This window comes from Nicotiana tabacum, chromosome 15 (genome assembly GCF_000715075.1).
Source record: "Nicotiana tabacum cultivar K326 chromosome 15, ASM71507v2, whole genome shotgun sequence".
NCBI lineage: Eukaryota > Viridiplantae > Streptophyta > Magnoliopsida > Solanales > Solanaceae > Nicotiana > Nicotiana tabacum.
This window is the reverse complement of record NC_134094.1, coordinates 131,022,291-131,166,469: the sequence shown is the minus strand read 5'-3', so window position 1 is coordinate 131,166,469 and position 144,179 is coordinate 131,022,291. Positions and strand designations below refer to the sequence as shown.

At 36.1% G+C, this 144,179-nt stretch overlaps 3 protein-coding genes, 4 long non-coding RNA genes and 3 pseudogenes across 13 annotated transcripts; 4 read left to right on the top strand and 6 right to left on the bottom strand.

The window, feature by feature from the left end:
* Window positions 1-21,430: 21,430 nt before the first annotated feature.
* On the bottom strand, window positions 21,431-26,371 carry LOC107811524 (late blight resistance protein R1-A-like; annotated as a pseudogene).
* A 4,574-nt stretch (window positions 26,372-30,945) lies between these two features.
* Window positions 30,946-47,100, bottom strand: LOC107819644 (late blight resistance protein R1-A-like; annotated as a pseudogene).
* A 12,698-nt stretch (window positions 47,101-59,798) lies between these two features.
* LOC142169863 (uncharacterized) lies at window positions 59,799-66,495 on the top strand. Its single transcript, XM_075231801.1, has 2 exons — window positions 59,799-60,131; window positions 66,307-66,495. The coding sequence occupies exons 1-2, from the start codon at window positions 59,799-59,801 to the stop codon at window positions 66,493-66,495; spliced, it is 522 nt and encodes a 173-aa protein (XP_075087902.1).
* LOC107810586 (putative late blight resistance protein homolog R1B-23) lies at window positions 64,637-85,430 on the bottom strand. 7 transcript variants are annotated; one of them, XM_075231295.1, is made up of 7 exons: window positions 85,152-85,430; window positions 80,334-82,825; window positions 78,944-80,232; window positions 78,548-78,661; window positions 77,788-77,904; window positions 76,712-77,254; window positions 64,637-64,910 (listed from the first exon to the last, which is right to left on the bottom strand). In XM_075231295.1, exons 2-3 carry the CDS (start codon window positions 82,802-82,804, stop codon window positions 79,098-79,100), a joined length of 3,606 nt encoding a protein of 1,201 aa, XP_075087396.1. In that variant the 5' UTR covers window positions 82,805-82,825; window positions 85,152-85,430; the 3' UTR covers window positions 64,637-64,910; window positions 76,712-77,254; window positions 77,788-77,904; window positions 78,548-78,661; window positions 78,944-79,097. The 7 variants fall into 7 exon arrangements, with proteins under 7 accessions (XP_075087396.1, XP_075087390.1, XP_075087397.1 ...); XM_075231289.1 differs by having other exon boundaries at window positions 80,334-83,027; window positions 85,175-85,430; XM_075231296.1 differs by having other exon boundaries at window positions 85,175-85,430.
* LOC107810582 (putative late blight resistance protein homolog R1B-12) lies at window positions 72,205-79,036 on the bottom strand (annotated as a pseudogene).
* A 7,125-nt stretch (window positions 85,431-92,555) lies between the features above and the next one.
* Window positions 92,556-92,984, top strand: LOC107810584 (cysteine proteinase inhibitor B). Its single transcript, XM_016635374.2, has one exon. It carries the CDS (start codon window positions 92,556-92,558, stop codon window positions 92,982-92,984), a length of 429 nt encoding a protein of 142 aa, XP_016490860.1.
* Window positions 92,985-106,011: 13,027 nt separating this feature from the next.
* Window positions 106,012-106,696, bottom strand: LOC107810583 (uncharacterized). Its single transcript, XR_001653677.2, has 2 exons — window positions 106,558-106,696; window positions 106,012-106,464 (listed from the first exon to the last, which is right to left on the bottom strand). It is a non-coding gene; the product is annotated as an uncharacterized LOC107810583 (long non-coding RNA).
* Window positions 106,697-109,434: 2,738 nt separating this feature from the next.
* Window positions 109,435-110,051, top strand: LOC107810585 (uncharacterized). The gene is made up of 2 exons (XR_001653678.2): window positions 109,435-109,572; window positions 109,669-110,051. It is a non-coding gene; the product is annotated as an uncharacterized LOC107810585 (long non-coding RNA).
* Window positions 110,052-134,821: 24,770 nt separating this feature from the next.
* LOC107776601 (uncharacterized) lies at window positions 134,822-136,006 on the bottom strand. The gene is made up of 2 exons (XR_001646007.2): window positions 135,867-136,006; window positions 134,822-135,210 (listed from the first exon to the last, which is right to left on the bottom strand). It is a non-coding gene; the product is annotated as an uncharacterized LOC107776601 (long non-coding RNA).
* A 1,020-nt stretch (window positions 136,007-137,026) lies between these two features.
* Window positions 137,027-137,631, top strand: LOC107776605 (uncharacterized). The gene is made up of 2 exons (XR_001646009.2): window positions 137,027-137,165; window positions 137,268-137,631. It is a non-coding gene; the product is annotated as an uncharacterized LOC107776605 (long non-coding RNA).
* The last annotated feature ends 6,548 nt before the right edge of the window (window positions 137,632-144,179 follow it).

Sequence of the window (144,179 nt, the reverse complement as noted above, 5' to 3'; positions counted from 1 at the left end):
AAACTTATGTACATAATGAACTGAATTCTCCTCTATTTATAGAAGAAAAGAAACTGCTGTGTAAGCTGCTATTGCAAGCTGCTGTGTAAGCTGCTACTGCAAGCTGTTGTGTAAGCTGCTTGTAAACTGCTGTGTAAGTTGCTTGTAAGCTGCTACTCTAAGCTGTTGTGCCAGATATAGATAATCTTCTACCATAGGTAATATTTATCCATAACGGAGTATCGAAAGGATAAGCTTCTTCAGGAGGATTATTTCCAATAGAGTACTAAATAGATGAACATATTTACGGCGGAGTCTCATATGGATAAGCTTCTTCAGGAAGCTTATTTACAACAGAGTACTAAATGAACATCCATAATATAATATATTTATAACAATCTGATGTTAATGTTTTGTTCTCGGCATATTTTTGTCTCACTGTACTAATGTTGTATTGCTCCTATTGGACTTATTTACTTCGTAATTATCTGTCATGTTATTAAATAAGAATTAATTATTGTATCTTTATTTATATCTTAAGATACAATCTCTCTTCATTTAATACTTACTTATAATTAAGGTATTTGTAGTCTTCAAGAACAATTAATATTAAGGGTAGAATAGGAAAAAAATAATTAATTTAGTCTTGAATTTCTAAAATAACAAATAATTTGAGGCAACTATTTTTAGAATCACAACAGATAATTTGAGACTGAGGGGATATATAATAAGGTATTTCAATTAATACTCACCCCTAAAAATACAAGTTTTATTGCATATGTTGTGTTCAAATGCCATTTTTATGTGCAATTAATTGCAGATGTTTCTCTCCTAAGCATTTATTGACGTTTATAACTATGGTTTATTTTTCACATTAAGCCCAAGTTTACAACAACAACAACCCAGTAGAATTCTACCAGTGGGGTCTAGGGAGGGTAGAGTGTGCGCAGAACTTACCCCTAACCCTCCTTGTTTCCGGGAGACCTTCAACACATTAAGCCCAAGTTTGTCTATTGTTATTTCTCTCAACATTGATTTCATGCTTGAGTTGGAGGGTCTCCCTCCGACCATCGGTTCAAGTAATTCGCTTTCGAAAATTTATCTTCAACCTATCGCATGCCGACCTAAAAGACAGAATGGTTTTTAGATAGAGCATTGGCTATGGCGCCATTTACAAAGGAAGCATGTCTCTATGGATGTTACTTGATTTTCAAATCAACCCGATTTTTATGACCCAATAAAGAAAACCTTGAATTGTCAACAAGAAGAACCTGAGGTTAACTTCTTTACTTGTTTACCCGTAAAATGCTACAGTTGAATTTATACATGATTTCTAGACAAGTGAACTAATTTGATCCTGAAATAATGTACTAGTTGAAGAAATGTACAATACTTAGCCTTGAAATGTAGATGAAATAACAGAGATAACAGTTCCGAGAACAAGGTTTCCGATCACAGTAATGATGAGATCAAAAAGCAAGAAAATAAGATTGTATTAAGCTTTGTATAGAATACAGTGTGAGTTTTGCCAGAAAATTCATGTCCTTATAATGATAACTAAGCTCACTATTTATAGCTATGTCTAGGGAAGGAGGACCTAGAATCGTGCCCTCCTTTAATGCCAATTATGAGGGTCATTGATGAAGATATAACGGTGAATATAAATGTCAAATTCATTGTAATGGACAACTGCTCTTAATGCCATGAATACTCTCTATTGAATGCTAACGGGAGCAGAGCATTTATCACATCTTTATGAGCATTATTCTTACCTGTGACAAACGAAACAGTTGTCTTCAGTCTTCGGTCGTCCCCCCATCTTTGGTTCCACGTGTCCCTTTCTCGGACGGCCACGTGCCATAACATATTTTACCCAATATAGATAGTCTCCCTGCTTTCTGGTGACATAACTTTATGTTACCTAGAAGTTGGTAGAAATACTTTTTGACGGGAATAATTATAACTCCCTCCGAAGGCTTCTGACAGTTGATTAGATGCATATCTCTTGCATTTAATGCCCCGAACACGTGTCATCCAACGATCCAGCACAGCTTTTCCCAATTATCGAGGTAATCATGGCCATGAATTTGGCCGCCAAAATTTTACTTATACGCATCATTCTTTTCCTTTGTACTTCATAATTTCTCGAGCTTCTGATTTGCATCTTTGTTCTCCATCCTTTATCTAATTTTCTTCAAACAAAACACTCTCTTTCTTCTTATTCAATGGCTTCTTCCTCTAACCGTGGCAGTTCTTCAAAGAACAGGAACAAAGCCAAGCACTCTGTTTATCCAACGGTGGATTCCATTATCCCAAAAAGACTCAGTGCCACAAAGGACTTTGAAGAGAAATTCCCTTCTGCTAACCCCCGTACATGGGTTGTTAGTAGGTACCCTTCTTCCATTCGTCCTTCCAGTATTTCTACTGTAAAGGAAGATTGTCGTTGTCATGAGTTGGATATCATTGCTCCTGATTTATCGGAGCGAGTGACCCTTCCCAATGAAGGTTTTACATACTTTTACATGTATCCCTTTAATTTGGGTGCGTTTTCTTTGAGCAGAGAGCTTGATTCTGTGATTGCGGAGTTTTGCCTTCGCTACCAGGTGTGTTTGGCATAGGTAAGTCCTTCAGTGTGGAGGACGGTTGACTGCCTTCGACGCTTGTGCCAGGAGACTGGAGAAGATCTAACACTAGCTCATATGATGAATCTCTACTCTCCCAAAATTTTGCGGGGAGGTATGGTAAACCTCTGCAAACGTGGTCACCATGCTCTGTTGACTAGTATGGATGACGATAACGATCGCGGGTGGACAGAACGGTTCGCTGCAGTTGCCACTAATAATATCATTCCGACAATGGCTTCGTCCTTTCCGGGCGCTTGGAACCGTGATCGTAAGATCTTTATTTAATATATCTTCTTTCACTAAATATTATTCTATGGCCGTATCGACTCTTCACCTTCGTATGTTTCACCAACTCGATGGATCCCACCGGTAGTGGAAGACTTGGACCGGTGGGTTCAGAAGATTTTGGACGTCACGACGCCCGAAGCTCATTTATGGAAAGAACTGGCCCTGAAATATGGGTGAAAGGCCAAAAATCATGGTAATTTGAACTTACCTTGCTTCCATTTTTCTTTGTTTTATATATGGAGAACTTGATTGAACCCTTCTGACTTGTTAACGAAATTATGTCTACCTGCAGGCTCTGTTGCTATCCCCGAGAAGGACGTTTTGTCTGATCCTGCTGAGGCAGCGAGGCTGCTTCAGGAAGCACTTACTCGAACAGGTATCTCCGGGCCTGTTTTGGGTGCAAACACTTCTTCACAGAGTTCCCAGTCAGAGGATAAGCAACCAAAGAGAAGACGTACCTCTGCGGCCGGGGAGAAGAATAAGAGGGCAAATACTGATGCCCCCGAGCCATCTCTGGTGGCGATGACGACTGGTCCTCTTTCCGAGCCAGTCATAGACACCATGATGATTGATGATGATGAAGAAGCTAATGATGAGGGAGCTTCTCTACATAGAAGGCAACAATCCTCATCATCTCAATAGGATGCTCGACCTGTTGAGACAGTACAACAATTGTTGTGTGCGGTACTACGAGGCCGAGTACCGGGTCCTTACCGTCTTTGGTTGGCGAGCATCCAACATCCAGCACTGCATTTGACGTAGCTGCTTCTCACTCTTCAATTCCATCATCTTCATCTCCACCTTCACCAATACTAACAACTGCTACATCATTTTCATCTTCATCCACTCTTCTACCAACAGTTGCTACATTACCTCCATCGGCTGTATCTGACCATGAAGAAGTTGTTCCTTTTCCATAGTCCCTAGTTCATGAGAATTTAGGGCAAAATTATGCTTCCCGTTCTAAAGATCCACAAAGGAGGATGAAAGTTACTCTTTCGATTTCTACCGGATGTAACTTGCTATCTCAGCCGGTGGATCTTGCTAATTATCTGAAACCTCTGGCATCAGAAAATAACTGGGAAAAGATTCAGTTACTCTCGGGAGAGTGTTTGTTGAACAGCGCCGTGCACAACGCCACAAAAGTATGTACCTTTCTTTATTTGTTACTTCTTCTACTTTTGTATGAAAGTACTCTAAGTTTCATTTCTTCTTGTTTTGCAGGCCAACTTTCCTGGTTCCGAGGGCCTTCAGAAGTTGATTCGTGAGAAGGAGGAACTTACTTCTGAACGGAATCAGCTTTTGGTGGAACGAGATCAAATTATTCTCAGCCTCTCGGAGCTGGAAACCAAAGCTACTAAGGCTGTTATTTTTGAGGCTCATTTGAAACAAAGCGAGCAAGAAGTGGTAACCCTTAGACAAGAAATTGGCCCGCTGAGGGTTAGATTTGATGAAGCCAAGGCCAAATAGGCTGAAGTCCAGGACGTCTTCTTGCTCCAACCGAGCGGAGGCTGCTATTGCTGAAAAAGTGACTGACTTAGAACTTAGAAGCAGCCTTAAACTCTGAAATCGAAGAGATTGCTGCTGTGGGGGCGAAACATGCCCAGATAGAAGAGAAGTACAGGGAAACTATAGAGCATAATAGGCTCTTTAGTTCAATTGTCCGCGACCTTGATGTCATCCTCAAATCTGCTAGGTCCGCCCAGGAAAATCTTTCTGCCGAGGTAACCCAACTCAAAGAAGAACTCAAGCGCCGAGAGGCTTCCCTCATTGTTGAAAATACTTACGTCATGTACAACATGAGGAGAAAAATCTCGGAATAGGCCAAAGTTGGTGTCATTGATATTGATGCAGAAATTGCTAAGGCACAAGAGCTTGAGTTAGCTGCTAAAACTGAACTCCCATCGAGGTCTGATGTACCTGGCCCCTCTAGTTTTGATTCCGAGTTTTCGGGAACTGAAGAAGAATCGAAGGGCGACGATGCTGAAGATCAGACTGGGGAAACCTCGAGCCATTGGTGGAACCATCTATCTCTCTCGGGGGTGTGGACACTTCTCTTCCTACTAGTTCCAGAGACACTGCAGTTTAGCTTTTCTTTTCTTTTCCTATTTTGTACTTTTACCGTTATGGCACGTTCTTGTAAATAAAGACATATTTTTGCTCAAGTATTGTTAGTCTTACTTTCGTTTGACTATTCATACAAGTCTTTAACCCTTGTATTCGATTAAGGATTTTGCGCACGTTTTTCTGTTTACATATTACTGTGTGTAATCTCAGATGCATTTTCTTCGATGCACTTTGGTTCCGAGCATTATCCCTTTTACGTGAGGGTTGATATAAGCATTTTCACAAGTTTGCTTTTTGCGTCCTTTTCACATGCGACTTTGGGTGTATTTTTCCCCGATGGCATTTTTTATTCTGGGCATAGATTCTTCCAGAACCAACCCTTTAACGTGAGGGTTTTTATAAGAGAGGGCCTTTTTATGTTTACGGTGCTCTTGAAGAGGACGTCTCATGTTCATTACAGCACTAACATTTGAACTACTTGTTTAACTTTCAAATAACAAAGTTAATTCCTCGTTCAGACAAGAAACAAGATAAAAACAAAAGGATTGCATTTTATTCCTTCTATTTTTAAAAAATACATAAGCATTTGCTATGCTGAAAAGAAATTGTCATTACTTATGGCTATTATGTACAACTTGTTTCTACGGTGCTGGCTGCGCAGTCCCCGGTCCCGATGATGCATTTGTTTCTGGATTTTTATTCCAGTTGACGTGACAATTAATGTTGTCGTTCCGAATTTTTGTTCCCTGGTTGACGTGATAACAATCATTATTGCCGTATCCTCATATCATCCCCCCCCCCAGTGTTCGAATGCGAAGAGTGTGAATTGGAACACTGGAAATCTTGTATCTTCGAAGATTCCACTAAGGAATTGGTAAATAATCCTCAACCTGGTAACACAACTTTACTTCCCCTCAGGAATTGATACTATCGAGTGAAGGAATCTCTAACAATCCTCTAGTGGTTTGCGCTCATGAACGGTCGGGTAACCTTTGCTTAATAGCAAACTTAACTTCTCGGTGGGAATTTGCAATAGAGAAAAAGATTACCCAAACGTCCACGAGTGGAAGCTTATTTGTTTGACTTGCTATCAAAAGTCTTATTGTTGCTGTCTTCGCAGTATGCTTTCTGTTGCTTCCTCGTTAAAAACCTTGCCAGAAAAACCCAATTGGGACAAAAACTAAAGGAAGGGAAAAAGAGTGCAGCACATACTTTCTGATCAGATAGTGTTCGTCAGCAATAATATCTTTTAAGGTGGGCCACGTTCCAATTGATGGGCGACTTTTCTCCATTTTGGTTCTCCAACTCGTATGAACCTTTCCCTGTGATAGCTGAAATCCAGTAAGGACCTTTGTACGTTGGACCTAGCTTCCCCGCATTAAGCTCCCGGGTATTTTGGGTTACACTCCTCAGGACCAAGTATCCTACTTTGAAATAACAGAGGTTGGCTCTTCGATTATAATATCGCTAAATTCTTTGCTTTTGAGCTGCCATTCTTACATGCGCCAAGTCCCTGCATTCTTCGAGCAGTTCCAAGTTGATTAACATTACTTCGTTGTTCGATTCTTCATTTGCCTGAAAGTATCTCAAAGTGGGTTCACCCACTTCCACCGGTATTAGGGCTTCAGCACCGTACACAAAGGAAAAAGGAGTTTCTCTCATGCTTGATTTGGCCGTTGTTCGGTAGGCCCATGGAACTCCGAGCAATTCTTCGGGCCATTTGCCTTTTGCTGCTTCCAACCTTTCCTTGAGGTTTTGAATAATGACTTTCTTTATTGACTCCTCTTGACCGTTTGCGCTTGGATGATAAGGAGAATATGTAATCCTCTTTATTTTCAAATCTTCTAGGAATTCTTTTGAATCGATAAATTGTGGCCCATTGTCGCATACGATCTCATTTGGTATTCCGAATCTGCAGATTATATTTTCCCACAGGAAATCGACCACTTCGCGTTCTCCGATCTTCTGATAAGGGTCTGCTTTCACCCATTTAGAAAAATAGTCAGTCAAAATTAAAAAAAAACCTTACCTTTCCGGGAGACGGTGGCAGCGGTCCGACGATGTCTATCCCCCATTTCATGAACGGCCATGGGGCCAAAACCAAATGTAAGGGTTCTGCCAGTTGGTGTACTAGTGGTGCGTAGCGTTAGCCCTTATCATATTTTCGTACAAAGTCTTTGGCGTCTTGTTCCATGCGAGGCCAATAATATCATGCACGTACCAACTTCAGCACCAAGGAGTCTGCGCCCGAGTGATTGCCGCATATCCCTTCGTGGACATCTCATTACAAAGTTAGCTTCTGATGCTCCTAAGCACCGGGCCAGCGGGCCTTGGAAGGATTTTCTATACAATTGGCCACTTTTGAAGCTATAACATACAACTTTGGCACGTTATGCCCGTGATGCTTTGGGGTCTTCGGGCAACTTCTCGTGTTCGAGATAGTTGATTATTTCATTTCTCCAGTCCCAGACCAGGCTAGTCGAATTTACCTCATAGTAACCATCCGTATCTAGGTTATTTCATTTTTACGGAGTGGTGGTCAGACCAACAATGTTGTATAGGGATGAGTGTTGGCCAGTCAAGATTGCTCATGTACAGAAGATGAAGGAAGCAGAGATGAGGAAGTTGAGATGGATATGCGGGCACACCAGGTTAGATAGGATCAGAAATCAGGTTATTCGCGACAAGGTGGGTGTGGCCCCTATTGAGGATAAGATGTGGGAAGTGCGGCTTAGATGGTTTGCTCATGTGAAGAGGAGGAGCACAAACACCCCGGTGAGGAGGTGTGAGAGGTTGACATTAGAGGGCCTACGGAGAGGTAGAGGTAGGCCAAAGAAGAGGTGGGGAGAGGTGATTAGGCAAGACATGGCACAACTTCAGCTGACCGAGGACATGACCCTTGTTAGGAAGGTATGGAGGTTGAGGATTAGGATAGTAGAGCCGGTAGTTTAGAGTGTTCATAATAGTAGTATTGGCATACAGTCTCGCTTTCTGTTGGTAGTAGGTTTTTATGCCTAACCGTTATTTTCTTTCATTGTTGATCACCTTACTGTCTTGTTATTTTTATTCTGCTTTTATATGGCTTTTTGGTATGGTTTTTTCTTGTCTATATTTTCATTAATATGGTGCTTATGCTTTCCTGAGCCGAGGATCTATTGAAAATAGCCTCTCTATCCTCACAAAGAAGGGGTAAGGTCTGCATACACACTACCCTCCCCAAACCCCACAGTGTGGGATAATACTGGGTATGTTGTTGTTGTTTTAACTATCCGTATCCAGGGTTGAGTTCATCAGTTGCACTACCGTCCCGGATTTCGATCCCTTCATTTTCGTTGATGATCCTAGGTTTAATAATGCATCTGTTTCTATGTTGTCCTCCCTCGGGATATAAGTAATTGACCACTCTCGGAATCGTGCCAAAAGAGCCTGGACCTTTACCACGTATTATTGCATACGTTCTTCTTTGGTATCAAAGATCTCGTAGACTTAATTTACCACCGGTTGTGAATCACATTTGATTTAGATAACCTTAGAATCAAGTGTCACACCCTAACCTCGGGGAGCGTGATCGGAGCTCAACCGAGTGAACCCGGTCGAGCAAGCCTATTAAATCTTTCCTACCCGACTCATTCATAATCCAAAAAGGGATCGCATCACCATTTGTAAAATAGTAGAGAGATCAGTTATATAAATATATAAACGTTGCTAGTTCATTTTTCCTTATATAAATTATGCCATAGTTGAGTTTCCAAAATACAACTCGATCCAACGACCACCCCAACATACACACATGACTCACATAAACGTCTACGGAGCCTCTAAGGATACAAAAGAGCAACATGACAATGCCGGCAACAAGGCCCCAGCTATACCTCAAAATATGAAAACTTATACAAAATAAGGACTACATGACCCCTAGGAGAAATGTGGCTCACCAAGACTGCTGTGAGGAGAGAAAAAGAGCACCACTATCTGCGATCGGCACTATCTGCGATGGAACCACTTACATCCATTCAAAGACGTAGCGCCCCCAGCAAAAGTGACGTTAGTACTGTCGAATAGTTCTAGTATGTAAGGCAAATACTAATCTTAGTAGAATGAACAGTGAAACCAAGAGAAGGCAGTCACAATAATCAATAAGTACTTCACAGAAATACAAAGAAACACCAAGTAAGGATCACATAGTTTCTAATTCAATTCTCCATCTTTTTAGGTTAATAATCTTTAGTGCCAAAGCCACAACTCACAATGCCATTGTATTTTTACACGGAGTCCGGTCTCGGCCCGACCGGCTAATCCATCCCAAGTGAGACATATCCATATCCATAATGTAAATCAATAATTCCAACACAAATGCCACCATGTGTACAGCATGGCAACCGATCTCGACCCGATCGGCTAAGCCATCTCACTTGAGAGATAACCTCTTTCAATTATTCACTCTATTCACATTTCTTTCCCATCTTTCGTACGTGGCATAAACAGCCTCATTTATTAAGTAGTTCTTGGCACTTGGGAACATTTTACAATCCGTTCAAATAACATCATCATTCATGTCGATAAGTATCATCACATAAGGCATTACACATATAAGGGAAGGAACTTGGAAAATCATAATAATGTTCTCAAGTAGCATGATGACATGGTAAACATCTAAAACAATTAGGGAACATGAATCTTCCAACCCAACACACTAAGGCAAACAATTCTAGTATGATCAAGTCGGAACTTACACCAATTATTCGGACACCAGGAGTTCGATTCTAGGAAGAAAAGACTTAGCCATACATATCTCAATTTCGCTTCTTTAGACTCTACAATTATCCGGAACCCTTAGCAACTTCAATCTATTTTAGCAATATACAAATTGAAACCAGAATTAGGAAAACGTTCATGGTTCTAACTCACTTTTTCCCCATACTCTTTATCACACGTGCATGCAAGATGAACCACCCTCATACCCATGAAGTATCACCATAGTACCCCCATTATAGCTATGTTTGAAATTAAGAGCTGGGGTGATGAAGCCTTACCTTTTAGGGTGAAGAAATTTGGTGCTCTACTTGAATATTTCCAAGGTTTTGAGTGATGGTTGAAGAACAATTTGATGAAAAATTAGGCCCTCCCTCTAGAACCCTCTCTCTCACTCTAGAAATATCAGAAATGAGCTTCAAAATAGACTAAAGGGGTGTTTTAGTAGAATGGGGTTCAGGTTTTAAATTAAGAAAATGGGTGCCCCGACACAGGTCTGCGGTCGCATAACAGTTATGCGGTCCACAAAGTGACCGCAGAAATGGCCCTCAAGGGCCTGAACTTTTGGCCCAGGTATGCGACCAGTATGCGGTATGCATACTTGTTCTGCGGTCGCATAATGCACCGCAGAACTCCCTCTGCAAAAACCCAAGAAGGATTATGCGATCGATATGCGGTCCGCATATCAATTATGCGGTCGCATAATCGACCGCAAAACTGACCTCAAATTGGCCAAGCTTTCTGCTTCACTCTGCTGCCATTATGCGGTCCGCAGAGTGATTATGCGGCCGCATAATGGGCCATAGAAATGCTTTCTTCTGCAAAACATTTTCGTCTAAGTACGTAGGGTACTGTTCAGTCCAAAAAGTCCGAACGCATGAATCTATCTTGGAACCACGAAACCCCGAGTTTTTGGTTAAAATTTGTACGAGGCCTTACATACTCCCCCACTTAAGATCATTCGTCCTCGAATGAGGATCAAGGTTCACTTAACACAGCTTTAGTTATACCACATACCATCAGCCCCAAATTTGTCTAACTTCCTGAAAATTTCGCTAGAGTTTCCTTTGTATTTAGGCCTATCCACCTGCCAGAGAGCCCCCGAAACACACCTTAGCAACATATATAGAATTAAATGACACAACAGAATGCAAAATAACACCAATCGAAGCCTCATGGGGGACATATAACTAGAATTAAGTGTCTTTATATAAGCCGAACAAGTAATACAAAAATTTAGGGGGGACAACTTTATAGAGCTATTACATGGCTATTCAAACAAATGAGGGTACTTCTTTTTCATTTCATTATCGTCTTCCCAAGCAACTTCTTTGACTTGCAGGTTTCGCCATAATACCTTTACGGATGCAATTTCTTTGTTCCTCAACTTTCAGACATGTCTATCAAGGATAGCAACCGGAATCTCTTCATATGACAGTTCTTCACTAATCTCGATGGTCTCAACCGGCATGATAGTGGACGGATCTCCAACTACCTTCTTCAACATGGACACATGGAATACTGGGTGCACTAATGACATATCAGGTGGTAGCTCAAGCTTGTACGCTACCTGACCTATCCTTTGAATGATTCTATACGGCCCGATGTACCTCGAACTTAATTTCCCTTTCTTTCCAAACCGCATGATCCCATTCATGGGAGATACCTTCAAGAACACCCAATTATCTTCCTTGAACTCTAAGTCTCTGCGACGAACATCCGAATAGGAGTTTTGACAACTTTGAGCAGTTCTCAACCGCTCTTTTATAATCTTAACCTTTTCCATAGCCTGATGCACAAGGTCTGGTCCTATTAGTTCAGCTTCTCCAACCTCGAACCACCCAATCGGCAATCTACATCTTTCTTTCTGACAAAGAGAACCGGTGCGCCCCAAGGCGACACACTCGATCGGATGAAACCTTTCTCTAGCAAATCCCTTAGTTGTTCCTTTAGCTCTTTTAATTCTGTGGGCCCTATTCTATAAGGTGGAATGGATATAGGCTGCGTGTCTGGCATCATATCAATCCCAAAATCAATCTCCCTGTCTGGAGGAATTCCAGGGAGCTCATCCGGAAAGACATCGGGGAAATCATTCACAATTGGTACAGATTAATGGGTGGGCACCTCAGCAGTGGTATCCGTAACTCGAACCAAATGATAAATATACCCCTTCCTAATCATCTTTGTGGCCTTAAGGTAAGAAATAAACCTACCTTTTGGCATAACATTATTCCCCTCCCACTCAACAGTTGGTTCGTTAGGAAACTCAAGCCTCATAATTCGGGTCCGACAGTGAAGTTTGGCAAAACATGAATAGAGCCAATCCATTCCCATTATTACATCAAAATCAATCATCCCTAGTTCAATAAGATCGGCCATGGTATCCCGACCACGCACCGTGACAACACAATCCCTATAAATCCGTGCGGCCATAATAGACTCGCCAACCAGAGTAGATACAGAGAACGACTCATGAAGCTGTTCCGGTTCTATCCCGAAGCTCGTAGCAACATAAGGAATAACATAGGATAAAGAAGATCCAGGATCAATAAGGGCATATACATCATGAGATTGAACAGTCATATACCTGTGACGACATCTGGGGAAGCCTCTGCACTCTGTCGACCACTCATAGCATAGAATCGGCTAGGTCCTCCCGAACTCTGTGCACCACCCCTAGCTGCACCACGCCCTGTGGGCGCTGGAGAGCCTCGAGCTGGAGGGTGTGCTGAAGATGTGGCAGCTGTAGGACTGGATGACCGAGTTGTGCCCCTGCCTGCACCCTGACAGGATGCACGACACTCCCTCTGAATATGACCTCTTGTTCCGTATCCATAACATACTGGCATGTCCAGGTAGCAGACTCCCGAATGTATTCTCCTACACTTAGGGCATGGGGCCCTCTGTTGCTGGTGGAATCTCCCTCCTGATCGGCCCTGGTGGTGGGACCCCCTGCTGCCCTGACCGGGCCTAAAGCAACTCCCCTGCTGCTGACCGTGCCCTGATGGCGGGGCACTAGCTGAAGAGTGAGCATAAGACTGGGACGACCCTAATGATCCTCCCCGAAAAGCTGATCTCCCACCTCCGAATGAATCCCCAAGGTTGCCTGCTGATCGGGCCCCACTACTACCTTCTCGTTCCATCCTGAGCTTTAATTTTTGAGCCTCTATAGCTTGGGCAAATGCCGCCATCTTTCCATAGCTCATGTCAGAACTTAGGGCAGCTGTGGCAGCCTCATTAATAACCAAAGGGCTAAGGCCCTGCACAAATCGACGCACCCTAGCCTTCATAGTCGGCATCATATGAACAACATACTTTGACAGGCACACGAACTCCATGTGATACTCCCACACATTCTTACTACCATGTTTAAGCGTTTCAAACTCCACGGCATGGGCTGCCTTAGTCTCAGCAGGCAAGAAATGGTCTATGAAGGCATCCGCGAACTCACTCCATCTCGCCAGAGGGCTCCCTTTCTCACAGGAATCCTCCCACATTTCAAACCAGGAATATGCCACCCCTTTCAGATGATAGGAAGCCAACTCTACTCCTTCCGTCTCAGTAGCACGCATAACTCGGAGGGTCTTATGCATCTCATCAATGAAATCCTGAGGGTCTGCCCCAGGATCAGTACCTGTGAACATTGGAGGGTCTAACTGAAGGAACCTGTTTACCCTGGAACCAGAAGAATCCCCTTGCAAGAAAAATGAGGTGGGTGCAACATTTGACCTCTGGGCTTGAGAAGCTACTAACTGAGTCAGCATCTGAATAGCTCCCCTAAGATCCACATCAGAAATACCGGGACCTGGAGCTGGGGCTGGAAGTGGAACAGGTGTATCGGCGGAAGGGATTGTGGCACCCTCCGCGGGCGTAGGAACAGTGGTATTTTGTTCTGGAGTAGACGAATCAGGCAGTGTGATAGTAAGGGGATTATCCTCACCCGCATTATCAAGTAAGGGATTAACAGCCACTTCTGGGGTGGCATTGGCTTCTTGGCCAATTCTCGCGATCTTCTTAGGTGCCATTTACTGAAAGTTAGAACAATGCACGAGTTAGGGGAAAACAACCTCACTTTCCGCTCTATCACATGATATAGAACAACAATGAAGGATATCATTCTTAAATGTCCAAGTAGCCCCCTAATTATAGACGTGGTCGACAACACACCGATAAGAAGAGCTCTACTAGACACGGCTCCGAGACATCCTAGGACACTCTAAAACCTTAGGATCTGATGCCAAGTTTGTCACGACCCAACCTCGGGGAGTGCGACCATTGCTCAACCGAGTGAACCCAGTCGAGCAAGCCTATTAAACCTTTCTTACCCGACTCATTCATAATCCAAAAAGGGATCACATCACCATTTGTAAAACAGGGGAGAGATCAGTTATATAAATATATAAGCGTTGCTAATTCATTTTTCCTTATATACATTATGCCATAGTTGAGTTTCCAAAATACAACTCGATCCAAAAACCACCCCAACATACATACATGACCCACATAAACGTCTACGGAGCCTCTAAAGATATAAAAGAGCAACATGACAATGCCGGCAACAAGGCCCCGGCTATACCTCAAAATATGAAAACTTATACAAAAGGACTACATAACCCCTGGGAGAAATATGGCTCACCAAGACTGCTGTGAGGAGAGAAAGAGAGCACCACTATCTGCGATCGACACTATCTGCGATGGAACCACCTACATCCATTCAAAGATGTAGCGCCCCCGGCAAAAGGGACATTAGTACTGTCGAATAGTTCTAGTATGTAAGGCAAATACTAATCTTAGTAGAATGAACAGTGAAACCAAGAGAAGGCAGTCACAATAATCAATAAGTACTTCACAGAAATACAAAGAAACACCAAGTAAGGATCACATAGTTTCTAATTCAATTCTCCATCTTTTTAGGTTAATAATCTTTAGTGCCAAAGCCACAACTCACAATGCCATTGTATTTTTACACGGAGTCCGGTCTCGGCCCGACCGGCTAATCCATCCCAAGTGAGACATATCCATATCCACAATGTAAATCAATAATTCCAACACAAATGCTACCATGTATACAGCATGGCGTCCGATCTCGGCCAGATCGGCTAAGCCATCTCACTTGAGACATAACCTCTTTCAATTGTTCACTCTATTCACATTTCTTTCCCATCTTTCGTTACGTGGCACAAACAGCCTCATTTATTAAGTAGTTCTTGGCACTTGGGAACATTTTACAATTCGAGTCTTTCCTTTTTTATCCGTTCAAATAACATCATCATTCATGTCGATAAGTATCATCACATAAGGCATTACACATATAAGGGAAGGAACTTGGAAAATCATAATAACGTTCTCAAGTAGCATGATGACATGGTAAACATCTAAAATAATTAGGGAACATGAATATTCCAACCCAACATACTAAGGCAAACAATTCTAGTATGATCAAGTCGGAACTTACACCAATTATTCGAACACCAGGAGTTCGATTCTAGGAAGAAGAGAGTTAGCCATACATACCTTAATTTCGCTTCTTTAGACTCTACAATTATCCAGAACCCTTAGCAACCTCAATCTATTTTAGCAATATACAAATTGAACCCAGAATTAGGAAAACGTTCATGGTTCTAACTCACTTTTTTCCCACACTCTTTATCACACATGCATGCAAGATAAACCATCCTCATACCCATGAAGTATCACCCTAGTACCCCACTATAGCTATGTTTGAAATTAAGAGTTGGCGTGATGAAGCCTTACCTTTTAGGGTGAAGAAATTTTGTGCTCTACTTGAATATTTCCAAGGCTTTGAGTGATGTTTGAAGATAAATTTGATGAAAAATTAGGCCCTCCCTCTAGAACCCTCTCTCTCACTCTAGAAATATCATAAATGAGCTTCAAAATAGACTAAAGGGGTGTTTTAACGGAATAGGGGTCGGGTTTTAAATTAAGAAAATGGGTGCCCCGACACAGGTCTGCGGGCGCATATGAGACCGCATAACGATTATGCGATCCGCAAAGTGACCGCAGAAATGGCCCTTAGGGGCCTGAACTTTTGGTCCAGGTATGCGACCAGTATGTGGTCCGCATACTTGTTCTGCGGTTGCATAATGCACCGCAGAACTCCCTCCACAAAAACCCAAGAGGGATTATGCGATCGATATGTGGTCCGCATATCGATTATGCGGTCACATAATCGACCGCAAAACTGACCTCAAATTGGCCAAACTTTCTGCTTTACTCTGCGGTCATTATGCGGTCCGCCGAGTGATTATGCGGCCGCATAATGGGCCGCAGAAACGCTTTCTTCTGCGAAACATTTTTGTCTAAGTCCGTAGGGTACTGTTCAGTGAGTTTTTGGTTAAAATTTGTACGGGGCCTTATATCAAGTCACCGGGCCAATTAGAGCCCTGCAATCAAAGTTTCATACTCTGCTTCATTATTAGTTAAAGGGATCGTTCTGATGGCTTGCCTTAAGATCTCCCCTGAAGGCGTAATTAAGATTATTCCGAGTTCGAACCCTTTTACGTTGGAAGCTCCGTCCGTAAATAAGGTCCAGACCCCCGAAGTCGATTCCGACGCTATTACTGCCTCATTAGTTGCCAGAGGCAGTAGTACCGGACTGAAATCGGTCATGAAGTCAGCCAAGACTTGCGACTTAATTGCAGTACTCGGTTTATATTCTATGTTGAATTCACTCATTTTGACGGCCCATTTGGCCAATATGCCCGAGAGCTCGGGTTTATGGGGGATGTTCCGCAAAGGAAAAGTAGTCACCACAGCTATCGGGTGGCATTAGAAGTAGGGCCTCAACTTTCGAGCGGCAACTACGAGAGCTAAGGCCAGTTTTTTCAAATATGGGTAGCGAGTTTCTGCTCCCGTTAAGATTTTGCTAATGTAATAAATGGGAAATTGCGTACCTTCGTCCTCCCGGACTAAAACTGCACTTACCACAACTTCTGAAATCGCGAGGTAAACTAGTAATGTTTCACCTTCTTTTGGTTTTGTGAGCAACGGAGGGCTCGATAAGTAATTCTTCAGATCCCTCAGAGCTTGCTGGCACTCCGGTGTCCATTCGAAATTATTTTTCTTTTTGAGCAATGTGAAGAAGCGATGACATTTTTCGACGAGCGGAAAATGAACCTGCTCAAAGCTGCTAATCTTCCTATGAGACTTTGGACTTCTTTTACGTTCGACAATTGATCCAGGATATCCTCTATGGCCTTGATTTTGTCGGGGTTAACCTCAATTTCCCTTTGTGAGACCAGAAATCCCAGAAATTTACCAGAACTAACCCCGAACGCGCACTTCTCGAGATTAAGTTGCATGTTATGCTTCCTCAGGATGTCGAATATTTCTTGCAAATGTTTAAGATGGTCACCTATATTCAAAGACTTAACGAGCATATCGTCTATATAAACTTCCATAGTCTTTGCTATTTGCTTTTTGAACATCTTATTTATGAGCCGTTGATAAGTGGCTCCGGCGTTTTTCAACCCGAAAGGCGTTACATTGTAATAGTATGTACCGAAATTCATTATAAACGAAGTTTTTTCGGATCTTCTGGGTTCATCTTGATTTGATTGTACCCGGAATAAGCATCGAGAAAACTCATCAACTCGTGCCCGGCCGTGACATTAATCATTTGATCGATATTTGGCAGTGGGAACGAGTCTTTCGGGCATGCCCTATTAAGGTCTTTATAGTCTATACACATGCGGAATTTATTGTTCTTCTTAGGAACTACTACTACATTGGCTAGCCAGTCTGGATATTTTACTTATCAGACCGAACCGATTTTATGCAAGCGGATTACATCCTTTTTGACGAATTTATTTCTGGCCTCGGTAATAGGGCGTTTCTTCTGCCTTATTGGAGGTACGTTGGGATCCAAACTCAGCTTGTGCATGGCTATTTTCGTCGGGATACCTGTCATGTCCTCGTACGACCATGCCAAACAATCAACATTAAATTTAAGGAATTCAATAAAACCATAGCTGAGCTCTGGGTGCAATCCTGTCCCCAAATGGAATTTTCTTTCTATGAATTCCTAGAACAATGTAACTTGCTCCAGTTCCTCTGCCGTGGACTTCGTTCCATCCGTCTGTTCTGGAACTTGGAGATATCTTGGCACCTGATATTATTCCAACGACTCTGCTTCCGGGCTAACTCCTTCTAGCTCGGGAGTAGGTATCGGTTCCTGTAATTGTTATGCCTTATGTTCCTTCCCTTTGCTACTGGAAACTGAGATTGCATTCATCTCCCTTGTTGTCGGTTGATCACCTCTTATCTTCTTGATTCCTTCAGCCGTTGGAAACTTCAGTAATTGGTGATATGTTAAAGGTACAACTTTCATTTCGTGTAACTACGGCCTTCCCAAGATGATGTTATATCCCATGTCACTATCTACTACTTCGAATAGAGTGGTTTTTATTACTCCTTCAACGTTCGTGAGCAGCAAAACCCCTTTCCCTGGTCGTCACGCTCGCGAGGTTGAATCAGCGAGGAGCTTTGTTGCCGAAATAATGTTTCCAAAGAGTTTAGCTTGCTCCAATACTATCCATTGTATGATAGTAACCGAACTTCCTAGATCCACTAGAACACATTTAATCTTAAAATCTAACACATTTAAAGAAATTACCAGTGCGTTGTTGTGTGGTAACAACAATCCATCTGCGTCCTCCTCCGTGAAAGTGATACCATCTTCTCCAGAGTCTTGTACTATGAGTTGTTGATACTTTCATCTTCTTTGTTGCCGAAAAGGTGACCCCCTTAATCTCATTCCCCCCGAAGATCATATTGATCATTTGGCGTGAGGGTGTTTCTCCTGCTTTCAAAGGTTCTATGTTGTCCCTATTACGACCATAATTGTTCTTAGCTCGGTCACTCAAAAATTATCTGAGGTGACCATTCTTCAACAGTGTAGCCACTTCTTCCCGGAGGTGTCGGCAGTCCCTTGTCCGGTGACCGTTCGTCCCATGGTACTCGCACCAGAAGTTGGGATCTCTCTGGTTGGAATCAGAGCTCATAGGTCTCGGGAATCATGCCTCTTTAATATTTTTCACGGCTGACACCAATTCCACTACACTAACGTTGAAGTTATATTTGATAACTTGGAGTAAGAAGGATTCGGAGACCCCGACGTCTCTTTATCGTGGAGTGGTATATTGATTCGACCACGATCGGTCTCTCTTTCAACGGTGAATTTGTTTGTTGCGCAAAAGTTTCTGCCACGGCCTTCGGTCTGTTCGTAGGGCAAAAACCGACCCCTCGAAGTCCGTTTGTCTGCGTCTTATTCATCCTTTAATTTTTCTCTGCTCTTCTCTCATCCTTTGGCCGATGATGTGGAACCGACCTGGTCATCTTCGATCCTTATCTTAGACTCATACCGGTTATGGACATTTGCCCAAATTGTTGCTTGGAACTCAAGTAGGCTCTCATTCAGCTTCCGGGAAGCGTCTGAGCTTCTCGGGTTCAATCCTTTGGTGAATGCTTCAGTTGCCTATTCATCCGGGACAGCGGTGAGCAACATTCTTTCTTTCTGGGATCGGGTAATGAACTCTCGTAATAATTCGGATTCTCTCTATGCGATCTTGAATATATCGGTCTTTCGGGATTGTACTTTTTTGGCCCCAGCATGAGCCTTGATGAAAGAATTCGCGAGCATCTCAAAGGAATCTATGGAATGCTCGAGTAATAATGAATACCACGTTAGATCTCCTCTCGTGAGAGTTTCCCCAAATTTCTTTAGTAACACAAATTCAATTTCTTGAGGAGCTAAATCATTTCCTATTACCGCCATTGTGTAGGTGGTAATATGCTCCTGTCGGTCTGAAGTCCCGTCAAACTTAGGCACTTCAGGCATTTTGAACCGCTTTAGGATTAGTTCTGGTGCCGCACTCGGCTTATACGGCAGTTGAGTATACTTCTTCGAGTCTGGACCTTTCTATATTGGTGGCGCACCCGGGATTTGGTCCATGAGGGCGTTTACTTCCCTCATAAACCATAAAATTTCATTTTTGAACGGGTCGTTCTTTGTTGTTGAGGCCGGATCTACTCCCCCTGGTCCCTTCGGAGCCAACTTTCCCCTTGGGAGTGTTGTTGTCGACTCTCTGCATTGTTTGGTTTGCGGGAGTATCAGGAGGAATTGGAACTTGTCTGTTTGCATTATTTGAAGCCCCCAATAGTGCATGTTTCAGTTCTGTCATAACCTGATCCTGCCATGTGAGATGGCCTAGAATGATTGTTTGTTGCTCTTGCAGGACCCTCACCGCATCCACGATATGCTCCTCGTCAACATCATCGGGATTTGTTACCCGAACTTGTCGAGGATAATGCCTGTCATGCACCGGCATGGCGTCATTCTCCTCAATACGGGTATCGCTGATTGAATCCACGAAATGAGGTTGATCCCCTTAGATTTTCGGGTTGTGTGTGTTGTTAACATTGTTATCTGCCATTTTTTATGATTTTTTCTAAGACAAAATAATCAAATCGCGTTAGTGAAAAAGGCAAGGATCAATTTAATTACACGGATGTCTAGGCCCCACGGTGGGCGCCAAACTGTTTACCCGTAAAATACTACAGTTTAATTTATACATGATTTTTAGACAAGTGAACGAATTTGATCCTGAAATAATGCACTAGTTGAAGAAATGTACAATACTTAGCCTTGAAATGTAGATGAAATAACAGAGATAACAGTTCCGGGAACAAGGTTTCCGATCACAACAATGATGAGATCAAAAAGCAAGAAAATAAGATTGTATTAAGCTTTGTATAGAATACAGTGTAAGTTTTGCCAGAAAATTCGTGTTCTTACAATGATAGTTGAGCTCACTATTTATAGTTATGTTTAGGGAAGGAGGACCTAGAATCGTGCCCTCCTTTAATACCAATTATGAGGGATTAATGAAGATGTAACGGTGAACATAAATGTCAAATTCCTTGTAACGGGCAACTGCTCTTAATGCCATGAATACTCTCTATTGAATGCTACCGGGAACAGAGCATTTATCACATCTTTATGAGCACTATTCTTCCCGCTGACAAATGAAACAGTTGTCTTCAGTCTTCAGTCGTCCCCCGTCTTTGGTTCCACATGTCCCTTTCTCGGACGGCCATGTGCCATAACATATTTTACCCAATACATTATTGTTATATGTTCTTGGGAAATTTACGATTATAACACATGATTAATGTGTAAGATAACAAGAGGAACGGTTTCCCAAGTTGAGAATACAAACTAGTTTGGTAAGAAGAAACAGGGCATTGAAAGGAGCAAGATTTTGGCAGTGTGACATAACAGCAATTTGGTGAACTGATGAAAAGCAAAAAAAGGCAGTCTGGTGCACTAACCTCCTGCTATGCGCGGGGTCTGGGGAAGGGTCGGAGCACAAGGGTCTATTGTACGCAGTCTTATCTTGCATTTCTGCAAGAGGCTGTTTTCCACTACTCGAATCCGTGATAGCTTAAAATACTTGGAAAAGTTTCTTGATTGCATCAGTATTTTGGCTCACAGTTAAACTCAACATTTTACGAAGTTAATAACCAACTAATGAACTATCTTACATTATTAATAGCTTAATCTTAGAAGATTAAAACACTAATATTGTAAACCATGGTCCATGGATGTTATCTTGATCCACAAAGGTAAAGCCTATGAAAGCGAAATGCTCAGCAATTTATGACTACTTTCTCAAAACATAAAGACTATCGCTAAGTAAAATAGGCATGTAGTAAGCATGGAACACAAATAACAACTTAGCCATAAACCTAAAGAAAGAAAAAATGATTCAACTGTTTCACTCAGAAACCTTTAATGAATGGAAGGGCTTATAGTTTTCTTATAAAAAAATAAAATTAAATAAACACACTAACTTAAAAGTTCATGATCTTCAAATAGTGTTAGGCTAATACTCATCCTCCTCCTCCTCGTTATCATCATCATTACCATCACCATCGCTATTATCATCATCAGCACCAGCAGCAGCAACAGCAACAACACCATCATCTATCCGAGAAAAAGATATCAGTTAAGTCAGTAGCGGTAGACTTAATCTAATTAAAGAAGAAAGCCTACATGAAGAAAATGTCTAGATAAAGTTATGGTCTTTCTCAGTTTGTGTACAATATTTTGCTTTAGCACACATTTTCCACAATGCTGCCTTGGTTAAGACGATATCTCAGGTTCATTTCTCAATTTAGTGTGGGTTTATGTCCTACTATGTTGGTATTAACCCTACTAGTGTGTGCTAGAGGATACCAAGTTGCAGTAGTGCTATATAGTATTGTAAAGCACTCTCTCTTCAGTGACAAAAAAGGAAACAACAGTGATTACAGTGGTTTTAAGTGAGACTTTGAATGTATGTAACTGGAATTTTTCAGTAGTGTACTATTTGCTGTATTAGGAAAGGCATCATCCGCGACAGTCCACTCTCTAAGGTAATCTATTTGCTGTAGTTTCAAGACTTTGAGTTGAGGGAAATCGTCATTGCTCACTTTCTGATGTAGTTTACACAATGTAGTTTGAGTACCTGAAGGTTCTGAAGCAAAGCAATTTCTGATGAGTGCTGAGGATGCAGGTAAAAGCCGATTAGTTTCAAGTTTTTGAGATTTGGTGCTGAGATACAAAAGGGGAGGGTACCAAACATTGATGCGACGAATTTATGATGAATCTCCAGCGTTTCAATCCCTGTTGGAAAATTCAATACATAGTATTGAAAGTTCACAACACCACTGACTTCGCAACTCAGTTTCCGAAGATTTGGTGTTTTTCTCAAAATAAATTCCAATTCTAGGACACAAGAAAAACATGGAATCGAAAGAGTTTTCAGATCATAAAGTTTCTTGGAGTTCTCAATTGATTCTTCTGCATTTTCTATGGTGAAGCTGCAATTGGTAATATGCATATGTCTCAATTTAACCATGTCCCAAAGTGAAATGGGTAGTGAAATTTGTGCATGATAATTACCGCGTAATATCAGAGTTTCAAGGTTCCAACGGTTGGCTATGAATGATGAAATTGACGACACCCGAGATCGTGCAACAAAATACCTCAAGTAAACTAGATCAGTTGGCAAAGAATCAATTCTAGTTTACTCCAAAACCAATACTTTAAGAAACTTGAAACTGTGAAAATTGTGGGAGGCACTGCCAAATGCAAGGCCATCATTATGCAAAATTATAGAGCCAACATGTGACAAACTAGAGCTCCATTCTCCAATAGGATATCCGTCACCATAAATGGACATGATATGAGCAAGTTGCTTGTGAAAGTAAACACAGGAAGAAGGATTAGCATTTCCATCCCTGTAAATACAGATATTAGTAAAGTTAGATTAATTGGCAATATAAGTTGAAGCACTTCAATTTTGAACCGAAAGAGTACTACTAATTGGCAAATTACCGTTTTATGCAAAGTAGAAGATTCTCTTCCTTTGCTCTCTCCTTGCAGAAATCATATAATAGGTCATGAATATGACATTCTTTGGTCCTACCTCGAGAACTCTTCTTAGTTACCATCACTAGATTTCTTCCAATAAGATTCTCCAAATAACCTTCTGTGATGTCCTCCAAGCTCTTGCCCTCACAACGTGTTACAAATCCTTTGGAGATCCACAACCATGTTAACTTTGAAACGTCAATCTCATTGTCCTCTAAATATACTCCAAAGTAAAGAAAGCAAGACCTTAAATGATAGGGTAAACTCTGATAACTTCGTTCTATAATGGCCCTCGAGTCTTTGTGAATGTGAGGACCTAAATTGTTGGCCAATTGTTCCCAACATTCTTCTTTCTTCTCCATCTCAGCCAGAATACCAGCTACCAAAACTATTGAAAGAAGCAGTTGACCACACTTTTTTGCTATTTGTTGCCCAATTTTCTTTAGGAGAGGAGGGAAGATTTCTTCCCCAAACACTTTTTTCCTCAGTAACATCCAACTTTCATCATTGTTAAACGTACGAAGCGGAAAGGGATCACTCTGAAATCTGGAGTAATTGGCAACCTCATGATTTCGTGTTGTTAGAATAATTCTACTTCCATTATTGGAATCTTGAAAACAGCCTATTAGATCATCCCATGCACTGGCTTCCCACACATCGTCAACAAGGATAAGATATCTTTTGGAAAATAAAGTCCAGCGAAGCTGATCAGCTAATTCATCAGCTCGATTTTCTCTGCATTCAGAATTCTCACCAGTAGCATCACGTAAAAGTGCCAGTAACAAGTCCTTACGTGAATACACTTGAGACACAACATTGTGCACGAATGTCAAAGTGAGAAATGACTAACCTATCAGAGTAGAGTCTATAGGCCAAAGTCGTCTTGCCTAGACCCGGCATACCAACAATTGAGATAACATCTCATTCTTTGGTGCCTTTTAGTAGTTGGCCTCTTAACTTTTCTATGACATCCTTGAAACCCACAATTTCTTCATTCATCCTTGGAGTCCTTCCCAAATTTGATAATGTATGAGCTATGTCAGTGTTCATTGCATTGCCAACCATTTTCTTTTCCTGAATCTCTGATACCTCTGCTCTGATAAGAGTAATCTCCTCTATGATATCGAAGAGCCAACGCTCGAGGCACCAGACTTTGCTTATACAACCATCAACTATGTATTCTACCTCATATGCTTTGTCAATCAATTGTGTCACACAAAGTTGAATTTTGTTGAGGACATTGTTTCTCTCTTTTGCAACAGCATTTAGAAAAGGTTGCAAGCCCTCAAGTTCCTTCTGGATTATTTGAAGTTGTTTCGTGACAGAAGCTAGTGAATCTGAATGGCGGCGTTGGAACTCCTTCAGGTTGTTTAAAAGGAAATCAACATAACCTAATCCATGAATCCTTGGCAAGTTAGATTGAAATGTCTTCCGAATGGTAAGGTAGATCACTGTGTTTACACGTTGAATGTTGCCAGACAAATCAATAACTAGTGAAGGGTTCACTTCTCCCAGTGCCTTGTCTTCCTTCTCCTTCTCATCTTCATATAACGAATAAACCAGAAGTCCAACATCAATAACCACAGTGTCGATATCTCGAAGAAGAAACTGAAGATCTTGTATCGGCACACAGATGATATTGACTCTCAAGAAGTTGAGCATCTCCTGAAAGATTGCCAAGTGATCCTTCAAAGTAACTATCCGACTGGAGTTACTATTAGTTGGTAGGTCTACCAAATTGTGTAGAATAGTTGCCACAAAACTGCCTTCACTGTCAATTGCATGATCACTTCTGATGTTGGGATACCATCCTGGTTGTATCGTGGACTTAAAAGATTGCAAGACATCAACATAGATCTTGCGGATGCATGGTTGAAGGGGCTTAATTTTCATTTGCAAGAAAAGCAAAACCATGATTTCACCTTGAGCCACATCTTGATTTTCGTGGCCATGGCCTGAAAAATACAACCAGGCAAGCATTGATGCATGGCCGGCCACAGTTAAAACATGAGTGAAGAAATTAAGATGTTGCCTCTGAGGCTCTATGAACCTCTCTGAAACAAAGTAGACGAAAATTTGCAGAAAGATCAATTCCCTGAGAACATGATCTGTATGTTTCTTGGTTTCGGGTACATCAAGAAGTAAATGGTGATCACCAAGTATCATTAGATCACGAAGATCATCGATCGCAGCATCAATGAACACTGTCACATATTTCGGAATAGCAATATCATCCTTGTTGGCTGAAACTAGTGATGATATCCTAGGAAAGGAGTATTTGGCTCTAATTTCCATCTTTATCAGCCAAATCTTGTATTGTATCTTAAAGTTACAGAAATCAGAGTACTCGGCTAGGTGTAATCCAGAAAATTCAACTAGAGCATCTTCAAATAGAGCTTGGACTTTCTGAGTGACATCTAGCATGTCACGTTCATCTGTGAAACTCTGTAAGCTTAGAAAAATATCCAGGAATTTAAATTCCAGTTTAACGAGCTTGATTGTATCTATAGAAGTTTTAGATAAGCATAAAATATCGTCAAGTTGTTGCAGACGTTCAAAAAGATGACTCTTTGAAGACAGATATTGGTTAGAAGACATCTCTCACTCTTTTCTCAGAAGTTATGATTAAAAGAAACTTGATGAACTTGAACTGAAAAGGGGAAGGAGAGCAACTTTGATGTTTGATACTAAGCCTTTACATACAAACTAACATTTTATACTACATGGAGCTAGGTTTTTTTCTTTGCTTAGAATTTTATAATACAGAACTTTTACTTTCCAGCTATTATATTACTTGATGAACTTGTCTGATTGTAGAGTCTGTCAATTGAAACAAGTTATATCAGGTCTATATCGTGTAAATCTAGGACGATTTCTTGCAATCTTCTTCAGTGAAAAGAAGTCAATCAATTCTCTACATCCCTTTAGAGCATTGTCTCTCAGACTCTGACCTCGACGAGTGACTACTTCTTTAATAGAAGCAACACATACAGTCTGGATTTCAGCTACTGATAAAACGTCCAACTGTTCTAGCTTTAGCAATTCTGGTAGAATAACCATGGGAGCTATTGCTTATTCATTGGATTTCAGTCTGGATTTCAGCTACTGATAAAATTATGATTGAATCTATAATTTGTTAGGTAGTTAAACTATGAAAACTAGTTTGCAATGGATGCAACGACTAACAGATAACTTTACAGAATTTATTAAGCTAATTAAGGAAATACTTACCGATCTTGTGAACTGCCCCTGATACAGCTTTTCATACTCTGCACAAAAAAAAAAACGTCCAATGAGTTAATAGCTCAAAGAGTAGTATCCCTCCATTTCATTTATAGGAGGCCGTTTGACTAATTAACTGTTTACATTGAGAAACTATAGGCTTTCTTGTATTGTCCTCCTTTAGTTTATTGCTAAAGTTCATCTTTTTATTGATAGTAGTTAGAATTTCAAGAACTTTTACCTTTGATAAATAAAATACACATGAATAATACTAAGCTTTAGCTAAAGTTTCAAGCTAAAGGAATAATTAGTAAAGGGCGCCACGCTAGGTAAATTGGAGAATTGATTTAACAGAATTTCAAAATGAGACTAGAACTAGTTGAATTTTCTCAGTAGTATACCTGAATAAAGGCCTCCTCTCCTGGATAAAGACATCAAAATCAGAATTCTGATAATCTTCAACTTGTACTGTTTCCCAGATATCCCTTGCTGACTTGTCAACAAGTTTATCGCAGAACTTTACCTCAATGGACTTCAGTTCAAGTTCATCACAGTTTCTTTTGATCACTACTTCTGAGAGATGTCTTCTTAGTTCTAACCAATATCTGTCTTCAAAGAGTAGTCTTTTTGAACGTCTGCAACAACTTGACGATATTTTTTGCTCGACTATCGTACACAATTTGGTGGAGCTGACATCTTATAGTAATTCCAGTCAGAGAGTTGCTTTGGAGGATCACTTGGCAATCCTTCAAAACATGCTTAACCTCTTGAGAGCCAATATGCCGATAAAAGATCTTGAATTTCTTCAAGATATTGACACTATGGTTATTGATGTTGGACTTCAGTTTTACTCGTTATATGAAGTGATCCAGTTCCACTTCGTATGTTTAACGATGATGAATGTTTGGAGCTACTTCAGAAGAAGGTGTTTGGCGAAGAAAGTTGTTCCCTCTCCTAATGGATATTGGGCAACAAATAGTAAAAAGGTGTGGAGGGTTGCCTCTTTCAGTTGCTTTGGTGGATGGTATTCTGTCAAAGACGGAGAAGAACGAAGAATATTGGGAACAAGTGGCCAAAATTTTAAGTCTCTACATTCACAATGACTCAAGAGCCATTATAGAACAAAGTTATCAGAGTTTACCCTATCATCTGAGGTCTTGCTTTCTTTATTTTGGAGCATTTTTAGAGGACTATGTGATTAAAGTTTCGAAGTTAACAAGGTTATGGATCTCAGAAGGATTCATAAAAAGTTGCAAAGGCAAGAGTTTGGGGAATATAGCAGAAGGTTATTTGGGGAATCTTATTGGAAGAAATCTAGTGATGGGAACTAAAAGGAGTTCTAGAGGTAAGATCAAAGCATGTTCTTGACCTATTGCATGATTTCTGCAAGGAGAGAGAGCAAAGGAAGAGGAATCTTCTCCTATGGATAAATAGATCTTCACATGGAAATAAATAGATCTTCACGAAACAGTATAATAATCATTAGATCTGAATAATCACAGAAGAAAACAGTAACTGAAAGAACAAGGATATACAGGTGCTAAATTACACAATCAAGGATGTAGATGAACGTACTGTCCTTGATAGAGCTGCTAGCAATGTAATCAAGGGCTATATCCTTAGCTTTTTTGACCTAATTAGCCTACTACATAAACTTACTAAAAGATGCTAAATTTAGTTTTACTGAACAATGGGACTTGAAATTTACATCCAACATACTTTCAAATCACTTTGGGTTAAATCAAGGTAGTTTTTCTTTTAGTATTTAGTTAACTTTTATTACCAAGAGAAGAAATTTCAGCTACAGAGAAAAACAAACAGAACTGTTCTAAAGTTGGACATGCATCCCCAACTTTAGGAAAACAAGAACTATCTATTACCTGTATTACAGCAATTACTATATTCAAGAATCATCTAATGGTCTATCGGAAATAATCTCTCTGCCTTCTCAGGTAGGAGTAAGGTCAATGTACACTACCCCTCCCCACAGACCCCACTAGTGTATTTCACTGAGTTTGTTGTTGTTGTTGTATTATATTCAATAATCAGGTTACAGTATATGTCATGAGCAGCTCACATTTAGGGGTAATAATTCAATTCATCAAGCCTACTAGTCAACCTGAATTTTATACTACTTCCTTTACAGAAACACTTCTTGAATGATCAATTTAACAATTTGCTCAGCTTGCCTCTGTTTTGCCCGGAAAATCATCATGTTTCTTTCTTGCCAAACGAAATAAACACATCCAGCTAAGGTTTCGATATATCTACTTACTAGCAGTGCTACCTTTGTAGAGGAGCGTTAGGGCAACGCTAAACTTGTCTCCATGTACCTGTAGTTACAGGTTCGAGCCGTGGAAGCAGCCATTAATAATGCTTGTATTAGGATAGGCTTTCTACATCATACCCCTTGGGGGTACGGCCCTTCCCGGACCCTGCGTGAATGCGGGATATTTTGTGGACCAGACTGCCCTTTTAGCAGTGCTACCTTTGACATGACAATATGGCCAGGCTAGTTCATATCTTCACTCCAACTCTTGTCTTGAGATACCCATCCATATATTTTAGGAGTTTACCCCAAATAGTGGCAACATAGGTACATTTGAAGATCAAAAGGTTGATACTTTCTTCTTCCTCAGTGCATAAGGGGCAGCTTTCCTCAGTTGTTATACCCCATCTTCCCAATCTGTCTCTTGTGCTCAGCTTACCAAGTATAGACAAATAGAGGATAAGATTCCATTTGGGAGTTTCACCATTGTTGCATATCAGTCTCTTCCGAAGCACTCTTGACAGTGTTTTAAAAGGCGTTTTCGGGCTGGGGTGAGGCACACCAAAAATGCCTTCAACCATCCTGCAAATGGCTTCAATCATCTGGCTGACCTTTTTTTGAAACCTTCTGATGTGGATGTACATACTGGCAAATAGATGATACCTGACAATGACGTGTCATCTTTCAATCACTACAACAGTGTGCATATATAGCTACGAAGTATATCGTAGCTAAATATGAAAATTTCCATAGCAAAACACTTTAGCCACAATAATTTTTTCCGTTCCGTTCGTAGCAAAATATAGCATAACTAAAAGTTAGCTACAAACTTTACATGTTCCGTGGCTAAAGACTAATACTTATTGCTATAAATATTTTTTGTGTTGCAGCTATAGTGATAAAAGTTTTTTGCCACGAAATATATACTTATAGCAAATAATCTTAGTCTTTTGCCACGACAAATAAAATATGTAGCAGTCTCTATATTGTAACCACAATGTATTTTATTGTGGCAAAATACTTAATTTGGTTGCCAATTTAATTCAAATTTTGTCGCTATTTTTTTAGCTTAGTCTCGTGACCAGTGTTTTAAAAGGTGGGGGCGTGAGGCGGGGCATTTTACTTAATACTGGGCGAGGCTAAAGCCTCGAGACACGGGGCGTAAGCCCCACGGATCTTTAATTTTTTAAATTTATGAATTAATAATATAGCATTATAACAAAAGATACATTAAAAGTTCAAAAACTAAAAACAATTAAAGAAACTCATATAAAATAAAATATTTAGCATGTTTTACAAGTATAAATAATACAATATTATTAAAGTTACTATGAAATATAAATTAACTATAACCTCTTAACTTTCAAACAATTAAAAATTATAATTTCTTAAAAAATATTATCAAACTGCATATTTTACCTCTTTAAAAGTAAATAGTCAATAAATTTTATCAACACTGTAATTTAAAATATAACTCCTTCATGAATAAATATAAAATTATTTTTAAATAGTAAATAAAGAATGTATGATAATTTTGAGAGGCATAAAACTATGACATGAAGATCTATCAAGTAAAGATATAAATTTTGATCATCTATTTTTAGAAGAAATATTCAAATGATACTCACTCTCACGATGTTTTCAATTAATAAATATATAATAATATGATTCGTTATTTGAGTTATTCACAACTCTATATTCATGTAGATAAAAAGAACTTTAATCATTCATTTGTTAAAGAATTTTAAGAGTCAATGGTGCAAATTAATAAATTTAACACATGATTTGCATAGGAACTACTGGGTGAGTCTCGAGCATTGAGCGTTAAGGTGTGTTTAGGGCGCAAAGTTAGGCGCTTGGGGGAGTAAGCCTCACAAAATTAAGCCCCACACATGAGTCTCGAGGCGTTTTGATAGTGCCCCGCCCCGGGGCGAGTCCCAGAAAAGCCTTTTAAACACTGCTCGTGACAATAGTACTTGTATTAAGCTACGAGTTTAGAAATTATAGCTAAAGATTTTCTTTATAAGCTACGAAAAGAGAGAACATTTACGTGGCAATTATATATGTGCGCTTAGCTACGGAATAAAACATGGGCTTTTTTTTACTTTTAGCCCGGGCCAGAAAATATTTATATTCGGTAGCTGAAAAAGTTAATAAAATTTGTATAATTTTTGTATATAAAATACAGAATGTACGTATCAACAAAAAATATATAAGAAATATACATTTTTCGATTATTATTTTGAAAGCAACTATACAATGTCATTTTCCCATAAAACATTACATTGCTACACATTGAAGAATTCGTCATAAGTATTGGTAGTCACAAGAATTTTTGCAGAATCCTTAGATTCCAAAATAGGTTTCAAGTTACACACAATTGTATATTAAATCTCAAAATATTTTACAGTACATAATTCTTCTATGACACCAATTATAGTACTAGAATTTTGCTTGAGACTCAAAGCTTCACAATCTTTTCCTTTCTCTCCTGATATTGTCTCCAACTGCACCTTAGTTTGACAGCTGCTTTGTAATGTTTTCACATATTTTCCTGTTAATTTTGATAAAGTAAATTAACACCAGAAAATAGAAATAACTGATTGTGTTTATATATCCAAAAATAAGTATGTAACCCTACATTATAATTTCAAGAAAGAATTATAGATCTTCATTGATCAAGTATTAGTTGGGCTGCACTTTCCAGCTAAGTTCATCAGGTGGGTAATATGCCTATGTACTATTACATACTCAATAACTATTAATGGAAGGCTAGGGAAACCCTTTGCAGCAAAAAAGGGGTTGAGACAAGGTGACCCAATGTCTCCTTTCCTCTTTGTATTAGCTATGGAGTATTTCAGCAGGCTATTAAGGAATATGGCTAAAGACTCAAAGTTTAAATACCACCCTAAATGTGCCAAAGAAAAGATCATTCGGCTTGGCTTTGCAGATGATCTCTTGCTATTCTGTAAGGGAGATATTGAGTCTGTGCAATTGCTCTTCGAAAGTTTCCAGTTATTCTCAAAGGTCTCTGGACTTACTGCTAGGTGCTAACCAAAGTAAAAGTTCAGTATACTTCGGAGGGGTTCCCCCCTGTCAAGCAACAACAAATTCTGGATATGCTAGGATTCTCTAAAGGTGACCTCCCTTTCAGGTATCTAGGAGTCCCGCTTAGTTCCAAGAGATTGTCGATGACACAATGTAGACCCCTACTAGACAAGATGTTGGATAGAATTACTAACTGGACAACCAAATTCTTATCATATGCTGGAAGGGTCATATTGATTAAGAGCGTGTTGTTTGCCATACAAACCATTTGGGCTCAGATCTTTATCCTTCCAAAGAAGATTGTGAAACAAATTATTACTACATGTAAAAGATTCTTATGGACTGGTGCTAAAGAGGAAAATAGAGCACTTTTGGCATGGGATACTTTGTGTCATCCAAAATCAGCTGGGGGCTTGAATTTTATTGACATAGAAAAGTGGAATAAAGCGGCAATTTGCAAGCAATTATGGAATCTGAGCAAAAAACAAGAGGATACATTATGGGTGATATGGGTGCATGCCTATTACTGGAAGGGCGGCTCTATATGGAATGCAAACTTTCAACAGGCATTTTGGTGCCTCAGCAAAATTACTACCGCAGGCAAATATGTTACCCAAGCTGGCATGACAATGAATGAGCTAATTAACATGGAGCACTTTTCTATCAAGAACATGTATCAAAAGCTCAGGGGTGACTATCCTAAGGTTCCCCGGAGAAGAATAAGTTGCAATAATATTGGTACACTTAAATGGTTATTCATCGTATTGTTGGCTACTCATAGAAGATTGTACATAAGAGAAAGGCTGTATAAGTAGGGAGTGGTTTCATCTAATATATGTCCCTTATGCAACCAGGCAACTGAGAGTATAGCACATTTGTTCTTTCAATGCACAATTGCTGCTGAAATATGGAGTTAACTGCTGCAATGGCAAGGTATTCGGAGGCAAGTAATGAGCTGGAATGATGAACTTGACTGGGCTGCAGTTAACTATAATGGCAAGAATCCAGAGGCTGAGCTGTACAGGATGGTTTTAGCCGGGAGTGTCTACTTGACAATGAACATAAATATCCAAATTTTCTCTTCCCAATTAACTAAGAAAATAAAGATATATATATATATATATATATATATATATATATATATATATATATATATATATCTTTCGACACAAAAGTGTATACTATAAATGTAAATAAATAGAACAAATTAACTATTTCATGAAAAATGATATTCTGAAATATACAGAACATAAAATGAAAATATAAAAAATATTTAGCAATAAAAATTAAGTCTGCAAGTTTAGGGTTGACTATAATTATACATTTAGTGATACATTTTTTATATCAAATTATGATATTGTTAGTTTTATCATATGCTCCTATTTAAACTATATTAAATATTAATTTTAATTTTTAATTAGATTTATGATAATTGTTAAGTCATTAATTTTAATAGACCATAGCATCAATAACTTTTTATGCTGTTTTGAACTGAATATAATTAGTGATCAATATAATTAGAAAGCACAGTAGTTTTTTTAAAATGTGGTATAATTAGATACTCAAATTTAATTAAATAATTCTTTAAGTTATTTAAATTATATTGAAGCTTACAAGGAATATTTAATTTAAAATAAATTATGATATAACGTTCTCTTTTTTATACACTCTTATATCAATCATATTAAATTTTTAATAATTTTTTGAAATAAAACATAGTAGTATCAGAATTACTAAAGTATTGCAAATATAAAATAATAGTCACAGAAGAGACAACACCTCGTGTAATATACAAACATTAAATTCCCAATTGTTAGTTTAATGTATAATGAGTTTTAACAATAATAACAACAAGCCCAATATAATTCCACAAGTGGAATCTAGAGAGGGTAGTGTATACGCAGACCTTACTCTTACCTGGTGAAGGTAGAGAGGCTATTCCAATAGACCCTCATCAAAGAAGAAGCCGGGAAAAAAAGTAGCATCAAACAGTAACAACAGGGAAATAAGACAAACGAAGCAAACGAAACAACATGCAGTAATAAAGATCGAAGAGTAGAAAAATACAAGGGTGTTACTTTTGTCACCGTTATTTATAACATGAATAAAAAATATTTGTTTAGATTCAACATTTCTTGCAAATTATTTATTGTGACTAAAATATTACTGTAGCTATAATAACTTCAAAGGCGTGACAAAACTTATATTTGGCTGCAAAATTTTACTTTAGCAATGAGTTTCTAGCTAGTAACCAAGTTATTGCCACAAATTTTTAAAATATGAAGTAAAAGAATCTATTCAACGATAATATTTTGTTTCAAGTAAATACTTGTGGCTAAAATATTAGAATTGCTACAACAACTTCAAACATGTGGCAAAAATTTATGATTAGCTACTAAATTTCATTGTAGCAATAAGTTTATAGCTATTAAAACAGTTATTGCCACGAATTATTATAACTTGAAGCAAAAATATCTCTTTAGCTATAATATTTTATTTCAAGTAATTTTTTGTGGCTATAAGATTGCTATAATAATTTCAAATGCATGGCAAAAATATATTATTAGCTACGAAAAATTATTGTAGCAATAAAATTATAGATATTTGGGTAAATATTGCCATGATATTTAGCATGCAAAAATAAGGAATTAGTTTTGCCAATTTAATTTTTGTAACTAAAAAATTTTATACGATTATAAATAGCCACGCGATTTCAATTTTTTTCAGTCCTTGTTAGATATTAGCCACGATTTTCATATTTGTAGCCGACAATTCATAGCTATATATATGCATTATGTTGTAATTAATGTCGAAAATTTGACGTTTCCAATGATTTGTCTTCATAGTTTAGTGACTTTTGTTACCCCAAAAAAAAAAAAAAGAAGATAACCCATCAGTTGTCACATTAAGGGACAGTTGACTTTAAGGACAAGGAGCAGCATCAACTTTTACTTTAAATCTAATTAAAGTAAAAAGCCTACATGAAGACAGTTCCTAGTTAAGTGTTTGCGTTCAGAAATACTAATTGGTTTTGATGAGTCATTTTTTAGCGTTAAAGAAATATTTCTTAGGTTTTTTTTTTGATAAGGTAAATTGTATTAATCAAAAGGGAGAGAACTCCCGTATACACGAAGTATACCAAAGACGTAGAGAATTTACATCAGAACATGATTCTCTACAAAAAACGCCCAATCTTCTATACAAGTAGGGGCTAAATGAGTGCACCAAAAAGCGATCAAAGATAAAAGATTATTCTTAAGATGTGAAAAAGGAGACTCAATCTCCTCAAAAGCTCTCCTATTTCTCTCCCTCCATACTACCCACATGAGAGCTAACGGGGCGAACTTCCACGCCTTCTGCTTTCTTCTTCTACGAAAACCGCCCCAGCTATGTAACATTTCCTTTACAGTGCTTGGCATCACCCATTGAACACCAAAAAGATTCAGGATTGCCCTCCACAAAGCAGAGGACACAGGGCAATGCAACATAAGGTGATCAACTTCTTCCCCTGAGCTTTTGCACATGTAGCACCAACTAACAAGTGTAATTCCCCTCTTTCGGAGATTTTCAGCAGTCAAGATCACTCCCCTTGCCGCTAGCCATGCAAAAAAGCACACCTTCGTGGGCGCCCTAGGAATCCAGATCGAGGAGTATGGAAAAGTGGTCTCCTCTCTCACCAACATACTCTGGTAAAAGGACTTTACGGTGAACAAACCATCGCCACGCAAGCCCCATCTCCAAGAGTCACAGGATGGCTGAAGCTTGTCTTGCCCGTATAGTAGCGCCAACAAACAAAACTTGGAGCTCCGCAATCTCCCAATCTTGCATGTTCCTCCTGAATGAGAGGTCCCATACTATCCCCCCCCCCCCCTCATGCTCCTTGCGAATCTGTTGGACCATCAGTTCTTTCTGGTTTGAAACTCTGAAGACGTGGGGGAAGGAGACCCTGAGAGTATCTTCTCCACACCACCTATGATTCCAAAAGTTGATTCTCCCTCCATCTCCCACCCTGTAAGTGATGTTGCCACTGAATGCTTCCCAATTCTTCATGATGCTCCTCCACATGCCACACCCGAAAGGTGTTGTGATCGCCTTGGTCCTCCAACCCCCTCCCGTTGAGTCGTACTTTTCTACTATGACCTCCTTCCATAGAGCATGCTCTTCTACCCCAAATCTCCACAACCACTTTCCCATTAAAGCTCTGTTAAATACCCTAAGATCTTTCACTCCAAGTCCACCCCACTTCTTTGGGAAAGTGAATGTCTGCCAATTCACTAGATGAAAATTTCTAGTTCCATCCACCGCATCCCACAGAAAGTTCCTTTGAAGTCGCTCCAGTTTTTCTGTGATGCTCACCGGTGCTTGCAATAGTGATAAGTAATAGGTGGGCATACTCGATAAAGTGCTTTTGATAAGCACTTCCTTACCTCCTTTTGACAAATACCGTTTCTGCCACCCTGCTAATCTTTTTTCAACCCGTTCGATCACTGGATTCCAAACCGTAGTATCCTTATATGAAGCGCCCAAAGGGAGGCCCAGGTAAGTAGTGGGAAGGGAGCCCACCTTGCATCTGAGAACACCAGACAAGGCATCAATATTAGTAACCTCACCTACCGAGAAAATCTCACACTTGCCGATGTTGATTTTGAGTCCTGATACTAACTGAAACCACTGCAGGACCTGCTTCAGGTAGGTCAACTGATTCATGTCGGCATCACAGAAAACCAGTGTCATCCGCAAAAAGCAAATGTGAGACTCTTCGGGCACTGAGCACCCCAATCGGAGCTGAGAATCCTCTCAAGAAACCTCCGTCGCCGCACGATCAATCATTTTGCTCAGAGCATCCATCACTAGAATGAATAACATGGGGGATAGGGGGTCACCTTGCCTGAGACCCCTGGATCTGCCAAAGAAACCACACGGGCTACCATTAACCAGGACAGAGAACCTGACTGAGGAAATGCAGAACTTTATCCATCCCCTCCATCTTTCCCCAAACCCCATCCGCATCATAATGAAGTCCAAGAACTCCCAATTGACATGGTCGAAAACCTTCTCAAGAGCCAACTTGCATAGTAAGCCGGGTTCTCTATTTTTCCTTCTGGAGTCTACAAGTTCATTTGCCACCAAGGCAGCATCCAGTATTTGCCAACCTTCCACAAACGCATTCTGGGAGGACGAAACAGTCATGTCAAGTACCTTCTTAAATCTGTTGGAAAGCACTTTAGAAATAATCTTGTAAATGCTCCCCACGAGACTAATAGGCCTGTAGTCTCTGATACAAGATGCACCTTCTTTCTTAGGCACAATAGTAATAAAGGAAGCATTGATACTTCTCTTGAAAATACCATTCGCATGGAAGTATTCAATGGCTTCCATCAACTCCCCCTTGATGGTGTCCCAGAAGAGCTGAAAGAAAGCCAAGGAGAAACCATCAGGCTTGGGGGCCTTATCACCAGCACAACTCGACACAGCCTCGTGCACCTCCTCCTCCTCGAAAGCCCTTTCTAGCCACTCGATGTCTCCCTCCCCTATATGGTTGAACTCTATTCCCCCCAAAGTCGGCCTCCAACTAACTTCCTCTTTATATAAGTTCTCATAAAACCCCGCTATCGCCCCTTTTACCTCCTCCTCTCCCTCAATCCTCACCCATCCACAACTAAGGACTCTATGAAGTTTCTCCTTCGATTTGCGACCGCCACCCTATGGAAAAACTTGGTATTCGAATCCCCCTCCTTTAACCAGAGCACCCTCAATTTTTGCCGCCAACTAGTCTCCTGAGCTATTGCTAACTCGACTATTTCCCTCTTAACCTCCCCCAATCTCTCTTTCTCAGATTCGTCTAACTCCCCCGCCCCTACGCCTCTTTCTAAATCCCCCAATTCATGCATAAGCTCCCTTATTTTAACCTCTACACTCCCAAAAACCTCCTTATTCCACCTAATAATATCTCCCTTGAACAATTTGAGTTTCTTCGAAAGACGGTATGAAGGTGACCCTGATACCCCGTAGCTTGTCCACCATTCTTTCACCTTGTCACCGAATCCTGGCACTTTCAACCACATGTTTTCGAATCGGAAGGGAGCACGCACCCCCCCTCCCTCTGCATCCATCTAGCAAAATAGGCAAATGATCTGAAGTCAACCTGGGTAAAGGGATCTGCAGCACATTCGGCACCAGCTCATCCCATGAGGGAGATGTCAGGAAACTATCAAGTCTAGACCTTGAGTTAGAATCCTCCGCCCTGGCCCAAGTAAACCTTTCCCCTGACAGAGGAAGGTCAATGAGAAAGTGATCATTGATGAAGTCAGAAAACTCCTCCATGGCCCTCGAAATCACACTACACCCTAATCTCTCCTCCGGGAATCTAATAGTGTTAAAGTCTCCCCTTAGAACCCATGGAATGTCCCATTCCCCCATAATATTGGCCAGTTCCTCCCAGAAAGACACCTTGGACCCTTCCCCTACCGGCCCATACACTCCCCCAAATCCCCACTCTGCCCCACTCACTCTATCTTTGACGAGAGCTGCCAAAGAGAAAACACCCTTCCTAATCTCCTTTACCTCCAAGCTTCTACCATCCCACATAAGTAGAATGCCCCCGGCACTTCCCGCTGCTGGGACCCAGTCATATTTCACCCAACTACCTCCCCAGACACTTCTCACGATCGCATCTGACAAAACTTCCATTTTGGTCTCCTGAAAACAAACTAGGTTGGCACCCCACTCCCTAACTCCCACTTTGATGATGGCCCTTTTGTTTGGGTCATTTATCCCCCTCACATTCCATGAAAGGATCTTAACTTCCATAAGTAACAATAGCCCCCATTTCCTCACCCCCCTAGCCGAGGTCCCTTTCTCCCTGTCACACACCCGGCCCCTTCTCTGATACACCACTACATCCCCTAAGTTATTTTGCTTAACACCTTTACCCAACTCCATCCCTGCACCATCGTAAAGAGATTGCTGCTCAATCTCCCTCAACAATTCTAACACCCTATCTTCCTTCCCTTCAACAGAAACACCTAGAAATTTCCCAAAGTTTAACAGTTTATCCTCCATCCAGAAAGACATATCCCCTCCTCCGATCCTTGACAAACTTGGGCAGGCTTCTTCTATATGTGCCCTTTCCTTGCTACTATCAGAGGAATACAAGACCATAGCATTGCTAGCACTACGAGTTTTAACCTCCGAAAGGGTCTCACCATTTCCTTGAGGGTCAGCAACCTCTGAAATTAACACCTCGCTGCTATAGGAATGTCTAGAACAATCAATAGTGTAGCATGGTGGAAGAGAGAATGGAACCCTTGGCGGCATATTAACTGAAAGTACTGGTCCGACACTAACATCAATTCGGGCATGCTCAACAATCACCCCAGAAGAAGAAGAAACTTTAAGTGTGGCCTCAGCACAAAAGTTCCCATCGAACCACCTGTTTTCTCTGACAAGAATTTCTAAAGCTTGAGACTTGTCAACAAAACGAAAGAGATATTGAGTGTCCCCCAATTGCGATATTTTCAGCCCGTCCTTGACGTTCCATGCCTCTGCTGCCCAATTCCTAACAGCATCCGGAGAACCAACCCATTTGGAGAAAGACCCAATGAGACTAGATTCCAAGAAACCCTTGCGCCTAAGAGTGTGCTCCTCGGACAGCGAGAAGTGCGGCTCCTGTCCTACGTCGAGCTTTCGATGGCATCTTCCCCCAAGTTCTAGGGCTGGCCAAGAGACAGCTTTGATAAAAGACATGTTTTTCAGTTTTCTAGATTCTAAAGAGAAAAAGGAGTTTCTCTCTACAATCCATCATATTATAAATGCGGCTGTCCCGGAAAAACTGGCCGGAAAAAACCTCAATAGTTGGAATAACAGTATTCACAGTGGGTGAAAACAGTATATAGGAAGGGAGTAAGGTTTTCTCGTACTGAACAAAGGAAACAAACGTCAGAATCTGGGGTTTAAAGGCCGGAAAAAGAAAACATCGTCGGAATTTGGTGAAACTTGCACGGGATGGCTCGGAAATGCCTCGAGAAGAGGCTGTCTGAAGAAAGTTTTTTTTGAAAAGTCGCCGGAAAAGGCCACACGCGTCGGCGCATGGCTGGGATCTCGCCGGAAAGACAGGCGAGTTGGCGGCGCGTGAGGGCTCGGTTGCCGGGGGAATTTACTGGGGTTTGGTCGCGGGGAGCTTGGCTCTTGATGGGTGTGGTGGAAGTTTAGGAATAAGAAGAGATGGAAGAGGCTCGGCCATAGAAAGCACTGTTCAGACATGCACTGTTCAAGCACTGTTCAGGCAACGAGGAGGAGTTCATGAGTTCAAATCCAATAATAGAGACATATTTTCTTAGTTTTTTTAAAGATCGACAGAATCATTATTCAATATTTTACCAAAATTGTTACTCTAGATAAGGAAGTAATAACAAAGTTCCAACTTCTAGCTACCAGCCCCTCAGCCTTGCTTTATAAATCATTTGGATAACCAATTATCTGCATTTGTTTTGACAAATAATATTTATGAGGATGAAATTTCCTTTTAACTTGTTTACATTAATAGAAACTACACCTAGGCTTCTTGCGTTTATCCATCTTTTATTGCTAAAATATTCACCTTTTTATTTTATAGTACACCTACTTCTTTCAAGAACTTTTACCTCTAATAGATAAAATCAATAAAATACTACAGCTTTAGCAGAGGTGTCAAACAAAATGAATAATCAGTAAAAGGCACGTTAGAAAAATTGGAGAAATTATTTAACTGAGTTTTTAAAATAAGACTTGAATGTACCTGAATAAGAGTTGGTATTTTCGTCTCTCGCGGATAAAGATCTCGAAGCCAGTATTCTGATACATTTCAACTTGTATTTCTCGAATATCCCTGGCTGACTTGTCAACAGATTCATAGCATTTCATTACCTCAATGTACTTTAGAGAAGAGATCTCTCCGAAAGCAGAAGGGATCTCCTTAAGATATTCGCATTCACGCAAAACCAAGCGTTCAAGCTTTGGAAAGGCCTCGTCATCTGTGACATCCCATTCTTCAAAGCCAACTATTTCTTGTAGTTTCAAGACTTTGAGTTCAGGGAAGTCACCATTGCTCACTTCCCATACCTTCTTGTCAAATGTAACGCTTTTCATTTTGAGTACTTGAAGATTCTGAAGCAACGCAATTGTTGACAAGTGTTGAGGATGCAGGCAATACCCTTCTAATGTCAAGTTTTTGAGATTTGGTGCGGAGATGCAAAAGGGGATGGTTACAATGCGAAACATGAATGACCAACAAATCTTCAGCGTCTCAATCTCTGTTGGAAAATTCAATACAAAGTACTGAAATTTGTCAACATCCTCATCTAGGAATGTGCATCTGAGTTCCCGAAGATTAGGTGTTTTTCTCAAAATCAATTCCGCATCCTCGACACAAGAAAAATATGGAGCCGAAAAAGTTCTCAGATGATAAAGGCTTTTGGAGGTCTCGAGTGAATATTTTGCATATTTTATATTGAAGTTGCAATTGGAAATATGCAAATGTCTCAAATTAACCATATTCCAGAGTGTAAGGGGCAGTGACATTACTCTATAATTGTGTAATACCAACGTCTCGAGGTTCCAACAATTGGTAATGATCGATTTGTCCAACGAATTCTGAGTTCGTGCAGCAAAATATCTCAAGTAAACTAGATCTGTTGGGTAAGAATCAATAGTAGTGAACTGCAAATCCAACACTTTTAGAAACTTGAAGCTGTAAAAGATACTAGAGACAATATCAAATGCAAGGCAATCATTATGCAAAATTATAGAGCCAACATGTGGCCAACGCGTGCTCCATTCTCCAATACGATACCATTTACCATAAATGGACATGCGATGAGCAAGTTGCTCGAGACAGGAAACATTGAAAGAAGGATTGGCATTATATTCCCTGTGAATAAAGAAATTAGCATAAAATTATAATATAACTTGAACACTTAATTAGTTGAACCAAAAAAGTACCACTAATTGGTATATTACCATTTCATCCATTGGACAAGATTCTCTTCCTTTGCTCTCACCTTGCAGAAATCATGCAATAGGTCATGAATACGACATGCTTTGATCTTACCTCTAGAACTCCTCTTAGTTCCCATCACTAGATTTCTTCCAATAAGATTCCCCAAATAACCTTCTGCTATATCCTCCAAACTCTTGCCTTCACAACTTTTTACGAATCCTTCCGAGATCCACAAACGTATTAACTTCGAAACATTAATCACATTGCCCTCTAAAAATGCTCCAAAGTAAAGAAAGCAAGATCTTAAATGATAGGGTAAAATCTGATAACTATTTTCTATTATGGCCCTTGAGTCGTTGTGAATGTGAGGAACTAAATTATTGGCCACTTGTTCCCAACATTCTTCTTTCTTCTCCACTTCTGCTAGAACACCAGCCACCAAAGCAATTGAAAGAGGCAATTGGCCACACTTTTCTGCTATTTGTCGCCCAATATTCATTAGCAGAGAAGGGCAGCTTTCTTCCCCAAATACTTTTTTTCTAAGTAACTTCCAACTTTCTTCATTGTTAAACATACGAAGCGAAAAGGGATTACTTTGAAATTTGGCGTACTCAGCAATTTCATGATTTCATGTTGTTAGAATGATTCTACTTCCATTATTGGCATCTTGAAAACAACCGATTAAATCATCCCACACACTAGCTTCCCACACATCATCAACAAGAATAAGATATCTTTTCGAAAATAAAGCTTTGCGAAGCAGATCAGCTAATTCATCAGCTTTCTTTTCTCTAAATTCAGAGTTCTCACTGATAACATCACGTAGAATTTCCAATAACAAGTCCTTACGTGAATATACTTGAGACACACAACAATCAGCACGAATATCAAAGTGAGAAACAACTAACCTGTCAGAGTAGAGTCTATAGGCCAGAGTCGTTTTGCCTAGACCCGGCATACCAACAATCGAGATAACATCTCGCCCTTTGGCGCCTTTTACTAGTTGGTCTCTTAAATTTTCTATAACATCGTCAAAACCCACAATTTCTTCATTCATCCTTGGAGACCTTTCCAAATTTGATGCCATATGACTTGTGACAGTGTTCATTGCATCCTCAACCATTTTCTTTTCATGAATCTCTGTAACCTCATCTTTGACAAGAATGGTGTCCTCCACGATATCCAAGAACCAATGTTCGAGGCACCATACAGGAGCTTTTTCGCATATACACTCATCAATTAAGTATTCCATCTCATATGCTTTGCCAATCAATTGTCTAGCACAACGTTGAATTTTGTCGATGTCATTGTGTTGCTCTTCTGCAACAGACTCTAGAAAAGGTTGCCAGCTCTCGAGTTCCTTCTGAATTCTTTGAAGTAGCTTCGTGGCAGAAGCTAGTGAATCTAAATGACGGCTTTGGAACTCTTTCAGGTTTTTTAAAATGAAATCAACATAGCCTAGTCCATGAATTCTTGGCAAGTAATTAGAATGAAACACCTTCCGAATGGGCATGAGTTTCTCTGTGATAATTATTTGTTGAATGTTTCCCAACAAATCAAGAACTAGTGCAGGGCTCACTTCTCCCAGTGCCATGACGTCCTTTTCCTCCTCCTCGCCTTTATATAATGAGTAAACCACGAGTCCAACATCAATAATAAAGGTGTCAATATCTCGAAGAAGAACTTCAAGATCTCGTATTGGCACATGGATGATATCGGCTCTCAAGATGTCGAGCATCTCCTTTAGGATTACCAATTGATCCTTCAAAGTAACACTCTGACTGAAGTTACTATTAGTTGGCAGCTCCGCCAAATCCTGTTGGATAGTCTCCAAAAAGTTGGCTTCATTGTCAGCTGTATGCTCATGATTTTGGATGTTGGGACACCATTGTCCTGATTGTATTGTCGACCTTAAAACTTGCAGGACCGCAATGTAGATCTTGCGAATGCTTGGCTGAATGGGCTTAAACTTCATTTGCAAGAAAAGGGAAACATTGATTTCACCTAGAACAGCCACATCTTGATTTTCGTAGCCATAGCTTGAAAAATACAACCAGACAAGCATTGATGCATGACCGGTCACAGCTAAAACATGAGTGAAGAAATTAGCAAGATGTTGGCTTTGAGGCTCTATGAACCTCTCTGAAACAAAGCAAACAAAAGTTCGCAGCAGTTTCAATTCCTTTAAAACATCTTCAACATGTTCCTTGGTTTCTGGAACATAATAAAGTAATGAGCAAGGATCATCGACTAGATCACGAAGAATCTCCACCACAGTATCCATGAAATCCATTACAAATTTGGGAATAGCAATACCATTCTTCTTGGCTGAAATTAATGGTAACGATGATATTTTAGGAAAGGAGTATTTGGCTCTAATTTCCATCTTAATCAACCAAATCTTGTTTTGTACCTTAAAGATACAAAAATCGAAGTACTCGGCTAGGTGTAATTCAGAAAAGTCAACTAGAGCATCTTGAAAGAGTGCTTGGACTTTCTGATTGATATCTAGCATATCGGGTTCATCTGTGAAGCTCTGCAAACTGAGAAAAATATCCAGGAATTTGAATTGCTGTATAAAGAACTGGAATATTTCTCTCGAAATATTGTCAAGTTGTTGCAGATGTTCAAAAAGACCATTCAATGAAGACAAATATTGGTTAGAAGACATTTGTGAGTGAATAAAAGAAAATGTGATGAAGTTGAACTGCAAAGGGGAAGGAGCAAATTAGATATTTGATACTACTAAGCCTTTATATACAAAACAACATTTTAGACTACTCAGGAGGTTCTTTTTTTTTCCTCTTTGGATTCCTCTTTGTTTGGAATTTTATATTAGTTGCCAGCTATCATATAACCACTCAATAAATTTCCATTCACATTTTATATCAGCAATTTGCATTAATTGTCACGTTACAGTTGACTTTAAGGCCAAAGAGCAGCATCATTTACCAAATCATTTTTTTCTGTTTCTTTTTTATTTATTCTGTTTCACATGGCTCTTGACCTTTCTAAAGGGCAAGTTCTTTTCTTTAAGGATTGGTCAACTTATATTCGATTAATGTTAGGATTGGTCAACTAAAATGAAGTTTTACAGCTTAAACACATATTGGAAGACTATGTATGCAGTTAAAAGTTATACTTTTTAGATGCAAATTTCTCAACACCTGATATGAGATGCTCAAGTAAGGCACATAAGTTAATGACTAGTACTAAAAGAAAAATCGACTAGAAACAACAAGTCTGCAATTTTTTCAGCTAAAAACATACAACCAAAGGAGAGATGATCTAGTTACCCTTTTTCAGAATTTTGAATTCCGGAATTAGAGTATAAAAATAGAGTAATTAAAGTATGGAATGCATGTGGCACGAGATTCCTTTTGTTATCATGTGCAATGACAAGTTTATAGCAATTTACATTTCTTAGCAATTATAATATTAAAGATGGTAGACTTCAAGGACAAAGAATAATAAAGTCATCTTTCACCATTAGAAATAGTCATATAACATGGTTATTGTATCACATGTATATACATGGATCTGTTAATTATCAGATTGACATTAGACTTTAGATATATCAAAGGAAATTTCTATTTATGGATATTATTTGTCATTTCACATGGAAATAAATAGCTCTACACAAAAAAATACAAAATATCCTTAGATCTGAATAACCACATGACAGGAAAACAGTAACTAAAAGAGTTACAATACATTTGTAATCAACCATCAAGTTCACAAATCGAAGAGTATCTATTTATTAAATGAGAAAACAAAAATTCCAGAAATATTAAAGGCAGCTTATATAACTACAGTTCAACTTGGAAGGAACGCAACAAAAAATGACAGTCTAGAGAAAGAGTTAGGGAGAAAAATCTTTGCGTTCGAGGGAACCAACAACTTGGAAGGAGTGCAATAAGAAATTGCAGTCTAAGGAACAAAACAATTAGCAGTATAATGAAAGTAGATTAAACAGAAAATGTAAGAAAAATAGCTTGCTTCAATAGAAAATCAACTCAAAAGCATTTGTCCTTTTTCTTTCCTCTGCCTTAAAAGAAAACCGAGATGACTTAAGAGAACCTATTTAGGAAAAGTCAACTAAAATCGCGAAAATATGTTGAGAGAAAAAAAGACAACACTTCCTTTGTAAAAACTTTGTTTTCCTCTTAATTCCTGCAGCATCTAAGGGGATGTAAGCATAACCTTGAAACACAAAATTAATCTCTAATTCCAACTTATAACTTACTCATATCCTCCCATTTTCCTGTAATTTTTTTTCCCAAACTCTTTTTCATAATTCTACTTGTTTTATTTTCTGAAAACGAATTTTTTCCCCTCTTCATCAATGTATTTGTAGCCTAAGGTTTCCATCGAATCAGCAAGTATGATGCGTAAATTAAAAATCTTTTATTTATGATTGGTACCGAACTTTCCTTTGCCACATTTAATTATGTTACTACTAGTCAACTTCTAATCGATTTGTTCAAATCCTGAAAGTAAAAAAAAATGAAATATATAACATGTTGTACCCATCTAGAGTGACAAGAGTGGGTTGCTCTAGTGGTGAGCACCCTCCACTTTCAACCAAGAGGTTGTGAGTTCGAGTCACCCCAAGAGCATGGTGGGGAGTTCTTGGAAGGAGGGATCCGAGGGTCTATCGGAAACAGCCTCTCTACCCCAGGGTAGGGGTATATACTCCTCAGACCCCACTAGTGGAGTATACTGGGTTGTTGTTTTTGATGTTGTACCCATCTAGAGTGTAACAACTCATAGTCCCAGCTCCGCTGCTGCAGTATATCAACCCCCAAATCATATATCATTACCCAGATATATCAGGTTTGAGCCTGCTAATGAAAAACTTCCTAAAAATAGCGTTTCTCCCTTAAAAATGAGCTTTACATGGTTAGTCAATCTAGATTAGTCGGGCACAGTGAGTTTCGAATATCAATACCAAATGGTTAAACAAAAAAGAAGCCCCAAATATATATGTAGCTCATACACCAAAACAAACAGACACAAACAACTTCCGTTTCATACTTTTTGGCTAACCATAACCAGATAATGATATTAATTCTTCACCATAAAAGAGAGACTTCAAATTAGCATTGGAGAAAAACATACCCAGGAATTGAAGAGTTCCTTATATAATTGGGCCTTGGTTGAATCGACTGATTTCGAATGGGAACCTCAATTTTAACCTAAGTTCATCCATTTTCATCCGAATAATTTCTCCTACGCCGCTTTGCCATCTCAGTCTCTAACGCTCTCCGATTGTTTTTCTTTGTACGTGTGAGATTTGAATTACCCGCCATTTCTACTCTCTAAGAAAGGGATTTGGGCAAATAACTCGGCGGCATTTGAGATTTTGATTTTTGGGTAAAACAGAACAACTCACTTGTCTTTGCATGTAAATAGGGAGGCTAGAGGATTAAGCGATTTAAAAGGGAAATATCATTGTAATAGAGAATTTAGCAGGCATTTGGACATAAGAATTGTAACATTCCGGAGAAAAGTAATTTTTTTTAAAGTAAAAATGATATTTGAAAAGTCGAGTTCTATTTGGACATGAATACAATTTTAGGTTATTTTTGAATTTTTGTGAGTCGTGAAAATTTTGAAAAATAATTTTTTGGAATTTTTTAAATTTTTAAAAAATTCTGAAAATCATCTTTAAAGAATTAAAAATTTTATGGCCAAATACTTAAACAAATGATTTTTTTTTTTTAAAAAGTGAAAAAAATTTATGGCCAAACGGCCCCCTCTATCGCTATTACGTTCTTTTCAAAGGGATTCCCTTTTCATTCAAATGATGAGGAGGCATCATTTCTTTTACGCTAAGGGGTTGTTTGGTAGAGTATATTAAAAACAATATTGAATATGGAATATTAGTAATGTTGGGATTAATAATATTTGAATTAGTTATGTTAACATTAGTTATGCTAAGATTATTTAATCGATTGATTGATTTGGTATATTAAAAGTTTTGAAAACGTATTTATATCTTTATGTATGTTTATCCATGTATTAAATATTATGATATCGCTTGCGTCATGATTTCTTATGTATACAAATAGTACTGGATAGAATGTATAACTAATATTTAGATAGAAAAATAATTCAAAATAAGATATTAATAATATTAAATCTAATACATATATTATTATTTCTAATACATTATATTAATCAACTCCTAAGAGGCTAAGGGGTAAAGTGAAACATTGTCTAAAAAAGATCCCGTTATATTATATCTTCTTCTTCTTTTTTATAATAATATATATTTATACAAGTATTTACACATATGCTATCTTTTTCTTTTTTGTTAGAAGGAACGGGTTAAATTTACCATCAAATAATTGAAGGGATATGCATGCAAATAGATAGCAAAAAATGACTTCGTTTTTTGGTATGCATGTCGCTGATTCCTAGACCTGTGCTTATATACTCTGATTCCAAGGCCCCAGCCATTCTCCTGTCTTTTCCATATTTATTTTGTTTTTGTTTTTATTTTTTTTAAATCCCTCCCAAATTAGAAGGATTTATAGTGTTTTCATACTTCCTCTCCAGCGTGACTCAAACCGAGGACCTAACGGTCTTTTTTATCAACTGAGGTTCCTCTGCAATTGGATTTACAATTTGCTCTAGTTTCAACCTCTAACCATATATATGCACTTGCAAACAAGATATGCTATGCTTTTAATTTATTTTTTTGTCCATTCAAGTTAAATGTAAATTAATCTTAACTTTGAAAAGACAAAATCTATTCCTATACTATGAGCCTTGGACATAAGAAACTTTTCATATTTTTTCGAAAAAAATTTCACTTTTTTTCTAAATCGGCGTTTGGTCATAAAATTTCTAGTTTTCACTTGAAGATATATTTTGAAATTTTTCGAAAATTTGAAAAATTCCAAAAAGTTGTTTTTCAAAATTCACTCAAATCACTCACAAAACTTCAAAAACAACCCAAAATTACATTCACGTCCAAACACAACTCTAATTTTCAAATACCATTTTTACTTGAAAACTTTTTTTTTTACTCAAAATAACTTAAAATCACTTAAAATAAGTCAATCCAAGCGGGCTCTAGGTAGGTAGCTGACGGTCATGCTTGATTCTCAGGGTATTTCTGTAATTTTACAAAAAACTAGCAACGTTATTGGCTAAGAAAGGGCATTACTGTAGCTGCCAAGTAAAATTTTATGTGCCTTGACCAAATTACCCATTTCTCCCCCGGTAGCTTCCTTGCCTAACTTTGTACCCCTCATGTTCCCACGTGTTCCCACCTTCACCCTATCACTCAATCGTTTGTGTGTATAATTTTAGTAGTTCCTAACATGCAATTTGTTTGAATCTATGTGTGACAATTTTTTTAAAAATTAATTGAAGTTTTAACTCTACCCAAATGTTTTTGGTATGTGCATTCTTTAACAAATTATGATAGGTAGTTTGTTTGAATTTTTGTGTCCAGAACTAAACTGTAAAAATTAGTTGAATTTTTCTAACAAGTTTCTGCAGAATAACTATAATGGAAGTAACCAATTTTAGTAAAGTTTATACGAAAAATATTTTGGACTTAACCATATTAAATTATATTTAACTTACTTATTGTTATTAATAATTTAATATTGAAGGATCCTATATAGTTTAAATTTATGACTTTATAATTTGACATTTAATTATTTACGAATATTTATGATTGGTACTAATTAAAAAGGTATTTTTTGACCATTTTTGGTACTTTTGACAAAGGAAAAAAAACACTATGGAATACAAATATTATATTTCAGATTAGTACAATATATTTATTCCAAAAGCAGAATTATTCTCTTTCAATTGTTTGTGAGTAAAAAGAGGATGAACTAGGATACAATAATAATATGAAAAATTAAATTGATAGACAGGCATAGTTATAAAGAATTACTAAGCCTTTTAGTGAGAATTTTTAGACATGTGGACAAACACAAATGACCATATGTGATTAGGCTCTAAAGAGGATAAACAACATGTTAGGATAATCATGGATGTTATATCAAACACACTAATTTAAGATTGAGTAATTTGTGAACGGCTCAATTATTATGTAGCTCATTCTTTTCCAGTTTATAGTTAGATATCGGATAAGCCATCACTATAAAAGAATGATCGTACCACTTATCTAGGAGGATAATTATACCACTTACTTAGGAGGATAAATATAATACTATAACTATATAGATTATATAATAATAAACATTATAACGTTATAAAATTATATTTCTATACTCTCTCCATTTTAAAAAGATTGTCTTGGTTTGACTTGGCACAACCTTTAATAAAAAAAATGAAGACTTTTGAAAAATATAGTCTTATATAAGCCATAGCATTGTGCGACCGTAAAACTATTGAAACTTGTAGTCTGAAACCTGTTATAGCATTTGTATGGCTATAAATGCTTCCTATTAAGGTAATATTGAAATGTGCCAATTTTTTTAAAATTGACTAATAGGTGTCAATCTTTTTGAAACAGAGGGAGTACATTATATAGTTATATACAAATATAGTTTTGTCATAGTTTTTGGGTTAATTAAAACTAATATTTCTTTCCTTCATAATAAAGCAAAATTTATGTAACTTCAACATATTTATATATAGTATAGTGTGTGTGTGTGTGTATATATATATATATATATATATATATATATATATATATATATATATATGCTTTTGAGGCACTATATGGTGTCTTACCAGTAACATAGTAGTTTTTATGGACTTCCCTATGATCGAAAATACGTTTTAGTTTAGCTAAATTAATTTGGCAAAAGTAATTATGGCTTTGAAAAATCAAGAAGGCTTTAATTAATATATTTTCAAATCTATCCTTGATCCAATAATGATCTACAAAATATGAAAATATTCAAAAAGTAATTTATAAGATATAAAGGATAATGCTATTAAATGATTCTCTTAATAGGTGTGTCAAATATTTTGAAGCACTTATTTTGAACGAGAGATAGCATCATCTAAGAAACTATCCATAACTATCTTAAAAATTTGACATTGTAAGTAAAATTTTATATTACAAATGTAAATAAATTAAGAAGAAAATTTATACATACTAATTCATACAACCTATACATAGTGTTATTTGGCTCATGCACAACATGGGCTATCTCTTACTAGTACTACAGATATATGGCGATTCCCTTTATTGGTTTAGCATTATCCTCTTTCCAAGATAATATTTTTTTTATTAATTAAGTATTCAAAAATTTAACGAGCTAAAAACACAACACAAAATTATGCTCGCTAGTCGAATATAGTATAGAAAATATCGTATCCACAGGGATTAGAGTTAAACAGTATTTTCGTAGTTTACAACTTTTATTGTTATTCAAGATAATCAACAATTTAGATTTGTGTGAATTAAAACTAACATTAACTAAAAGTCTAACTATTGGCTCATGACAATTGCAACAAGAGTAAGCAAAAAGATATCAAGGGGAGAAAATAGGGGTTGATTGGATAGGTGTAAGATACTTGTTTGGGAATTAACTCTAGTTACTTCACTTCTATGGTTCAAGTGAGTCTCTCGAATTCACCCTATTATGTTCAAACTTTCAGTAGAAACTCCTCTCTCGATTAAGTCTCAACCTTACGATATGAACTAAGTTAAGCTTGGTGAAGATATGCAAGAATTCGTAGTGGATTGATCCTTAGGAGAACCTCTTTTATTCATCCTCCTAACTAGTTCTAAACATTAATTCAACTAGCATTTTTTGATTACTAACAAGAATCATTGAATTCAACCAATAAGATAATGCAGAACATCACAAATTATGCCTCTTTCGATTACATAAACAAGTGAATATATATGCAACAATAAAAATACCCAAAACGATTCAATACATAAAACTAGAGTTAATATCCACAAACAATTCTTAAAACACCAAATCCATCAATCCTTAAGGAAGAATTACTCAATGGATATGGAGAAATTAATCACAATTAAGTTTAAGTCAAAGAAAAACATAAAACATTCAAACCCTTGTCTTGAGTGAGGATGAATGATGAAATCCTTGTGCTCTTGCTTCTCCCTCTCTTCCTTAGCTTCCTTAGGTCTAAATTATGTTAAAATCCTCAAAATACCATTTTCCATGTATATATACCAAGTAGGGTTGGGCCCAAACAAATATACTTTCTCCTACGTTAAAAAGGATACTTTTTTGGAGTTGGACGTGCGCGGCCGCGCACCTGGAAGTGTGCCCGCGCACTTGGCCACGCACTTTTCACTATGTTCTGCCCCATACGAGCGGTCAGTGCGCGGCCGCACACTTGACATGCAAATTTCACCCTGTGCTGTTGGGAATTGGGAAAAATGTAAAACATGAAAGTTGTAGCCCTTTTAATTATATTTCCAACAATATATTGTGGAGTCCAAACAGAGTTCCGAGCGAAAAGTTTTGTGCATTTTACTAGACACTACACAATATGCCTGCTCGATTCTTCTTTCGTTCAAAACTATCATCTGTCGATCCCCGAACACGATTCCGACTTAATTACTTGGGCTTTTACTTATATTTCAAAGCTAAAAATCACTTGAATTCATTCGATAACATCTACATAGATCAGAATCACTCCTACAAGGCGTAAAATACATAATTAGTATAAAACACTAGCGATTAAAGCTCAAACTCAACTAAAGTGCAGTAAATTGGAATATAATAATCAACTAAAACATGAGATTATAGCTTATCATCAACACCCCACACTTAAATCATTTCTCGTCCTCGAGCAATCAAACCACACTTTATATAGATACAACCTTACTAAGCAACTCTCCTAACTCTTCACACCAAGCATATTTAAAATAGACTAAGGACAATAGTGTAACATCTTCGCCTCAATATTAGACTCACAAGTACCACACATTATTCAAAACTCACTCACTTACTCTAACATAGAGGTAAATGATATTACCTTTCCTTCATGAATCACGTGCCCTCACACAACAATATAGAGTAGTTCCACACACAATAAAAATTAAGAACAATTAGGAACTCAAGATAGAAAGAATTCACTAACTCTCAGAAACAACATTCATATGCCACAAAAGATGGACCATAGGCTTTCTCGTAGTGTACTCCTCAACTAATCGAGTTCATTCAGCCAATGATCAAATATGACTTTAAATGGTTGTAATGTAGGCTGCGGGACGGGTAAGTTATATTTAGATATAAGAGTGACTATACCTCCCTAAGCACTTTAATACATACATTTCATTGTTCAAACCCCACACTTATGTCAAACCATACTCCACCTTAACATCAACATGCATTAACTCCCTATTCTTTAAGCACAATTGCATCAAGAATTACCACTTATTAATGAATCTCGTTCACAATAATACAACTATTTTTTTTTCTTTTCTTGTTCAATTCAAGTGGCTCTTACTTTTCAAAAAAGGTACACATTTCTCCTTATTTCATTAGTTCCACTCAAAAACCAAATCAACTACCCCACACTTCAACCTTTACAAAGTTCATAACAATTTTATGTGCTCATGAGAGGTAAATGGTTCAAATAGATTATCAATTCAAACAAAAGAGTAAGACTTGTAATGTGGTTGCCAAAGAAATAGGATTACAGGCTCAATGGGGTTAACTATGATTACATAACAATTTGGTGGTAAAAGCATATCACTGGATCAACAAAGAAATGCCTATATCACTTCCTAGACGGAACAAAACTACCATTTCACTTTGTAGACACACGGGGCAAGTTCTAGACATCAAATGCAAAGAAGAGAATACACCAAACCTCACACACACATGGCACATAACTCACTCATGATTGATTTATCAAGACACTCTAGTTAAAACAGTTAAGAAAAGTTAAACTTATACAAATTAAGGTACTTATGCAAGAGTCAAAAACTGAGTCTAAGCGTCACAACTAAAACACTTACTATTCTCAAGGCACAATAAATTCAAGAGACATTGCTTCCATTTCAAATCAAAGCATAAGGTTTCCTACACCTAACAAAAATAAAAACTAACTACACCCGATTCAAACAAAATCCTTGGAAAAGAACTACGGCACAAAGAAAAATCAAGGGGTAATTAATACACTAACTACAAAAGAAAATCTTTTTGTCTTTTTCTTTCGACTTAATTCCCTTAAGAAACCCGTCAAATGATATCCATCATCGGGAAAAATCAAAAATTTTAATGCTTTTTATGTTTTTTTTAACTACAAAAACTAATACCTATACATACAACATACAATTATCCCCTATCCCACACTTTAAGTTGTGGCATGTCCTCATGACACACAATTAAAAAGCATAAGGTAAAGGAAACTTCCCTGAATTTTCTTCTTTTCCGAGAACTTATGAACTCCATCCCTAATTCTGAGTTCATTCCTCATTTTCGCTCCTTGGATTTACTTATGGAGCTCATTAAACCCAATTCTTCTAAGGATACCTGCAAGACCCGCTCTTTTCTTTCTTTCTTGTCCTCATATTGAGTGGTGAATTACTCGTTCATGATCATCCTTAACTTGTTTCTGCATTCTTTCATAGGATCAATCCATGTATCTTCCTGTAAATTCCCAAAAATAAAATTCACATGATCAAGGTTAGAATAAGAAAACAAAGAAGCAAGGTCAAGTGAATATTCCTCTGGTATGCCCAAGACCATTTATTTCTCATTCTCTTATATTAAAGGCTGCAACTGTGAAAAGGTGGATGGGGGTTTGAACTCTTCTTCTGTTGCTTCACACTCAACCACATGCTTATTTTTTATCATCTCGGTTGAATCAGAATCATCTTGAACAATGAAACGCTCTCTCTGTGGATGCTCATCCTCTTGGGTAGGCTCATTCTCACGTGGGAATCACCTCCATATATTCACCATCACAACGCAATGAGCTTCCTGACATTGTACTTATCAATTGACTCACTTGCGTTGTTAGGTTGTTAATGGCTACATCATCTTGTGTAAATCTCTCTACCGGCTTATTTATGAACTTATACGCAAGCTCTTCCAAACTATCATTCTCCCCTTGAGGTGGTTGTCTCACTTCACTTCCATTCAAGTTATAATAAGGGTATTCACCCCAACCAGAGTCAAGATTGTGCCCATATGAATCCTCATACCTGTACGGACTAGAAACAGAGTGAGACTGTTCAAAATACGAACCATAAGAAGAATACATACCTGCATGACAGTCAACCCATAGATGATTTCCACCGCATTTAAAATACATAGCAGACCGCTGATAATATTCAGTTGTTAACTCTTCAACCATTTTCTTAGGTTGGTTGTACTCCATCTTCACAATATTTAGAGTTCAATATCTACAATATCTTCTCCAACTTTTTAGGTACTACAAAACAAATCTTGAAAAGAAGTTAACTAATAAAGAAAATAAATAGAAAAGAAAAGAGAAAAGAAAAACTAAAACATAATTCCTGAATTAGCACTGCAAACTATTTCAAACACTATTGATCGCCAATCCCCGACAACAGCGCCAAAATTTGATGAGCTAAAAACACAACACAAAATTATGTTCGCTAGTCGAATATAGTATAGAAAATATCGTATCCACAGGGATTGAAGTTAAACAGTGTTTTCATAGTTTACAGTTTTTATTGTTATTCAAGATGATCAACAATTTAGATTTGTGTGAATTAAAACTAACATTAACTAAAAGTCTAACTATTGGCTCATGACAATTGCAACAAGAGTAAGCAAGAAGATATCAAGGGAAGAAAATAGGGGTTGATTGGATAGGTGTAAGATATTTGTTTGGGAATTAACTCTAGTTACTTCACTTCTATGGTTCAAGTGAGTCTCTCGAATTCACCCTGTTATGTTCAAACATTCAGTAGAAACTCTTCTCTCTATTAAGTCTCAACCTTACGATATGAACTAAGTTAAGCTTGGTGAAGATATGCAAGAATTCATAGTGGATTGATCCTTAGCAGAACCTCTTTCGATTATCCTCCTAACTAGGTCTAAGCATTAATTCAACTAGCATTTTTTGATTACTAACAAGAATCATTGAATTCAACCAATAAGATAATGCAGAACATCACAAATTATGCCTCTTTCAATTACATAAACAAGTGAATATATATGCAACAATAAAAACACACAAAACGATTCAATACATAAAACTAGAGTTAATATCCATAAACAATTCTCAAAACACCAAATCCACCAATCCTTAAGGAAGAATTACTCAATGGATATGGAGAAATTCATCACAATTAAGTTTAAGTCAAAGAAAAACATAAAACATTCAAACCCTTATCTTGAGTGAGGATGAATTATGAAATCCTTGTGCTCTTTCTTCTCCCTCTCCTCCTTAGCTTCCTTAGGTCTAAATTATATTAAAAGTCCTCAAAATACCATTTTTCATGTATATATACCAAGTAGGGTCGGGCCCAAACAAATATACTTTCTCCTACGCGAAAAAGGATACTTTTCTGGAGTTGGACGTGCGCGGCCGCGCACCTGGAAGTGTGCCCGCGCACTTGGCCATGCACTTTTCACACTGTTCTGCCCCATATGAGCGGTCAGTGCGCGGCCGCGCACTTGACGTGCAATTTTCACCCTTTGCAGTTGGGTATTGGGAAAAACGTAAAACATGAAAGTTGTAGCCCTTTTAATTAGATTTCCAACAATATATTGTGGAGCCCAAACAGAGTTCCGAGCGAAAGGTTATGTGCATTTTACTAGACACTACACAATATGCCTGCTCGATTCTTCGTTCGTTCATAACTATCATCCGTCGATCCCTGAATACGATCCCGATTTAATTACCTGGACTTTTAATTATACTTCAAAGCTACAAATTACTTGAATTCATTCGATAACATCTACATAGATCAGAATCACTCCTACAAGGCGTAAAAGACACAATTAGTGCAAAACACTAGCGATTAAAGCTCAAACTCAACTAAAGTACAGTAAATTAAAATGTAATAATCGACTAAAACATGAGATTATAACCTACCATCATAATTGCATTGAGGCATCAGCCAATTCAGACTTGTTTTGTATGAGATCCATTAGATGTAAAATACTCTCTATCAGAATTTTTTTAATTTCAAAACTCAAATCCAAAATCTCTTAGTAAGCATTCCACCACAACCATAGGTAATCTTTCAAAGATTATCTTGTGACCTAAATTTATAGAATTTGAAGGAAAGTATTCTTAATAGTCATATTATTATGTCATAAATATATATGTTCTTTCAAACTATAACTTGAATTAAAACTGAAAGTAACCTTCAAATTCATTTGTCTTCCAATGTGAGACAATCCACTTCATATATATATATTACAAATTATCTAGCAATCTCGACACCGTTCTCCTGCAAATAATAGTGGTGTACAAAAGTTTTGCATAAGCGATATTGTTTATTTATGTTGCAAAACTCCCGGGAAAATTTTAGCCGCTATTCTTTGGGTACGCGCTGAATAACTTGCTTATTATGCAATAGCTTGCAAATTACACAGAAGATGTAATTTGACATTTGCACTTAGGGGTGTACATGGACCGAGTTGGTTCGGTTTTTATCAAAACAAAACCAAACCAACTATATCGGTTTGGATGGGTTCGGTATGTTTTTGTCGGATTTTTTGGGGGTTTTGGTTTTTTTTTTGTTACATAAATATTATTTCAATCTCACGTAATAACAAAGTTCCAACTTTTAGCTACCAGCCCCTCAGCCTTGCTTTATAAATCATTTGGACAACCAATTATCTGCATTTGTTTTGACAAAGAATATTTATGAGGATGAAATTTCCTTTTAGCTTGTTTATATTAATAGAAACTACACCTAGGTTTCTTGCGTTTATCCGTCGTTTATTGCTAAAATACTCATCTTTTTAATTTATAGTACACCTATTTCTTTCAAGAACTTTTACCTCTAATAGATAGAATCAATAAAATACTAAATCTTTAGCAGAGGTGTCAAACAAAATGAATAATCAGTAAAAGGCACCTTAGAAAAATTGGAGTTGAGATCCACAATTGTATTAACTTCGAAACGTTAATCACATTGTCCTCTAAAAATGCTCCGAAGTAAAGAAAGCAAGACCTTAAATGATAGGGTAAAATCTGATAACTATTTTCTATTATGGCCCTTGAGTCATTGTGAATGTGAGGAACTAAATTATTAGCCACTTGTGCCAAACATTCTTCTTTCTTCTCTACTTCTGCTAGAACACCAGCCACCAAAGCAACTGAAAGAGGCAATTGACCACACTTTTCTGCTATTTGTCGCCCAATATTCATTAGCAGAGGAGAACATCCACATCTTGATTTTCGTAGTCATGGCTTGAAAAATATAACCAAACAAGCATTGATGCGTGGCCGGTCACAGCTGAAACATGAGTGAAGAAATTATCAAGATGTTGGCTTTGATGCTCTATGAACCTCTCTGAAACAAACCAAACAAAAGTTCGCAGCAGTTTCAATTCCTTTAAAACATCATCAATATGTTCCTTAGTTTCTGGAACATAAAGAAGTAATGAGCAAGGATCATCGACTAGATCACAAGAATCTCCACCACAGTATCCATGAAATCCATTACAAATTTGGGAATAGCAATACCATCCTTCATGGCTGAAATTACTGGCAATGATGATATTTTAGTAAAGGAGTATTTGGCTCTAATTTCCATCTTAGTAAACAAAATCTTGTTTTGTACCTCCGAGGCATAGAAAGCAACGTACTCCGCTAGTTGTAATTCAGAAGAGTGAACTAAAGCATCTTGAACCAGAGTGTGCACTTTATGAGTGACATTTAGCATGTTTTGTTCATCTATGAAGCTCTGCAAGTAGAGAAAACTGCCCAAGAATTTGAATTCCCTTATAAAGAATTGGACTATTTGTCTCGAATTCGAAATATTGTCAAGTTGTTGCAGACGTTCAAAAAGACCATTCATTGAAGACAAATATTGGTTATGATAAGTTTATGTGTTTTGTTATGTTTTGATGATCTAACAAACTTAATAATAAGAACCATATGGGGAACCTATTTCACTACCTCAAAGTGTTCAAAAACAACAAGTCTCAAGACTGGGGCATGTTCCAATATTCAAAGTCAAAGAAACAACAGAGGGAACAGTTCCTTTGTTGACTGTACCTGTCAACCACCCACAGCTATAAAGTCGCTGTAATTGTTCCTCTGCACACACGCAACAGTACAAATAATGCATCAGTCACTTTATGGGGAATGCCATGTATCAGATATGCTTGCATCATCCAAGTGACATCACTTGTGTAATATTAACATGACTCAAAGAAAAAACAACACACTTGCACGTTCCAAAATTAATCAAGCTTTCTCTCAAGTGTGTTGACGGCTTGCAAGTGATTTCCAGGCTTCAAGAACAAAAGAACAACATAACGAAGGATGAGTTTCCAGCATTATATTATTATATGTCCCTAGTTGTGTTGTACCTTTATTAATGTGATTTACTTGTAATTGTTACTTAGCATAGCTAGAAGCATTGTGTAGGAAACAAATTGTAAAATCATAAACTTTGTGTTTGTGTCTTGGCTAGAGTTAGTCGAGTTGTGAACTTTGTAATAGAGCTATTACAAAGAGGCTTATAATAGAGTTATTACAAGTGAGTGAGGGATTAAGATTTTAATTCTTAGGTTACAATAGCTTGTAATTTGAAAGTTGCTCGATTAGTGAAGTTGAAATCCTGCTTTCCGGTATGTTTCTTTTAAAGTTGCCATAGCATTATTATTACATCTGGATAATTTTCTTTTTCCCAAGGTTGATTGCTAATCTGCACATATACCAGTTAATTTAGATTGTAAGATCATTATAAAATTGTTATTAAGATATTATAAGAAAATATAGAATACGTATATTAAATCATTTCGTAACAAGACTTTACCATAACTACAGCTGAGCTTTTACCTCTATTTTTGTTTATTTTTCTCTTAATTCAATTAAGAATTTGCCACGGAAATTTTTGGTTAATTTTATTGATTCAAAAATTTGTTGAATTCTGTTTATATAAATATGAATACCATATTACATGATTTATTATTATTTTTTTCTTGTTTTATAATTACCCAAATTGCTTCTAATTTATCTATTTTTTTAATGATAGTTTTCATTATGTCGAATTTATCGAAGCTTGAATTTGTGGCACTTGACATCTCCGAAAAGAATTATGTATCATGGGTCCTTGATGCTGAAATTCACCTTGCTGCAAAAGCTCTTGAAAATACTATTATACAAGGAAATAAAATATCATGCCAGGATAAAGCAAAGGCTATGATTTTCCTTCGCCATCATCTCGATAAAGAGTTAAAGACCGAATACTTAACCCTAAAGGAACCATTTGAATTATGGAGCAGTTTGAAGGAACAATATGACCATCTTAAGGCAACGATATTGCCAAGAGCTCGATATGAATGGATTCACTTACAGTTACAAGATTTTAAAACTGTAAGCGAATATAATTTTGTTGTATTCATGATAATTTTCCAACTTAAATTATGTGGAAAAATTGTGAATGATGAGGATTTACTAGAAAAGACTCTTTATACTTTTCATGCCTCAAATATGGTATTGCAATAATAATACCCTGAAAAGGGTTTAAAGAAACATTCTGAATTAATATCATGCCTCCTGGTGGCTGAGCAACATAATACCCTTTTAATGAAAAATCATAAAGCTCGTCCCACTGGATCTGTACCATTTTTCGAAGTGAATATGGTAGCAGCTACTCGAAAGTTTGAAAGAAGACAAAATCATTATCATGGTCGTGGTCGTGGACAAGTCGTGGATGTGGACAAGGACATGGAAGGGGACGAAATAATTATCGTCATCATGGCTAAAATAAACAAGAGAACAATAAGGATCCTCAAAATAATTCTTTAAAATGCAGAGTTAATATTTGCCACAGTGTGGTATGAAAGGTCATTGGGCATGTGTTTGTCATACACCTGACCATTTTATCAAACTTTATCAAGCATCCAATAAAAGAAAAGATAACAATGTGGAGGCACACTTGACTTTTCAAAATGATGATGATAAAACAGGCCCCTCAAACAAATATGATGATGTTGAGGCAAATCTTGCATATGAAGATGATGATTTTGGAGGCCTTGCAAATATTACTTATTTAGAAGTTGGAACTTCTTTGAGGATATTGACTGAGGAAGTGATTATCTTACTGGGGAATAAAACTTGAAGAAAAATTGTTATTTTCATATTATGTCTTTATGTAGTTTGTTCTTCTTACGTGTACTTTCCTAAAGCATCATATATGCTAGTTTCTATATTCCTCGTGTAATTTCTAATATTTTTTTTATTTATAGTCTTTCGTATTTATTATGATGTATTTTTTGTTTATTTACGAAGAATATGAAAATTCCTCAGTTTTCAGTTAGATCCACGATCAATAAAGATGATATATGTCTTTTGGATAGTGCTACAACACATACTATTTTAAGAGATACAAGATATTTCTCTTATTTGATGATGAAAGAAGCCAATGTTAATACAATATCTAGCAGTACAAGATTAATTGAAGGCTCAGGAAGAGCAAATTTATTACTACCCGGAGGAACAAATTTGGTTATTAATGAAGCATTATATTGTAGTAAGTCTCAAAAAAACTGACTAAGTTTCAAAGATATTCGCCAAAATGGATATCACATTGAGACTGCAAATAATGAAAAGATTGAATATCTTTATATTACCACAATAAAGTCGGGTAAGAAATATGTGCTTGAAATGTTACCTGTTCTTTCCTCCGGCTTATATTACACAAATATTATCAGGATTGAAACACATGCCATAGTAAATGAAAAATTTACCAATCAAGATAATTTTATTATTTGACATGACCGGTTGGGTCATCCTGGTTCTACTATGATGCGTAAAATAATTGAGAATTCACATGAACATTCAATGAATAACCAAAAGATTATTCAATTTAAGGAATTCTCTTGTGTTGCATGTTCTCAAGGCAAATTAATTATTAAACTATCAATTAATAAAGTTAGGATGGAATCCCCTACATTTCTGTAACGTATACAAGGTGATATATGTGGGCCCATTCACCCTCCATGTGAACCATTTAGATATTATATGATTTTGGTAGATGCATCTACAAGATGGTCACATGTGTGCTTATTATCAACTCGCAATATGATATTTGCGAGATTGTTGGCTCAAATAATAAAGGTAAGAGCACAATTTTCAGATTATACAATTAAGACAATTCGTCTTGATATTGCTGGTGAGTTTACATCTCAGGCCTTTACTGATTATTGTATATCAACTGGGATAAAAATTGAGCATCCAATTGCTCATGTTCATACACAAAATGGTCTAGCAAAAATTGATCAAACGTTTTCAATTAATTGCTAGACCAATGCTTATAAGAACAAAACTCCCCATTTCAGTATGGGGTCATGCTATTTTGCATGCAACAATACTTGTGCAGATAAGGCCCACAAGTTATCATAAAGTCTCCCCATTGCAATTGGCTTTTGGTCAGGAGCCAAATATTTTTCATCTTAGAATCTTTAGTTGTGCGGTATATATTCCAATTGCTCCACCACAACGCACAAAGATAGGTCTCCAAAGAAGGTTGGGGATATATGTTGGGTATGAATCTCCTTCTATTATAAAATATCTGGAGCCTATGACTAGAGATTTATTTACGACAAGATTTTCTGATTGTCATTTTGATGAATCAGTATACCCAACATTAGGGGAAAAACAAGCAACTAAGAAAGGAGATAGATTGGAATGTGTTATCACTATCTCATTTAGATCCTCGAACAAATCAATGTGAACAAGAGATTCAAAAAATAATTCATTTGCAAAATATTGCAAATCAACTGCCAGATGCATTCACTGACCTATCAAGAGTGACTAAGTCACATATTCCAGCTGCTAATGCTCCAATTCGAGTTGAAATCCCGGTAAGACAATCAATTAAAGCAAATGAGTTTAAACCACGCTTGAAACATGGTAGACCAATCGGTTCCAAGGATAAAAATCCTCGGGAAAAAAAGGTGCAAATGATCAAAGTGATCATAATATGGAGGTAGTGGCTCAAGAAGAGCACAAAGACATAATAAATGATAAAATCTCAAGGGAGGTTCAGGTACCTGAAAATGATGAGAATGGAGAGATCTCAATAAGTTATGTCTCAACGGAAAAAGGATGGAACCGAAATAATATTGTTATCGATAATGTTAATGTCGTTGTTGAAATAATGCAACAAGATAAGGATCTTGAACCAAAATCTGTTGATGAATGTAGACAGAGAAATGATTGGCCAAAATGGAAAGACGCTATCCAGGCAGAATTAACTTCACTTGCGAAACGTGAAGTTTTTGGGTCTGTAGTCCAAACACCAAATGATGTTAAGCCTATTGGGTATAAATGAGTTTTTGTACGTAAAATGAATGAGAAAAATGAGGTACAAAGATATAAGGCACGCTTTGTTGCATAAGGATTTTCACAAAGGCTTTATATCGATTATGAAGAGACGTATTCTCCTGTTATGGATGCTATAACGTTCCGTTATCTCATTAGTTTTGTTGTTCATGAAAAGTTTGACATGCATTTAATGGATATGGTCACAACCTACTTTTACGGCTCACTTGATAATGAGATATACATGAAAATTTTCGAGGGATTTAAAATGCTTGACGCATATAATTCGAAGTTCCGAGAAATGTTTTCAATCAAATTGCAAAGATCTTTGTATTCAATGATCTTCTCAAATGCTTAATGACATATTCAATGACATATTTCTATGCTTAATGACATATTCAATGACATATTTTTCTTCACTTTTCATGCCTATATAAAGGCCTTGTAATAGATAGGAAAATACACAATTGAAGAAGAAATAAGAATCTCTCTTCCTCTCTTTCTCTCTATATCTCTTAGCTTGTTTTTCCTTGTTCTATATTGTTACTTTGAGTTATATTTCATAATACCATTCAGATTTTATATCAGCAATTTGCATTAATTTTCACGTTACAGTTGACTTTAAGGACAAAGAGGAGCAGCATTTACCAAGTCATTTTTTTCGGTTACTTTTTATTTATTCTGTTTCACATGGCTCTTGACCTTTCTAAAGGGCAAGTCCTTTTCTATTAGGACTGGTCAACTAAAATGAAGTTTTACAACTCAAACAAATATTGGTAGAGTTTTCAAGGTTCGAATAATTGTCTATGAATGAATAGGGCAACTCCACAATTGTTGAAGACAAATACCTTAAGCAAACTAGATTAGCTGGGAAATCATAAGGAATAACACAGAACTCCAAATCCAACACTTTTAGAAACTTGAAGCTGTGAACCATGTGGGGGATGGCGTCAAGTGAAATAAGTGGCGAAGCCAGAAAGGGTGTTCAAACTTGAAAGAAGTAAAAAATATTCCCGGACAGAGAGTGTTCAGTATATATTATATACCTCTAAAACCTAATATTTTACTTATATACACAATGTAACTTCGATAAAGGGTGGTCAATTGATCACTCTTAAGAGAATGTAGCTTCACCCCGGGTGAAATGCTTTCGTTATGCACAACTACAGAGCCAGCATATGGCGGACCAAGCTCCATCCTCTAATATGATACTCTTCACTATGAATGGAAATGCGATGATCAAGCTGTGAACAATAGACTGTGGGAAGAAGGATTGGCATTTTAGTTCACGTGAATACATAAATTAGTAAAATCATAGGATTATATTTATCGTCAATGTAACTTAAACACTCAATCAATTGAATGAAAAGAGTAACACTAATTGTATATTACCGTCTTATCCATAGGAGAAGAATCTCTTCCTTTGCTCTCTCTTTGCAGTAATCATGCAATAGGTCAAGTTGTTGCAGACGTTCAAAATAGACTACAACGAGCAATACACAAAATGTAGCTGGAGATAACAGTTAGTAAATGCCAAGTCAACAATAGTAGTAAGTCAGAGTTAGTTAGAAGTTGTTATGACAGGATTCTACTCAGTGTAATTCAACAGATTCACAATAAAACATCTGAACGTACAGATTACAATCTTCAATAGAAAATATTACAATTTCCTCTCTAATTTCGCTCAATTCATCTTCTTTCGTTCTTACTTTTTCATTGTTGATCTTCTCGAGCTTCTCTGTAAAGCTCCTGACTCAGTTGCTTAATCCTCGAGCTCTTCACAAACTTCCTGCAATTAAGCTATCACTGAGCTCCAGTCTTCATAGTCTGTAGAAAAAAGTCCCAATGAGTTAATAGCTCAACGTAGTACTCCCTCCGTCTCATTTCCTATGAAGGTGTTTGACTGGACCCGGAATTTAAGAAGAAAAAAATTGACATATAAGCTAAAGCTATATGACATATTAAAGGTGTAAACTTTTTTGTTTGAAGAATAAATCTTTTTATAAATCGTTTGTAATCATCTGCATTTACTTTGACAACAGAATATTTATAAGGAGGGAATTACTAATTAATTGCTTATATTGATAGAAACTATAGGCTTCTAGCATACATCCATCTTCAATTTACTGCTACAGTTCATATTTTTAATTGATAGTACTTCTATTTCAAGAGCTTTTACAAGATTTAATAAATAAAATACTAAAAACATTAACAGATTCCTGCAATTAAGCTATCACTGAGCTCCAGTCTACAGATTTGTCTAAGTAATACTGTACCTGAATATGAATAGTAATGCCTTGTCGCGCTGATAAAGACCTCGAAACCATAATTCCGATAATCTTCAACTTGTGTTTTCCAGATATCCCTCGCTGAGTTGTTGATAGATTCGTTGCACTCCTCTACCTTAATAGACTTTAGAGAAGAGATGTCCCCGAAACAAGACGGGATCTCCTCAAGAGATTTACATTCAAGCAAAATCAAGTGTTGAAGGTTAGGAAAGGCATCGTCCTCGACAATGCATCCTCCAATGCGGAGGTCATCTAGTTCCAAGACTTCGAGTTGAGGGTACTCCCCATTTCTCACTTTTCAAATCTTGGTGTCGTTGTTGTATTAGAGCATGATACGTGGAACAATGAGAAAATGACAACTGACATATTTCATTTAAAAGATGTATGAAGCGCAAGAGGTACGAGGCAAACACCCACGAGATAATGGGGAACCAACGTTAGAATCTAAAACAATTGTTGAAGAGGCACGAGCGGAATGAATCAAGACTGGAAAGAAGAAGATTCACGAACCTACAATTAATGAAGAAGGAGAATCAGAATCGTTACAAAATTTTGATAGACAGTTACGATTACCAATCATAACGGATAATTAATGTCGTTAAAGCTCATAATGATTCCGCCATAAATAGGAGGAAACATTATATTTGTAAACTCCTATATAAGGGAGGATAATCTCATTTGTAAAGACACGTTCGGAGTACTATCGAAATATATTCATTTTCTCTTGCTTATTCAGTGCAATCAATTATTCTTTCTTTTTAGTTACTTTTTGTCAACTTTATTTCCTTTTAAATGAATTACTGAGAAAGTAAGGAATTATTTGGTTATCAATAACCCGAGTTCTTCTAAAAATAGGCTTTGACTAAAGATATAATTTTTTGGTTAAACAAATTGGTTCCGTTACCGGGAATCTGATAATCTTTTTTACTTTCCAGATCCTTCTTTCTCACAACCAAATCATGTCAACTGTTAATGAAAATAACCAACAGGAGGGACGATCTCCTCCAATTCCTTCACCACAGGAATCTTCATGCCATTCTCGAGAAGGAACACCTGAAAGATCCACGTCTCACACAAATGAACATGGAGATGAGCAGACTATCGAGCAAGATGCTTTAAAATAATTGATCGCTGAACATGTGAGCAATGCTCTCCAAGAGTTTTTAGGGGATTGCCAACTGCACCACCAACTCCTCCCCCAAATAATAAGACAACTATAGAAAATCCACGCTCGGGGCTTGCCAATTCAGGAAGCGGGGTAACTCCCAATGAATCACATGATGGGAGGTCAGGTACACCAAATAACTCTGATTTATAAAATGTGGTATTAACTTTGCAGAAACAGATGAAAGAGCAAAACGACCGCATAAAACAAATACCTGGCGTACCACCTGTGATTAAGGGAGTGGATATCGATAAATATTCACAACAACCTTGAAAGTCGAGCGCGGCCCACTACCCATTCCTAAGAAGTTCAAAATGCACATCCCAAAATATGATGGAACAACTGATCCACTAGATCACGTAACTGCATTCACAACAGGCGTAAAAGGCAATGATTTGACCAAACAAGAATTTGAGTCAGTTTTGGTCAAAACATTTGGAGAAACACTGACGAAAGGGGCATTAACATGGTATTCTCTTTTACCTGAAAATTCTATTGATCCTTTTGCTGAGCTTGCAGATTTATTCATAAAAGCACATTCGGGAGCTCAAAAAGTTGAAAAAAGGATGGAAGATATCTTTAAGGTAAAACAAAGAGATACTGAGTTACTGAGGGAATTTGTGGATAGATTTCAACATGAAAGAATGATGCTTCAACGAGTACCTGATAATTGGGCAGCCATGGCGTTCGCAAGTAATTTGAATGAAAAGAGCTCAGAAGCCACGAGAAGACCCAAGGAAAGCTTACGAGAATTCCCTGCTACAACATGGAACGATGTATATAACAGGTACAATACCAAGCTACTGATTGAAGAAGACATCGTTGCACAGTCAAGGGTTGATGAAAGAACAAATTCAAGGCGATCAGATTCTGAAAAAAGGTCTGGTAAAAATAGGTACGAGCCTTATATGGGACCCGCAGGGGGGAGAGGGGGTGTTCAAACCAGAAAATGTATGGTCTGAACCTAGATCGAGGAATAGAGATACGGGATCATCATCCAGGTTCAGAAAAGAACGGGATGTACGTGATAGAGATACCAACACGAATGCAAGGATTGGTGATTACAGTTTCAATATTAGCACATCTGAGTTGGTAGCTATTTTAAGGAGTATGGGAGATAAGGTGCGGTGGCCAAAGGAAATGAGATCAAACCCAGGCTGAAGAAATCCAGATTTATGGTGCGAGTTTCATAATGACCATGGCCATAAAACAACGGATTACAGATTATTACAAGGTGAAGTAGAGCATTTGCTAAAGCAAGGCTATTTAACCGACTTATTTAGCGAGAAAGGCAAGCAATCTTATATGAAAAATAGACAAGAACCTCTAAAACCTCCGTCTCCAAAAAGAACAGTTAACGTGATAAGCGGAAGGAAAGAAGTCAATGGTGTAACATACACAACTGCGAAAAAGACGTCAAAATTCACTGTGACCCACGGGAAGTGAGTTCGCCAAGTTTTGGAGGAAGATAATATAACATTTGATGATGAAGATGCAGATGGCTTGATAATCCCTCACAATGATGCACTGGTAATATCTTTACTTATACATGATACTAATGTAAAACGAGTTTTGATTGATCCAGGTAGCTCCGTGAATATTATTCTTCTAAAAGTGGTGAATGAAATGCAAATGGGCGACAAGATAGTACCAAAAGCGCGATCCTTATCTAGATTCGATAATTCAACCGTTATTACAAAAGGTGAGATAGTGCTTACCACATTTGCAGAAGGAGTTATCAAGTATACGAAATTCCAATTAAAAGATACGGACATGGCTTATAATGTGATACTTGGGAGGCCATGGATTCATGACATGGATGCTGTACCATCTACGTTACATCAAGCCATTAAGTTTCCTTCATAATAGGGAATTCGTCAAATCCGCGGAGATCAACAGGTTTCTAAAAATATCAATTCAGTGGTAGATTCGCGCACGATGAATGAAGATACGAACAAGAATCTCGTCGAAGATGTGGTAAATCAGATCTCAGCTGAAAGTGGCTCAAGGCAAACAGATGTAGAATTCAGACCCGATGTCATTCAAGAACCAGAGAAGAATGAAAACATCAAAACAACAATTGAAAAACTCGAAGCTGTTGTACTATTCAAGCAATGGCCAGACCGAAAAGTTAATATTGGAGCGAAGCTGAGCCCAGAAATGAGAGGTAAGTTAGTTGAATTTTTAAAAGCTAACGCAGATTGTTTTGCCTGGTCGCATTCAGATATAACAGGTATACCTCCGGAGGAGATGACCCACAAACTGAATGGAGATCCCTCGTACATACCTGTCAAGCAAAAGAAGAGGAAGCAAGGCTCCTTCAAAAATCAAGTGATTCGGGATGAGATACAAAAACCTTTAAAAATCGGTTCAATATGGGAGGTAAAATACTGAATTGGTTAGCTAATACTGTGGTAGTTCCAAAAAAGAATGGAAAATTGCGGGTTTGCGTGGATTATACTGATTTAAATAAAGCTTGCCCAAAAGATTCATTCCCTTTACCACATATAGATCAATTGATTGATTCTACCGCAGGTCATGAGCTGTTGAATTTTTTAGATACATATTCAGATTATAATCAAATAAAGATGGATCCCCTAGATGAGGAAAAAACTTCATTTATTACAGACATGGGAACTTATTATTACAAAGTTATGCCTTTTGGTTTAAAAAACGTTGGGGCCACGTATCAAAGATTGGTGACCAAAATATTTCAAAAACACCTGGGAAAGACTATGAAAGTCTATATCGATGATATGCTAGTCAAATCTGCACGAGCAGGAGATCACTTTCAACACATTTCAAGCACCTTCGGAATTCTTCGCAAATATAATATGAAATTAAATCCAGAAAAATGTGCCTTCGGCGTGACTTCAGGTAAGTTTTAGGTTTTCTTGTATAGGCATTGAAGTGAACCCTGCGCAGATCAAAGCCATTGAAGAAATTTCAGATATACTCACGAGCAAAATAAAGGTACAAAGGCTGACATGGAGAATAGCAGCTTTGGGAAGATATGTTTCCAAATCTTCGGAGAAAGGTTTTAAATTCTTTTCAGTATTGAAAAAGCAAAATCAATTTGAGTGGACTGATGAATGTCAACAAGCCCTTAAAATGTTAAAAAGCATATTTGTCAAATCTACCCCTGCTAGATAAACCAAAGGATGGAGAGAGGCTACTCGTCCATCTTGCAGTATCAGAAATGGCGATAAGTGTAGTTTTAGTACGAGAAGATAAAGGTAAACAATCTCCTATTTATTATGTTAGTAAATCTTTATTAGATGCTGAGACTCGATATCCTCATTTAAAAAACTTGCTTTAGCATTAGTTATGGCATCCAGAAAGTTGAGACCTTATTTTCAATGTCATCCTATCTCTGTAATAACTCCTTACCCTCTAAGGAATATACTACATAAACAAGAATTGTCAGTAAGATTGGCTAAATGGGTTATAGAACTCAGTGAATATGATATTATGTACCAACCTAGAACTGCAATAAAATCACAAATTTTAGCAGATTTTGTAGCGGATTTTAGCACAGAAATAGTTCTTGGCACAGAAAAGGAACTACATGTATTCACCGGCTCTAATCCAGGTACATGGACTCTATTTACTGATGGCTCCTCGAATGTTAAAGGAGCAGGTTTAGGTATTGTTTTAATCCCACCTTCGGGAGAAAGTATAAGACAAGCAATAAAATGCTATCCCATTACTAATAATGAAGCAGAGTACGAGGCTGTAATTGCAGGTTTGGAACTGGCACGAAAATTGGCTATAGAGCAAATCATAATTAAAAGTGATTCCCAGCTGATAGTTAACCAGATGCAGGGGACTTATATAGCTAGAAAGGCACGAATGCAGCAATATTTGGAAAAGGCACGAGAATTGATAAAACAATTTCAGACATGAAAATTTGTGCAAATACCCAGGGAAGAGAATGCGGAAGCAGATGCACTAGTGAATCTCGCGTCAGTTGTGGAAATAACAAATGCAGAAAACGCTATCGTGATACATTTGTTTCATCCAACACTCGACCAAGATAAAAATGAGGTAAATTTCAATAATTTAACTTGGGACTGGAGAAACGAATTTGTTAATTTTCTGCAGTATGGAACCTTACCTGAAGACAAGAAAGAGTCTCAGTTACTTCGACGAAAAGCTGCCCGTTACTACTTAATTTGAGGAAATTTATATCGAAAAATATTCAGAGGACCTTTAGCAAAATGCCTCGGACCTGCTCAGACAGAATATGTGATGAGAGAAGTACACAAAGGACATTGTGGAAATCACGCAGGAGGAAGATCCTTGGTAAAGACTTTAATTAGAGCAGGATACTACTGGCCGAAAATGGAAGAAGATGTAGAAAGTTTTGTGGCAAAGAGTGATAAATGCCAACGATATGGCAATAACATGCATCGCCCAGCAGAGCTATTACATACGGTTATTTCTCCATGGCCATTCATGAAGTGGGGGATGGATATCGTGGGACCATTACCACAAGTTAAAGGAAACGTACGGTTTTTGCTAGTATTAACAGATTATTTTTCCAAATGAGTAGAGGCAGGAGCCTTCAAACATGTACGAGAGAAGGAAGTCATGGACTTTATTTGGCAAAACATTATATGCCGATTTGGAGTGCCAAGAGAAATCGTATGTGATAATGGCCCACAGTTGAGTCCAAATTAGAAAGGTCCTTACAATATTCGAAGCATCGCTGGAAAAAGGGCTTATGAGTTGGAAAACATGGAAGGCAAGGTACTACCGTCGAATTAGAATGTTGTTCATTTAAAGAAGTATTACTTCTAGGCAAAGGAAGTACCCACGGTCAGGTATCGCTCAACTGTGATTTTATTTTGTTCTTTTAAATTATATTAACAATTTTAGATGATAGGCAAAAAGCTAGCCCATACCAAATGATGACATTAGACCCTAAAGACACGCGGAATACAGAATTATTCCCGGTCTAAGTTACAACCTTTCTGATGGAAATAAAAAGAGTTAAGCAGTCATCATCTAAATGTATACCTCCGAGTCCCGTATGTATTTTCCTTTTAAGGAAATTGACCAAATGGAAGGAACAATCAAGTGCTCGAGGTTTCATACTTCAAAGCTCTAACACTTGGGGGACTGTATATATAAAGGCAAAGAAGACTAAAAGTCATAATTCAAGCTTGAATCAGCCCAAAAGTCAAAAGTCAAGAGCTAATCAAGAGCCAAAAAACTTTGAAGTAGCCTTGATAAGGTATAAACTCGCGGGAAAGATACAATATGGACACAAGATACATTTCAAGTTCCTACGAGTTTATAGGTTAAGGGCAATAATTAGTCACAAGTTACTAAATAGACCCGAAATTTTGAAACTTGTTACAAAGAAAACAGTTATGAAAGAATTGTAGATGTTGTACAAAAAGTTATTTGTATACATGAAAAGTGTTATATAAAATTTGAAAGTACAAAGCATGAAACTTCCTCAAATTATTCATGAAACTTCCTCAAAATATTCTTTTTTCTACTACTTTCATATATTTACACCAATATGAAGTTGAGACGTCTTCTTCATTAGTATCGTTTATAAAAGGGCCCTCTTTTATAAAAATTCGTGTCTATCAAAATCACAAAATATTAAAGCATTTTAAATACATGTTTAAAAACCAAAGAGTAAAACAAAAACTCAACATCAAAATAAGCAAATATTTATATATTAAACTTGACCAAAACTAAGGTACTTTTTTGTTATCAAACCCCAAAACAAGATAGGGGTAAAAACTAACATCCATTCCAAAAAAAAAAAAAAATTCCCATCAAAAAGTTTCAAATAAAACTAAGGGGCAGCATCCAAGATGGCATCATCAGCAATGGGAGAAGATTCAGCTTGGGGAGTAGGGGCTTGAGCACTAACTTCACAAGGAATAGGATCATCACCTTCGGGAACACCAACCTCAGGTGAGGAAAAGCTTTGACTTTGCTGAGTTTTTTCAATCGTTTCTTTAGCTTTGGCGATCTCAACATTCAGGTCGAAGCCTTCATGGTTAGCCTCTATCAAAATTTCGAGGAGGGTATTCAAAAAGCCCAACTCACAATGAGTATCAACTTATCTTCAAGAGCTTCATAATCTTTCTCCCACTGATCAATCTCAGCCTTCATCTCTTTTTTCTCAATTTTGGAAGCATCGAAGGCAGTCTTCAAAGGGGCAAGAGAACTCTCCAAGAACTTTATCTTATCATAAGAGGCACGAAGATCTTCTTGAGTTTATGTAAGTGATTGAGCTAACTCTCCGGCATAAGTCTCTTTCTGGTTAAGAAGTTCCTTCAGACCCCTTATCTCTTCAATGGCTTTCGAAAGCTGCTCAGCGAATGAAGACTCAAGGATATCCTTGTCTTTGCCAACTTGACTTGAAGATGCCTTTTCAATTGCTAATTCAGTCGCAACCATCTTCGCTTGTTGCTCCAAGGCATTCTTCTCCTCATCCAAAACTTCCTTCTCCAGTTGAAGACCCTCAAATTGCTCCTTCCAGTTGTCAGCTTCGGTACCGTAATCAATGACTTATTGCTCGGTATGAACAATCATTTTCATAAGCTTTGTGCCTATCAAATTGATCTACAAAAGAAAGGAAGGGAGTTGTGGTTAAATAAAAGAAAACAACAACAAGAAAAAGAAAAGAAGCTAAAACTCGAACTTTCAGAGATGAATGAACAATATCATTCATCCAAGTCAATGAGCCGTGACTCTCCAATTCTGCCTTCTCTACTGGACCAAGCAAAGGTTTCAACCATACATCAGCTTGACCAGAGACTTTCTGTACCGTGTTTTGACTTTCTAACCAAACTTTTGAGAAAGGTACTTCCAAGACCTTCTCTCCATAGGGGCAACTGGCAATAACTTTTCTACCCTAGCACGGAAGTTAGGAATCTCCTCGAAAACTTCCATGGTTGCTAAAAAAGTAGACATGAGTTTAAAAGTTTCTTGTTTCAAGAAAGAAAAGAAAAGGTAAAGGAAAGACACTTACGTGCAAAATTCCACTTTTCTGGAAAAGGCATATTCTCTTCACTCACCAAAGCACTTGTGAGAGCAGCTACAACGCGAGCATACCAGCCACTATCTCTATCATCCTTGGGGCTAACCAATACCCTCTTGCTTCTGGCCACAAGTGAAAACACCCCTTCACGAAATAATTTGAAGGAATAAAGATAAAGCAAATGATGAAAGGTGAAAGGCAGGGGAGCCAAGTTAGATAGGTAACGAAGGCATACAATAGCCCTCCAAACAATGGGACCAATTTGTCCCAGGCATACATTAAATAAGCGGCAGAATTCAATGATTACTGGGTCAATGGGTGGTCTAAATCCTAAATTGAAAGGATATGTATAGATAAAGGAATAACCAGCCTGATATGAGGTTATTCTTTGGTTTGGATCAGGAACTAAAACTGGAAAGTAAGGTTTCCAGTTATATTCTCTTCGAACAAGAGAAATTAAACCAGTGGTAATTTGAGTAGGATAAAGATCTGTACGATCATGAGAAGCTAAAGGAGAAACTTGATTTCTTATGGTTTCTCGATCAGATGAGAAAGAACATTCATGTGGAACAATTTAATCAACCGTTGGTTCACGTATAGATTCACTCGATTCCCTATTTCTAGAAGAAGATCTAGGGGTTAAAGAAGCCCTAGGTTTAGAAGAAGAAGAAGTGGGAGTAGTGGTTTGAGATGAAGAACTACGAGTGGACAACGAACCTAAACTACAAAGTTTGCCTCATCTTCTACTTCTCACAGGAGCAGATGAAGGAGCAAGTTCATCAACAATTACGACTTTGCAAGGGTCAGGAGTTGATGAAGACATGGTTGTATAAGGAATTAGCAGAGGAATATGCGTCGAAAAAAGAAGGAAGAATGAAGAAGAAGAACAATGTAGAATAAAGGTTTCATAAAACCTAAGAAGTATGAAAAGTCCTAAAAACGATGAGAAGCCACAGAACCAATAATCAAAAGCCATGTGGCATATGCATTAAATGGAGGTGACATACGACGCGTTAATTCTGAAGAAAGCACAATGATGCTTGGGAAATGGCGGCAAAGAATTCTCGCCATAAATATATACCACTTACCGAATATTCAATTGTAGAATATTCAGAAAGTGGGGGACTATCTGTATTGGTTGTAAATAAATGATACACGTGGAATTATATTTAGCTGACAGAGCATGATACGTGGAACAATGAGAAAATGACAAATGACATATTTCATTTAAAAGATGTATGAAGCGCAAGAGGTACGGGGCAAATACCCACGAGATAATGGAGAACCAACGTTCGAACCTAAAATAATTGCTGAGGAGGCACGGGCGGAATGAATCAAGACTGGAAAGAGGGAAGATTCACGGACCTACAATTAATGAAGAAGGGGAATCAAAATCGTTACAAAATCTTCATAGATAGTTACGATTACCAATCATAATGGACAATTAATGTCGTTAAAGCTCATAATGATTCCGCCATAAATAGGAGGAAACGTTATATTTGTAAACTCCTATATAAGGGAGGAGAATCTCATTTGTAAAGACACGTTCGGAGTACTATCGAAATATATTCACTTTCTCTTGCTTATTCAGTGCAATCAATTATTCTTTCTTTTTAGTTACTTTTTGTCAACTTTATTTCTGAGGAAGTACGGAATTTTTTTGTTATCAATAACCCGAGTTCTTCTAAAAATAGACTTTGAGTAAAGATCTTATTTTTTGGTTAAACAGTTGTCACTCTTTTATTTTTGTTAATTACCGTATCTCGGTGCTACGTTACTATTTCGTTTTTATTACCGTAAATATTATTTCTGTGGAGGTTTATTCCCCACATCCATTTTATATAGCCACTCAGAATGTATTTCAGTTTGAGTACTTTAAGGTTCTGAAGGGAAGCAATTGCTGAAAAGTGATGAGGATGCAGGTGAAACTTCTCTAGTCTCAGGTTTTTGAGGTTTGGTGAAGAGATGCAAAAGGGGAGGGTATTTTCATCAATGTGAAATGGCGACTTATGACTAATCTGCAGCATTTCATGTTGTGGTGGAAAATTCAATACATAGTACTTTTCAGTCTGCCTTTGAAATTTCTCTCTATAGTAAAAATTGGTACCCTGGACTTGGCATCTAAGTTCCCGTAGATTTGGTGTATTTCTCAAAATCATTTCCACATCCAGGACACAAGAAAAACATGGATAGGAAAGAGTTCTCAGATCATAGGAGTATGTAAAATTATACGGCTAATTGTAAATACAACTTGAACACTAATTGGTAAATTACCGTTTTATCCATAGGAGAAGATTCTCTTTCTTTGCTCTCTCCTTGTAGAAATCATGCAATAGGTCATGTATTCGACATGCTTTAATCTTACCTCCAATACTCCTCTTATTTCCCATCACTAGATTTCTTCAAATAAGATTTCCCAAATAGCCTTCTGCTATATTCTCCAAACTCTTGCCTTCACAACTTTTTATGAATCATTCGGAGATCCACATGCGTGTCAATTTCAAAACGTTAATCACACTGTCCTCTAAGACTGCTCCAAAGTAAAGAAAGCAGAGGTTTATATGGTAGGGTAAAATCCCATACCTATGTTCTATAATGGCCCTTGAATCGCCGTGAATGTGGGGAACTAAATTATTGGCCACTTGTTCCCAACATTCTTCTTTCTTCTCTGTATCTGCAAGAATACCAGCCACCAAAGCAACTGAAAGAGGTAACCGACCACTCTTTTTTGCAATTCGTTGCCCAATATTATTTAAGAGAGGGGAGCATCTTTCTTCACCAAACACCTTCTTTCGAAGTAACTCCCAACTTTCATCATCGTTAAACATACGAAGGGAAAGGGGATCACTTCGAAATCGAGCATAATTGGCAACCTCATTATTTCGCGTTGTTACAATGATTCTACTTCCATTATTGGTATCTTGAAAACAACCTATTAGATCATCCCAAGCACTAGCTTCCCACACGTCATCAAGAAGGACGAGATATCTTTTGGAGAGTAAAACTCTACGAAGCTCATCAGCTAGTTCATGATCACCGCAGCTTTCTCTACTTTTAGAGTCCTTACCGATAACATCACATAGAATGACCAATAACAAGTTCTTACGTGGATATTCTTGAGACACAACATTATGCACGAATATCAAAGTGAGAAACAACTAACCTGTCAGAGTATAGTCTGTAGGCCAGAGTCGTCTTGCCTAGACCCGGCATGCCAGAAATTGAAATAACATCTCGCCCTCTGGTTCCTTTTATTAGTTGGTCTCTTAACTTTTCTATGACATCCTTGGAGTGCTTGATGACGCATGAGACGTACTAGTGTTCTTCGGAGCTTCTTTGCATATACATGCATCAACTATGTACTCTACCTCATATGCTTTGCCAATCAATTGTGTAGCACAATGGTGAATTTTGTCGAGGTCAATATTCCCTTCTGTACTAGCCTTGAGAAAAAGTTGCAAGCTCTCGAGTTCCTTCTGAATTATTAGAATTTGGTTCGTGACAGAAGCTAGTGAATTTGAATGGCGGCTTTGGAACTCTTCAGGTTGTTCAAAAGGAAATCAACATAGCCTAGTCCATGAATCCTAGGCAATATAGATTGAAACGCCTCCCGTATGGTGGGGTAGATCACTGTGCTAATGAGCTTTAACTCTTATTTGCAAGAAAAGCAAAACATTGATTTCACCTAGAACAACCACATCACGGCCTGAAAGATACAACCAGGCAAGCATTGATGCATGACCAACCACAGCTAAAACATGAGCGAAGAAACTAACATGATATTGGCTCTGAGGTTCTGAAACAAAGCAAACGAAATATTGCACCAATTTCAATTCCTTTAAAACATCTTCAGTATGTTCCTTGTTTTCCGGAACATAAACAAGTGAACAAGAATCATCAACTAGATCACAAAGATTCTCTACCACAGTATCGATGAATTTAGTAAAAAAATTGAGAATTGCAGCAATACCATCCTTGTTGGCTGAAAATGGTAAGGATGATATTTTAGGAAAGGAGTATTTGGCTCTAATTTCCATCTTAATCAACCAAATCTTGTTTTGTACAATAAAGGGACAAAGATCAAAGTACTCGGCTAGGTGTAATTCAGAAAAGTCAAATAGAGCATCTTCAAACAGAGCTTGGACTTTCTGAACGACATCTAGCATGTTGGGACATTCATCTGTGTAGCTCTGCAAGCTGAGAAAAATATCCAGGAATTTGAATTCCCGTTTAACGAACCTGACTGTATCTTTCGTAGTATCAGGCAAGTATAAAATATCGTCAAGTTGTTGCAAACGTTCAAAAAGACGATTCTTTGAAGACAAGTATCGGTTAGAAGACATCTCAAAAGTTGAACTGCAAAAGGGAATTAGGAGAGAAATTCAGATGTTTGATACTAAGCCTTTACATACAAAACAACATTTTATACTACTTAGGAGGTTTTCTTCTCTTTTCTTAGAATTTTATATTCCATAACTACTATTACTACTTATATTTTAGTTGTACTCCACTATAACAAGTTTATAGCAATTTGCATTCTCATAGCAATTACAATATTAAAGATAGTAGACTTCAAGGACAAAGAGTAGTCAAAGTCATCTTTCACCCTTAAAAATAGTCATATAACATGGATAGACAATTATCAGTCACATGTGGATATAAAAAAAGAGAAGAAAAGAAAAAAGAAGATAGAAAAGAGAAAGGTAAAGAAAAAAAGTACTAATAAAAAGGAAATAGTGTTTGTAATACACTTTAATACAATTAACGAAAGAGCTAATTAGTTTGGGTGGATGCCGTTTCGAAAAGGACATATATGGGCCAACTGTGTAACTCTAAGGGCATATATGGACCAACTATGTGACGGTAAGGGCATATTTGAGCTAAAGTATTAACGAAGGGCAAATGTGCTCAATTTCGTATAGTACAAGGACATATTTGGACCTTTGCCCTTCTTATAATAACAAAAAAAACAAAAAAACAAAAAAAAACACACACTAACCTAAAAGTTCATGATCTTCAAATTGTGTTGGCTAATACTCATCCTCCTCCTCCTCGTTATCGCCTTCATCACCATTATCATCAGCAACAGCAGCAACACCATCATCATTATCATCTATCGGAGAAAAAGAGATCAGTTAAGTCAGTAGTTGTAAACTTAAGTGTTAAAATCTAATTAAACAAGAAAGCCTACATGAAGAAAATGTGTAGATAAAAAGTTATGATCTATTTTTAAAGTTTTTCTTTTTAATAATAATAATACTAAAGCTTTATCCAAGATTTCAAGCAAAAGGAATAATAAGTAAAAGGCGTTGCGTTAGAGAAATAGGAGAATCGATTTAACAAAGTTTTAAAATGAAACTTCAATGTACGCAGTAAAATTTTCTGATTAGTGTACCTTAGTCTGAATTGTTATTTTCCTCTCTAGAAGATAGAGACCATTGGCGGAGCCACCTTATAGCAAACACCCCTTGGCGGAACAAAAATACATTATGTAGGTAGGTTAAAAAAAATTATATGCATATATACTATATGTTGACTCCCCTTCACTTTTATATATTTTGAGACCCCTTAATTACATTTCTGACTTTGCTAGTGATAGAGACCCGGAACTCTGAATTCTGATAATCTTCAACTTGCGTTTCCCAAATATCCCTTGCTGACTTGTCGACAGAATCATTGCATATCCTTACCACAATGGATTTTAGAGAAGAGATGTCTCTGAAACAAGAAGGAATCTCCTCAAGAGAGTAGCAATGACGCAAAACCAAGTGTTCAAGGTTAGGAAAGGCATCATCGGGAACAGTCCATTCTCGTAAGGAGAATATATTGTATAATTTCAAGACTTTGAGTTGAGGGAACTCGCCATTGCTCACTTTCCATTTCCTATCTTTAAAGTACACCCACTCCAGTTTGAGTACTTGAAGATTCTGAAGTGAAGCAATTCCTAATAAGTGCTGAGGACACAGGTGAAACCATTTTAGTTTCAAGTTTTTGAGATTTGGCGCAGAGATGCAAAAGGGGATTTTTTTCTTTGGATTTGAATTATGAATCTTCAGCGTTTCAATCCCTGTTGGAAAATTCAGTACATAGTACTGAAAGTTGTCAACACCCTTGACTCTGCATCTCAGTTCCCGAAGATTAGGTGTTTTTCCCAACATCAATTCTGCATCCTCGACACAAGAAAAACTTGGAGTGGAAAGAGTTTTCAGATCATCAAGTGTTTTTGAGTTCTCATGTAATTCTTCTGCATTTTCTATGGTAAAGCTGCACTTCGAAATATGAAGATGCATCAATTTAATCATCTCCCACAGTGTAATGGGTACTGACATTTTGCCTTCATCATTGTGTATTATCAGAGTTTCAAGATTCCAACAATTGGCTATGAATGATGAAATCGACGACTTCGAAGTTTTTGCAGCAAGATACCTCAAGTAAACTAGATCAGTTGGGAAAGAATCAATACAAGTGAACTCTAAATCCAACACTTTCAGAAATTTGTAGGTGAAAAAAATGTGGGAGAGTTCGTGACATGTAAGGTGAACACGATTATGCATAATGAAAGAACCAACATGTGACAAGTACGAGCTTGATTCTCCAATATGATAGTCTTCACCATAAATGGACATGCGATGAGCAAGTTGCTTGTGACAGTAAACGCGGGAAGAAGGATTAGTATTTTGATCACTGCAAATATAGAAATTAGTAAAATTATAAGATTACTTGTCAACATAACATGAACCACTTAATTAATTGAACCAAAAGAGTGCCACTAAATGGTATATTACCGTCTTTTGATCGATATGAGAAGATTCTCTTCCGCTGCTCTCTCCTTGCAGAAATCATGCAATAGGTCATGAATGAGACATGCTTTGATCTCACCTCCCGAGCTCCTCTTAGTTCCCATCACTAGATTTTTTCCAAAAAGATTTTCCAAATAACCCTTTGCTATATCCTCCAAGCTCTTGCCTTCACAACTTTTTACAAATCCTTCGGAGATCCACAACCGTGTTAACTTTGAAACATTAATCACACTGTCCTCTAAGAATGCTCCAAAGTAAAGAAAGCAAGACCTCAAATGATAGGGTAACATCTGATAACTTTGTTCTATAATGGCCCTCGAGTCTTTGTGAATGCGAGGACCTAAATTGTTGGCCACTTGTTCCCAACATTCTTCTTTCTTCTCCGTCTCTGCTAGAATACCAGCCACCAAAGCAATTGAAAGAGGCAACCGGCCACACTTTTTTGCTATTTTTTGCCCAACTTTTGTTAGGAGAGGGGAAAAGCTTTCGTCACCAAACACCTTTTTCCGGAGTAACTCCCAACTTTCATCATCGTTAAACATACGAAGTTGAAGGGGATCACTTTCAGATCTAGCGTAATTAGCTACTTCATGATTTCGGGTTGTTAGAATGATTCTACTTCCATTATTGCCATCATGAAAACAACCTATTAGATCATCCCACGCACTAGCTTCCCACACGTCATCAACAAGGATGAGATATCTTTTGGAGAATAAAGCTTTGCGAAGCTCATTAGCTAACTCATCAGCATGATTTTCTCTACGTTTATAATCCTCACCAATAACATCACGTAGAATTGCCAGTAACAAGTGCTTACGTGAATATATTTGAGACACACAACACATTGCACGAATGTCAAAGTAAGAAACAATTGACCTGTCAGAGTAGAGTCTGTAGGCTAGAGTCGTCTTTCCTAGACCCGGCATGCCGACAATTGATACAACATCTCGCCCTCTGGTTCCTCTTATCAGTAGGTATCTTAGATCTTCTATGACGTCCTTAAAACCCACAAATTCATCATTCATCATTGGAGACCTTGCCAAATTTGATGATGTATGAATTGTGCCGGTATCCATTGCATCCTCAACTATGTTTTTCCCCTGAATATCTGCTACCTCTGCTTTGATAAGAGTAATCTCCTCCATGATATCCAAGAGCCAATGCCCTAGGCACCAGACATGAACTTTGCATATACAAGCATCAACAATGTGTTCTACCTCATATGCTTTGTTAATCAATTGTGTAGCACAACGTTGAATTTTTTCGAGGTCATTGTGTTGCTCTTGTGAAACAGCCTTCAGAAAAGGTTGGAAGCCCTCAAAATCCTTCTGAATGATTTGAAGTTGTTTCGTGACAGAAGCTAGTGAATCTGAATGGCGGCTTTGGAACTCCTTCAAGTTGTTTAAAAGGAAATCAACATAGCCTAGTCCATTAATCCCTGGCAATTTAGATTGGAACGCCTTCCGAATGGTGGGATAAATCACTGCGCTAATTATGTGTTGAATGTTACCCGGCAACTGATCGAGAACTTGTGCAGGGTTCACTTCTGCAAGTGATATGTCTTCCTTCTCCTCATCCTCGCCTTTATATAAGGAATAAACGAGAAGCCCGACATCAATAATGACAGTGTCAATATATCGAAGAACTGACAGAAGTTCAAGATCTCGTATCGGCACATGGATGATATTGGCTCTCAAGAGGTTGAGCATCTCCTGAAGGTTTGCCAAGTGATCATTCAAAGCAACTCTCTGACTGGAGTTGCTATTAGCTGGCAGTTCCACCAAATTGTGTAGAATTATCTTCACAAAACTGGCTTCGGTGTCAGCTGCTGGCTCATGTTGGATGTTGGGATACCATCCTGACTGTATTGTCGCCTTCAAAGATTGCAAGACATTAACATAGATCTCGCGGATGCATGGTTGAATGGGCTTAATCCTCATTCGCAAGAAATCAGAAAGCAAAACATTTATTTCTTCTGGAGCCAAGTCTGGTAAATACAACCAGAAAAACGTTGATGCGTAGCCAGCCACAGCTAAAACATGAGTGAAGAAATTAACATGATGTTGGCTCTGAGGCTCTACAAACCTCTCTGAAACAAAGCAGAAGAAATTATGCAGCAAGTTCACTTCCTTTAAAATAACTTCCACATGTTCCATTGTTTCGGGAACAAAAAGAAGTGAACGTGAATCATCAATCTTCACTAGATTAGGAAGATTCTCTGCCATGGAATGGATAAATTCTGTTACAAATTTGGGAATAGCAATACCATCCTTGTTGGCTGAAAGTGGTAATGATATTTTAGGAAAGGAATATTTGGCTTTAATTTCCATCTTAATCAACCAAATCTCATTTTGAACCGAGTTATAGAAATCACAGTAGTTGGCTAGGTGCAATTCAGAAAACTCAACTGCAGCATCTCGAAAAAGAGAGTGGATTTTCTGAGTGACATCTAGCATGTTGGGTTCATCTGTGAAGCTCTGCAAGCGGAAAAAGATATCCAGAAATTTGAATTCGTTTTTTAAGAATTTGACCATATCTATAAAAGTTTCAGGGAAGTACAAAATATTGTCAAGTTGTTGCAGATGCTCAAAAAGACGAGTCTTTGAAGACAGAAATTGGTTAGAAGACATCTTTTCTCAGAAGTGGTGAGTGATCAAAAGAAATTGTGATGAAGTTGAACTGCAAAAGGGAAGAAGGAGAGAGCAATTCAGATGGTTTGATACTAAGCCTTTGCATTCAAAATAACATTTTATACTACTCAGGAGGTTCTTTTTTTTCCCTCTTTGGATTCCTCTTTGTTTGGAATTTTATATTAGTTGCCAGCTATCATATAACCACTCAATAAATTTCCATTCACATTTTATATCAGCAATTTGCATTAATTGTCACGTTAAAGCTGACTTTAATTAAGGACAAAGAGCAGCATCATTTACCAAATCATTCTTTTTTTCTGTTTCTTTTTTATTTTTTCTGTTTCATATGGCTCTTGACCCTTATAAAGGGCAAGTTCTTTTCTTTTAGGATTGGTCAACTAAAATGAGGTTTTACAGCTTAAACAAATATTGGTAGACTATGTATGCAGTTAAAAGTTGTACTTTTTAGATGCAAATTGCTCAACACCTGATAAGGATGCTCAAGCAAGGCACATAAGTTAATGACTAGTACTAAAAGAAAAACCGACTAAAACCAGCAAGTCTGCAATTTTTTTAAGCTAAAAGCATACAACCGAAGGAGAGATGATCTACCCTTTTTCAGAATTTTGAATTCCGAAATTAGATTATAAAAATAGAGTAATTAAAGTATGGAATGCATGTGGCACGAGATTCCTTTTGTTATCATGTGCAATGACAAGTTTATAGCAATTTACATTTCTTAGTAATTATAATATTAAAGATGGTAGACTTCAAGGACAAAGAATAATAAAGTCATCTTTCACCATTAGAAATAGTCATATAACATGGATATAAAATTATTGTATCACATGTATATACATGGATCTGTTAATTATCAGAATGACATTAGACTTTAGACATATCAAAGGAAACTTCTATCATATATATGGATATTATTTGTCATTTCACATGGAAATAAATAGCTCTACACGAAACAATACAAAAAATATTGGATCTGAATAATCACATGACAAGAAAACAGTAACTAATAGAGTACAACACATTTGTAATCAACCATCAAGTTCACAAATCGAAGAGTATCAATTTATTAAATGAGAAAACAAGAAGTCTAGAAATATTAAAGGTAGCTTATATAACTGTTGTTCAACTTGGAAGGAGCGCAATAAAAAATTACAGTCTAAGGAAATAAGCAATTAGCAGTAAGGAATCAAATAATGAAAGTAGATTAAACAGAAAATATAAGAAAAGTAGCTTGCTTCCATAGAAAATCAACTCGAAAACATTTGTCCTTTTGCTTCCCTCTGCTTTAAAAGAAAACCAAGATGAATTAAGACAATCTATTTAGGAAAGGTCAACTAACATCGTGAAAACATGTTGAGAGAAAAAAAGACAACACATGCTTTGTAAAAACTAATTTTTTTTTCTCTTAATTTCTGCAGCATCTTAAGGGGATGTAAACATAACCTTGAGACACAAATTAATCTCTAATTCCAACTTATAACCTACTCATATCCTCCCATTTTCCTGTAAATTTTTTTCCCAAATTCTTTTTCATAATTCTACATGTTTTGTTTTCTGAAAACGAATTTTTTCCCCTCTTCATCAATGTATTTGTAGCCTAAGATTTCCATCGAATCAGCAAGTATGAAGCGTAAATTAAAAATCTTTTATTTATGATTGGTACCGAACTTTCCTTTGCCACATTTAATTATGTTACTACTAGTCAACTTCCAACCGATTTGTTCAAATCCTGAAAGTAAAAAAAAAAATGAAATATATAACATGCTGTACCCATCTAGAGTGTAACAACTCATAGTCCCAGCTCCGCTGCTGCAGTATATCAACCCCCAAATTATATACCATTAACCAGATATATCGTGTTTGAGCCTGAGAATGAAAAACTTCCTAAAAATAGCGTTTCTCCCTTAAAATGAGCTTTACATGGTTAGCCAATCTAGATTAATCGGGCACAATGAGTTACGAATATCAGTACCAAATGGTTAAACAAAAAAGAAGCCCCAAATATATATGTAGCTCATATACCAAAACAAACAGACACAAACAACTTCTGTTGCATACCTTTAGCTACTATACCCAGATGAAAGATAATGATATTAATTCTTCACCATAAAAGAGAGACTTCAAATTAGCAATTGGAGAAAAAACATACCCAGGAATTGAAGAGTTCCTTACATGATTGGGCTTTGGTTGAATCGACTGATTACGAATGGGAACCTCAATTTTAACCTAAGTTCATCCATTTTCGTCCGCATAGTTTCTCCTACGCCGCTTTGCCATCTCAGTCTCTAACGCTCTCCGCTTGTTTTTCTTTGAGTGTGTGAGTGAATATGTGCTTGGGAGATTTGAATTACCTGCCATTTGATTTGAGCAAATCACAGAGGCCATTTTGGATTTTGGGGAAAACAGATGAACTCGCCTGTGTCATGTGACATTGAATAGAAGAGGGTATACTTGTCTTTGCATGTAAATAAGGAGGTCATATTACTCATTAGCTGATAAAAATTAGTTACGTAATTATAAGGGTGCTAATGGTTCAATTCGACCGGTTATTTTATAAAATTTGTGTTATACCAATTTTTTGGTTATTCTACTATATATAACCAAAATTAGATTTTCGAAACCGTCCCAGTCATATCGGTTTCTCTTCGATATCGGTACGGTTCGTTAATTTTCGGTAATTATTTTTAATGTCATGTAAAATTCACTAGTAGAAGTAGAATGCAATAACATACGTACTTTTATATGACTTAGCAAAACTCTCTAGACATTTTTACAGTTTAAAAGGTGATGAATTAAGAAAATATGTAAGATGGTTAGAGTATAGATCCATCAACTATTCTAAATATACAAAAAAATAATATAAATCACACGAGTGGAAAAATATTAACTAAGTTGGATTCAAGAATAAAGTCTATAGAAGATTAAATGTTCAAAAAGATAAATCAAAATCATACGAAGTCAATACATTGTAGTTTGCTACTCATAATCACTACAATACCTTGTTTCTTGCTAGTGAACATGTTGAAAATAATTTAGTTTCAATAGAAGTAGCATAATAGGTTTGAGAATTAGGATTTTGAGTTTAATTACTAGTTGGCTTGTAACTGTTTCATAATTCCAAGGCCCAAGAAAAAAATTAACGCTTTATTATTTTTAAACTTAATATATAAATATATAGTTCACATTGTAATTTATTTGGTACGGTTCGGTATTTTTTCAGTTTATTTTCGTAAAATAAAAAACCTACCCTAATTATGGGTACAATTATAGATTGATATAAAAACCTACGATTTTATTAAAAGAAACCTAAAATTCGATTTGGTTCGGTCGGTTTAGTCATTTTTAAATATCCATTGACACACCTACGTAATTAGTTAACGTGAGCTGATAGATTAATTGAATTGTTAGCGGGACAGTTAGAAGGAGATTAGAGGATTAAGAAATATTAAAAGGAAATATCACCGTAACAAAAAGAGGCAGAGCCACAATATCGGTTACGGGTTAGATCAAACCCAGTAATTATAATTCAAACCATGTATTTATCTTTTAAAATTTATTAAATATATATAAATTATTAATTTAGAATTTAATAACTAGAATCTCAAACTCATACCCATAAGTTAAATTCTGCTTTGACACGTAACAACAAGGGATTCATTGTGTTTTAATATAGAAATTGATTACCTCCCCCTTTTTTTTTATTACGGTCTTGTCAAGGGATTCTACTTTTCATTCAAATAGTATTATTTGTCTAAGAAGCTAAGGGGTAAAATGAAACTTTTTCTATAAAAGTTCCCGTTATATATATACTAGTTGGGTTAGCCCAGGCTGTGCCCGGTCCCAATCACCGCAGCTAATTTCAAATGTTTTAGAAATTGCCGAAGACGATTTTCTAAATGAGTATGGTTTATTAATTTTTGAATTTTTTGTTATTGTTCTTTGCAAATACCAAAGTGAGATATAAAAAGTAATATTATTGTAAATAAAGGTATTGTCACAATATCAATTGGAACAATTTAGGTTGGAATCACTAATTACCTTTACATCTATCCAAGACAAATCAACAAAATGCAAAGTAAGCCGGAGTGGTCAGCAAAACCTAGTTATGGGTTCTCTATATAATTAGAAAAACGCTTGTAACCATTTGATTTCAAGTATCAGCATATAAATTCCAAATAGTTTAGTTACTTTAACTATCTAACAACATCCTGTTTCCTTTTTCATCAAATTTTATTAAGACAACAAAATTTGAAGTACTAATTACTAATTACGTTTCCATCCAAACTTTTGGCATTTAAAGTGTAATCTAATATTCAAATAATACTAATATTGATATATAGATCAAAATCTTCAATTTTGAATCGTAATTTCGTTTATGTTCTTTTAATTAATTTTTTGTGCTATTTATATTTCTAATATTTTCTTAGAGAATCAAACGTAAAATAATAGGCGTAAGATTTAAACATTTCTGGTAACTAATACTACTTAATGAGTTTGAAAAATATATATATATCAAAAGGTAGTTTTCCTGCACTTTTATATTTTCTTCTTAGCCTCTTACATAGAAAGTCGTAAGGTTAAAAAATTATTTCTTCTTCCATTTTCATATATGTTTCAATCTTTATATTTTACATTTGTTGACATTTATTATTTTCTTTTTATGTATGGGCAAATTATTATCCATTCTAAATAAATATTTTAGATTATTTTGGTCAACAATTTCTTTTATTGGGTATGGAAATGTGAAGCCAAGGGATGTATTTGATTTCAGAAACAATTTATGTTTACATCATAAATTTTAAAGCGGTAAATTTGCAAGTTTCCCATTAATTAATGATTCTAAAAAAAATTAAAAAGCTTTGAAGAATTCTGGAATTTTTTTCTTCAGTTGTCATTAGCATTTTTTGTTGTGGTGTTTCTCTCTGGCCAAAGTTCCGAGGAACACAAACCATTATCTAACACTGCAGTTAATGGTATTTCTCTTCAATCAATTGACTACAGTGTTAGATAAAGAATAAAATATAAAGTTGGCAAGCCCCATTTGTATGATCTATCAAAAATATTGCATATTGAGTAAAATTTATTATATTTAAAACTTGCTAAACGTTGTATTTACTCGAATTTCAATTAGAATATAGAACAGCTAGATTTGATCTCACACTAATTAAGGAAAAAAGAAGAAATTGAGTGGTCCTAGGTACTTTTCTAAATAGTACTTACGTAATCCGTGAGTTTATATTTGTTTCTATCTGTATTTGTTTTAAATTATTGGTCTAATTTAGACATTATAAATAAATTTTGTGATAATTTGCTATTAAAGTTTTTGTAAGACCTGAAAATATGAATGACACATTCTCATTTTCAGGGTATTTGGCTTTATTTTTTTCAATTATTACAAGTTATGAAGATTGTATCATTTCTTGTAATTGGTAAAATTATGGGTTCAGATCTAATATTTTTTGAAATTTTAATATGTTTTTATATATATTTTATACTATATATCGAAAGTTATGACTTCGAATGAAATTATCACTACAGCTACATCCACCCCTGCTAAGGGTAATTTCTGAAAAGACTTTCAAAAAAGAGAAGATAACTATGCTTAAGCTATAGTTACATAATGATTAGAAGAATACTGTAAACTTTATGAAACAAAACAGAAATCAACTATTGCAATTAGTATTTCTGTCTCATTTTATTTGGCATACGTTTTTTTTCTTTTTCAGTTTGTCCAAAATAATGGCACTTTTTATAGCTGACAAATATTTTTGGTATAATTTAGACTATAAATTCTAAAAGTCTCTTTTTTTAAACAGAGTATATTTTAATTTGAGAAGCCTACTAATGGAGATACAAAATAGTACTCGTACCGTATATAAGAGTGGCATAGATAGAAAAACAAACAAACAACCATCAATTACCATAATATAAACAGTAGTATTATTTTAAATATAAAAGTTATGTGAATTATAAAGAATGTAAAGGTTTATCAATGCAGTTTTTCTCACATTCTAATCATTGTCAAAATATCTTAGGCAAGTTACACATTTGGTCGGTCGTCCAAAAATAATTATATTTGCTAGTCAAATACACAAAAAATAACTAATTATGTATAAATATGTATATTATACCTCAAAATAGAGAAATTATATATTTGGCGGCTAGTACTTTTTAGAGTAGCTATATTGTGTAGTTTTTTCCAAATATCTTTTCAGTCTTTTTTTCCTTCCAGATGATAAATTTAATTTACTATTTCGTTTTACTTCTCTTCAAGGTTTTTTTTATAATTAGACTTCTTTTTTACCCACCTTATTTCTCTTTACTCACTCTGTATAACAAATCTTGAATGTGGTGTGGGATTTCATCCGATTTCTTCTCGCGTAAAAAGATCTAATTTAATCAAGAGACCTTCTGGAACACATTTTTCTTTGATTTCCTTTAAGATATTTGAAAATCAATATCTTCATGAGGATGAACAAAAATGTTTGTTGAGGATTAGCAGTAATGGCTCTCCTCGAATCGGAGAAAAAATGATTGTCCCCTCTTTTTACCTTTTTACTTTTTTTACCCTTAATTTTTAAGTAAAAGTGATATTAACCTAAAAATTCAAATTTATTTTTTACTCATATTTAATGACATGTAATTTTTTTTAATTAACGTGTGTAGCATCGTTTGGCAAAATTTTTAGTATTTTTGGAGAGTACACCTAATGCACATATAATATCGAATAGGAGGTACTTTAGCCATGGAATATTTTAATATGATATTCAAAAGAGGTGATATATAGTTAATGAGGTCTTTTAAATCATTAACTTATTAACTAAGAGTAATACGTATTTTGAAGTATTTTGATTTAAGCTTTGGTCTTTCTAAGTTATTTTCAGTTTTAAGCATTATATATATTGATGTGCACCAAATATGATGGTTTCAATATATAAACTAAATAGATTTATTGATTTTTTTATAAATAAGTAGCAAACCAACTAACGAAGAGCGTCAGATGATGATTGTATTTTTCATCCTCTAAATTTCAAACAAAATATATACAAGAAGGGAACTTTCAAAATAAGAAGGAAAATATTAGAAGGGAACTTTAAAAGGGAGCTTTTGTTTTACCTTTTTTTAAAAAAGTTTTGATCCTCATAAATTCTAAACGTAAATCTTGAAGATTAAACCTTAAGAAATGAGATATCTAGAGAGAAAAAACATGTTCATAAAGAGTTCTTGTTTTACTCTTTTTTTCTTCTTAAAACAATTACTAATTTATTTGTTATTTGTACTTTATCGGTCTTAGTATTTTTAAATTGCTGGACTGATATGTTTACTCTATATTAAATAAAATATTTTTATATTTTTGTTCTAAATTAGATTCATTAGATCATTTTAAATTTTTTTGTCTAAATTATTACCTGCGAAAAGCTGCTTAATATTGCCTTTTTGTTATACAATAATTTTGTTAATTAGTTTAATAATTTTTTATTTATATTATTACATAAAATTGGTTAGCTATAATATATTATTTCTTTATGTGCTTTTTCTGTTTTATTAGACTCTAGAATTAAACTTGTTAGCTCTAAGTATACTATTTTTTCTAATTTTCTTATGTGTTTTATACACTTTTTAAAATCAAGATATAACCCACGAAAAAAGTAAGAATGAAAAACATAAGCAAAACTACAGTTGGGCTAGCAGGTTGCAGAAGTAAATGAGGAGTAATATGAGAAAATATGTAGGTGGGCCCACTTGTATGATAAGTACGTGCGCCGTGCAAAGTCTGATGGGGCCCATATTTTGTACACATTTACATTTGAAATAAAATTGAAGATACAATAATAACTCCACATGTGCATCCGCCAGGCATGCATGTTGATGACACAGGTAAACTCTTGCTTCTAATATAAGAGAATATATAATTTTTTTTGTTAGTAGGAACGGGTTAAATTTACCATCAAACAATTGAAGGGATATGTATGAAAGTGGCAGGCCAAAAATGACGACATTTTTTGGTATTGCATGTCACTGATTCCTAGACCTCTGGCTTTATGCGGATTCACAAGGCACCAACCATTCTCGTCTTTCACATATTTGTTTTGTTTTGTCATTTCGAAAATAGATAATTTTTTTTATTATACTCACTGTATTAATTATTTATTTTAAATTATTTTTTAAAATTTATTAAAAATATATATCAAATAATATGAATATTATAATTAATTATATATTTTATTTATTTTTTAAGGAATATACAAAGTCCATAATGGACAAGTAAAAGTGAATAGAAAAAGTATATTTTATTTAAAAAATTAATAGGTTATAAGAGATATTAATTAGCCCGTTAACTAATTAGCTAGTTCTCTTTTAAAATTCTTAGTGCTAACTTATATTAGTATCACTTTAGATGTTGAAAAGGAAGTTTTTTCATAAGACGAGACAACTAGGATTTGATATTCTCTGCATTCAACGAAGGGATTTTTAGGCTGTGGAAATAAGGAATTTCATTCGTCTTAAGAGGATTCTCACGACCGGTAATTCGAATCGTAATTGCTACAAATGATCTACTTCAGTATGAAAAAAAACCATAAGTTTTCTAATTGTATTTACGGGTTTATATATATATATATATACTGTGCTTTTATTTTTGTCCTTTCAAACTAAATGTAATCTTAACGAAAAGACAGAAAATGTATGTAACATATATTGGTAATTTCCTTTTGATTGGTTTAACATTATCCTCTTTCAAGATTATCTAGTGACCTACTAACAAACAAACAAAACAATAACGCAGATTGTTTGTCTTCTTTCCCAGTGTATCAGAGAACGCGGCATCCCGTAGGTGTTGCCACCATCCCTTTCATTTCATTACGTGTCCCTCCCTGCAATGTTGGTCCTACTGTTATCGATATGTATATAAGTTTGAATTAAAAAACAAAACTATTTATTTTCAGGTTTTAATATAACAGGGCTTCTCTTTTTATATTTTATAATATATGATATGATAATGTTTATCTGGCTTTGAAAATTTAAACAAAATAGATGAGACATCATAAACGTACATTTAGATCTTATGATTCTCAATTCTACATTTAGCTATATAAAAGCATGTATTATTGATAATATTCTAAAAGAAAGATAACATAAAATGAAACTGAAAGAATATTTATTTTGTATTATTTTCAACAGGGCTTATTGTACGTTTAAATTATTCCTCCTTCCATCTCAATTTAAGTATAAATATTTTTTAATCTATTAAAACGTAATATTTTTGAATAGTCAAAAATAATTTAATTTTAAATTTTTTATTTTTTATTTTTTATTTTTATACAAATCTTGTCTTAGATTACAAAATTCTTTCATTCTTTATTAAATTTCGTATAATCGAACGTTATCACATAAACTAAAACGGAAAGTAATATTTTCTTAAAAAGTTATTGTGTATACACAAAAAGTTTTATAGAAGCTAACATCTCTCTACCACTATGTAAAACCCTATATAAATCCTTCCACTGACCCCCTTCTCCAAAATATAAGCACATCAAATTTCAATCATCAAAATATGACGAAATTCACAAAAATCATTTCCCTTCTCTCCACTCTCTTCATAATAGCAACATTTTCTTCAACCCCATCAAATGTTCTTGGACGAAAAGTTGGGGGAAGAACTCCAATCAAGGATGTAAAAACAAACAAAAAAATTCAAGACTTGGGAAAATACTGTGTAGAAGAGTACAATCGGAGTTTGAGGAAGTACAAACAGATATTGCAAGAGGACAATATTGAGTTTTTGAGCTTTGCTGAGGTTTTAGAGGCAGAAACACAGGTTGTTTCTGGGATCAAATATTACCTTAAAATCTCCGCAATTGTTTCCTCGGGAATTCCGAAAACGTTTGATGCTGAATTGGTGATAAAACCTTGGGAGGAAAAGAAAGAATTAATTCACTTTTTACCTTTTCCTGCTCATGATAAAGACAGTAGTATTAGTTAATAATGTTTTGTAAACTTGCTATGGTCTTAATCTGATTATAATTACCGGCTTGATCTGTTTGTTTTTACTTTATTTCATGTAGCTTGCATGCGGTGTATGTGATACAATAGTTAATTACTCAAATCATAAATCATACTGATGTTAGCAAAAATAGACTAGTTTATGTCCCAACTATTTTGCTGTATAGCTTTGCGTAGAATTCCTTTAAAATTTTACAAAGTCTAAGCTAGCGTTTAATTATAGATTTGATTGAAATCATAAAAAATAAGCTTTTGAAATTGTATTGAAAAATAATTTTTGGAAGTCGAAATTATATTTGAACATATATTTTAGTTGAAAAAATATTAAAGTTTTGCGAAATTAAATTTTTCATGTAAAAATTGGTCCAAATCAGTTTTTGGAACTTGAAAATTTTTCTTCAAATCTTTTTTAAAAACTAATTAAATTTCATGAACGATTAATATTTTTTTTTTATAAATTTGAACGGGAATCTATATCCAAATAGGAGCTAAAGCAATACATATCTTGCAAAATTTGAATTTCTCCCGGAACAATTTTGAGAGGAAGAAGAGAAGTAAGCTATGAGGCAAATTCACAGCTTTAACACCCTATTAGTGACTTGTACTATATCCTAAATGCATAAAACTTACAAAATTTTATATCCCACACGTTGATTAAAGTGGCGCCATTTTTTGTCTTTATAAGATGACAAGAGTAGGTTGCTCTATCCCTCTACTTTCAATCAATAGGTTGTGAGTTCGAGTCACCTCAAGAGTAAGGTGAAGAGTTCTTGGAGGGAGAGAGCCGAGAGTCTATCGGAAATAATCTTTCTATCTCAGGGTAGGGGTAAGGTCTGTGTACACACTACCCTTCTCAAATTTTATTAGTGGATTATATTGGGTTGTTGTTATTGTTGTTGTATATAAGTGAAGATATTACTAATTCCTCAACATGAATTTCCATACATCTCTAGTCTTTTAGCAAGTTGGGTGGTATAACATTTTTAGTAAGTTAGGGGGCATTTTTAGCAAATTATTTTTTTCAGTAGGCCGCCTATACAGCGCAACCTACTTTTTCCTTTTTTTTTTTTTGGTGTGTGGAGATTTTAAATATTTGAATAGAATTTTAGCTAATATTTGGCTATAGATTTCTAAAATTATTTTAAAAAATCTGAATTGAATGAAGTTTGGTTTGAAGATGAAAATTTGTTTGGACATAATTTTTCAAAATATATTTCACTTTTAAAAAAAAAATGTGACGTGTACCCGTAAATTTTAAAAACTATAAAAAATACCTAACAATTCCAAACAAACAAACTTGTTAATCCTGTGTATACATAACCTTCATCGAATGTCATTCATTATCATTATCACAAACCATAGTGCTGAACATAGATAAGTTTCGCATAAAATTATTATTTTTATAATGAATTAAATAATACACTATCCTAAAATCATAACCTGATATTTTAATATCAACTGCTAATAACACAATTATTAGCCACTATAATTCGTCAAATTATAATAATATTACTAAATTCATCAGTCCAAAATAAAATAATAGTAATTAGCTGGTGGATTAATTAATTCATAAAAGATGGTGAGTTTTTTTTTATAAAATATAAAAGTTTAGGGTAATTTTTAAAATTATTACAAAAATTCAACAGTAATATTTTGGGCAAAAATTAGGTCTAGAGCTAATTTTGAGATTTGAAAACTTTATTTTTAAAATCTGTCAAAACTTGAATAAAATTTATAAACAAACATATTTTGGGAAAAGAATTTTGAAACTTGCAAGTTATTAGTGGGCACCTTTAGTAAGTTATATTTTTTGGTTAACGGTAGGTCGCCCATACAGGCAGCGACGTACTTTTTTGGTCCTTTTTTGGTGTGTAGATATATTAAACATTTGAGTAGAATTTTGGGCCGATTTATACATGGTGGAAAGTTTGGGTCGATTTTATAATTTTTAGCAAGTTAGTAGGCGCTTTTAGCAAGTTACTTCTTTAAAACATTAGGTCGCTAGTGGACAGTGTTTTAAAAGGCGTTATTGGGGCGAGCCCTGGAGCGAGGCGCGCTAAAAATGTCCAGAGGTGATGGTGTGGGGTGAAAGTCTCAAGAGACGTACGCCCAACAATTCGGGGCGTAAAGCCGGGGCGTTCGGGGCACATTTTTGTAGTGAGGCGTAAGCCCCAAAGACTTTTTCAAATTAAAATAAAATTTGTTGAAACAGTCCTTCATATAATACTCAATAAGCAACGTACCCTGATGCAACTATTAGTGGTTTATTCCACGGCTTGAACCAGTGACTTATAAGTCATACAAAGATAACTTTAAAGTTGCTCCAAGACTCCCACTACTAAAAATTCGCGTAAAACCGTTTGAAAAACGTACCAAAATTGGTCGGTAATGGCCAATAACTGTCCAAAACGAGACCATTTACGTGTGGTCAGTATTTTGAAGGTCGGTAGAGCATACCGACCAAAGTCGGTCGGAAATTACCGACCAACTTCTGTCGGTATGCTCTACACGACCATCTGATAATTTATTTGAATTACCGATCAATATTGGTCGGAATGTTATTTTAATAATTTAATTTTACCGAGCAACGTTGATCGGTGTTCTAAATTTAATAATTTTATTTACCGACCAACTTTGGTCGGTAATGAAAAATAAATTAATCTATAATATTTTATATACCGGCCAACGTTGGTCGGTACTAGAATTTTTTTTTTATATAAATAATTAAAATTTAATAATACCAATCGACATTGGTCGTTAATCTGGACATGGCAGCCAACTTACCGACCAAAGTTGGTTGGTAATGTTGAATTTCTGAGAATTCAATGTGCATCAACCAACCAACATTGGTTGGTATTTTGCAATTTAAATTTTTTTTATTAGTTACCGGTCAAGATCGGTCGGTTTTCTGGGATTAATTTTGGCAGAAAATGCATATTTTGGTAGCTACACCATCTGCCAAATAAAAAACAGTATACCAATACCCCCAATTCACACCAAATAACCCTAAATTCACATCAAATAACCCTCAATTCTCCACAAACAACTCCTAATTCACCACAAATCCAGCCAAACATCCAAATAATACTTTAACACTAACAAAGTTCAATTAAACATCACAATTCAAAACAAAGCAAAAACTAAGTAAGTACAACAAGTTCAAAATTATTCAATTTAATTCAAAACTAGTTCTATTAGTCTAGTTCAAAGTATATCAAAGTATTTGTCAACGGGTATTTTCTACAACATCATCACTATCTGATGAACTTTCATCTACAAGACGGTATAGAGAACGGTCTTGTGGAGGATCGGAAGAACGATCACGGGGAGGACGGGAGGAACAATCACGTGGAGGTCGAGTCTCTAGTGAGGACTCACGAGATCGGGGCAACGGAAAAGCTCCAGTAAAAATGAGAGTTATGATCTGAGCTTGCATACCAAGGAATTGAACATCTGTAAGCCTTTCTCTTTCCTTGGCCGCTTCTAGATCGGACGTAAGCCTTGTCACTGTCTCATGCATAGCTGAGAGTCTCTCCCTATTAAGTGTCTCTCTGTGTGAGGAAGTCCTTATTCCTTGCATGTCACACTTATAGCGATGAAATTTTTTCTCAGGAAGCCCGTATAGCTTCCCTTTTTTAGACCGCCAACAACCTCCAACCATATTCTTTCAACATCCTCGTTCGAAGGTTGGGTTGGCTCGTCCGATTTATCAGCTGGCTGACTACGAATGAAGTCCTCCGCGTTACTTTGGTAGCGACCCTATGTTATTTTAAATTAAATTAGTATATAAAAAATATTATAAAAGTAAATTATAACACTTAAGAAAAATTGAAAGCTTACATATGTAGTCTTTTCCCGGTCCTCGACCCATCTATCTGCATCCCCCTCTTTCTTCTTCTTTAAAATATGCGTCTTCTTGAATAGCTCATTATGGTGCATTGGACTTCTTTTCCTGGAAACAAATTAATTTGATTAATAAATATAATTAATATACTTAGAAAAGTAAAGACGTAATACTTTAAGCAATTCCTGGAACGATCACGTGGAGGTCGAGTTTCTAGCGAGGACTCACGAGATCGGGGCAACGGAAAAGCTCCAGTAGAAAGGAGAGTTATGATCTGAGCTTGCATACCAAGGAATTGAACATCTCTAAACCTTTCTCTTTCCTTGGCCGCTTCTAGATCGGACGTAAGCCTTGTCACTGTCTCCTGCATAGCCGAGAGGCTCTCCCTATTAAGTGTCTCTCTGTGTGAGGAAGTCCTTATTCCTTGCATGCCACACTTATAGCGATGAAATATTTTCTCAGGAAGCCCGTATAGCTTCCCCTTTTTGGACCGCCAACAACCTCCAACCATATTCTTTCAACATCCTCGTTTGAAGGTTGGGTTGGCTCGTCCGATTTATCAGCTGGCTGACTACGAATGAAGTCCTCCGCGTTACTTTGGTAGCGACCCTATGTTATTTTAAATTAAACTAGTATATAAAAAATATTATAAAAGTAAATTATAACACTTAAGAAAAATTAAAAGCTTACATATGTAGTCTTTGCCCGGTCCTCGACCTACCTATCTGCATCCCCCTTTTTCTTCTTCTTTAAAATATGTGTCTTCTTGAATAGCTCATTATGGTGCATTGGACTTCTTTTCCTGGAAACAAATTAATTTGATTAATAAATAGAATTAATATACTTAGAAAAGTAAAGACGTAATACTTTAAGCAATTACGAACCTTCTTCTTATTGTCCATATGTTGATAGCACCCCCAGTGTGCAAGGAGCCTCCCTTCTCGGATGAGCGAGCTTTCTTCCCTAGTTCGCTCTTTTGTAAGAATTGCTCGGTCTGCCATTGCCTTAAACAATCATCCCATAAATGCTGCAGACACCAGTCAGGCCTCTTGTTCTTCTTTCTACCATCCGAGAAATGATCCGCCAATCTCTTGCGGGCTTTAAGATAAAAATTTACAGCCACTTTCTCGCTATAGCAGTCTTCCCATACACACTTACTCTGCATTTTAAAAGTTAAATATTAGATGAAAACATCATAAATATAAATTATTAAACTGTTTAAAAGAACATTTATACCTTAAACTAGTTGAAAATTTGCTCCTTCAGCGAGTATGGAAAATCACTCCAAGTCGCATAGGGACCATCATAAAACTTTTTGATCGCATTGGTGATTATCTTCGTAGTCTGCTTACCTGGCCTGAACCTCTAATTTAACAATAAAAACATATGAAAATATTATAAACGCAAAAATAACAAATAACTCTTACTCGTTACCTTCAGGGACTATGATGATCCTGCCATAGCAATCACAATGCACTACCCCTGGATCATCATCCTCAGCAAGTGTATTAGAGGCATGTGTAGACGGTGTAGATGGGGGCTCAGAGCTACGGTCTCACAGGCAAAGTCCTAAAATAGATGGAGTCGATGATAAAGATGGCTGCGATCCCTGTGATTACGACATAGCTGGATGTGATCCATGTGGTTGTGATACTGATGGCTATGACCCATATGGCTGTGATATGGATGGTTGTGATCTATGTGGCTTTGATGTGTAGGGATTCGATCCACATGTCTATGATGCAGATGGCTACGATCTACGTGGCTATGATGCAGATGGTTGCGATATACGTGGCTGTGAGGCAGCTGGACTGTATGTCGGATGTATAGTCCTATGGCCCTATGATAGAAGACCCGATGTATGGATGAAGGTATAGGCCTCGTGATGATGTGGCAGCTCAATATAGCCGTGTGGTGGAGGATAAGACATAGGCATCTCTGAAGAGGGTAGAAATAAGGGTGTAGTATTATCCCTAGATTCTATCCTCCTCTTTCCCTTCCTAGCCTTTTCTCGACCCCGAGAACTAGTAGGTTCATTGTTACCTTGACCCTTGCATGTTGATCCACGTCCAATCCACACTCAATAGTGAGTGGAAACGGTTATTGGAAGAATAGTACCTAACAAGAGTCGGAGTCGATTTTCACAGGGAGTTACTAGGGGTGTTAGGAGTATACACTTAACGAAACAGAAATGAATAACTAAATTTCACTTCCACAAAAGGTTTTGATTTCTAATTATAAGTTTACTCTAGCAACTATAAGCTAAAAAAAGAAACTAGAAGCGAATGATTGTTTTTGGTATTTTTTGAAATAGATAAAAGGCCTAGGGATATGACAATAACCTAGGTGTTCGCCTAATGGCTTAAATACGTTAATACTTATTTTGTTGATTGGGGTATATTATAACTCTCAACTCTACATTACCCACTTAATACCTCTCGGTCAAGGAGTGATTTTGCCCAATTTGGCTTTCTCAAGTCCAAATGAGTATCAAATAAAATAGTTGATATGAGCTCAAGTCGGGTTCTCGCTATCTCTAGTTTGAACCCTTTAAGTAGGCTAATCAAACCCTCAATTAGCACAATTCCTTGTTAGCCAAGTTATTCTAGACTAGGTCCCTCTTTTTCAAGTAGAGACTAAGTCAAAAAGGTATGAATCAATGTTTGCAACTATTAATTCTAAAATTAAAGCATAAACTAAGCTAAATAATCAACAACCATAAACAAACATTAAATTTAATACCCATAAGGTTTACATACAAGGGTTGGGTCACAACCTTAGTAAGAATCTAGCTACTCATAGTGAGAATTGAAGAAAATAAAGAAAAATGCTAATTAAACCCATAATCTAAGATTAAAATAATAAATTATAATGTTTAAACACTAAAATAGTCACAAACTTCCTAAAATGGCAAAATGTAACGGCAACAGCAGCTCAAACTTCAAAACTTTGACCTAAAATGTGAAACTCGTTTATTTATAATGAACTAAAATTCGCTGATAAAAATGCCCTTTAGGAGGTTTTTCGGCTGCACAATTTCATGTGCGGTCTACAGATTTCTTCAGTTGCAAAATTTTGGATTCTGCAGCCGCATAATTCTGGATTACGGCTGTGAAGCATCTTCTGCGGCCGCACTTCAGCAAGGCTTCGGGACTTGGTCTTTTGAATACTCTCTGAACTTTGAATCATTTGTCAGTGCAAACCCTGTTCTGCTGCCGCATAATTCATGTGCGGTTTGCACATTGGCCAAATTCTTGCTGGGCCCTTTCTCTTGATCTGCGGCCGCAGATGAAATTCTGCGGTCCGCACTTTCTTCTGCGGCCGCATAAATCCTTCTGCAGACCGCTCTTCTTTAGTTCTGCTCCCTTTATTGCCTTTTGATACGGAACACTCTTTTTTGAGTCGGAATTCATCATGGGAGACCAAACTTCCAACATTCCTGCAATTTGTACAATTTTATTAGTTTCGGGAACATAAATCAATACTTTCGGATAAAAATAAAAGCAAAAAAATGCTAATAAGTAGTCAAAATCACCACTTATCACCTGCCATCTATATAATATAATACACATTTAGATTGAAACATATAAGAAACTGGTTATAACACGAGAGTGCTTTAAAAAACCAACTTTTAAATCCTCTTCGACGTATTGTTCCTCGTCCGAGAATTCCTCGTCCTCACATATTTGAATTTCATATGAGGAGCAGAACTCATCGACGCATATAACCTCTTTAACCTAGGTATAAGAGGCAAATAATGCATCGCCTTCACAATAACCATATTCCCGATGGAAAGCCTCTTGAAACAAGATTTTTCACAGAATTTACAACTTTCTAAATTTGCATCATCTTTATAATATAACATGCAACCATCTTCACAACAATCAATTCTCATTGACAAAAGTCCTAACTTAGAAATCAATCTATCTGCCTTATAGAAATTACTAGTAAGTTGATATTTGGGTCAACTAGTTCACTAATAAGGTAATAGAGTCCATGGCCGCTTGAGAAATATTCCAATCAGATTTGATACCTAATAATCTAACCGCAATAGACAGCTCAAAGTGCGGAGTTCCTTCATGTAATGGACGACTAGCTTCCTCTAACTGTTCATAAAAATATTTTCATCATTAGGAGTTTGTTCAACATTTACATTAGGCTCACCCCCGAACTGCATCCCAAAAGCATCTGCAACCATATCATGAATTCTAGAATCTTGATTTTTATTCTCCACCGACCTACTACTTTCACCAGCAATCATGTTATGAAATATTTCACGGCTACCATCGATCTCTCCATGATTAATCCACACAAAGTAATTCTCTATAAACCCCTTCCTATAAAGATGAAGCTTAACTTCCTCCGGTTTTTTAAACTTCACACAATCACACTTGACACAAGGGCACCTAATTACTGAAAGTTTAATTCATATCCAAAAAGTTCAACCATTACCCCTAAAAGGTCAATTCATATCCTAAAAGTTCAACCCATACCCTAACCTATTCAATTAATATCCTAAATAATTCAATTAACCTCACAAAACATAAGCTCTATCCAAAAAGTTCAACACTTACCCCTAAAAATTCAATTCACCCTAAAAGTTCAATTCATAAGAACAAATCCTTAAAACTCAATTCAATTCAAAGTTAAACATTCAATTCCTAACTAAACTATTCAAGTCAATACAAACTTAAACATTCAATTTATACCATATGTAATCAATTCAATTCAATTCAATTATAACAAGACCTAAACCCTAGATTTCAATAAAATGCATAGTTAAACAATCAATTTAAATACTAATTAACTAAATCATAACTAATTAACAAAACTTTAAATTTATACAAAAAAAATATATAAGTTCTAATTCAAACCTAGAATTTTTAGGAGGTGGAGGAGGAGGGGCGGCAGTGGCGGCGCACTAGCAGTAGCAGCGGCAACGGAGGGTCCAACGGCGACTTGGGGTGGCATGGAGGAGTGGGGAATGGGATGTGTGAGAGGGAAAAAGAGAAGGAGTGGGGGAAGTGGGCTGTGGGTGTGAGGGAAAAGAGAGCGAGTGTTAGAAAAATTGGAGTGGAGAAAAAGAGAAATGAGGGGGAAACCCGTAATTTAGATATGAAATTAAAAGATACCGACCGACTTCGGTCGGTAAAGTCAGTCGGTATACTTAAGTGATCGCTAACTGTGTTTGGCCACAGTTAACCGACCGACTTCGGTCGGTTATTTTTTTAAAAAAAAACTAAATTAATTATTTTGTGTTATTATTTTTTAAAATATTATAAACTTTAAAAAAATTATAAACTATAAGCATATATATTTTATTCACATATATATTTACTAATAAATAATTATAAATAATTATATTAACTAATTATTTTTAATAAATTATAATCATATATTTTATTCACACATATATATAATTAATCACTCATAATAAAAAATCAAGGTATATATGAGACATTTATTTTATTCGAATTTCACATTTCGTCTTATATATTCATTTATTTTATAACTAATTACAAATCACATAGATTAATAAATATCGGTCAAGACGTTTTACCTTTTGTATTCATCTATCTAAGTTAATTTTCTAAGTTATAATTAAGTGTATGAGTCATTTCACACACTAACACACACACACACATACATTATATTGTAATTGATGATCAATCACATACGTACGAAAAACTTGATCAATTGATGAATTGGTAAACCAATATTATTCTATTATATATATATATATATATATATATATATATATATATATATATATATATATATATGATATGTACACTTCGTTGTACTACTTTAACTATATATAGCTTGTTATAGTATATGTTAGTGCATTCATTATTTGTATTACAAAATAAAGTATTAATGGATTATATTTATATTATTTAGATAGTAAATTTTAATGTGATTCAAAAGTTTGACCATGTTTGACCTATGAAATGACCGAAGTTGGTCGGTTATATTCCAGAAATTACAGCTACCGACCAAAGTTGGTCGGTAAAATCTTCTCCTGTAATAACCGACCGACCTTGGTAGGTAAATTTAACTATAAATTTTTTAAAATATTTTAAATAATAATATAATTATTAAAATTTAAAACTGTGGGTCCATATTACCCACCGATGTTGGTCGGTAATCAAAAAAGTGCTTTGACTAAGCAAGTCTGATCATTGCGGTCAAATATTTGACCAATATACCGACCCATCTCGATCGGTATGTTATTTTAAAAAAAATATAAAATATATTTTTGGTAGTTTCCGTCCGCTTTGAACGGTTTTTTGGTCGCTTTTGTTGATCGACCAACGTTGGCCGGTATGCTTCGGTTGGATTTTTTCGAATTTCTAGTAGTGTCCGCTTCTAATTAAAAAACACATACTATATATAAATTATACATATATCATATATCTGTTTACTATTTTTAATTTAAGCAATTATGTGAGTCTATTCAAGTTTTCTTCATTTTTGATAGTACTAAGGTGCCTAACTCTTGCTTTTCACGCTTCCTTTGACTTTGGCCATGTAATCTCCTCCTCTTTCTTTATTTTCTTCAAGTCTTGTCTATTACTTTGGAGTCTTTGCAAACAAAATTTAATCCTTTCAAATATCTCAATTGCCAAACTTCACCTGATGCTCACCAACTCCTCCAATTACTTATCATATTTTGCCATTTCAATCCATATTTGTCCTAATTCATTAAATATAAAATAATTAATTAGCATAATCTTCATAATTAAACAATATTGGACATATTCATATATAAAATACAACTAAAGAGCGGTAAAATTGCAACTAAAATAATATCGAAACATACACTAATATTCCCAACATCACTACGGCAGATAGTCTAAGGTTTAGCTACTGATATTTCATGATCCATCACAAGTAATATAAAATATGTGTTAATGTTGAGTGTATTATTTGTATTTCCTTTCCTTTCCTTTATTTCTCATTGAACTCTATTTTCATTCACATATATAGAGTTTGGTTAATTTTCCATTCCTTTTACTGTAGGTGATCTTTCTGCCCAGTTAAGGGAGTGTTTTAAAAGAGGTTTATCAACTATTTTGCATAGAACATGAATCAATAAACTATAATAACTTTAAATTGACTCTGTTTTTGTATTTCATGTTTATTGTGGAAGTCGAGAATTAATAATGGTGAACTGTAATATTATTTCGAACCATGAGGAATCCATCATCCATGAATTATAGTAATAACCAAATCAATGTGACACCTTTTTTTTAATTATTATTTCCCGTGTCTCAATTTATGTGATACTTTTTTTTTTTTTAAAGTCAATTCTAAAAAAAATCTATATTTTTGTAACTTTAACTTTTCGTTTTACCTCAGTAAGACAATTTATATCCATGCAAATTTTTATGATTTATTTAAATCATAAATTTGTCAAGTCAAATTCTCCTATATAAGTTGGGAAGGAGGAAGTAATTAATATTTTGTAGTCTCAAAATTTTATTTGTGTTGGGAAAATGGCCGGAAAAGGTTAGAGAGCAGTGATTGTATGTGGCATGTGGGTGTATGGCGAGATGATCGTGTGGAGATCATAGCCAATGCTGGAAAAAAAGCTTAATTACCATTCTGAATTTATCAAAAAATACCAATTACTCACATAATTTTTCTGAATATAAAAGTCTTTTCGTTTGACCAAACACACCCTATAATAGCAAAACTTAGTCACTGTTTGAGACAGGTTTGAGGACCCCTTTGAAGTTTGAAACATGGTTAATTTTGCTCTATTTGAAGTGAACGAAAAAAAGTCCAACAAGATATAAAAGTGAAAATACCACGGGCTAACCAGTTTTAGGACTGATAATTAAAAAATAGTTAATGTTTGTAAAGTCACTGAAAACTAGCCACTATTTAAAGTTCCAACATAATATGATGGACGCTCCTGCATATAAACTTCTAGCATATTATGTTGGAAATCCAACACATTATGCTGGATCTCATATGTAACAAATTCGAACTCCGGCATATTATACTGAAACGTTTTCGGATTTTTAAGAGTATTTTTGTTAAAATTTTATCTTTACATTGACTAAATATCGATTACTTTTAAAACTGTGACTATTTTTCAATTATCAGTTGTGAATCTGGCTATTTCTAATTTTTCCGAGATAAAAGGAGTGGAAAACTGCCGAAGAACTACTCTATCAAACCATAGAATAAGGGTGTGTTTGGTATAACAAAAAATATTTTCCGTGAAAAACAAATAGTAATCTTATTCATTTTTCGATGTTTGGTACGCAAATTAAGGAAAAATAACTTCTCAATAGTATTAATTCAGATACAATAAACATGAAGTCATAAACTTTCGAACCAACAACCTTTCGAACCCACAAATTTCATAAAACTTTTAAACCGCTAAACTTTCGAAACCGCAAAAACACCCGAACTCATAACTTTAAAATTTATAAAATTTTGAAAGATGAAAAAACTAAAACTGAAAATATATATAAAAAAAAAATTCCCGGGGAGGGGGGCGTGTGCAGAATAACAAAAAAATAGAAATTTAAAATTACAAAAAAAAAATAAAAAAATTGTGCAGGGTGGGGGTGGGGGAGGGGTGGGTGGTGCAGAAAAAAAAACAGAAATTAAAAAATTACAAAAAAAAAGGTAAAAAAAAAACTTTTTGTTGTGCGGGGTGGGGTAGTAAGGTGGGTGGTGGGATGGGGTGGGTGATACAGAAAAACAAAAAAAATAAAAAATTAAAATTAAAAAAAAAGTATTTTTTTTTTGCGGGGGTTTAGGGTGGGTGGTAACAAAAAAAAAAAAAAATTTAAAACAAAAATAAAAAAATTTGGAGAGAGGGGGTGAGGTTAGGAGGGTGGGTGAGAGAGAGTTAGGAATATTGAGAATGAGTTTAAAAAATGTTTTCCGTTCTCTTGATAAAAAAAATATTTTCTTCCAATTTGAGAAAAAATGAGTTCATAAAGAAAATATTTTCCAAAACATTTAAGCCAACCAAACATGAAAAAATTGCATACCAAACACACCCTAAGTGTTTTCAAAGTTTGCTCTATTTGAAATTTTGAATTGAGTAACAACGTCCAACAAGAAATAAAGGTATGGAAAATTAACCAATAATTACTATATAAGCGAAACAAATAGAATTCAACAATGAGAAATAAAGTAAAGAAAATACAAAAGAACATATCATTAATATTAGTTTTACATAGTCATACATGTGATCATGTAGATCACAAATAGTAAGACCTACGACTATTTTCTAATTTAGGAGTTGATGTCCATCAAATATTTATTTGGAACGGTAAATAGTCAATTGTACTATATCGTACACACTTACTAATGACACAAGCTCAAAAGGAGCAGATAAAAATACGTTTATCATATGAGATTCAAGCTAGTTATTTCCAAACCAAACATAACTTATGCTTCGACTTAGGACCAGAAAATCGACATTGCGAACACCATGCTACGCAATCAGCATTTGTTACGCATTTTTCTCGACAAGTTTTCTTTCGGCGGATAATATCTGGGATTAGAATCTGCTTAATCATCTCTACTTCTAAAGGTAAGTTTCGCAAAGCCATCACTTGAGTGTTTGAGGACCAAAATGAATCAACTGCATTAACATGATAAATCAAACTAATTAATATAAGTAGAGATATATAATTAATATTTTACAAAGAGATTAAAGGATATTGAAGTTGCATACCAGTCAGTGTCAGAAGGAGAACAACAAAAAAGAAAGAGAGTTTGTGAGATAGGCATTTTTTAGCCATGTTAACAGAGTTTTGAGTTGCTGATTTTTGTGAGAAGAAGAGCTAATAAATTGTGTGAGGATTTTCTTGATTGATGAAAGGCCACGTATATATAGGCTTTTAAAGTTGTTTAGACAAATATATATATATTTTATAGTTTCCACTGCTAGTGTCCCATACTGTGCACTTTCGCTTTCTATGTGGTTGCTATCGTCTATATTTTTTTTGGATATTTTTCTTATAGTCTATAATATTTGATTTTCCAGATATCAAGAATAAATTATTATTTTTTTCATAATTGTCATTGGAGAAAAAAAGTATAGGAGTATTGGTTATATTTTCAATAAACAAATTAAATTTAATATGATCGTTTTAATTGTTAATTAATACTAAAAAATAAATTTCCTAATATATATTAAAATAGCCAAAAGCTCCGAGTAAATAATATATAAACGACTAGCCCTAGTTGTTAGCCGCCCCATCCAAGTTTATTTGAATGAAGAGCTAATTGTATGAGTGCATTTTCTTGGTTTGATAAAAGCCCACACATATATAGGTTTTTAAAAAAATCTTAAATATAAAAATTATTTTTCTTAAAACTATATTATCTATTGCTAGTGTCCCATGTGCATTCTCTCTCCGGCTGCTAATATATAAAGCAGCCATGGATGAATCATCATTTTAATAATTAAGAATTAATTGTTTGGTAAAATATTATTTTAGCAGAATATTTTGTTGAATATAACATGCACTAGTTGCTCAAGTGAAAGACCGTCTATGCCCTACAGTCAGAGAATTGAAAGTGCTTTTGGCACTTGCGTAGAGACAGTCCTAAAATAAATTATTTTAACGGCGGTTTTTCTTTGATCGATTATATTTTATTTTAGTGGCGGTTTTACCAGGGAAGCACGGCTAGTAGTGGCAAAATAGATAAGAAAAATAGTTATTTATCGATATTACATTCACTAAAAAATATGTTGGATAATAAATTTTTAAAAATTGATCAAATATGGATAAGACTCATATTATTCACTTAAAAAATGAATAACAAATGGGTTTAACTTTTATATTTGTAATGACTCAAATTGGGGGTTCCTCAAGTTTGGGAGACTAAGTGACGTTTGGACATAAAAACTATAAAATTTCTGAAAAAATGATTTTTTTCAACATGAATACAATTTAGAGTTATTTTTGAATTTTTGTGAGTGCTTTGAAATAAAAATTTTGAAAAATAGTTTTTTGGAGTTTTTCAAATTCTGGAGATTCAACTTCAAGTAAAATTTGAAATTTTAATGGTTAAATACTGATTTCGAAAAAAACTGAAATTTTTTCAAAAAAATGAATCTTTTTTTATGGCCAAATGTGTCCTAAGAATTCTCTCAAAACTGATCATATTTAAGAAGTCATTGATAATATGAATATTCATATTATCTACCGAAAAACTAATTTTCTATCTGTATTAAATATGGGTCGGGTCAACTAATTTATCTTTTTTGCATTACTCGTTTCCGATCCGTCTATATCCAGCCTGTCCCGACCCGCCCATTTGCCACCGACAGAATCACCTAAGAAGATTGACTTTTAAAGTTATATAACAAATAAAGATACTATATTGTAAGGACATTAGCAGTTAGGGGTGCCAATTGATATTTAAAACCGACTAAATCGCCTGAATCGTACCGTACCGAACCGAATCGATTTTTAGGTTTCTTTTAAAAAAATAATAGGTTTTTATATAAATCTATAATCGTATCGATAATTAGGGTAGAATTTTTAATTTATGAAAATAAACCGAAAAATACCGAATCGTACCGAATAAATTTACAACCTGAAAAATATATTTATATATTAAGTTTAAAAAATAATAAAGTATTAAATTTGTTCTTGGGCCTTGGAATTATGAAACAGTTATAAGCCAACAATTAATTAAACTCAAAATCCTAATTCTCAAACCTATTATGCTACTTCTATTGAAACTAAATTATTTCCAGCATATTCACTAGCAAGAAATAAGGTATTCTAGCGATTATGCGTAGCAACCTATAATGTATTGAATATGTTTCTTTTGTACGATTTAGATTTATCTTTTTGAATATTTAATCTTCTATAGATTTTATTCTTGAATCTCAACTTGGTTAATATCTTTCCACTCGTGTGATTTATAGCCCGTTTGGATTGGCTTAAAAAAGTAAATTTTTAGCACAAATAGCTTTTAAGCCAAAAAAACATAAGTTGGGGTTCCTTAGCTTATTACTTTTGGCTAATTTTAAGCAGTTTTTAACTTATTTTAAGAACTTAATAGCTTTGCCAAACACTAAAAAAACTTAAAAGAGTTTAAAAGCTGATTTGACCATCTTAAAAGCCAATCCAAACACCCTCTTATATTTTCTTTGTTTTTGCTTAGTTTCTTTTACGTTGTTGTAGAATAGTTGATGGATCTATACTCTAGTCATCTTTCATATTTTCTTAATTTATCACCTTTTAAACTGTAAAAATGTCTAGAGAGTTTTGCTAAGTCCTTACATTGTACTTCTACTGGTGTCTTTTATATGACATTTAAAAAAATTACCGAAAATTAACCGAACTGCATCGATACCGAAGAGAAACTTACATGATTGAGACGGTTTTAAAAAGTCTAATTTTGGTTATAAATAATAGAATAACCGAAAAATTGGTATGATACATATTATATAAAATAACCGGCCGAACCGAACTATTGACATCCGTCTGAACCATTGACACCCCTACTACCAGTGAATAGTAAAGGTTTTTAGGAAGATATATTTTTATATTTTTACAACTTTAAGAGGCGTTGTATATGTCCTTTCATCAATCAAGAAAATCCACTCAGACAATTAATTAGATCATCTTCTCACAATCAGCTCCCACTCCAAACTCTTGTTAACATGACTAAAATGTGCCTATCTCACAAGATCTCTTTCTTGTTTTGTTTTCTCTGGTACTAACAGGTCAGTAACTTCATCATTTTTTAGTCCTTGTAAATTAGGATAAATATTTATTTATACTGTCGACAATATATAACTTAAACTCTTGTTATAATGCAGTTCATTCTTTTTCGTCCCCAAACACTCCAGCAATGGCTTTGCCAGACATACCTTTTGAAGTAGAGTTTATTGAAAAGATTCTGCTACCAAATAGTCTTACATATACTCAACGTTGCTGGGACCGTTGTGAAATTAATTTTGATTGCAGAAAATTGCCAGGTTGTGGGTATTGTCGACGGCAGAGTTCTAAATCGCCGTTTAAGAGATGCTTGACTCCACGTTGACCGATTTGAATCTCATATATTATAAAAGTTTTTAATTTTATTGCATTTTTACTCTAATTACCAGCTCCTTCTCCTTCTGACCTTTGTATCACTTGTAAGATTTATAATATTAGTGACTACAGTCAAACCTCTCTATAATAGACTCGTTTGTTCCGGATATTTTTGATTGTTATAGCGAATTTCTGTTATAAAAAATATATATTATAATAGAATATAAAGTTTGGTTCCGGAATAGCTTGACTTTTATAGTGTTGTATCTGTTATTTTGAATAAATATGCGATAGATATATAGTAAACTCTTCATTCAAGAAGTGCCGCTTAGCGGGGCGGTTCAATAGTAACAGAGGCCTACAACCAAACCTTAATAATAGGCCTTAAAAATATTTAATATATATGAGCATCGTTATTTGGCAAAATAGGCAAGTATGAGGAATTAAAAAAAGTAAATAAATAAGAGCTTGATTTTATAAGAGGGTAAAAGATAAGTCTATAAAATTTAAGTGTGTTACTGATTTTTCAAGTACGAGGAATTAAAAAAAAAATGGTTTTATAAGAGGGTAAAAGATAGTCCATAAAATTTGAGTGTTGTAACTAGGGTAGTGCATAATTTGATAAATACCGAATTACCGTATCGAAACCGAAAATTTTGGTATTCGATATTTGATATTTTGGTATTCGGTATGATATTTTGTTTAAATTAAAAAAAAAATTGGTATTAGTTATGATATTTGGTATTTTAAAATAAAATACCGAAATATCTATGCGTACCAAAATATATATTATATTACATAATACATATTTTATTAATCATAACATAAGTATAAGAAATCTAAAATTTTACTTTCCTTTATTCTCTAAGTTCATCAATTAACTCTAAGCATCTAACAAGACATTTCTCTAAATTTTCTCTCTCTAGGTTGGTATATATTGGTTTTGGACAAAACTTTTGTCAACAAACTTTTAGTTTTGTACTTTTGAGTACTTTAATTAAGAATATTACCGTCACTCTATGCACTAGTTAGTATTCAAATCGAAGTTACCGAACCGAATAAATCGAAACCGAAAAGAGAAAAACTGTACCATACCGAATTTAGTTAGGTACGGTATTGGTATAGCATTTTAAAAAATCGAATACCGAAAATACCGAACCGACCGACGAACACCCCCAGTTGTAACTGATTTTTTAAGACAAGTTTAGGGGATAACATGTGTATTTTCCCTTATACCAGCCTAAAAGTGACGCCGGAGATTTTATTCCTCCGGCCAAAAATTATATTTTCCTTCACCAAACACATTATGATAGCAAAACTTACGGACCCCTTTAATTTGAACCAAGGTTTGCACTATTTGAAGAGAAAGAACATGGTCCAAAAAAAATAAAGAGAAATTAAAAAGTAAAAAGACCATAGAAAATACTTTTTGTTATAAAATAAATATTTCAAAGTAAAGACAAGTATATGTCACACCTCCTTTTTTTCGAATGGATAAGAGAGTTTTTTCAATTAAAGTGACATTACTAAAATGGAATTATTTAATTAATCAGAGTCGCCACTTGAGATAATTATTAGGGTGTCCTAAGTCACCGGTTTATTTTAAATCCCAAATCGAGGAAGTTTGATTCCATTTAAAGTCTACGAAAATCAAAAGATCGGGTAAGAAATTCTGTTAACCCGAGAGAAGGTGTTAGGCATTCCCAGGTTCCGTGGTTTTAGCACGGTCGCTCAACTGTAATAATTGGCCTAGTTATATGATGTATTACTTATTTAGAACCTATTGTGCATTTTTAACTTCTGACCGCTTTCAATTAATTTAATCGCCTTTTAGTGTTTATGAAATTTATTTGAACAAGTCGCGATGTCGCGCACTCGCTTGTTTTGTACATATTGCGAATCGCGTCACGTGAAACGCATCCGCGATATACAACATGTTGATTTTAATTATTATTTGAAGTGATGGTCGAGTCGCGTAAGACGCACACTCGACTTGGGGATTACGCGTATCATGACTATGCCACGGGAACCGTACCCATAATTACGATGATTTTATTAATCGCGCCTAAAGTAAACTACGATATTTAATGAGTTATTTTTTCCTAAGTTTAAGATTATTTGCGGAGGTCTGAAGCTATGGATTTTTGTTGTGGATAAAGTGTATGATTGTGATGTTATTGGGCTTAACAATGTTTATTTTTGGCCCAAACTATTTATCTTGTCAAACATTCTCCGAAGCCCCCTCGGCATGTTTCAAATGATTTAATTCACGCAAACTAAAGAGATCAACATATATGACGGATAAATATTCACGGTTGAATTCTGTGCATTTTAACCCCCAACCACCTACGGTCCAATTACCACCCAAAGTTGTAATCAATTTACAATCGTCATTTTATCTAATGCAGTAGTACTTTCAAGTCTAAACAAATCAAATTTCAAGCGAAATTGTGAAAACATTTGCTATCTAATGCAGTAGTACTTTCAAGTCTAAACAAATCAAATTTCAAGCGAAATTGTGAAAACATTTGCTATCTAATGCAGTAGTACTTTCAAGTCTAAACAAATCGAATTCCAAGCGAAATTGTGAAAACATTTACACTCATTCAAGTATAAATCATGAATTATTTACACAACGACCACGACGAAGTAGTTAAAATAAAAACAGATATTAGAAATAAGGAAATACAAATAGAAATCAAGTAGGAGTAGTGAAGAGAAATGCACCTTCAATTAAAACTTCCTTTCAAATTAGATTAATAGGCGGATCTTAACCAAGCGTACAACACCAAATGACGACCTTGACTGGAACTTTCCGAAAACACGAACTACACCTCGACGGAACACCTTACTGACTCAACTTGCCTCGAATTTCTCAGGTGGTTTTGCAATGAAATTAGCTAATTTCAATGGTGATTTCTCATCTGGGTTTCATGACATGGTACTCGAAGGGAAACAACAACAGCTAAGAGGAGACTACAAAGAGCAAATAACTGAAAGAAACAAAGATTTTTCACCATCATCACAACCACTCATAACCCAAAGAGTAAAACCCAAAAATGTTAGCTTAACATTTCTGTTTTCAAGTTCAAAAGAATTCAGCAATTTGAGGGCGAATCAATCATGAGATCGGGGGTGCGATTGTCTTCTCTTTTTCTTGGGTGGGGCAGTCGTCCTCCCTTTGTTTTTTTCCGTCTGGTTCGTATGTGTAGGGTGGTGTTGAAGTGTAGTCAAATTAGGTTTAATTTAGGTATTATAAAAGGGTTGTGGGTTAAGGAAGGTAAATGGGATGAGGGGAAGAGTGGGCTCAGGTCCGACTTCACCAATAATTTGTTTTGGTCCAAATTTAATTCTTTCTCATTGAATAAAAATACTACCAAAATAAACTAATTAATCTTAGTTAATAAGAATAAACTATTTTTGTGTTTTTAAACTTATGTTTTAAAAAATAAAAATTAAAAGTAAAGGCATACTGAAATTCTACAAAGTCAAATAGATACTAAAAATACTACGAATACTAAAAATAACTTTTAAAAATCGTGCGGGTCAAAAATTACGTGCTTACAGAATATAGAGAAACTGATATATTATTCAATTTCAAACTGGTGTACGTAATGAACTAAAATTTTCTCTATTTATAGAAGAAATGAAGCTGCTGTGTAAGTTGCTACTGCAAGCTGCTGTGTAAGTTGCTACTGCAAGTTGCTGTGTAAGCTGATACTGCAAGCTACTACTATAAACTGCTACTACAAGCTACTGTGTAAGATGATACTGCAAGTTGCTATTGTACCAGATATAAATAATCTTCTATTCGGGGTAATATTTATCCATAACGGAATACCGAAATGATAAGTTTATTGTACCAGATATAGATAATCATCTACCGGGGGTAATATTTATCCATAACGGAGTACCGAAAGGATAAACTTCTTTAAGAGACTTTTCTTCAATAGAGTACTAAATAGATAATCATATTTACGGCAGAGTCCCATATTAATAAGCCTTTTCAAGAAATTTATTTACAACGAAGTACTAAATGAACATCCATAATATAATATATTTATAACACTCTCCCTTGGATGTTCATTAAAAGATAATGTGCCTCATTAAAACCTTAGTAGGAAAAATCTCGTGGGAAAAAAATTATAGTGAAGGAAAAAGAGTACACATATTTAGTGATACGCATAACTAGTTGTCTCATTAAAATTTTTATAAGGAAAACCCTGTGGGAAAAATCTTAGTAAGGAAAACAAAGTAGAGTGCGTATTTTACTCCCCCTGATAAAAACCTTATTTCAAATATTTGAGTCTCCGCATTCCAATCTTGTATACCATCTTCTCAAAAGTTGAAGTTGGCAAAGATTTAGTGAATAAATCTACTCGATTGCCAATTGAACGGATTTGTTGCATATCGATGTCACCATTTTTCTTAAGATCATGTGTGTAGAATAATTTTGGTAAATGTGCTTCGTTCTATCTGCTTTTATAAATCCTCCATTTAATTGGGATATGCATGCACCATTGTCTTCGTATAAAATTGTGGATCTTTTATCACATTCCAAACCATATTTTCCTTGAATAAAATGAATCACTGATCTCAACCATACGCATTCCCTACTTGTTTCATGAATAGCTATTATCTCATCATGATTTGTAGAAGTAGCAACAATAGATTGGTTTGTGGAGCGCTATGATATGACAGTACCTCCACATGTAAACACGTACCCGGCTTGAGATCGAACTTTATGTAGATCAGATAAATAACTTGTATCTGCATAACCAACAAGATCTGCACTACCTTTGTTATAATAAAATAAACACATATCAAGAAAATATCGCAATATGATCATTTTAATTATTAATTAATGCTAAAAGATAAATTCCTTAATATGTGTAAAAATAGCCAAAAAATCAATTAAAGTAGCCCGGAGGAAGTAATATATAAACGACTTATCCAAGTTATATTTGAATAAACGATATCGGGGTATTTACTGTTTTTAAATTGATGTAATGTTGTATTTAAGTGGATGTAATGTTATGTATTTTCACCTATTCCATTTAGGGTTGTTCAAAATCGAACCGTAATCGTTAATCAAGCTGTAAAATTGGCTTATTGGTATCAGATTATCGGGGTAATAGTTGGTGAACAAATTGAGATTTTATAATTAATGTCTTAACGGTTCGGGAAAAATTACTCAATTTTCTTACCGGATAATCCATTTATCTGTTAAGAATTTTATATTTATACTTTTACCTCTATGTATATAATGTACTATTTGAAGCCCTATATCCTTATCCATAGGAATTTATGGGGAGACTAATAAGGGTGGCACACAATAGAAGATTTATGAGAGAGGAGACAAAAAAGAATCTCCGGTCCCAAAAATTATCATCTGAATTGATCTATGTGACAGAATGAGCTAAAGCTGCTGGAGTTTGAAAGCTATTCATGTGAAGAAGTGAGTTTCTACGACCCTTTGTTTGTATAGCTGAATCCAAGCTGATATTTTGAAAACTTTTGTTAGAAATTTTAATATGGCTTCATATACTTTCCCTGTTTCTTTTGTTGCCTATGTTATCCGGATTGTGTTCTATTTCCTATCCTTTCTTTTTATTTAGTTGTGAGGACAAAATATTTAATCAGGTATAAGTTTCAAGACAAATATTCACTGTGGTAATTGAATGCAATCGGGAGGTAACATATCCTAAATTTTTCCTTATCTTTAATTCTCTAATTCTTTTTTATTATCTATTTGATTTAGCCGATAAACTGCATGTTAACCGCCCGATAATGCTAATTCATTATCAATCCGTCTGATGTCTTATTGGTTGGCTAGTTGATTACTACATTTATAAATCGATAACCGATAAGCCAAACCGTTAAGCATAAATATCCTTTCGATCCGCTCGATAAACACCCCTACATATAAGCGGGCACATATACATTAAACCATTGTTATACCATTATATAATAAAATATACAATATAGTTACATAATTAAATTTTGCTAATTGGGAGATTTTCATAATTACCTATGGATTCTAAAAATATTCCATAATCTATAACTTGTAATAGAATAACATATTTTACAACAAATGTATAAAACATATACTCTAAAAAAGAAAAATTTCCTAATAAAGGGGAATTCTATTTGTGAATACCTAATTTTTGTACTGTTTTAATACCTCCTAAAGTCATTAGTATTTTTTTGCTTTAATTATATTTTCCAATTTTTGTGTCTTTGATTGCATATTTCCTATCATAAAAATACCAAAAAATAGTTCTTTCTTTATTTGTGCATTTTAGGAATTAACTAACTATTCAATTGGTGAATTAATATAGTTAATTAATTATTTGAATAAGTTACTTAATTAATTTATTTATTTGTATAAATTTAGTTTAATAAGTAGGATTAACAAAGCAATTGGGCTAAATTTAAAAGAGAAAGTGGCCAAAAGTGCAAGATAAGGGGCTGCCCTTGAAAGGGTCCGAAACGACGTAGTTTTGCCTCAAAACTACGTCGTTTCATTAAGTGACCCAAGATCAAATCTCACCCATTGATCACCCCTTGATCTAATGGTTCATATTTGATCTCTCAAGAGGTATTTAAAGCCTCAAAAATCTGAAAAATTCCCTCATTTCCCCATAACTCTTTCTCTCTTCTCTCTTTTCTCTCTGCCGCCGCCGCCGCCGAAAATCACCCACTTGCGGCGGCCAACCTCCAAACACCCCCAAATTCACACCATGTAATCTCTACAACCTCTTCTTTCCGTATCTCCAAACCAAATCCTTCAAAACCCCCTCAAACGCCTTGAATTTTAGATCTAGGAAACTTTAGCTGCCACTTTTTTGCCCAAAATCTTGAAGTTCCGGCCACTACCACCCCCACAATACCTACATCAACGGATAGAGCTCATCAAAACCTACCTATTGATGTCAATTCCATACCGAAAATCCGGCAACTAAAAATCCGACCAAATTCCGGCGACCACCCCGAACACCCTCGTTTGGTATACCCCTATTCTCATTTCCTTTGTCTATTTTTTCTAATTATATTGTATTTAGTTTATGTCTAGCATAATTTTTGATTTTATTTATTTATTTATTTTTATTATTATTTATATTTTTATTATTGGTTGTGTTTAATCTATGTTAGCTTAGTCGTTCATAATTATTAATCACTGATAATTAGTTATACATTAGTTTTGAAATAGCTATTTGCTTAGTCATGATAGTTTATGATAGAAGTTTCAAGTGCTTAGTGAATTTGTTTTCATTGGATTTGAGTATTTGAATTTTTGTGTTGATAAAAGCTGAAATTAAAGAAGGAATAGTACAAGTTTGGTTGTTTTTACTGTGCAAAGACTTTGGAGTGCAAAACTCAAAAGCCATTGTATGATGACAAGTACAATAATTTTTGACAGCTTTTGAACAGTGTTTAGCACACAAAGTCAGACTTTTGGACAGACTTTTGGTGAACCAAAATCTGTCCAAAAAATCTGATTCACTTAGAATGCAGAGGCCTACTCACTGAAAAGGGGGACACTCTATCTTATACTGAGGCACATCTTGGAGAGTTGCTTAAAGACATATATCTTTGAGAAAAATCAGCAGCTTAATACATATAACAAGCTGAAATTTTAGAGTTTTGTGAGGATTATTTGAGTGCAAAAACCTTGAGAAAAATAAAAAGATCCCTTAGGCAATTTGTGAAGTTGATAGCTACCAGTTTCAAGCATCTTGTTGAGTTTTCTGGGTTGTCTTAACACTTGAGTTGCTGTTGTTTCTACTGTATTTGCTACTGAGTTTTTTTGTTGCTGCACTGCTGTATTTTATTATTCTACAAATCAGGTAACTTTCAAATTCTTATGTTGCAGATTCTTGATGATAATAAGAAGGATTTGATCCCGGTTTGGTTGATGGAACATATTAAATCTGATTTTGTTTCAAGATGAATGTTATATTAGTGTTATCATCGTGTAAATCTGTTAAAGATTAGTTAAATTATTGTTTTCTTCTTTATATATGTGATTGAAATTGCATTCTGTTAAGATTACTTAGTTTAAGGAAAAGATAAAGACCTCACTTTTAACCATGTTTGTTTAGTTTAGGCTCTTTTTCGTGAGTTACTTTCATGGTTCATGTATAATTATCTAAGAAAGACTTCTAGCTTCAAATGTTTTGATGCTTTGAATTATAGTCAACATAATGTTATACTTAATATAGTTCTTCTCTTTAGCATTGAAGTATTACCGTTTTTTGTAGTTTTAATATTTAGTCGTGGTTTTTATGTTGTTAATGAGTGTAGTTTGATTAGTGTCATGTTGGTGTAGAGGAGTAGAAATATTATGTTAGTCCTTAAGAAATAGTTGGTTAAGAAGATAAAAGATAATAATTAGCATGTAAGTTTCTTTTATGAAAAAATAATTTTTAGTTTGGACATCAATGTAAGAAGCAATTTGGGCTTAGAAGAATACTTATTATTTTGTGTTGTCTTGGTCATCGAGGCTCTTAAGCGACATGGGCCAAATAAGCTAAAATTTGTAGGCCCAATGATAATAGAAAGTAAGATGGGCATTTTCTTTAAAACCAATAAATTATCTTTTGTTAAATAAAATAAGTGGCCCAATACCATGAAAGTTTAACATAAGCTTACCCGGGTTTAATGTCTTGCATTAGTGAGAAATTATTTTTAATAATAATATTTTTTTTCCAGTCGAACAAAAAAAAAGCGAAAAAAAAATTGAAAATATTTTCTTTGCTAGGAGATTTTGTCGGATTAATTGTATATGAAAAAAAAAGAGTTAGTTTACCTTTTTATTTCTCATCCATCGAACTACGCGGGTCTGATTCTCACCGAATATGAGATACGTAGGCAAACCTCATCGGTTCCGGCCCCAATTTTTTTTTTTAAAAAAGAAAAATTCAAAAATAGTTTCCCTTTCCTTGATTCCCTCTCTAGAATTCTTTTCTTAGAAAATCCAAAAAAAAAAAAAATTAAATCCAAAATTATTTTCCTTCTTTTCCGAAGCCTTTCATTCGAAAAAAAAGAACAAAAAGAATCTTCAAATCAAAATACAAAATATTTTCTTCCTTCTTTAGAATTTCTTTTTTAAAAAAAAAAAAAAAAATCAAAATTCCATAAAAAAGAAACAAAAACTCAAAAAATATATTTAAAAGTCTTTATAAATTAAAAAAAATAAAAAATGGGCCAGTCTATTCCCAATCTTCCTGAACTACGCAAGTTGTGATTCATGAGACGTCATGATACATAGGCAATCCCCATCAGATTCGATCATTGCATCAAATAAACTGAAAAAAGAGAGAAGAAAAAGAGTGACAAAAATAACAAAGAAAACAAAAGGCAAAAAAAAAAAAAGGAAAAAAAGAGAACTCTGTGTCCAGTTTGACAAAGAAAACGGCGAAACATTTCCGTGAATATGTTGTCAAATGGCGCGAACAAGCCGCCATCGTAAAGACTCATACGGACGAAGCAGAAATGGTTACGGTCTTCCAATAGGCCCAAGAAGCGGACTACTTCGAGAACACGATGTCCGCTATGGGTAATCCGTTCGCCGAGGCTATCAAAATTGGGGGAGATAAACGAAAATGGTTTTAAAAAGAACGGGTCGAATCTTGAGTTATGCTACCTTTAAAGCCACATCACAGGTCGTTGCACCGCCTCCCTATGCAGTGATGAACGCGCAACCTTACATACGGCCACTGCATTATACACAAAACCGAGATCCACTTTCCAGAAATGCCCGTTCTTACCAAGTTCCATATAATCCTCCAACCAAATGATCCCCAATACAATCCTTGCCCAAGAGAGCCTTTCAGAAAGAATCAGTTCACCCCTATTGGTGAATCATACTCGAGCTTGTTCCAAAAGTTAGTCAGGCTAGGTCAGTTGCAGCCAGTGGCCCCGAACCGGCCAAGCCCAGAGTCCCCCTCGCACCGGGCTAATGCTAGATGTGAATACCACTCTAGAGTAGTGTGACATGATACAGAAGACTGTTGGAATCTTAAGAGAGCAGTGAAAGACCTCATCGAGGTCAAGGCAATAATGCTTAGGGATGAAGAAGCCCTAAATATGATGAACAATCCTTTGCATGTTCACACCAATGAGCCAGTAGTTGGAATGATCCGTGAAGATGAGGAATTTGATCCGACATTGAAAGCCATTGCATCCATTGCCGAGACAGAAGAAAAGCAAAAAATGGTCGCCAAACCTGAAAGTCCCCCATCAGACGGGAGACTCGGTAGCCAGTCTTGTTATCCTTTCTGCGTCCAGATTATTTCAGGGTGTAATCCGGATGTTTTACATTATTGTCTTACTTTCTGATGAAAACCCTTCTATCTTTTAAATTCAAAATGAAAAAAAATTCAAATTCAAAAAAAAAAAATTAATTAAATGAAATTAATATTTCATTGTCTAGGAATGTTCTCTTTTCTTAATCTTGTCACCTTTCTTATTCTCTTTTTGAAGTAATGTTAATGCAGATTTTAATAACATGACATGCTTGCAGACTTCATGTCCATATCCTAAAATGCCGTCAGACCTCGAAATAATGAATCAAGAAGCAAAATTGTTAAAGATAAGGCTTGTGAGAAAATAAACAAATAATTGGAACACTAGGCCTTAGCTAAGTCCAAATGAAATCGGAAGAAGTTGGAATTCCCTCTCTTCGGATCATTGTTGAAACCGAGATTAAGGATAAATATTGGGTCAAGAACCGGCTTGGAACAATTGACTATGATTGATGAAAAATGTATGGCCGCAGTTTGCCACGGGCAGTTGTACCAACAAAGAATGGCCCGTGCCTACAACAAGAAAGTGCGGCCCGGAAAGTTTGAAGTGGGGCAACTCGTCCTAAGACGTATCCTCTAGCATCATGAAAAGCCAAAGAAAAATTGGTTCCAGATTGGAATGGTTCATACATTGTAACAAGATTACTGGCGAAATGGAGCGTTGTATTTGGGAGATATCGAAGGAAATGTCTCCGAGACAACTGTTTATACAGACACTGCCAAAAGGTATTATGTTTGACCCTTTTTACGCATCTTTAATGTTCTCTGATTGTGATGACGAAGGCTTTCATTCTCGCTACCCAAACTCTATCAACCCTTTGCAAACCCTCTTGAGCTGGTTACTTTTCTTTAATTACCCTATTTGGATCCTAGAAGTTTTTATGAAAAAAAAAGAGAAAAAAAAACAACAAAAGAAAATCAAAACAAAGTGAATTGATCTACGTTCAACTTGATTCCGAAAGGATACGTAGGCAGCCTCTCTCTAGGGTTCAGTCACACCAAAATAAAAATCAACATTTCCAAAAGAAAAATAAAAAAAGAGAGAAGAAAAAGAGTGACAAAAATAACAAAGAAAACAAAAGGCAAAAAAAAAAAGAAAAAAAAAGAGAACTCTGTGTCCAGTTTGACAAAGAAAACGGCGAAACATTTCCGTGAATATGTTGTCAAATGGCGCGAACAAGCCGCCATCGTAAAGACTCATATGGACGAAGCAGAAATGGTTAAGGTCTTCCAATAGGCCCAAGAAGCGGACTACTTCCAGAACACGATGTCCGCTATGGGTAATCCGTTCGCCGAGGCTATCAAAATTGGGGAGATGATCGAAAATGGTTTTTAAAAAAACGGGTTGAATCTTGAGTTATGCTACCTTTAAAACCACATCACAGGTCGTTGCACCGCCTCCCTATGCAGTGATGAACGCGCAACCTTACATACGGCCACTGCATTATACACAAAATCGAGATCCACTTTCCAGAAATGCCCGTTCTTACCAAGTTCCATATAATCCTCCAACCAAATGATCCCCAATACAATCCTTGCCCAAGAGAGCCTTTCAGAAAGAATCTGTTCACCCCTATTGGTGAATCATACTCGAGCTTGTTCCAAAAGTTAGTCATGCTTGGTCTGTTGCAGCCAGTGGCCCCGAACCGGCCAAGCCCAGAGTCCCCCTCGCACCGGGCTAATGCTAGATGTGAATACCACTCTAGAGTAGTGTGACATGATATAGAAGACTGTTGGAATCTTAACAGAGCAGTGAAAGACCTCATCGAGGTCAAGGCAATAATGCTTAGGGATGAAGAAGCCCTTAATATGATGAACAATCCTTTGCATGTTCACACCAATGAGCCAGTAGTTGGAATGATCCGTGAAGATGAGGAATTTGATCCGGCATTGAAAGCCATTGCATCGATTGCCGAGACAGAAGAAAAGCAAAAAATGGTCGCCAAACCTGAAAGTCCCCCATCAGACGGGAGACTCGGTAGCCAGTCTTGTTATCCTTTCTGCGTCCAGATTATTTCAGGGTGTAATCCGGATGTTTTACATTATTGTCTTACTTTCCGATGAAAACCCTTCTATCTTTTAAATTCAAAATGAAAAAAAATTCAAAAAAAAAAAATCATTTAAATGAAATTAATATTTCATTGTTTAGGAATGTTCTCTTTTCTTAATCTTGTCACCTTTCTTATTCTCTTTTTGAAGTAATGTTAATCCAGATTTTAATAACATGACATGCTTGCGGACTTCATGCCCATATACTAAAACGCCGTCAGACCTCGAAATAATGAATCAAGAAGCAGAATATGTTAAAGATAAGGCTTGTGAGAAAATAAACAAAGAATTGGAACACTAGGCCTAAGCTAAGTCCAAATAAAATCGGAAGAAGTTGGAATTCCCTCTCTTCGGATCATTGTTGAAACCGAGATTAAGGATAAAGATTGGGTCAAGAACCGGCTTGGAACAATTGACTATGATTGATGAAAAATGTATGGCCGCAGTTTCCCACGGGCAGTTGTACCAACAAAGATTGGCCCGTGCCTACAACAAGAAAGTGCGGCCCGGAAAGTTCGAAGTGGGACAACTCATCCTAAGACGTATCCTCTAGCATCATGAAGAAGCCAAAGAAAAATTGGTTCCAGATTAGAATGGTTCATACATTGTAACAAGATTACTGGCAAAAGGGAGCGTTGTATTTGGGAGATATCGAAGGAAATGTCTCCGAGACAACTGTTTATACAGACACTGCCAAAAGGTATTATGTTTGACCCTTTTTACGCATCTTTAATGTTCTCTGATTGGGATGATGAAGGCTTTCATTCTCGCTACCCAAACTCTATCAAGCCTTTGCAAACCCTCTTGAGCTGATTACTTTTCTTTGATTACCCTCTTTGGATCCTAGAAGTTTTTATGAAAACAAAAGAGAGAAAAACAACAACAACAACAAAAGAAAATCAAAACAAAGTGAATTGAACTACGTTCAACTTGATTCCGAAAGGATACGTAGGCAGCCTCTCTCTGAGGTTCAGTCACACCAAAATAAAAATCAACATTTCCAAAAGAAAAATAAAAAAGAGAGAAGAAAAAGAGTGACAAAAATAACAAAGAAAACAAAAGGAAAAAAAAAAGAAAAGAGAACTATGTGTCCAGTTTGACAAAGAAAACGGCGAAACGTTTCCGTGAATATGTTGTCAAATAGCGCGAACAAGCCGCCATCGTAAAGACTCATATGGATGAAGTAGAAATGGTTACAGTCTTCCAATAGGCCCAAGAAACGGACTACTTCCAGAACACGATGTCCGCTATGGGTAATCCGTTCGCCGAGGCTATCAAAATTGGGGAGATGATCGAAAATGGTTTTAAAAAAAACAGGTCAAATCTTGAGTTATGCTACCTTTAAAGCCACATCACAGATCGTGCACCGCCTCCCTATGCAGTGATGAACGCGGAAACCTTATATACAACCACTGCATTATACACAAAACCGAGATCCACTTTCCAGAAATGCCCGTTCTTACCAAGTTCCATATAATCCTCCAACCAAATGATCCCCAATACAATCCTTGCCCAAGAGAGCCTTTCAGAAAGAATCAGTTCACCCCTATTGGTGAATCATACTCGAGCTTGTTCCAAAAGTTAGTCAGGCTTGGTCTGTTGCAGCCAGTGGCCCCGAACCGGCCAAGCCCAGAGTCCCCCTCGCACCGGGCTAATGCTAGATGTGAATACCACTCTAGAGTAGTGTGACATGATATAGAAGACTGTTGGAATCTTAACAGAGCAGTGAAAGACCTCATCGAGGTCAAGGCAATAATGCTTAGGGATGAAGAAGCCCTTAATATGATGAACAATCCTTTGCATGTTCACACCAATGAGCCAGTAGTTGGAATGATCCGTGAAGATGAGGAATTTGATCCGGCATTGAAAGCCATTGCATCGATTGCCGAGACAGAAGAAAAGCAAAAAATGGTCGCCAAACCTGAAAGTCCCCCATCAGACGGGAGACTCGGTAGCCAGTCTTGTTATCCTTTCTGCGTCCAGATTATTTCAGGGTGTAATCCGGATGTTTTACATTATTGTCTTACTTTCCGATGAAAACCCTTCTATCTTTTAAATTCAAAATGAAAAAAAATTCAAAAAAAAAAAATCATTTAAATGAAATTAATATTTCATTGTTTAGGAATGTTCTCTTTTCTTAATCTTGTCACCTTTCTTATTCTCTTTTTGAAGTAATGTTAATCCAGATTTTAATAACATGACATGCTTGCGGACTTCATGCCCATATAATAAAACGCCGTCAGACCTCGAAATAATGAATCAAGAAGCAGAATGTGTTAAAGATAAGGCTTGTGAGAAAATAAACAAAGAATTGGAACACTAGGCCTAAGCTAAGTCCAAATAAAATCGGAAGAAGTTGGAATTCCCTCTCTTCGGATCATTGTTGAAACCGGGATTAAGAAAAATGATTGGGTCAAGAACCGGCTTGGAACAATTGACTATGATTGATGAAAAATGTATGGCCGCAGTTTGCCACGGACAGTTGTACCAACAAAGAATGGCCCGTGCCTACAATAAGAAAGTGCGGCCCGGAAAGTTCGAAGTGGGGCAACTCGTCCTAAGACGTATCCTCTAGCATCATGAAGAAGCCAAAGAAAAATTGGTTCCAGATTAGAATGGTTCATACATTGTAACAAGATTACTGGCAAAAGGGAGCGTTGTATTTGGGAGATATCGAAGGAAATGTCTCCGAGACAACTGTTTATACAGACACTGCCAAAAGGTATTATGTTTGACCCTTTTTACGCATCTTTAATGTTCTCTGATTGGGATGACGAAAGCTTTCATTCTCGCTACCCAAACTCTATCAAGCCTTTGCAAACCCTCTTGAGCCGGTTACTTTTCTTTGATTACCCTCTTTGGATCCTAGAAGTTTTTATGAAAAAAAAGAGAGAAAAAAAAACAACAACAAAAGAAAATCAAAACAAAGTGAATTGAACTACGTTCAACTTGATTCCGAAAGGATACGTAGGCAGTCTCTCTCTGGGGTTCAGTCATACCAAAATAAAAATCAACATTTCCAAAGGAAAAAAAAAGATGAAAAGAAAATGAAACTAGGGCAGTTGTTACAGATGGTCGAAGATGGTTTCGCTTTAAAGGTTCCAAAGTTGTAATTCAATCCAAATCTTTTTTACCCAAATTCTTTTCAAGTCCTTCCGATCAATCAACGAGAATGTTCAAGAATTGGAGGATACAATTACTTGGATCTGATACAACCAAATGAGAGAAATAAAATAAGAGAGTCTTATTGGTGAAAATTCTCACGGCCATCGTAGGGCGTTGCAGAGTAGAGAAAATGAAAATGAAAGAGTCTTGTTAGTGAAAACCCGCAAAAGGCACTATAAGGCGATGGTGAGAAGAGAAATGAGAGAGATTAGCTGGTGAAAACCCGCAAAGGGCACTATAAAGCGATGGTGAGAAGAGAAATGAGAGCGATTAGCTGGTGAAAACCCGCAAAGGGCACTACTGATCGAAAAGAGGATCTTCATAGCCATTGGTATTGACAATCCTGGGCATTGTTTCTCGGTTTCGAGGCAAAAGTTTTGATGAATTTCTGAGAGTCAGACAGTTTACACAGATCATGCATCCAGTCCAAAAAGTATGTCATGTTCATTGAAATCTGCATGTACTCCAGATAAGTCCTTCTTTCCTTTCCCCAAAAGGGATACCTCTTATCTAAATTCATTCTACATTCTACTGTTTGTTTTTCCTTGAATCCCTTTTGGTCTAACTCTGTTTTGAAACTAAGGCAAAGAAGGGATAGCAAGACTGATTTACAGGACTCCGGTTTGATACAAGCTAATATGCCAAAAAGGCACCCAGACTCGGCATGGGCATCAAGTTGACCCCGACTGGCCATGGCAGCCGATGCTTCGAAATCAAAAACTCTTGTAAGGATGAAATCAAATTGAAAGTGCCTACAAGGGCAAAATGAAGTTGAAAAGATTAAGTCTCAAGTGGCTAACCGTTTTGGCAAAGTTTGAAAATTCAAAGGTTCCCCCAATGCTCTGAAATTGAAAGTGTTGAGGAAAGAAGTCGAAAGTGAAATGCCACAAAGTAAAAATAAAGTTGAGAAGGTTAAGTCCCACGCGGCCAACCGTGGTATTCAGGAAGTCATCATAAAAAAGATGGGCACAAAGCCAAGCTGCCAAAGACATCAAGGCCACAAATCGACCACCACTTTTTAAAACTCACATTTTTTCTTTGTTTGCAGCAGGAACAAAGCAGTGCAGAATGTCGATTCCTAAAGGACGAATGTCACCAAAGGTAAGTTTTTGCAAAATCTTTATTTTCTTTTATTTTCAGCATGCATCACTATTGTTCATACAGATCATTTTGGTAGCTTAACCCAGGTAGAAACTTTTCGCCTTGGGGGATCCAGCTCACAGTTCCGGGAAAAAGTACTCTTCGCCCAGGTTATTTTTTGTAGCTTAACCCAGGTATAGCTTTTTCGCCTAGGGGGATCCAGCTCATATTTCCGGGTAGAAGTACTCTTCGCCCAGGCTTGTTTTTCGTAGCTTAACCCAGGTAGAACATTTTTGCCTAGGGGATCCGGCTCACAGTTCGGGGTAGAAGTACTCTTCGCCCGGGTTGTTTTTTCGTAGCTTAACCCAGGTAGAACCTTTTCGCCTAGGGGGATCCAGCTCATAGTTCCGGGTAGAAGTACTCTTCGCTCAGGATGTTTTACGTAGCTTAACCCAGGTAGAACCTTTTAGCCTAGGGGGTCCAGCTCACAGTTCCAGGTAGAAATACTCTTCGCTCAAGATGTTTTATGTAGCTTAACCCAGGTATAGCTTTTTCGCCTAGGGGGGATCCAGCTCATAGTTCCGGGTAGAAGTACTCTTCGCCCAGGCTTGTTTTTTGTAGCTTAACCCAGGTAGAATATTTTTGCCTAGGGGGATCCGGCTCACAGTTCGGGGTAGAAGTACTCTTCGCCCAGGTTGTTTTTTTGTAGCTTAACCCAGGTAGAACCTTTTCACCTAGGGGGATCCAGCTCATGGTTCCGGATAGAAGTACTCTTCGCTCAGGATGTTTTACATAGCTTAACCCAGGTAGAACCTTTTAGCCTAGGGGGTCCAGCTCACAGTTCCAGGTAGAAATACTCTTCGCTCAAGATGTTTTATGTAGCTTAACCCAGGTAGAACCTTTTCGCCTAGGGGGATCCAGCTCATAGTTCCGAGTAGAAGTACTCTTCGCCCAGGCTTGTTTTTCGTAGCTTAACCCAGGTAGAACATTTTCGCCTAGGGGGATCTAGCTCATAGTTCCAGGTAGAAGTACTCTTCGCTCAGGTTGTTTTTTCGTAGCTTAACCCAGGTAGAACCTTTTTGCCTACAGGGATCCAGCTCATAGTTTCCGGGTAGAAGTACTCTTCGCTCAGGTTGTTTTATGTAGCTTAACCCAGGTAGAACCTTTTCGCCTAGGGGCATCCATCTCACAGTTCTGGGTAGAAGTACTCTTCGCCCAGGCTTGTTTTTCGTAGCTTAACCCAGGTAGAACCTTTTTCGCCTAGGGGGATCCATCTCATGGTTCCGGGTAGAAGTACTCTTCGCTCAGGTTGTTTTACGTAGCTTAACCCAGGTAGAACCTTTTCGCCTAGGGGGATCCAGCTCATAGTTTCCGGGTAGAAGTACTCTTCGCTCAGGTTATTTTACGTAGCTTAACCCAGGTAGAACCTTTTCGCCTAGGGTGATCCAGCTCACAGTTCCTGGTAGAAGTACTCTTCGCCCAGGTTGTTTTACGTAGCTTAAACCAAGTAGAACCTTTTCGCCTAGGGGAATCCAGCTCATAGTTCCGGGTAGAAGTACTCTTCGCTCAGGTTGTTTTACGTAGCTTAACCCAGGTAGAACCTTTTTGCCTAGGGGATCCAGCTCATAGTTCCGGGTAGAAGTACTCTTTGCCTAGGCTTGCTTTTCGTCGCTTAACCCAGGTAGAACCTTTTCGCCTAGGGGGATCTAGCACATAGTTCCGGGTAGAAGTACTCTTCGCTCAGGCTATTTTTTTGTAGCTTAACCCAGGTAGAACCTTTTCACCTAGGGGATCCAGCTCATAGTTCCGGGTAGAAGTACTCTTCGCTTAGATGTTTTACAATAGCTTAACCCAAGTAGAACCTTTTTCGTCTAGGGGGATCCAACTCATATTTTCGGATAGAAGTACGCTTCGCCTAAGATTGTTTTTGATAGCTTAACCCAGGTAGAACCTTTTCTCCTAGGGGGATCCAGCTCATAGTTCCGGATAGAAGTACTTTTCGCTCAGATGTTTTACAATAGCTTAACCCAGGTAGAACATTTTTCGCCTAGGGGGATCCAAGCTCATATTTTCGGATAGAAGTACTCTTCGCCCATGCTTGTTTTTCATAGCTTAACCTAGGTAGAACATTTTCGCCTAAGGAGATCCAACTCATAGTTTTCGGGTAGAAGTACTCTTCGCTCAGGCTATTTTTCGTAGCTTAACCCAGGTAGAACCTTTTCGCCTAAGGGGATTCAGTTCATAGTTCCGAGTAGAAGTACTCTTTGCTCAGGCTATTATACGTAGCTTAACCTAGGTAGAATCATTTCGCCTAGGGGGTTCCAGCACATATTTTCGGGTAGAAGTACTCTTCGCCCAGGTTTGCTTTTCGTAGTTTAACCTAGGTAGAACCTTTTCGCCCAGGGGATTCAGCATCCTTTCAGTAATACAGGGTGTCAGCCCCTGGTTACACTCCTTTCTGTAATACAGGGTACCAACCCCTGGTTATGCTCATTTGAGTAATACAGGGTGCCAGCCCCTGGTTACACTCATTTCAGTAATACAGGGTACCAACCCCTGGTTACACACCTTTCAGTAATACAGGGTGACAACCCCTGGTTACACTCATTTATGTAATATAGGGTACCAACCCCTGGCTATACTCCTTTTGGTAATACAGGGTACCAACCCCTGGTTACACTCCTTTCAGTAATACAGGGTACCAACCCCTGGTTACATTCCTTCCCAGTAATACAGGGTGCCAACCCCTGGTTACACTTCTTTCAGTAATACAGGGTGCCAGCCTCTGTTACACTCCTTTCAGTAATACAGGATACCAACCCCTGGTTACACTCCTTTCAGTAATACAGGGTGCCAACCCCTGGTTACATTCCTTTCGGTAATACAGGGTACCAACCCCTGGTTACATTACTTCTCAGTAATACAGGGTGCCAACCCCTGGTTACTCTTCTTTCAGTAATACAGGGTACCAACCCCTGGTTACATTTCTTCCTAGTAATACAGGATGCCAACCCCTGGTTACACTTCTTTCAGTAATACAGGGTGCCAACCTCTGTTACACTTCTTTCAGTAATACAGGGTACCAACCCCTGGTTACACTTCTTTCAGTAATACAGGGTGTCAATCCCTGGTTACACCCATTTCGATAATATAGGGTACCAACCCCTGGTTATATTTTCTTTCGATAATACAGGGTACCAACCCCTGGTTACATTCCCTTTTTCGTAATAGAGGGTACCATCCTCTAATTTCATTTCCTCTGGTAACATAAGTTACTTCCCCTCGTGGTTGCATATCCTCACATAGTTAGTTTATACTACTCCCGTTGTCTTTATTTCAACAAATTAGATACTTTAGCTTTCTCTAACTCACAAAATTTTCCTAGTGCCAAACTGGGACAGAAAAATTTTGTTCGTTTTGTTCGTCTTTGATGGCTTTGCAGGCCCCGCCGCAGAGCACATGTTGTGACGATTAAAGCTTGCAGTTTCAGCTTTCTCATCATAATAAAGAAGTTTTTTGGTCACAAGATAGTTGGAGTTAGCTTGGATAATGTGTCAGCAGCCTAGCTTCTCGAGTTTCATTTTCCCGAACTCTGATCCGGAAACCAAGCAATCGAGAATGAGCCATGATCTTTTCCTCAAAGAGCATCAAGATCCAATCTAAGGTCAACACAAGCGAGCAGGTCAAGAATCAAGATTTGACTCCACAAGACACATAGATTAGGAATTTTGTAACTCTTAGTTTCCAGACATATGTAGTTCTTTCTCTTTTCCTTTTGATGCAAGCAGCAAGTAACAGTAACAGCAACAATAGCAACAACAGCAGTCTTAAATCTAGTGTCTGGTAGTCCCAGCTATCAAATTTTTCCAGAACTGCACTGACCTAATTCCTCTAAACAAGGATATGTAGGCTACCTCGGAAGCAGGGTCCGGTCATCATTTTTTTTAAAAAAAAAATGCTTTCATTGGAGTGATATGTGAGCAAAAATTAGCCATGGCATTCACTTTTCTTTGCACGAAAACTCTTCATGTTCTCGAGCAAAGAGGGGCAGCTGTAAATACCTAATTTTTGTACTGTTTTAACACCTCCTAAAGTCATTAGTGTTTTGTTGCTTTAATTATATTTTCCAATTTTTGTATCTTTGATTGCATATTTCCTATCATAAAAATACCAAAAAATAGTTCTTTCTTTATTTGTGTATTTTAGGAATTAACTAACTATTCAATTGGTGAATTAATATAGTTAATTGATCATTTGAATAAGTTACTTAATTAATTTATTTATTTATGTAAATTTAGTTTAATAAGTAGGATTAAGAAAGAAATTGGGCCAAATTTGAAAGAAAAAGTGGCCAAAAGTGCAAGATAAGGGGCTGCCCTTGAAAGGGTCCGAAACGATGTAGTTTTGCCTCAGAACTACGTCGTTTCATTAAGTAACCCAAGATCAAATCTCACTCATTGATCACCCCTTGATCTAATGGTCCATATTTGATCTCTCAAGAGGTATTTAAAGCCTCAAAAATCTGAAAATTCCCTCATTTCCCCCATAACTCTTTCTCTCTTCTCTCTCCCTCTTCTCTCTTTTCTCGCTGCCGCCGCCGCCGGCGGAAATCACCCACTTGCGGTGGCCAACCTCCAAACACCCCCAAATTCATACCATGTAATCTCTACAATCTCCTCTTCCCATATCTCCAAACCAAATCCTTCAAAAACCCCTCAAACGCCTTGAATTTTAGATCTAGGAAACTTTAGCTGCCACTTTTTTGCCCAAAATCTTGAAGTTCCGGCCACTACCACCCCCACAATACCTACATCGACGGATAGAGCTCATCAAGACCTACCTATTGATGTCAATTCCATCCCGAAAATCCGGCAACTAATTCCGGCGACCACCCCGAACACCCTCGTTTGGTATACCCCTATTCTCATTTCCTTTGTTTATTTTTTCTAATTGTATTGTATTTAGTTTATGTTTATCATAATTTCTGATTTTATTTATTTATTTATTTTTATTATTATTATTTATATTTTTATTATTAGTTGTGTTTAATCTATGTTAGCTTAGTCGTTCATAATTATTAATCAATGATAATTAGTTATTCATTAGTTTTGAAATAGCTATTTGCTTAGTCATGATAGTTTATGATAGAAGTTTCAAGTGCTTAGTGAATTTATTTTTATTGGATTTGAGTATTTGAATTTTTGTGTTGATAAAAGCTGAAATTAAAGAAGGAATAGTACAAGTTTGGTTGTTCTTACTGTGCAAAGACTTTGGAGTGCAAAACTCAAAAGTCATTGTGTGGTGACAAGTACAATACTTTTTGACAGCTTTTGAATAGTGTTTAGCACACAAAGTCAGTCTTTTGGACAGACTTTTGGTGAACCAAAATCTGTCCAAAAAATCTGATTTATTTGCCTATTTAAAGGGATCCTTACTCACTGAAAGGGACACACTCTATTACACACTCTATCTTATACTGAGACATATCATGGAGAGTTGCTTAAAGACATATATCTTTAAGAAAAATCAGCAGCTTAATACATATAACAAGCTGAAATTTCAGAGTTTTGTGAGGATTATTTGAGTGCAAAAATCTTGAGAAAAATAGAAAGATCCCTTAGGCAATTTGTGAAGTTGATAGCTACCAGTTTCAAGCATTTTTGTTGAGTTTTCTGGGTTGTCTTAACACTTGAGTTCCTGCTGTTTCTACTGTATTTGCTGCTGAGTTTTTTTGTTGCTGCACTGCTGTATTTTATTATTCTACAAACCAGGTAACTTTCAAATTCTTATGTTGCAGATTCTTGATGATAATAAGAAGAATTTGATCCCGGTTTGGTTGATGGAGCATATTAGATCTGATTTTGTTTCAAGATGAATGTTATATTAGTGTTATCATCATGTAAATCTGTTAAAGATTAGTTAAATTATCGTTTTCTTCTTTATATATGTGATTGAAATTGCATTCTGTTAAGATTACTTAGTTTAAGGAAAAGATAAAGACCTCACTTTTAACCATGTTTGTTTAGTTTGGGCTCTTTTCCGTGAGTTACTTTCATGGTTAATGTATAATTATCTAAGAAAGACTTCTAGCTTCAAATGTTTTGATGCTTTGAATTATAGTCAACATAATGTTATACTTAATATAGTTCTTCTCTTTAGCATTGAAGTATTACCGTTTTTTGTAGTTTTTATATTTAGTCATGGTTTTTATGTTGTTAATGAGTGTAGTTTGATTAGTGCCATGTTAGTGTAGAGGAGTAGAAATATTATGTTAGTCCTTAAGAAATAGTAAGTTAAGAAGATAAAAGATAATAATTAGCATGTAAGTTTCTTTTATGAAAAAATAATTTTTAGTTTGGACATCAATGTAAGAAGCAATTTGGGCTTAGAAGAATATTTGTTATTTTGTATTGTCTTGGTCATCGAGGCTCTTAAGCGACATGGGCCAAATAAGCTAAAATTTGTAGGCCCAATGACAATAGAAAGTAAGATGGGCATTTTCTTTAAAACCAATAAATTGTCTTTTGTTAAATAAAATAAGTGGTCCAATACCATGAAAGTTTAACATAAGTTTACCCGGGTTTAATGTCTTGCATTAGTGAGAAATTATTTTTAATAATAATATATTTTTTTCAGTCGAACAAGTAATAAATAAAAAAGAAGAGCTTTTTAATTAATTTAAGCGATAGGCAATTTTAGGCACGTTTGAGATGTAGACCATGCGGTCCTTGGTCGTTATTATTATTATTATTTTTTTAATAAAGTAGTCATGTGTGCATTCCCGCTCCTTGACTCTTCAATATTAATTGTATTTAAACCATGTGTACCGACATGTTCTTTGTTTTAATACATATAATCAAATAAGGACCTTGTGTGCTTGCACGATCCTAGGCCAAAATTATTAATTATTAAGCGGTACTAGACAATAGTAACTTAAGGCAAATAATACACATTTTTTCCAAAAATAATTCAAGCTAAATTTTAGTCAATAAAAGTGACCGTGCTAGAACCACGTATTCGGGGAATGCCTTACACCTTCTCCCCGGTTAACAGAATTCCTTACCCGGACTTTGTTTTCGCAGACCAATAATAATAGAGTCAAATCTTCCTTTGATTAGGGATTCAAATAAAAGGTGACTTGGAACACCAACAAAATCAATTCCAAGTGGCGACTCTGTAAATAAAATAATTCCTACTCAATTTTGTCACTTTAATTAGAAAAACTCTTTAATCCACATTATTATTTTGCCGGTAAAAAAGGGGGTGTGACACTATTTTGAAACATATCCCATAATTAGCTCATAAAAATTCTTCAATTTATTAATTATTGATTAATACTGTAAATACATTAGGTTACCATTATAACACTATCTCTTACACACTACATCCTCCATAAAAATAGGGACTTCATAAAAATAGTTGCATAATTTCGGATGAAAATTTCTCCATTCTTTCATCCTTATCATCTATAAGGTATTAATAATACAAATACTATATGTTAGTATACAATATACAATATACATATATATATATATATATATATATATAGATGTTAATTAACACTTTGCAAAAATACATAGAACAATTTTAATATAATCTACCTTTAATTTATTAGTGTATACATAAAAATAAGTATCAATATACTACATACGGTATATAACATTGTGGGGGAGAAGACAAGTTGTGAATGATTCCGTTTCTGAAGAAACTGGAGAGACTTGTGGCATTATTTTGATGAGAGAAAAAATATGAAATTTTAAATTTAATGTAGTGATATGCTTTAATCGGTATAATCCCTATTTTTTAGGTTCAATAACTAGTTTTAAGAGAGAGATAATAGGAATGAAAAGTTATGTATAATTAAATTAAAAAGGTAAGATTTTAAAATAGGTTGTATTATATGTAATTTTCAAGAAGTGGTTGTAAGTTATTTAAATAAGTCTTATAAAGGTTGTATTCTATGTAAATCCTACTTTTATATTTTTATATGGAATATAAATGTTTTGCTGTTACTGGACATGTAAATCTCATTATGCTGCTAGGATTCTATAACTTTTTTTAAAAGAAAAATTGTAGTGCGCTATCAACCATTAGGCTAACAACTAGGCAGCTAGCTTCTTAATTTCATGTATAGTCCATGTATATGAGATAAATATTGGGTACGTATTTGTAAAGAATTTAAAAATGACAATTATAAATATCTTAAAAAGAAACTGTTGGATTTGGTTATTATTAAAGGCAGGTTTTGGACTCTTTTAATTTGAAACGAGGTATTTGGAGTAAAAGAACAGAATTCATTCAACAAGAAATAATAAATAAATAAAATACAACATACTCATACGAAAACACATATTTATTCGGACAAAAAATAGATAGTCACTTGTATTTTTTACCTTACAAATGACACAAAGCTTAAAACGGAGCAAGTAAAAATAAAAAGACCACAAAAAACACATTTATGAATTTGGCCGGCTATTTGTGTAAAATCATTTTTATCATATGAGATTCAAATCCTGGGATAGCATCTCATTGTAATATCATAATGATTATGCGCCGTTCGACATTGCCTACACTCTGAACCTCTGTTATTGCAATTTGCATCAGATTTGCAGAGGTTGTAACATCCTTTTTTATTAGTAAGATCTGGCACTAGAATTTGCTCAATCACCTCTTCTGCTTCTAAAGGTAGGTTTCGCATAGCCATCGCCCCAGTGTTTGAATGAACTGCACAACATGATCAACCAAATTAATATAAGTAGAAATACATAATTATACCAAGAATAAACTTAAATAGCTACCAACCAATTTGCTTAAAACTTAAAACAACCGACAGATGAATAACATAAGTATAATTCATATAATATCCATATAAATGTATATAATCAGTGTATGATTCATGTATAGCGGCAGATGCGTATCCACTGTATAAGCTATGGGTTCATATGAACACAACTTTCACTCATACCCTGTATTTTTACCCAAATAATCATTAAATATATACAAATAATAAATTTTGAACCCATTAAATTAGATGAGATGAGAGTAGAATTGAGAATCTGAATCCATAAAGTTTAAACCATGAATCCTATCAATGGAAATCTGATAACGCTTTTCTTTTTGCTCCGCGAGCCAGGAGCAAGCTAAGTAAATCTTAGCTTAAAATGAGTGAGATTCGATTATATTTCCTTGTAGTTTTTATTTTGCCATTTTTTTCCCTTCTCTATTATCCCAAAACTTCACATAATACGTATCATTACATTTTCGACTCAATTTTTTTTCAATTTATGTTATAGAAATTAGGAAAAATAAACAGTATATCTATATAAAGATCCCATTATACTATATATATAAAGTGACTAAGGGATGATGAAGTTACCCACCAGTTAGTGCCACAAGGAGAACACAAAAAAAGAAAGCTAACTTGTGAGCCATTTTAACAGAGTTTGGAGTAGCTAATTGTGAGAGTGCATTTTCTTGCTTGATTAAAGTCCAAGGATATATATAGGTTTTTAAAAATTTCTTAAATATATGAAAATATCTTTCTTAAAAACTAGTACTACTATATTATCTATTGCTAGTGTCCCATGTGCATTCTCTCTCCGGCTGCTAATATATAAAGCAGCCAAGGATGAATCACTTTTATAATAAGAATTAATAATTGTTTGGTAAACAATTATTATAGCACAATATTTTATTGATTATAAAATGCACTAGTTGCTCAAGTGAAAGACCGCCTATAATAAAGAATTAAAAGTGCTTTTGGCACTTGTGTAGAGATAGACATAAAATTCGGTATTTTTAAGGAAAAGCAAAATACTTGATGATGCTAAACTTTTAATTAATGCTACAGGATCCATTTTTATATTTGTGACCTGATGACCTTTAGCTGCTCATTTGATCATTCCTTCTAAAATATTTTAAGTGCATAATATTCGGGACGGAACTAGAATATTGGGAGCGGGTTTAGTCGAATCCAGTAGTTTTGGTTCGAACCCTGTATTTATTTTAAAAAAATTATTGAATATATATAAATTACTAATTATTTAAAACCCAAGCTTAAAACGATTAGAATCCTGAACTAATAAACTGGAAATCCTTGCTTCACATCCGATGATATCGATCTAAATGCTGAGAAGAGGTCTATATATGTTAACTAGTTTTCAAAAGATTTAACTTACACAATTTTGACAGTGGAAACAATCTTAACATGATGATGAGTTATTTTCCTTTTAGTCTGTTTCAAAATAAATGATATATTTTTAGATTTGGAAATAATTCAACTTTAAACTCTTTATTTTACCCATTTTACCCTTAATGAGAAATTTTTAGTAACCACACAAATATCATGACCCCACAATACTTTTAGCCCTTAAATTTTTAAGACTACAAATTTAAAAAATCTTTTTTTCTTAAATTTCGAATAAAATTGAAATGGAGGGAGTATATTGTAAGGACATTAGCAGTGGATAGTAAAGATTTTTAGATAGATATATTATTATATTTTTAGAACTTGAGGGTTTATATATGTCCTTTCATCAATCAAGAAAATCCACTCACACAAGTAATTAGCTCTTCTTCTCACAATCAGCTCCCACTCCAAACTCTTGTTAACATGACTAAAAAGTGCCTATCTCACAAGCTCTCTTTCTTTTTTTGTTTTCTCCTTGTGGTACTAACAGGTCAGTAACTTCATCATTTTTTAGTCCCTTTGTAAATTAGTATAAATATTTATTTGTACTGTCGACAATATATATATAACGTAAACTCTTGTTATATTGCAGTACATTCTTTTTCGTCCTCAAACACTCGAGCAATGGCTTTGCGAGACATACCTTTTGAAGTAGAGTTTATTGAAAAGGTTCTGCTACCAAATAGTCTTACATATACTCAACGTTGTTGGGACCGTTGTGAAATTAATTTTGATTGTAGAAAATTGCCAGGTTGTGGGTATTGTCGACGGCAGAGTGCTAAATCGTCGTTTAAGAGATGCTTGACTCCACGTTGACCGATTTGAATCTCATATATTATAAAAGTTTTTAATTTTATTGCATTTTTACTCTAATTACGAGCTTCTTCTCCTTCTAACCTTTGTATCACTTGTAAGATTTATAATATTAGTGACTACAGTCAAACCTCTCTATAATATATTCGTTTGTTCTGAATATTTTTGAATATTATAGTGAATGACTGTTATAAAAAATATATATTATAATAGAACATAAAGTTTGGTCTCGGAATAACTTGACTTTTATTTACCCGAAAATTGGATAACAATTGAATTTATACGTGGTTTTAGGATACGTGATCTAATTTGATACAAAATGAGAAATCAGATTTAACACGAAAGAATAAATAGAAAAAATAAATACAAACCATGCAGATTGAATAAATTAAGCCTCGTAGGATTAGCCTCCTTTCAATTTAGGAGAGATAATGCCAGAATATTATCGCTGCCAAAATAATATGAAAACATTTGTAAAAAATGAGCCAACGGTCTACGTAGTTTCTTATAAAATAATGTCTTAAAACTTCATCTCCCTCAATATATAAAGGGAACTGAGTAATTCATGAAAATATATGATAACAGACTTAAAAGAACAACATACTAGATCTCTTCAGCTTTGTTCATATTATTTTGGCTTCAATAATATTCAGTAAATATCTCTCCTAAATTCGAATTTCAATTTAGGAGAGATAATGCCAGAATATTATTACATCCAAAATAATATGAACACAACTGAAAAAAGATAGTATGTTGTTCTTTTAAGTATGTTACAATGTCCTCTATGAATGTGATGACCCAAAAGGTTATCTTTAAATTTAATAATTATTTCTGTGATCTAAGACCTCAAAAAGTATCATGCATCATTCCTCGACTTGCGTGAGATGAAACCTTTAAAGACATTTTATAATAAATTATGTAGACTGTTGGCTCCCCTTTTGACCTAATTCCGTAATTTTTACCATAATGATTGGTCAATGGCGAGAATCATGGATACTTGTCGTATGGGTGGGTGAAGCTTTTCTTTGAGGCCATTTAGAAGCGGAGTCGGTCGTGCTCTCCGATAAGCTCGAGGGAAAATCTGATGGTCTCGTTCAAACTTTGACCCTCGATGTCGAGCTCAGTTATATCGGTACATTCGATCTCCTATGTAGGTGCCGAGCCTTGACCCATTATTTCAGATGCCTCGATTGAGTATTAAGCTCGGTTCTACCCGTATACAGATAGTCCCTTCGTTTTTTGGAGAGTAAGCAATTAAAAATGATATGAACCCCCGGTCCTTACTTCCATAAATCATGACGACGGGTACATGACGTAGGTGATAAGAATAGTGGAAACGTCCCGTCAGTTCAGTCTTCGAGGCATTAAATGTATGCCAGTTGACGATCGGCTACCTCGGGAGATGAACCGCCGCTTGAGGAACCTATAAATACTCTTTAATCCGTTTGTTAGAACTTTTATGCTCAAATCCTTCTTGCATTCTAAGAACTTCATCTTGTTTCATCTTCTGGTTTTCTCAAAGTTTCCCCTTATCAACAATCTCTTTCCTTCATAAAAATGATAAAATCTTCAAAATCTGTTCCCCAAAAAGAAACACCTTCTTCTTCAAGACCTTCTAAAAATACTTCTAACGTTGTTACTGAGGAACCTCTTCTGAGATCATATATTCCTACTGGGTGCCCTACTGTAGATAACTTCAAGGTTGAGAATACGCCCATGGTACCGGGTCGACGTGAACTGGTTTCGAGGTACTTGTGTACGATTTCAAACAGCATCCTCGAGAAAGTTAAAGAGGACTGCAACTGGGTAGACAAACTCGTAGTGGTTAATACCTCCGAAGAATCAATCACCACCCACGTGGAGGGTTTCTTAAGTGTTTACACTTGCCCTTTCACGTTGGGTCCTCTGGACCGGGTTATCATAGCTTTTTGCAAAAGGTATGATGTGATGCTCGGGCAGATGCATCCTTCATTTTGGAGGATCGTTATTCTGCTTCGATTCTTTATGAGCAAGGTCGAGGGATGTCCATTCACCATCGACCATCTCATGTGCCTGTACAACCCTCGACTTTACCGAGGAGGGTTAATTAATCTCGTGGCCAGCCGTGGCATCGATCATACGATCGATATGAGGTAAATGAAAAGAGTCTTTGGGGCATGCCTTATTCAAATCTTTCTAATATAAACACATTCTTAATTTATTCCCTTTTTAGGGACTACCACTACGTTTGCTAACCAATCTAGGTATTTAACCTCTCGAATGGACCCTATTTTTAGGAGTTTAGATACCTCGTCATTGATGAAGCATGTTTGACCTTAGACTGGGGCCTCCTCTTATGCTTCACCGGATTAATTTTCGGGTCCATGCTAGTTTGTGAGTGGTTATTTCTGGTGGGATCCATGTCTTATCAAGTTGGGACCAAGCAAAACAATCTATGTTAAATATAAGAAATTGAATAATTTTTTTCCTCAGCTCGGGAAATAATCCCGTGCCCAGGTATACCTTCCGATCGGACAAATGCTCGATTAATACAACCTGCTCCAGCTCTTCGACCATTGATTTGGTTACGTCGGAGTCATCGAGGATTATAAAAGATCGGCGAACCCCATAATCATCGTCTTCGTAAGTGTTTTGCTTATCTGATCGGATCGTCACCAGAATCGGTAATTGCTATTTGGCTTTTGGATCAGTGCCAGAATTCGGCTCCTTCGGTGTTGTGGGCGTTGATATCGGTATTACTTCTTTGATGACAAACATCTCTTTAGCGGCTAGTTGTTCCCCGTATATTGTCTTGATCCCTCATGAGATTGGGAATTTTAACATTTGGTGAAAAGTTGAGGGTACCGCCCTTATGTGGTGGATCCATGGTCTTTCGAGAAGGGCATTGTACCTCATGTCCCCCTCGATTACATAAAACTTGGCCTCTCGTATGATTCGCGGCGGAGTTGACCGGTAATGTTATCTCTCCTTTGGTGGTTTCACATACCATGTTGAACCCGTTTAGGATTCGTACTGTTGGTACGATCCTGTCTTGCAGACCGAGCTGTTCTACGACCTTCGATCGAATAATGTTGGCCGGGCTACCTAGATCAATTAACACACGTTTGATTCTAGTTTTATTTACGAATACATATATTATCAGTGCATCATTGTGAGGTTGTATGATCCTTTTTGCGTCCTCGTCACTGAAGGATAAGGCTCCTTCAAGTATGTAGTCTCGAGTTCGTTTTTCCCTGGTGATGGAGATTCTGGTGCGTTTCAACACCAACCCTTGTGGGATATCGACTCCACCGATGATCATATTTATGACGTGTTGAGGTTCGGTATCTTCTTGTCCTGTCTATTTGTTAGAATCCCTGTTTCTAAAGTGGTTCTTGGCTCGGTCGCTCAAGAATTCTCGAAGGTGCCCATTGTTGAATAAACAGGCTACTTTTTCTCTCAACTGTCGACAATCTTTCATTCTATGACCGTGAGTGCCATGATATTTGCACATCTGGTTAGGGTCCCTTTGAGATGGCTCAAATTGTAGAGGTCGAGGCCATTTGGTATCACTGATGCGCCCGATAGCAGATATGATGGCGGCAGCATCGACACTAAAGTTGTACTCTGATAGCCTTGATACTTCTTTGGGTCCGATGGTCCTGTCGAAGCCATTTTTGGTCATGAGCACCCGATTGCTTCGACCTCGATCACTTCTCCTGTCGTTCCTCACGAGGTTCCGTCCTGACCCACTACTCATTCGGTCTCCATTATAGGACTGATATCGATCCCCGTTTGATCCTGCTTCACGATCGATGTCCCTCTTGGGTCTATCAAGAGTCCTGACGGGATATATAGACTACGAAGGTGCCCCGAGTTGATCATCTTTGACTCTAATTTTCGATTGATACGGATTGTGTACATCTGTCCAGGTAATGACAGGGTATTCTATCAGGCTTTGCTTTAATTGCTGCGAATCCACCGAGCTTCGAATATTGAGTCCCTGGGTGAAAGCCTGAATAGCCCAATCACCAGCAACTGGCGGCAGATCCATTCGTTCCATTTGAAAACGGGACACGAACTCTCTGAGCATCTCGTTCTCCCTCTGTTTGACTTTGAAAAGGTCCGATTTCCTGGTTTCGAACTTGATGGCACCAGATGAATAATCTGTAGGTTGCTCGAGGGAGCGAGGGCCTGGATTATGAAGATTTGTGTATACACCCTCATTTGGACATGGCGGTAGGATATAAGCCTCTGAAATTTGAAATCTTTGATGGAGCGGGTGATCCTCATGCACATCTGATGGCCTACTGCGACAAGCTAGTCGGAGTAGGAAAGAATGAAAATTTGAGGATGAAGTAATTTATTATGTGCTTTTACGAAAGAGCCTGCAAGCATAGCAAATGAGTCAATAGAATTAGGAGGTAAGTTGTGATACCATATCATGTCTCCCTTCGACAGGGTCTCCCCAAAACGTTTTAGCAAAACAGACTCGATTTCATCGCCTTCTAAGTCGTTCCCTTTGATGGCACATGTATAGGAGGTTACATGCTCGTTTGGATAGGTCGTTCCTTTGTACTTAGGTACTTCGGGCATACAAAATTTTTTGGGGATCGGTTTTGGGGCCGCGCTTGGAGGAAAAGATTTTTGCACGAACTTCTTAGAATCCAGTCTCTTCAATATCGGGGGTGCTCATGGGATTTGATCTACCCTGGAATTATAGGTTTCAGCCTTTTTACACTTGCTTCGATCTTCTTTTCCTCTGACTCTATCCGCTTTGTCAGCTCCTCGAGCATTTTTATAATTTTGGGGTTAGTCCCCGACTCTTGTTCATTCGACCTTACCACTGCCGGTTCCGTTCTGTGGGTGTCTTCTTTGGGTGGATCGGGTTCAACCCTGCTCGGTGCCTGGGTTTGGCTCTGCAACTGAGCTATCGCCACCCGTTGAGCTTGCGGCATTTGAAAGATCATGCATAGGCTAATCCCGTATTCTTCAATGTTCTGTGTGTTTCGAGCCGCAGACCGGGATCCATCACGCATGCTATTTTCAGGGTCGGTACGCAAGTTCGCGTCGATGGCCACATGTGAATTTACATCGATTGGATCTGCGGTCTGAATCCCAGCGACATCAGCGGGTGGCCCATCATTAGCGGGCGCCATGTTGTTATTCTCACCTTGATGACCAGACTCGTTGTCGATACGTAAAGGTGCCAATTGAGAGTTTGTCATTTTTTGGCATGAGATAAAAGATACTTCAAAGAGCAAGTGTAAAGTAGTGTGTGTTATGAAGATTTGTATCATATAACCACTATTATCTTTAGCTCCACGGTGGGCGCCAAACTGTTTACCCCAAAGATTGGATAACAATTGAATTTATACTTGGTTTTAAGGATACGTGATCTAATTTGATACAAAATGAAAAATCATATTTAACACGAAAGAATAAATAGAAAAAATAAATACAAACCATGCAGGTTGAATAACTTAAGCCTCGTAGGATTAGCCTCCTTTCAATTTAGGTGAGATAATGCTAGAATATTATCGCACTCAAAATAATATGAACACAGCTGAAAAAAGATAGTGTGTTATTTTTTTAAGTCTATTACAATGTCCTATGAATTACTCCATTCCTTCTATATATATGGGGAGATGAAACCTTTAAGACATTATTTTATAAGAAATTATGTCGACCGTTGACTCCCCTTTTGACCTAATTACGTGATTTTCGCCATAATGATTGGTCAATGACGAGAATCATGGATACTTGTCATTTAGAGGCCATTTAGAAGCGGGGTTGGTCGTGCCCCCGATAAGCTCGAGGGCAAATCTGATGGTCTCGTTTGAACTTCGACCCTCGATGTCGAGCTCAATTATATCGGTACCTTCGATCTCCTATGTAGGTGCTGAGCCTTAACCCATTGTTTCAGATGCCTCAATCGAGCATTAAGCTCGGTTCTACCCGTATACAGCTTTTATAGTGAAGTGCTGTATCTGCTATTTTGAATAAATATGCGATAGATATATAGTACACAAAACTCTGCATTCAAGAGTGCCCCTTAGCAGGGGCCGCTCAATAGTACCAGAGGCCTGCAACCAAACCTTAATAATAGGCCCTAAAAATATTTAGTATATATGAGCATCGTTATTTGGCAAAATAGGCAAGTATGTGGAATTAAAAAAAAAATAAGAACTTGATTTTATAAGATGGTAAAAGATAGTCTATAAAATTTGGGTGTGTAACTGATTTTTCAAATACGAGAAATAAAAAAAAAACTTGGTTTTATAAAAGGGTAAAAGATAGTCCATAAAATTTGAGTGTTGTAACTGATTTTTCAAGACAAATTTAAGGGACAACTTATCTATTTTTCCTTATATCTACCTAAAAGTGTCGCTGGAGATTTTATTCCTCCGACCAAAAATTATATTTTCCTTGACGAAACACATTATAATAGCAAAACTTAGGGACCCCTTTAATTTGAACCAAGGTTTGTACTATTTGAAGAGAAAGAACATGGTCCAACAAAAAATAAAGAGAAATTAAAAAGTAAGAAGATCATAGAAAATATTTTTTGTTATAAAATAAAGACCGTAAAGTAAAGACAAGTATAAAGATAAACTAATATATTATTCAATTTTAAACTGATGTACATAATGAACTGAAATCTCATCTATTTATAGAAACTTTGTAAACTGCTGCAATCTGGTGTGTAAGT

Bases quoted from the DNA above. Each gene is read 5' to 3' on its own strand.
- LOC142169863 (XM_075231801.1), top strand. From the start codon at position 59,799: ATGTCGAATTTATCGAAGCTTGAATTTGTGGCACTTGACATCTCCGAA. The intron at 60,132-66,306 runs GTAAGCGAATAT...TTTACTTTCCAG, and splicing joins AGTTACAAGATTTTAAAACT to ATCCTTCTTTCTCACAACCA.
- LOC107810584 (XM_016635374.2), top strand. From the start codon at position 92,556: ATGACGAAATTCACAAAAATCATTTCCCTTCTCTCCACTCTCTTCATA.
- LOC107810586 (XM_075231289.1), bottom strand. From the start codon at position 82,978: ATGTCTTCTAACCAATTTCTGTCTTCAAAGACTCGTCTTTTTGAGCAT. The intron at 80,233-80,333 runs GTAATATACCAT...CTATATTTGCAG, and splicing joins CTCATATCGATCAAAAGACG to TGATCAAAATACTAATCCTT.